The sequence below is a fragment of the Dendrobates tinctorius genome, unplaced genomic scaffold (assembly GCF_039654945.1).
Source record: "Dendrobates tinctorius isolate UK_male_01 unplaced genomic scaffold, ASM3965494v1 ptg000086l, whole genome shotgun sequence".
Taxonomy (NCBI): Eukaryota; Metazoa; Chordata; class Amphibia; order Anura; family Dendrobatidae; genus Dendrobates; species Dendrobates tinctorius.
Window position 1 is genome coordinate 48713341 of NW_027361754.1, and position 144179 is coordinate 48857519.

Sequence of the window (144179 nt, forward strand, 5' to 3'; positions counted from 1 at the left end):
GTAAAAGCTGTAGTAAGCTAGCTGTGCTGAAGACATCTGATAAGAACCAGTGCCAAAATAAAAGACCGAAAAAAGAAACTCACCAGTAATGTAAAGGGCAATAGACAAGACCCCAGGACCGGACCTGGATTATTCTGCTATGGTCTCACTATTTTTATATGTGTAATTATTGTAAGTCCTGATCATTTACCTAATAAAAATGGAATCTTTTTAGACTTTTTTGCCTACTAGCTCTTGTTTCTCCTTATACATATACTAGCGTGAAATACGCAGAATGCAGCAGCACGGATCACAATACAGCCTTGCACCCTGGATCACCTCCACGAGTGTTGTCACAAGCAGAGGAGCACGATGAGAAGCAGAAAGACAAAGACGAAGACACCCCTGAGGTCCGCTCTAAATGTATGGAGATCTGTAAGGGACTCACAGGGGGAAGGTCCTGTTCAAAAATCTGCCGTGTCCAAGTCTATCCTGCAGGCCACAAGGACAAAGCCCTCAAGATATACGCAATCCTGGATGACCAAAGTAACAGGTCCCTAGCCAGGTCCATCTTCTTTGACAACTTCAGCATTGTAGGCCCTGGTTCTTCCTACACCCTGAGGACGTGTTCAGGTACTGTTGAGACGGCGGGGAGAAAAACTACCGGATACAAGGTGGAGTCCATAGATGGCCAAACCTGTCTATCATTACCGATCATCCTGGAGTGCAACCAGATTTCTGACAACAGGTCAGAAATACCTTCACGGGAGGTGGCGACACATCACCCCCATCTAAAGCATATAGCCCACCTGATACCTATGATGGATCCAGGAACACCAATAGCTCTACTTCCGGGAAGAGATATACTACAAGTCCACAAGGCTAGAGAATGTATAAAAGGCTCCAGGAACGCTCCGTACGCACAGAGACACGACCTTGGATGGGTCATCATAGGAGACGTCTGCCTAGGAGGAGTACACAAGCCGGCCTTAGTCGACAGCATGCTTACCAATACTCTTGAAAATGGATGTCCATATCTCTTCCAGCCATGTAAGAGTAGCTCCCTGGTAAAAGAGTTGCCTCACAATGCTCCTCTACCTTGTCTGTTAGCTGATCCTTCCTGTGAAGACCACACTTGTGATGGTGACCAAGATCACATAGGGTGCACAGTTTTCCACAGAACAAGAGAAGACAACAAGGTAGCAATGTCCATAGAAGACAGACTGTTTTTGGACATCATGGATCGAGAGATGGTAAGAGATGAGTCAAAGAGTTGGATGGCCCCTCTACCATTTTAACCCCAGAGGCAAAGCTTACCCAACAACAGAGAACATGTGTACGGTCGATTTGTCTCCTTCAAACGCAAGTTTCAGAAGGCACCTGAAATGAGAGAGCACTTGTTTGCCTTCATGGAGAAAATACTTCAGAATGGCCATGCAGAAAATGCACCTGCACTCCAAGATTCCTAGGAATGTTGGTACCTACCCATTTTTGGCGTGTATCATCCTAAGAAACCTGGTCAGATAAGAGTCGCATTTGACTCAAGCGCCAGATATGAAGGTGGCTCACCAAACGATTTCTTTTTGTCCTGTCCAGACCTCAATAACAGACTTCTAGGAGTACTTCTTCGCTTCCGCAAAGATGCAGTGGCATTCATGGCTGATATGCAACAGATGTTTCATTGCTTCCTTGTCAAAAAAGAACATAGAGACTATTTGAGGTTTTTATGGTACCGCGATAATGACCCCGACAAAGACATCGTGGAGTATCAGATGAAAGTAAGCATCTTCGGGAACGGCCCTTCCCCTGCTATCGCCATCTATGGTCTTAGACATTCAGCCAGAGAGGGCGAAGCAAAGTACGGGTCAGATGTTAGATCGTTTGTGGAGAAGGATTTCTACGTGGATGACTGTTTGAAATCCACACCCACAGATGAGTCGGCAGTCAGTCTCCTAAAGAGGACACGAGAAATGCTTGCTTTGTCCAATTTGAGGTTGCACAAAATTGCTTCCAATAGCCAAAAAATGATGGCAGCTTTTCCCTCTCAAGATTACTCAACTGAACTAAAAGTCTTTGATTTAGACACTGACTCCCTTCCCATGCAACGGAACCTTGGTTTGCTCTGGGATATGAAGAGAGATGCATTTACCTTTCGGATCAATGAAGAAGAAAAACCTTTCACACGTAGAGGCATCCTGTCCATGATAAACAGCCTGTACGATCCTCTAGGATTTGTAACTCCTGTAACTATCCAAGGTAAAATGATGTTGAGAGACTTCACCCAAGAGATGTCTGAATGGGATGATCCGCTTCCCATGGAAAAGAGAGATTTGTGGGTAAGATGGAAGAAATCTTTAGAAGTCTTGTCAGATCTTTACGTGGCATGACCATACGCTTCCGTGCCATCAATAGAAGTCAAGATGCAAAGGCTCTGTATCTTCTGCGATGCCTCAACCAAAGCGATTGCAGCAGTAGCGTATCTGAAAACTACTGACATCAAGGAACAATGCCATGTAAGACTTGTTATGAGCCGGGCAAAACTAGCGCCAGTCCAGGAGCTCACAATACCCAGCCTGGAACTCTGTGCGGCTGTGCTAGCAGGAGAGTTAGCTGAAGTTATCTCTACAGAAATTGACCTGGAAATCAAGGACATTGAGTTCTACTCAGACAGCAAGGTAGTGCTTGGGTACATTTGCAACGAAACTCGATGCTTTTATGATTACGTCAGCAATCGGGTGCTAAGGATCAGGAGATCCAGTTGCCCTAAACAGTGGCACTATGTGTCCACACACCACAATCCTGCGGACCCCGCAACGTGATCTACTGAATCTGGACACCTTAAGGACACAACCTGGTTTACGGGCCCTGCATTCTTATACCTTTCTATGCCTTACAGTGATGAATCAGACACCTTTGAACTGGTAGATCCAGATGCAGATGAAGAAATCCTCCCTCAGGTATCCACTCTAAGTACGGTGACTTCAGACAATCACCTGAAATCCCACCATTTCAGCAGGTTTTCAACTTGGAACTCGCTTGTTCGTGCTATTGCTTGTTTAATTTATGAGGCTCAGTCTTACTAGTCAACATCACCAACCAGTCAGAAGTCTTGTAAAGGTTGGCACCACTGCAAGCACACTTTTACCGCTACAAACCTGTAAAAAGAAATAGCATTAGTTAATGCCAAGCAGGGAGTGTTCTGCCATCTGAACATAGGGCAAATTATGTTTGTATTATGATCTGGTTTAGTTATAGTACAATATAGTGGTGGCTGAATTTATAGCTGTGTCTGAAAAAGCATTTATAGCCTGTGTCTTTGACAGAAGTGTTGCACTTGGGATTGAAGCAATGCATTGTGGGAATGAAGCAATGTATTCTGGGATGAAGAAGATTCCATTTTATTCTGTGTTTTTCATAAGGGCACACATGTTTATCTGTCCTCCTGTAACTCCCTACTTGAGTTCGTTATCCGAGAAAAGCATAACTGGTAAGATTAACATCTTTTCTTGCAATGCAGTGTTGTTCAGAGAGGTTATTGACTGTATGGCAGCCAGAGCTCAGTAGATGTAATTAGACACCTGTGTGTTGCTATGTAAAGTTTGCATCACACTGTTATACTTCCTGTAATTGTGTTAGCTGTGTGATCATGTGCCCAATACTTACCCATGTCATTTGTATTCTTTATAGTTTTACCGTATGTTCTATACTCTTCACCAATAAACAAATTAGACTACAGAAAACAGTCTGCTTATTTTGGAAGATAGAAAGTGGTTTATGCTGCATGCTGGATTGCACACCGTGTATGAAGGCAGAACACCGCTAGTGTACTGCTGCAGTGACTCTCCTTGCACAGACCCTCCTTGTTTGTTTTCTCTATATATGGCCTGGTGTTCAGAGCAAAGCATTTCATTCTGCTCCTCAATAGAAGTGAATAGGTTGACTCTTGGGCATGTTTGTAACTTGGGATGCTCTTTTTTTTGCCCTTTAAATTAAGTGATGCAGACCACCTACCAAACCATCACCCAATCCACCCTGGTTCCCTCCAAAGCTGCCCTGTCCCACAGACCCATCAGTAGTCATAGGCCAACAACAGATCAACTTGTTGCAGACTGTCCACCCTATGTTCCTTAGTAAAAAAAAATGGAGCAAGTCCTCTCATTAGCATTGTGCATGGTGTATTATGGCGACACAATGTCTATGCCCAGCCCTAGCTTCAGGATTTTTTTGAGACAACATTGACACCATCTTGTCCTTCTCTATCTGGAAGCCAAAAATTTAACAATTCTTTCTACAATTCAGCCATGAGGAGGGCATGATGGTGCTGCAGAATACTTACACTCACCAACCGGATGTACACATGTCAAGATTATAAATGTGGAACACATACATGGTATTATCATAACATATCATAGGTAATAGCAATTACGTTTTTTTCTTGGCGGTCACATAACCGAAACGAGCAGTGATACAGACAGATGTAAAAATGGAGAAATGTGGATAAGAAAATTCGAAGGTTGAATGGAATATATTTATTTTTTTTGCTAAAAAGTAAAAGTTTGTCACAATGATAGTTGTGCTACCTTTTATTTAAGCTAGCCAATAAAAGAATTTTATTTCTGGTGAGGTGGATCCTTGAAGCCCTTGTCTGGATGAGCAGTTGTTATGCAGAGCGGACTGATGGCGTTGGTGCAGCACGGAGATCTAGGTCAAACATTAAAAGCTGTTGTGTCTAAAAGAGCAACAGAAGGAGCAAACGGAGACCATGGCATCTGATGACGCAAAGTTGAGATTACAGTCACAAGCATAAGGCTAGTTTCACACTAGCGAATGGAGGAGCTGCGGAGGGATGTGGACTTCTTCCATGAAGCTCCACCCACAGCCGCACCTCCTCCGGTCAGCTCCACCTCCGTTGGTATGCGGCCTGCGGACCCTATCTTTAGCATTAGTTACACAGGCCTTGCCTATGTATGCGGATGCCTCCGCTTGCGTCGTTTTGACGGTGCGGCGAGCGCACCAAAATGCAACACGTTGCGTTCGGCGCAGGTCGCCGCACCGTCAAAACGACGGATGCGGAGGCATCCGCATACATTTGCACAACCTGCGTTCCTAATGCTAAAGATAGGGTACGCAGGCCGCATTCCGACAGAGGCGGAGATGACCGGAGGTCGTGCAGCCATGGGCGGAGCTTCACAGAGGAAGTCCACATCCCTCCGCAGCTCCTCCATACGCTAGAGTGAAACTAGCCTAACAGAGGGAGTAGAAGAGACTCAATGATGAGGAACTGTTGTACAGGAGGTTTAAAGCCACAACTAACTGGACTACATACTAGGATTAATTCAGCGTTGAAGAACTATTAAGGCAATGCTAAGAGTGTGAGATCTAGGGTTAGAAAATCACTACGTATTGTGAATCACAGATCTTCCATTTAGCCTGTTTGTTTGTGTCTCACATTAAATGGATTTGGTTTCCTTTGGTGATGAAGGATAGCGACTATTTCGGTGGTGGTCAGAAACTTCTGATCTGGTCATTACATCTCCCTATCAAAACCTGGCCAGACGTTCTCTTCCTTGCCAGTGAAAGCTTTGCTTCCTAACTCTGTGGAGACGCTGTGGTGAATTGGAGATCGTTGTTGCTTATTAATAATAATAATAGAATCATAGAATCATAGAATCGTAGATTTGGAAGGGACCTCCTGGGCCATCTGGTCCAACCCCCTGCTCAAAGCAGGATTCGCTAAATCATCCCAGTCAGATGTCTGTCCAGCCTCTGTTTGAAGACTTGTATTGAAGGAGAACTCACCACCTCTCGTGGCAGCCTGTTCCACTCACTGATCACCCTAACTGTCAAAAAGTTTTTTCTAATATTTAATCTGTGTCTCCTCCCATTCAGTTTCATCCCATTGCTTCTAGTTTTTCCTTGTGCAAGTGAGAATAAAGATGATCCTTCTACAATGTGACAGCCCTTGAGATATTTGTAGACAGCTATTAAGTCTCCTCTCAGTCTTCTCTTTTGCAAACTAAACATTCCCAAATCCTGCAACCTTTCCTCATAAGACAGGGTTTGCAGACCGGTCACCATTCTAGTCGCTCTTTTCTGAACTTGCTCCAGTTTGTTGATGTCTTTTTTAAAATGTGGTGCCCAAAACTGGACACAATATTCCAGATGAGGTCTGACCAAAGAGGAGTAGAGGGAAATAATGACTTCACGTGATCTAGACTGTATGCTTCTGTTAATACATCCTAGAATTGCATTTGCCTTTTTTGCTGCTGCATCACACTGTTGACTCATATTCAGTCTGTGATCTATTAGTATACCTAAGTCTTTTTCACATGTGCTGTCACTTTGCCCTATTCCTCCCATTCTGTATATGCTTTTTTCATTTTTATTGCCCAGATGTAGTACTTTGCATTTCTCCCTGTTAAAAACCATTTTGTTAGTTGCTGCCCACTTCTCCAGTTTATTTATATCTTTTTGAATCCTCTCTCTTCTCTAGTATTAGCTATCCCTCCTAGCTTTCCTTCATCTAAATCGTTGATAAAGATGTTGAACAATACAGGGCCCAGGACAGAGCCCTGTGGTACCCCACTTGAGACATTCTTCCAACTGGATGTGCAGCCATTTACGACCACTCTTTGGGTCCGATCACTAAGCCAGTTATGAATCCACCTAACAGTTGCCTTGTCCATTCCATATTTAGTCATTTTTTCAATAAGGATTGTATGAGAGACTTTGTCAAATGCTTTGCTGAAGTCAAGATATACTATATCTACAGCATGCATTTCCTTGATCCACCCAATCAGTGATTCCGTCATAGAAGGAAATTAAGTTAGTCTGACATGACTTATTAGTTACAAACCCATGCTGACTCTGTTTAATCACTTCATTCTTATCCAGGTACTGACATACATGTTGTTTAATAATTTGTTCAAAGATCTTTCCTGGTATAGAAGTCAGACTCACCGGCCTATAGTTGCCTGGGTCCACCTTCTTCCCCTTTTTGAAGATAGGAACAACATTTGCTCTTCTCCAGTCTTCTGGCACTTCTCCTGTTCTCCAAGAATTTTCAAAGATTATGGAGAGGGGTTCAAAAATTTCTTGTGCTATCTCCTTCAGTACTCTGGGGTGTAATTCATCTGGACCTGGAGACTTGAATTCATTTAGGTTAGCTAAGTGTTTCCTCACTATCTTTCTGTTTATAGATATCCTGGATTCTTCTATTCCCTTAATAGGACAGTGAAGGACAGTTGATGTTACATTACCTTTCTGAGAGAAAACGGATGCAAAATAGGAATTTAAAAGTTCGGCCTTTATTCTTTATTCATATAGTGCCAACATATTCCGTAGCGCTTTACAGTTTAACAGTTTCAAAACACAAGTTATAAGTAACAATGTTAACAATACAATAATTAAAGTAAAATAAGAACGACCCTGCTCATGAGAGCTTATAATCTACAATGAGGTGGGGGAGATACAAAGTACAGGTATGTATTTACAATGCTGTATTTACAATGATGGTCCAGCCATCTTGAAGGAGTGAGGGATAGATGGAGATAGTGAATGGACTACACACGCACACTTACCCATAAAATTACTTTGATTAGTGAACGTGATAGGCCGATCTGAACAAATGCATTTTGAGTGAGCGCCTAAAACTGTGCAATTTGTGGATAGTCCTAATTTCTTGGGGTAGAGCATTCCAGAGGATTGGTGCTGCATGGGAGAAGTCTTGGAGTTCGGAGTGGAAGGTGCGGATTAGTGCAGAGGTTAGTCGAAACTCGTTTGTAGAGCGCAGCGGTCGGTTAGGCTGATAGACAGAAATGAGGGAGGAGATGTAGGGGGGTGCTGCACTGTGGAGAACTTTGTGGGTGAGAACAAGTACTTTGAATTGGATCCTATAATGAATGGGCAGCCAACGTAAGGACTGGCGAAGAGTGTCCGCGTCCGAGGACCTGAAAGGAGAAGACCCGGACCAGGCCTACCTACTCCGTGACGGATCCGGAACTGTCGAGGCTGTCATCAAGGTTTCACGGGGGAAAGCTTAAAGCCCTGAACCGACCTCTGCACCTAGGAGTAGGGGGCGTGGCTAAGGTAAAAGGGCCACAGCGTGCGGCAAATCAGATAGTTGCCGTGGGAATGTGCATTGCGCGGGAGGGCAGTGTCAGGGCTTCTGTGGGGGGGGCAACTGCCAAAGCAGGTAAAAACCAGCAGAGGCTAAAAGCTGTTATCAGAGACTGCCGACAACGACGTAGTGGGTCCCCATTGACATCGCTGACCGTGAGTGACAGGACGCCCTTTCAGGACATAAGCCTGTGCAGGCACCGACGGGAGAATTGGGACAGCCACTGTGAGGAGTTTCCCTCTGTACCTGAATCAAATTGCTTGTCCCTGTACACTGACAGGGAGAAAGACTGTGCTCTGTCCGGCTCATCGTTTCCTGACACACCGATCACCGAGCGGACCACAAGGAATCACTGTTGCCGCCAGGAGCCAAGACGTCGTCTTTTCCAGGCCTACACTGAACCACGAGGAATCACTGCCGCCACCACAATCCAGGACACCATCTTTTCCAGGACCATACGGGACCCCTTATGCGCCACTGCTTTGGCGCCAAAGTCCACATCCGCATTTTGAAGTCGTCAGACTGATAAGTTTACTATCCTTGAACTTCCTATCCTATGTTTCACACCTGCTTCCCCTGAGTTACGTCCCGTGTGTTCCTTTATACTGTTTTATCTGTTTTCTCCCTGCGAGGAGTATACCTGTTAAATTAAACCCCATGTTAACGCTTGCTCTGCCTCCGACCCATTACTGGATCTTCCTACCTGCTCACATACTGATTAGCCAGATGGATAACCCTGGCTTCTGCATTACGTATGGTATGGAGAGGGGAAAGTCGAGTAACGGGGAAGCCAATTAATAGAGCATTGCAGTAGTCCAGGCTGGAGTGGATCAATGCGACAGTGAGGGTTTTTGTTGTTTCCATGGTGAGAAAAGTGCGGATTCTAGAGATGTTCTTTAGGTGTAATCGGCAAGTGTGGGCAAGAGATTGTATATGGGAGGTGAAGGAGAGATTGGTGTCAAACATAACACCCAGACAGCGCGCCTGCTGCCGGGGTGTTATTATAGTGCCACCCACGGAGAGGGAAAGGTCAGATTTAGGGAGGTTAGTAAACGGCGGGAGCAGAAGAAGTTCAGTTTTTGAGATGTTAAGTTTCAGAGAGAGAGCGGACATAATGTTGGAAACTGCAGACAGACAGTCACTAGCGTTCTGTAGTATCACGGGAGTAAGGTCGGGGGATGACGTGTATAGTTGTGTGTGTCATCAGCATAAAGATGGTACTGAAGGCCAAATCTGCTGATGGTCTGTCCAAGTGGGGCTGTGTAGAGAGAGAAGAGAAGGAGGCCAAGGACTGAGCCCTGAGGTACCCCGACAGCGAGAGGAAGAGGAGATGACGTGGAGCCAGGGAACAAAACACAGAAAGAGCTGTCAGAAAGATAGGAAGAGAACCAGGAGAGAGCAGTGTCCTCAAAGCCTAGTGACTGGAGCCTAGAGAGTAGGAGATGGTGGTTAACAGTGTCGAAAGCTGCAGAAAGGTCGAGAAGAATGAGCAGAGAGTGGTCACCATTACATTTTGCTGTCAGAAGGTCATTGGTAACTTTGATGAGTGCAGTTTCAGTCAAATGTAGGGGGGCGGAAGCCGTACTGTGAAGGGTCTAGGAGGGAGTGAGTGGAGAGGTAACGAGTAAGGCGGGAGTAGACTAGGCACTCCAAAAGTTTAGAGATGAAGGGGAGATTGGAGACTGATCTGTAGTTTGTGCAGGATGGGTCGACAGCGGGTTTCTTTAGTAATGGAGTAACAATAGAGTGTTTGAAGGAGGTTGGGAAAATGCCCGAGGAGAGGGAGAGATTAAAGATTGTAGTTAGGTGAGTTGTGACGACTGGAAAGACACTGGAGGAGATGTGAGGGAATGGGGTCTGTAGTGCATGTAGTCGGATGAGAAGAAGAGAAGAGTCTGGAGACTTCTTCTTGTGTGATGGGATCAAATGTGGAAAGTGAGCCAGGGGAAATGCAGGGAGGGATGGGAATTACAGCACTTGGTGGTTGGGAGCAGATTTCCTGAAAGATATTATCTACACTGCTCAAAAAAATAAAGGGAACACTTAAACAACAGAATATAACTCCAAGTAAATCAAACTTCTGTGAAATCGGGGGCCGTAGGAGGGCAACAACCCAGCAGCAGGACCGCTACCTCCACCTTTGTGGAAGGAGAGACAGGAGGAGCACTGCCAGAGCCCTGCAAAATGACCTCCAGCAGGCCACTAATGTGCATGTGTCTGCACAAACGGTTAGAAACCGACTTCATGAGGATGGTCTGAGTGTTCGACGTCCACAGATGGGGGTTGTGCTCACAGCCCAACACCGTGCGGCCCTCCAAAGAAATGCCACCCCACACCATTACTGACCCACTGCCAAACCGGTCATGCTGTAGGATGTTGTAGGCAGCAGATCGCTCTCCACGGCATCTCCAAACTCTGTCACGTCTGTCACATGTGCTCAGTGGGAACCTGCTTTCATCTGTTAAGAGCACAGGGCGCCAGTGGCGAATTTGCCAATCCTGGTGTTCTGTGGCAAATGCCAAGCGTCTATGAGTAAGTCTATGCCGAAACGTGAAGGATCATCTATGCTACATGCGGCTAACTAATGTTAGCTCTGGCCGTCTGCACACTTGAATTTTTTAAAATGTGTTCAAAATAAAAAAAAATTCTGAAATTTTAAAATAAAGAAACACTTGCTTTTTCGAGCGCTGGATCCACCATTTTTCATTCTACTTAATGTGCTTCTGATTAGGTGATCACCTAAACCAAATCTTATTTAATGAAGGAAAGTATAAAAAACCCTGCTGTGGTGTTCACAATCCTCTTGGAATAGGACAAGCTGGATGGCAAAACAAGTGCTAGTAATATCCCAAAAGTAATAGGAATGAAAAAATAACTTTTAACCATGCCAAAGGAGTTGAAAAGAAAAGTCTTGAGTGAGGAAAAGAAGGGCTCAATTCTGACTTTACTAGCAGAGGGATACAGTGAGCGTCATGTTGCCTCCATCCTTAAAATTTCTAAGACGGAAGTCCATTGCAACAAGGTCAAGCAGCAGACATTGGGGACAACAAAGCTACAGACTGGCAGAGGGCAAAAACAACTCTCCACTGTGGGATGACCGTCATCTTATTCGAATGTCACTCAGAAACCGCAGGATGACATCAAGTGACCTACAAAAGGAATAGCAAATGGCAGCTGGGGTGAAGTGCATGGCAAGAACAGTTCGTAACAGGCTCCTAGAGGCAGGGCTCAAGTCATGTAAAGCTAGAAAAAAGCCTTTCATCAATTAGAAGCAAAGGAGAGCCAGGCTGAAGTTTGCCAAAGACCATAAGGATTGGACCATAGAGGACTGGAGTAAGGTAATCTTCTCTGAGGAGTCTAATTTTCAGCTTTGCCCAACACCTGATCATCTAATGGTTAGACAGAGATTTGGAAAGGCTTACAAACCACAGTGTCTTGCACCCACTGTGAAATTTGGTGGAGGATCGGTGATGATCTGGGGATGCTTCAGCAAGGCTGGAATTGGGCAGGTTAATCTTTGCGAAGGACTTATAAATCAAGCCGCATACAAGGTTATCCTGGAAAAACAGTTGATTCCTTCTGCTCAGGCAATGTTCCCCAACTCTGAGGACTGTTTTTTCCAGCAGGACCATGCGCCATGCCACACAGCTAGGTCAATCAATGTGTCGATGATGGACCACCACATCAAATCCCTCTCATGGGCAGCCCAATCTCCAGACCTGAACCCCATTGAAAACCTCTGGAATGTAATCAAGAGGAAGATGGATAGTCACAAGCCAAGAAGAACTGCTTAAATTTTTGTACCAGGAGTACATAAGGAGGCATAAGGTCACCCAAAAGCAATGTGAAAGACTGGTGTAAAGCATACCAAGATGTATGAAAGCTGTGATTTAAAATCATGGTCATTCCACAAAATATTGATTTCTGAACTCTTCCTGAGTTAAAACATTAGTATTGTTGTTTCTAAATGATTATAAACTTGTTTTCTTAGCATTATTTGAGTTCTGCAAGCACTGCATTTTTTGTTATTTTGACCATTTGTCATTTTCTGAAAATAAGTACAAAATTTAGTGCTTGGAAATTTGAAGACATGTTGTCAGTCGTTTATAGAATAAACTAGATGTGTGCCCGATGCTACCGCATTGGGAGGGCAGTAACATTATGATGGTGGCAGCTTTGTGGCGTTGGGGGTGGAGGTCCACCCACTTCCGTGCAGTCACAACCGGCAGGAAAGACGGTGTTTTGTGGCCTGTGCTGGAGATGGTGTACGGCGCCACCAGAGGGTGGCTGCACCCAATCTCCAGCACAGGCCTCAAGCCGTGGTCTTTCCTGCCGGCTGTGACTGCACGGAGGTGGGAGGGCAGGCAGCGGCTGGATCCGGCATGTGTAGTCAGGCGGTGGGTCCTGGTGGCGGTCCGGCGGCGGCATCCCTCTCATTACTCCCCTCTCATTAGATACACCCCTCTCACAGCGGGCAGGAAAGACGGTGTTTTGCGGCATGTGCTGGAGATGGTCTGCGACGCCATCAGAGGGTGGCCGCACCCAATCTCTAGCATAGGCCTCAAGCCGCGGTCTTTCCTGCCGGCTGTGACTGCACGGAGGTGAGTGGGCAGGCGGTGGCAGGATCCGGCGCGTGTAGTCAGGTGTTGGGGCCTGGCAGGGGTCTGGCGACGGCATCCCCCCCCTCATTACACCCCCTCATTACACCCTCTCATTATACCCCCTTCATTACACCCCTCTCGTTATATCCCCTCGTTACACCCCTTTCACAGCCTCGTGATCGCAGCAGCTGCCTGATCCGAGCGGCAGCTGGGATCCCAGCGGCGGTTGTGATCGCAGCGGTGGCCTAGATCCGAGTGGCAGCTTGGATCCAGGATCGCAGCGGCGTTTGGGATCGCGGCGGCGTGGATCCGAGCGGCGGTGGGGATCGCAGCGGCGGTGGGGATCGCAGCAGCGGTCGGGATCCCAGCGGCGGCCTGGATCCGAGCGGCAAACTGAAAATTTTGCAATGGTCTCTTAATTTTTGCCAGAGCTGTATATATTAAAAAGCATGTATTTCTTGTGATATGCAAATTGCCTCTTCAGAGTGAAAGAGGACTTGAACTCTATAGTGCCACCTGTTGGAAGTAGGAAATATTTCTTAGGAATAATACATCGGATTGCAGATATCAAGGCATCATTTTCAACTTTCTTAATCTGCATGTCCATATAGCCGGCTTAGGAGGGTACATCGTACTGACAAATGCCTGAGAGAGTACATCTCTATATATAAAAGTGAATGCATGTATGTATGTGTGTGTATATCACCAACCAATCACGAAGCATCTTTCATTTTACCAGAGCTGTTCAAAAGAAGCTGAGCTGTGATTGGTTGCTATGAGCAACAGTTTTCCTTGCAACCAATCACTAAGCATCTCTCATTTCACCAAAGCTGGTTAAAAGTAGATGAGCTGTGATTGGTTGCTATGAGCAAGTTTTCCCACTTGACAACACCTCAGCAGACACTGACATGGTGGGAGAAATCTAACATCTTTGGAAACATAAGCTTCCAGCCATTGTCTGCCCCCCTGAAAGGAGCAGAGAGCACATGACAGAAATGAATCACCCCCTCCCATGCCCATATCCCCATCACACATCCTCCATCCCGTAGGCACATCTTCCCTCTTAAAGGGGTCATTGGTGTGGAAGTCAGAGCAAATCCATCCAGGGCTTTGGTTTTGACCCCAGGCCTCTCTTAAAGGGATCCCTGGTATGGAAGTTAGGACAGTTCCACTCAGCTCTGTGGTTCTGACCCCAGGGTCTCTTAAAGGAATCATTGGTATGGAAGTTAGGGCAAATCCACTCTGTGCTTTGGTACTGACCCCAGGCCTTTCTTAAAGGGATCCCCAGTATGGAAGTGAGGGCACATCCACTCTGCACTTTGGTACTGACCCCAGGTCTCTCTTAAAGGGATCTCCGGTATGGAAGCTAGGGTAAATCCCCCAGCACTCTGATTCTCACCCCAGGGTTCTATTAAAGGGATCATTGATATGCAAGTCACGGCAAATCCACTCAGCTCTCTGGTTCTGATCCCAGTCTCTCTTAAAGGGATCCCCAGTGTGGAAGTGAGGGCAAATCCACTCTGCACTTTGGTACTGACCCCAGGCCTCTCTTAAAGGGATCTCCTGTATGGAAGTTGGGGTAAATCCCTCAGCACTCTGATTCTCACCCCAGGCTTCTATAAAAGGGATAAATGGTATGGAAGTCAGGACAAATCCACACAGTGCTCTGGTTCTGACCTCAGGCCTCTCTTAAAGGGATCCCCGGTATGGAAGTTAGGACCGTTCCACTCAGCGCTCTGGTTCTGAACCCAGGCTGAAGGGATGATGTGGGATATTAGGGGTAGTAGTCCAGTGGCTCTGGATGACGGAATGATGTGGGATATTAGTGGTAGTAGTCCGGTAGCTTTGGCTGATGGGATGATGTCTCCTACTGTCTCCTTCCCCACCATCCTGTAGCATGTAAGCCTGAAAGGGCAGGGTCCTCTCTCCCCTCTGTATCAGTCTGTCATTGTAAGTTTGTTTACTGTAAGTGATATCTGTAATTTGTATGTAACCCCTTCTCATATACAGCACCATGAAATCAATGGTGCTATATAAATAAATAATAATACTAATATTTTTAGGGGGAGTAATCTGGTGGCTCTGGCTGACGTGGGATATTAGTGGTAGTAGTCCGGTTGCTCTGGCTGACGGGATGATGTGGGATATTAGGGGTAGTAGTCCGGTGGCTCTGGCTGACGGGATGATGTGGGATATTAGGAGGAGTAGTCCGGTGGCTCTGGCTGACGGGATGATGTGGGATATTAGTGGTAGTAGTCCGGTTGCTCTGGCTGACGGGATGATGTGGGATATTAGGGGTAGTAGTCCGGTGGCTCTGGCTGACGGGATGATGTGGGATATTAGTGGTAGCAGTCCGGTGGCTCTGGCTGACGAGATGATGTGGGATATTAGTGGTAGTAGTCCGGTGGCTCTGGCTGACGGGATGATGTGGGATATTAGGGGTAGCAGTCCAGTGGCTTTGGCTGACGAGATGATGTGGGATATTAGTGGTAGCAGTCCGGTGGCTCTGACGGGATGATGTGGGATATTAGTGGTAGCAGTCCGGTGGCTCTGACGGGATGATGTGGGATATTAGTGGTAGCAGTCCGGTGGCTCTGACGGGATGATGTGGGATATTAGTGGTAGCAGTCCGGTGGCTCTGACGGGATGATGTGGGATATTAGTGGTAGCAGTCCGGTGGCTCTGACGGGATGATGTGGGATATTAGTGGTAGTAGTTCAGTGGCTCTGGCTGATGGGATGATGTGGGATATTAGGGGGAGTAGTCCGGCGTCTGTGACGGGATGATGTGGTATAGTAGTGGTAGTTGTCTGGTGGCCCTGGCTGACGGGATGATGTGGGATATTAGGGGTAATAGTCCAGTGGCTCTGACGGGATGATGTGGGATATTATAGTGAATGTGGCTATGCGGTGTGGGCGGGGCTCTACACTCAGCTTTATATATATAGATATAATCATTATAATTTGTTATAACTAACCGTAGTTAGTTACTATGCCTGGGCAGCGCCGAGCTCTTCAGCTAGTGTTTAATAAAGTTAGTTTTATTCACTGAATACGCTACAATAAGCTTGTTGTGCTCTTTTACAGCGTTTCTTCACTTTCTCATTGCTTTTTATGGGTGAAAAAATGCTGAAAGAAATTACATGCAAAAATATGTAAAAAAAAAAACAAAACAAAAAAAACCTGCCGCATGTGAACATAGACTAAATGTGATTTTGGGGGGAAAAAGTGGAGAGGAGAACACTGCTTCAAACTCTGTAGGCATGTGTGAACTTTGCAGTATCCAGGGCAGTGAAGTGTGCTCAGACCAGTATGTACTGGGTAGATTAACAACACAGACCAGGATGATGACACAGACCAAGCCGATAAAAGCCTGTGCTGTCTGCTGTCAATCAATACAAACCTCTTAGGGCAGCTGGTTTATTTGAACTCTGTTTCCTCTAAAGATAAAAGCCAAGTGGGTGGGGGACGACCATGTTTGCGGAGTGGGAGAGATGAACACATTTCATAGACTTTTTATTTAATTATTTACACCTACTGAGCTGAAGATTAAAAGGCAGACTGCAAATCCGATCAGTCACATACACTATCCACCAGCCATGGGGAAAACCGTGCACCTAAATCTGTGTGTGATACTGTCTGTGTGCTTCGTCATATGCCGTTCGCATGTGGTGGAGTGGACTTACCAAGGTAGGATAAGTATCAGATTAGCCTAGCAATTTTATGCTTATGATTATTATTATTTATTCTTTTATTTATTTTGTATTCATGTTTTACAACAAATAAGGCTGCATAAATCATTATGCACACAAGTTTGTCTATATAGTCTAACATAATGACGAGGGGATATGTGGACAATGTTTTCTGTATGAACTGAATATGTAGGGCACATTTATATGCCAAACATACCACTGTATGTTAAAGTTTGGGCACCCCTGGTCAAAATTACTGTTATTGTAAAAAGTTTAACAAGTTCAAGAGGAAATGATTTATAAAAGGACTAATGTGAAAAATGACGCGTTTTTACTTTGTATTATAGGCAAAAAATATTTATTTTCATCTTTTACATTTTAAAAATTACTAAAAGGAAAATAGGCCAACGCAAACGTGTGGACACCCTGCATGGTTAGTATCCAGCAGTGCCCCGCTTTGCGAGTATCACAGCTTGTAAACGCTTTTTGTAGCCGGACAAGAGTCTTTCAATTCTTCTTTAATCCCTTAACTCCCGGAGCATTTTTCGATTTTTCGTTTTTCGCTCCTCTTATTTCCAGAGCCATAACTTTTTTATTTTTCCTTCAATATGGCCATGTGAGGGCTTATTTTGTGCAGGACGAGTTGTACTTTTGAACCATGTCATTAGTTTTACCATGTAGTGTACTCGAAAATGGGGGAAAAAAAATTTCAAGTGCGGTGAAATTGCAAAAAAAAGTGCAATCTCACACTTGTTTTTTGTTTGGCTTTTTGCTAGATTCATTAAATGCTAAAAATGACCTGCCATTATGATACACCAGGTCATTACGAGTTCATAGACACCAAACATATCTAGGTTCTCTTATCTAAGTGGTGAAAAAAAAATTCCAAAGTTTGCTAAAAAAATTGCGGCATTTTCCGAGACCCTTAACATCTCCATTTTTCATGATCTCGGGTCGGGTGAGGGCTTATTTTTTGCGTGCCGAGCTGTTGTTTTTAATGATACCACTTTTGTGCAGATGCATTCTTTTGAACGGCCGTTATTGCATTTTAATGCAATGCCCCGGCGACCAAAAAAATGTAATTCTGGCATTTTGATTTCTTTCTCGCTACGCCATCTTGATCAGATTAAACCTTATTTTATTGATCGGGTGATTCTCAACGCGGAGATACTAAATGTATGTAGGTTTGATTTTTTTTTTTTTTTTTTATTATTTTATTTTGATTGGGGCAAAAGGGGGGTGAGTTAATCATTTTTGTTTTTTTTAACTTTTGGCATGCTTTAATAGCCTTCAAGGGAGGCCAGAAGCTTCCCATACTTGATCGGCCCGCTGTCAGCATTTGACAGCGGGATTTAACTAGTTAGTAGGCGTGGGCGGATCGCGATTCCGCTCTCGCCTATTGCGGGCACATGTCAGCTGTTTAAAACAGCTGACATGTTGCGGCTTTGATGTGGGCTCACCACCGGAGCCCACCTCAAAGCATGGGATACTGACCGCTGACGTACTACTGCATCAGCGGTCAGTAAGGGGTTAAAGGATTTTCATCCATTCTTCCTTGAAAAATTCTTCCAGTTCTGTGAGATTCCTGGGTCATTTTGCATCCTCTGCTATATTGAGGTCTAAGTACAGATTTTCAATGATGTTCAGATCAGGGGACTGTGAACGCCCTAGTAGAACCTTCAGCTTGTACCAGGCAACACCCTGAAACCCAGTGTCTGAAAACTAAGATTCTAATTTTGCTTTTAGTCTGTCATATTGCAAGACTCGTTAAAGGGTCGATAGTAACTTGTAGGATTGCTGCTTCCAAAAGGTGGTGCAATAGAGTTCTAGTCCGCTTCCTCTCTGAAGAGGCAATTTGCGCGATTAAATTGCTTTGAATCCTTTCTTTCCTCTGCCCGTGAAAAATTCCTTCCCCGTGCCATTGGCTGCTACACAACCCCAAAGCATGATTGATCCATCCCCATGCTTACTGGTTGGAGAGATGTTCTCTTCCTGAAATTCTGTTCTTTTTCTTCACACATACCTTTTGATCATTGAGGCCAAAGAGTTAAATTTTAATCTCATTGGTCCACAGGGCTTGTTTCCAGACTGCATCAGGCTTGTTTAGATGTTCTTTTGCATACTTCTGATGCTGAATTTTATGAGAGGATGCAGAAAAGGTTTTTTCCTGATGATTCTTAAATGAAGGCCCTAATTGTGCAGATGTCTATGAATAATACGTAGAACAGCGTACCACAACTCCACAGCCTGTTAAATTTTTCTGAAGGTCTTTTGCAGTCAAGCAAGGGGTTCTGATTTGCCTCTTTAGTAATTCTACGAGCAGCTCTCACTGAAATTTTGCTTGGTTTTCCAGACTGTATCTTGACCTCCACTGTTCCTGGTAACTGCTATTTCTAAATTACATTTTCAACTGAGGAAAGTGCAACTTGAAAACACTTTGCTATCTTCTTATAGCCTTCTCATGTTTTGTGGGCTTCCAACATTTTCATTTTCAGAGTGCTGGGCAGCTGCTTAGAAGAACTCATGGCTGCTGTTTTTTGGCCAAGGTTAGAGGAGGCTGAGTTTTTATAATGCTGGGAAATTTGCATCACCTGGCCATTCCTAATTATGAAAGTGAACAAGCCATAACCCTAACAGACTAATTAGGGGCCCATTTTACTTTTGTAATTTTTAAAATGTAAAAAATGATTGTATATTTATATTTTTTTGCCTACAATACAAAGGAAATGTCATCTTTAGCTTTAACCCTTTTAGAGATCATTTCATCTTCAACTTGCGAAACTGTTCACAATAACAGCAATTTTGACAAGCGGTGCCCAAACTTTTACAAGCCACTGTATGCTCCAGATATGTTCAGCAGTAATTCTGTATTGTTGCATGTGCCTCACATTGTGAAAGTACATATACTGAATTCTAAAAGATGGGGGTGCGTTATACTGTATGGAAGACTATGGGTAGTGCGTTACACCATATGGAGAATTATGAGGTGCACTATGCTATATGGACACGAACGGAGAGTGCATTATACTATATGGAGGACTATGGGGAGTGTATTATACTATGGGGAGTTCATTATACTGTATGGAGGACTATGGGGTGCAGTTTACTATTTGGAGGATTATGGGGCCCATTATACTATATGGATGGCTAGGTTGGGGCTATTATAATATTTGGAGGGCTATGTGGGAGCCTTTATACTTTATGGAAGGCTATGTGCGGGGCATTATACAGTGCTGTATGCAATAAATTATACAGTGTGAAGTTGTGTGGGGTCCTCCATGCTGCCAAGGCGCCATTATACTGTTTGGAGGACTAGTGGGGGGCATTATACAGTGGTGAAGTGTGCGACTGCATTGAGGGCTGTGTGGTGGGTCAGAGTTGGGGGATCATACTGTGTTGGGATCACCATAGATTACCAGGGGTAGTTGAGGTGGGGTACGGTAGGGTTATCATACTGAGCATGTGGAGGAATTCACTGTAGGGTATCATACTGTGTTTTGGGGGCACTTTTGTTGGCATTAGATCTTATGGGTGCAATGAAAGGGGAATCTAGGGCTTCCGTAGTAGGAAAATTACTTTGTAAGGACTGTAAAGTTGTGAGATATGCTCTTCTGTGAATATGATTCAATGCATGGATCAAAAATGTCTCCTATTTTTCAGTGAATACTCAGTTAGCAAAAAACACTGATATGTGAACATGTCCATAGTTTATAATGGGTGTATTTTCTTTCTGCATCTGTATAAAGTCTAATCCACTAGTACATAAAAAGGTGTATGTATATACCTCTCAATTTAGAATATACAGTACATAATTACTGATGCAGATATGTTTTTGCTAATAAGAGATTTTGTTGACTTAATGCATTATTCATTGTTTGCAGAGGGAGATGTAGATGAAGCAAACTGGGGTAAAAAATACCCCTTATGTGCCGCAACCCATCAGTCCCCCGTTGACATTCAAAGAAAGAAAGTCGTCCATAACCCTGAACTTGGACCGCTGGATTTATCCGGTTATGAAGGACCATTGCACGGACAATTCCGGATTTCTAACAATGGACATTCAGGTAAACGGATTACATTTGGGTTTTTTTTGTTTTTTTTTTTTTTAGTTTTTCACATGTGTTTGACCATAAGTTCTAACTGGTGGGGTCTCCACAAATAAAAGAAAAAAATAAGTCCAGGACACTTAATCCTGGTTAAAGAAGTGTCAAGTCTTCAACAATTCATTATACGTGTTTGTTGATGTCACTTTTTACTAATCCTTAGGGTTGTCCGGGCATAGAATATTCAAGACTTTGCTATAGGATAGGATCATTATCAGATCGTTGGGGGGGGGGTCTCACAACTGGTACCCCCACAAAGAGCGAAAGAGCAATGACTGCTGCAGAGAAATCCTAATTGGGAGGACTTCTGTAGGTTTGTTGACCTTGTTTACCCCTGTTCAATGGAGGAGTGTAAACTTATTATGAGCCCATGTTTTGGAGCAGAGTATGACCTCTTAACCATCGATCAATGTTCAGAGTAAATTTAGAAGTATTCATTCTGTTGTACTTTGTGTGCAAATGTTAGTTCAGGAAAAAGTAAACACATTACCCAAGAGACGAGTATTGGGATTCTGACCATCAATGCAGAAATCAATGGCCACAGAGTGCATAAATTCTTCTGTACTAATATTGTTTTTCTTTTATTCCCTTAGATATTATGTTTTTACTTTTCTTATTTTATTTTTATGGGCTATAAGGATGTATGGCTGATATGTAAAGTTCCTAAAAGTCCATATGGGCTCCGTGTGCCACCATATTGTGCGCCGCACCATTCTGTAGGGTGAGAATTCTTATAGTATGGCATCTGATGGAGCATGTCACAATTTCTAATGATCAGTCAGGGGAAAAAAGGATACAGCACACTGAGGTACAGAAGGGTCCTATAATAGTCTCCAGGTGCTCCTTTCTGGCTCTGTACAACTTGGAGGTTATGTCAGGTCATCATATAACCATGTACATGAGCACCATCGTTTATTGCTTTGCAGAAGGAGATCAATTAATTAAAGAAGTTGTCTCATCATAAACAGGTGAAATGGCAAAGTGCGTGTAAAAGCAAGCAACTTTGCAAAATAATTCTTATTAAAAAATCCTCTCCAATCTCAAGACCAGCGGGATTTTTCATTTTATAGTTCACTGTTCATTGCCTAGGTTACCGGACACCACTGCAGTTTATCAGAGGTGGTCGGTTTCCAAGACAAAGAGGGCAGTACTTGACACGTTTTTTGCTATATAGCTTGCAAGGTCTGCTCTGAAGCTGATCCTTCATCTCGCTACATTCAGTGCACCTGCGACCTTCCGATACTGCAGAGGCAAAGCTACCTCTGCTCGCAGAGCGGTAATGCCGCTGGTCTGAATTGTCAATCATCAGGAGAGCACTGCAGCAAAAAAGGAAGGCAGGGGAGCAGTGCGCTGCTGAAGATTGAGCAGGAGAATAACCTTTTAAGTACAACCATATAAAGGTCTTTGTCCTGTAATTATATAAAAGGACGTATCCAGACATTAAGAGGAGAGGTCCATGACAATGAAACACAAAGTGCAGCGAAATTTGTTGGTGCTATAGAAATAAAATTATTATTATAATCAGGGTTTGTATATAATGGATCCTGTGAATGCTTGGTTATAAGGTAAAATATGTGTGTGGAGAATATATATTCTATATTAGACTGGTGTTAAATTTGCCATCCAATACACCGTAGCATGGTGTAGAGCAGATTGACTTATGGTTTTTTGTATAAAGATTCTGTATGACTCATTCTGGGCTTAGGAGTCCAGTGGGCGGTCATACTCCAGATCCCCTCCCAAAAATGAGAACATAATAGAGGCACCGACTAAAGTTTTATTGCATGTAGATAAAGAATAAAAAACAAGTAATAAAAAAAAACAAAAAAAAAACTAAAAATCAGAAACCAGTGTCACCTAGAGGAATTTCACATCCCCCACCCTGACCACCAAGTCTAGCATTTAGAAAAAAAAAAAATAAGAAAACAATTAGTGGGACCAAAGCAATCATAAGTGATATAATGTTCATTGCGTGCCAGCTATGAATAAACAAGATGATACTTTATGAACAGTCATATAAACTGGATATCTAATAACACAGCATCAAAAAAGTCCCCAAAATGGGTAAAATTACAGACATTGCTCTAAAATATAAAATATCACCTAAAACAAAGGCGGTAAATATCTCCTGGACTGTAGAGGTGGCATGACAATCACATACGTATCATTTCTACAGTTGGAAGCTTCCTCAGGGGCTTCAGAGCTTGTATTTCAATAGTATCCAAACATATAAAAACAAATGAAAGCAATTTACTTAAAAGGGGTACTTCCATCTCCAAGATCCTATGTCAATGTGTAATAATAATATTTGCAAATACTTCCAATTAGAAATGTAATATAGTTCTTCTGATTCGCTATGTCACTTACCCCATGTGCAGGGCATTCTAGTAGCTTAGGTATCCATGGAGACGACCACTCAGTGACAGTTGGTTAGTTGTTTGCGGTCGTAACCATGGATATCTAAGCCATGGTAAAGCCCTGCACATGGGGTAAGCGACATAGCGAATCTGAAGAACTATACTACATTTCCTAGTGGAGGTATTTGCAAATATTATTATTGCACCTACTATGTATTGGGATAGGATCTTGGAGATGTGGAACATTATCATTAAAGTATTCCCATGACGATGTTCTGTCAAGAGCAGTGTTCTTTTGTGCTGCACAAAATATAATTTCACTTAACAAATTTAGAGTTTTGCTTGTTCATCAGGTGTTTGGCGTCCTGTTCAGACTGAAACATTAGCGTGAAACAAAAGTTCCCAGGAATGTCACAATCTTGTAGAGTAAGTGCTGCCTTAGATTTGGTTTAGGTCTACACTGATGCAGAAAAAGCCTCTTTAGGGAGTAGGATTTTGCACAGGGAATTCCTAAGTCATGTCCTCGGAATATGGCTGATAATCTGCAGATAATATATCCAAATTGAGGTGCCAAAATAAATAAGCAGAAGGCTGGTGGTACAAAGAAAAGGTCAGGAGTTGGAGAGTTTTTCAAATATGAGAACTAGGGATGAGTGAACGTGCTGGGATCAGGTGTTATCTGAGCATGCTCGGGTGCTAACTGAGTACAGCATTCTTGAAAAATATGTTTGAGTCCCCGCGGCTGCATGTCTCGTGACTTTTCTACAGCTGTAACACATGCAGTAACAACAAATTGTAAAAGTTTTTTTTTTGTGCTGTGACCACTTTCTTCTCAGGTTCATACATTGGGTTCCAAAATAGAAAAATTTATGGAAATGTGCAGCTTTATTATTAAGGTGAAAATTATCTGTAAAGCTATTTTTCCACCCTTGTATTTTTGAACCACACAGTGCAAATTGAGCTTCCACCTACAATGAAAATTTTAAAAGGACTTCCGCACGTCTACACTGCCGTACAGATGCACCTGCACTGGGGAGGGCTGGATCTGGAGACGAGCGGCTCGGAGCACACTGTCGATGGCATGAGATACATGGCAGAGGTGTGGGTCTTCATGTACGGTGCATATCTAAGGAAAATGGGTTACTTGTTGTTGAAGCTGATATCTCATTACTTGTCTCCACAGCTGCATATTGTGCACTACAACTCCGAATTATACAAGACCTTTGATGAGGCCAAAGACAAACCCAAAGGCCTCGCCGTACTTGCTTTCCTGTATGCGGTAGGTAATGGTTTAGAGTGAAACACTCGGTTGTTGAAATTGCAAGAAACCTAAATTATTTTTTTTTTTTTTTTTTTTTTTTTTATTATTATTATTTTCCTTTAAAAGGATTTGTTGACTTTAAAAATAAGTAAGGTTGGTTAAAAAATAATAAAATCTATGCCACTATGGTTTTAGCATAGGCTGCTCCCATGAGACTGGAAGTGATGACGCCCAATTCTTCAGCTGAGATGCGTGACCGGATAGGTGATAACTTATAGATTGTTCATAGAGAATGGCTGAGGCAGCGGTCGGGCATCCACCTTGCCGCTCAATTTTGTAATGGGAAAATTACCCATTTTGCCAATCGCTGTGGGACAACCACCAAACAGCAAGTTGCCACCTAGTTTGCATATAGGTGATGGCTTATTTTCACCGGACAACCTCTTTAACACTGATCACCATTTTTAATCCAGACACCACGTCATCAGGGACTGTGGCATGTATGGCTGAGCCTACCTGTCTGCCACTACAAAGAGACCTATTTGTTCTGTAGTTTGTTAGGAACCTGGAGGTCAGGCCCCACTAATCTAACATAACGGCAGGCCATCAATCTATACCATCAAAACCTATTTTAACCAACGTATTCCATAAGTAAACTGAACAATTTATGACCATATTAGTCTGACTTGATGGTAAAAGTTAGGGCTATTTTTCCATCAAAAGAATGGATCACAAAATATCCCATTGTAATATGGGCTCCGTCATGTGCTGGTGGTATCTGACACTTTCTATGGATTCGGCGCTATATCTAAGCTGAAACCATGGTGCAAGTATGAGTAATGCCTTCAATAATATATATATATATTTTTTCATTATTTTCAGGATGGCCATTTTGAAAACACTTATTACAGTGAAGTAATTTCCAAGCTGGCCAAGATCCGTTATGCAGGTACTGAACAATCAGAGGAAAAGTATAATAGAAACACGTCACCACTTCTGTTATCACCCACTCCTGGTTTTGGCTTACAAATACTGATGGAAAATACTGACCAAATACTGAACGTGTGAACGTCACCAAGAAGAAAGGCTATGTCAGCCAACTTTTTTCATAAGATATACATTATTTGTAACTTCATACCATTTGAAAATTTACATGCTACTCTCCAAAGTTTGGACTGGGTGCACATGTTGTAGCCGCATTTTCGGTTTTGTTCTTTTGTCCAATTTTCATCTGTTGGTGTTAGATAAAGTATATATAAAAAAAAATAAGGAAATGTACAAAAATGGATGTAAAACATAAATCACAGTTGGTGGTTGTAAAGTGAATACACTAATGGATTGTTTTAAAAATGGAAATTTTTATTTTTCAGTTTAGAATCAATATATGTTTTTTTATTTAACTGATATAATTTTGCTCTAGTTTTCTGGGCATGTACAGCGCAAAAAACAGGATGACCTAATGTATGACTATAGACTTTATTAATTAACAATAAATATTCTTTAAAAAAAAAAAAAAAAAAAAAAGGAACTGCCCCATCCATTTTCTTTTTGTTTTTTGACCGAATAAAAAAAGTTATGCATACTGCATTTTTTTCCATCGGCAAAAAAAGTGGATAGCAAATGGAACGGATGCAAACGGAGGGCATGTTAGAAACTTCAGGTCCTGTAAATAAATGTTTTATGCTCCACAAACTAATCTAACAATGAAAATGAAGACTGGACATGTGAACTGACTCATTAAATCAGAATATGCATCAGCCTGAAGCGTCAGCTGTTCATACACACACACTACCAAACTTCTTTTGCATACTTCCATCTGGCTTTTCTCTCTTTAGGGCAAGAAACTGAAATAAAGACCATTAACCCCTTGGCGATGTTGCCTGAAGACCTGGACAATTATTTCCGCTATCAGGGCTCCCTTACCACTCCGCCCTGTACAGAGAATGTGCTGTGGACTGTATTTGACTCTCATATCATCCTCTCTCAAAATCAGGTAAAACCTCTTACCAGCCACAGACTGATTAAGTATTGACTCCTGAGTTCCTTGTGAATTTTAATAGCGATTATATCAGTACTGATCATTCACTCTCAAATACTGCTCAAATCTGTCTACAGATCTGCCTTCAGTGAGGGTTCTAAAAGCAAGGATGGGGCAGAAAGGGAGAAAGAGCCGGAGGACACACGGGGAAACAGCTGCAGCTTCTAGTGACTACAGCATTTGAAGGAAAAACTGCTAAAAAAATTTAGTATGTGGGAATAACACAACAGTGTATCCTAAAACATTACTTGAAACTATAGTTAGACTTTAATAATAAAGTCCTAGAAAACACCTTAAAACTTTAGTCTCAACATCATTCACTTTCCTTTCTCCTTGGGCTACTTTCACACATCAGTTTTTTGCCGTCAGGCAGGATCCGGCTATTTTTAGAAAAAACGGATCCGGCATAAATTTTGGAGAACTGTAGAAACGGATCCGTTTTTTTGCTGGATCCGTCTAGCAGGTTATATCTGTTCCTGGGGGCTGGCCAATTGGATCTGAGCATGCGCAGACTTAAAAAAACCGGATGCGGTGGCTGGATCCGTCTTTTTCTGGATCCGGCGCATTCCGGCGCCCATAGACTTTCATTGTAGCAAAAACTTTTTCGCCGGAGACAACAAACGTTACAGTAGCCGTTTTTTCCAGACGCCGGAATGAGACAAGTTGCCGTAACCGGCAAAAAAACGGATGAAACGCAATGCCATCCGGCGCTAATGCAAGTCAATGGGGAAAAACTGGATCTGGCATTGCATTTTGCCGGATCCGGTTTTACAAAAAAAAGCCGGATCGCGCCTGAAGGCAAAAAACTGATGTGTGAAAGAGGCCTTACTCGTGGCTTTGGTCTTGTAGTCAGTGAAGCAGGATAGCTATAAGTTGTGTTATGGAGGCCATTGTTACTTACTGTACTTTATGTGATCAACTTGACTGTTGTCATATTTGTTCCCATTCAATCCTTTATAACCTCTGCAGATCAAACTGTTGGAGGGGACATTGCTGGATTGGCATAATAATACTTTACGTAATGATTACCGCCATACACAGCCGCTGAATGATCGTGTGGTGCATTCTTCCTTCCGAGTAAAATTGTCAAAAGGTAAGTGAACTTCGTAGCTCATGGGGTCAGTGGGGTTATTTATTTCTTCCTTGGTGAACTTGGGCAATGAAAGAGTTAATATAACTACCCTGTCTCCCATACTTCGTGCTCAGCTTCTTTAGGCTCCAGAGTTGTGACTGTTACAGGAGTTGCAAAAAATATATATTTTTTTTCCTATGTGAGTAGTTACTTTGAATTAAAAAGTTGCCCTTGGTTTCATACTGTAATTTCCATTGTTTAACCCCTTTATAGGCTCTCTACTATGCAGTTTGCAGCGTACTCCTAGGTTCTTATTTTTCTCATGTGGACGTGTTCCCTTCAGTAATACTTGCTATGTGCTGCAGTCTTCACTAGCTCTCTTGTATCAGTCCAGCTTCATTCCTGGTGACATTTCTCCATCTTTTTTTATTCCCGTATGCTGACAGAAGTGTTATTTTCCCCCTCCATTTCTCTGCAGTCTATCATGGATGTTCTCCAACTATCTGTACCCTAAGGCCTGTTTCACACTACAGTTTTTTTTACGTCAGTTGAAATCCGCCAAGGAGTAAAAAACACTGATCCGCTTCCGTGTGACAACAAACGGATGCACCGGATTCGATCCGTTTCAGCCACCAATGACTGAAATTTAAAGCAATAGGACTCTGGAAAAGGAAAGAGAGGGAGAGATCGGTATTAGAGTTGAGCGAAACGGGTCGGTCAAATTCATAAGTCGCCGACTTTAGCAAAAGTCGGGTTTCATGAAACGAAACCCGACCATAGCATGAGGTCGGCCATGAGGTCGGCGACCAGAGCGCCAAAGTTGCGTTTCAAATGATGCTTCCAGCGCCCTTTTTCAGCCAATGATGGAGGACGCACACTGTGGGCAACGTGATGACATGGGCAGCGGTCACCACCATCTTTGAGAAGGGCATGCAAGTGATTGGCTGGCTTTGTGTGGCATCACAGGGGCTATAAAAGGGCGTGCACGCCGACCGCCATCTTACTTCTGCCGATCTTAGCATAGGGAGAGGTTGCTGCTGCTGATTCTGTAGGGAGAGCGTTAGGCAGGGAAGAAGAAAAAAAAAAAAAAACTGCTTCTGTTAGCGATTTTCACTGTACAACACAACAGTTTGTGTGCATTGACAGGGGAGGCTATATTTTTGTGCATCAGCTCTGTTGGTTATTAGACTGCCTTATAAGCCTCCCTGATAGCTGCATTGCTGTTTGCACACTGCTGTGCAAACTGCTTTTTTAAAAGCAAAAATACTTTTCTTCCTCTTTTCTACCAAGTGGTCATTTTTCCACACTTTTGTGTGCAGCAGTCCTACTTATTAGGCTGCCTGCTGCCATACTTGGACAGAGAGCATCATTGTCAGCCTCCTAAAATCTCTAAGGAGATTCAAATTCTCCCCAATACTATATACACCTTGTACCTTGTCATACACCTGCCTATTTCAGCCTGTTAAATTGAGGTGTAATCTATAGTGGGCCTGAGATAATAGTTCAGCCTCCTAAAATCTCTAGGGAGCTTCCAATTCTCCCCAATACTATATATACACCTTGTACCTGGTCATACACCTGCCTATTTCAGCCTGTTAAATTGAGGTGTAATCTATAGTGGGCCTGAGTGAGATAATAGTTCTGCCTCCTAAAATCTCTAGGGAGATTCAAATTCTCCCCAATACTATATACACCTTGCCAAAATATCTCCAACCAGGAATTAATCCGCACAGCAAGAAAATGCATTCATTGTGCACATGCCTGTGTGAACTGCCACCTAAGAGTGCGTGCAGTATAAGAAGTTCTCCATAGACCGGGGTGCCACTCCAAAGCACTAGGCACAACAACTTCACCAAAAAACAAATACAGCTGGCACTCACCGGTTAAAATCTTCTTTATTCTATTTCTTTAAAACATCGGCATAGGGAAGATGGGAGCAGGAGTGGATATGACGACAGCTGTTTTGCGCTGCAGTGGCGCTTCTACTCGTCTCAGAGGGGAGTGAGCCCAGTCTCACCTCTTAACAGAGGGAGACAATCAAACCCCACCCCCACTGCTTCAACACACATGCAGCAATTGCCAGAGGCATTGTATGGCAAACAGGCTTCTCTTTGGTGTCGATTGATGTGGAAAGCCTATACACGAGGATCCCCCAGGATCTGGGTATTGTAGTTTTGAGGAGGATTTTGGGGTCTTTAAAGAGAAGCGACAGGTTTGTCAATTTTGTATGCGAAGGGGTTGATTTTGTTTTAAAACACAATGCGTTTAAGTTTGAAGACGCATGGATTTTACAATGCACTGGGACCGCGATGGGAACTCTAGTTGCTTGTACTTCCACGAACCTCTTTCTAGCTCTGTTGGAGGAGGACTATGTGTACAATGTGGGGAACAATTTTCTGAGACATATCAGACTTTTTGTGCGCTATGTGGACGATATAGTCATGATATGGGACAGACCCCATCAATCATTTGATGAATTTGTCCAGTACCTAAATAAGTCCAATGGCATGAATGTCGTTCACGTCTAGATATGGAGGCCTTAACCTCTATAATTTTTTTTTCTTTTTTTTTTGATGTACAGATCAGTGTTGTAGATGGTGAGTTGCAGACCAAGGTATTTTGTAAACCGTCCGCCACAAATGCCGTTCTTCGGTTTGATAGCTTCCATCCAAATCATGTAAAACGGTCTCTCCCTTATAGCCAATTATTGAGATTGAAGAGGATTAATAATACCCAGGAAGGTTATAATCAGCAAGCTGAGGAATTATGTGATAGGTTCCGTTGTAGGGGCTATCCTAATGGTCTTCTTAATGAGGCTAGGGCTGATCAGGCAGGAGGTCGCAATCGTATTCCTGCCCGTGGATCTGAAGAGATTTGTTTTTTTTGTTTGTGGCCCTATGGATGGGGTTATACGATCTGCCATTCGCAGGAACTGGCATATTTTTGGAGCGTGATAAGGATATCATAGAGGTGGCAGCAGGGGGTCCCATTATTTCCAATAGACTGGGTACTACCTTGGGTGACATAGTAGTAAAAAAACGGATGGTGAAGAAACAAAGTAATTGGTTAAGCAAGAGTGTCCCACATGGTAATTTTAAGTGTGGACATTGTCCATTCTGTAGTTACCATATTGTAGATAGAACACTGTGCATCGGGGGAGTGTCTCATGATGTTAAGGATTTTATCACCTGTAAAACAACTCACGCGGTTTGTTTTATGTTGTTGTAAAGCTTTTTACATCGGTAAGACCATTCGCCCCCTATATGTGAGATTTAGGGAGCATTATAATTCGGTTGGATCAGGTAAAGGTGTCCCATGCCTAACTAAGCATGTCAGGGAATCTCATGGAGGAAATCCAGAGGTACTCTCTTTTGCTGGCTTGGAAAGGGTGTCTCTTCCAGTGCAAGGGGGAGATTTACATAAACTTCTATTGAAAAGAGAGGCTATATGGATCATGCGCACTCGGGCACAAGAATCTGCTGGTCTAAATGAGAGATTGGATATGTCTGTTTTCCTATAATAAGCTTTCATGATTGTATGTTTTTTTTTGTTTTTTTTCTAAAATATTTTAACTGTCATTGATAATTGCTTCATATGTGTTGAAGCAGTGGGGGTGGGGTTTGATTGTCTCCCTCTGTTAAGAGGTGAGACTGGGCTCACTCCCCTCTGAGACCAGTAGAAGCGCCACTGCAGCGCAAAACAGCTGTTGTAATCTCCACTCCTGCTTCCATCCTCCCTATGCCGATGCTTTAAAGAAATAGAATAAAGAAGATTTTAACCGGTGAGTGCCATCTGTATTTCTTTTTTGGTGAAGACTATACACACCTTGTACCTTGTCATAAACCAGCCAATTTCAGCCTGTTAAATTGAGGTGTAATAGTGGGCCTGAGATAATAGTTCAGCCTCCTAAAATCTCTAGGGAGATTCAAATTCTCCCCAATACTATATACACCTTGTACCTTGTTTTAAAGTACCATATAGCTGGTGGTATTTTGGGTACATTTTCCCAAAAATGAGGAAGTATGGTGGAAGTGGGCGAGGGTTGCCAGCTGGTACTGATGGTGGTGGTGGTGCATCTTCTGGTAGTGGCAAAAGCACAATAGCAGCTAAGGCAGGAGGTGTTGAGCCTGCGTCATGGTCTGGCTCCGGAAGGCCTGGAAGGCTACCTTTTCTGGGAGTAGGTTAACGGCTTTTAAATCCGGAGCATCAGGAACTGGTTTTGGCTTACATTGCCGAAACAGACTCCAGCTAATATGCCCTCCTCTTCTGAAGTTTCAAAAAATGCAAGCACTGAGTCGTCAAGTGCTGGCTCCTGGTCAGGAAGAACCCCTTTTGCTTGTGTCCTTCACCCCCACCAAAAGTGAATGATGCAGTAGGCTACACTTCACATTAGTCCATGTAGCTCTTTCTCACATACCATGCCTGGGTTATCAAGTCAAATCGTGAATTCCCCAGTCCAAGGTGAATCTGACATGGGGTGTGAGTGGCCAGCCAGGGCAGTGGGGTTAATCGGTACCGGGCCGGTGTCTCAGAGGGATGTTTCACGGTGGTGGTGACCCGGTCCATGGCCCTGGGCGTCCATGCAAAGGGGTGAATAACGTTTATAGCTGAATGATACGTGACGCCACCTGTGGTTTCTGATCAGATTGACCAGCGCTGCAGTGTCGCTTCTCTGGGACAGATGTTGTGGTGCAGCTAAGATGTAGAAGCCCTGCACAGGTAGGGCCGTAGTCGCAGGGCAGATGAAGGAGTTGGTAGATCATAGATGGTGTGCGCCAGGCGCAGGAGAAAGATGACAGTCGTGCAGTTCCTTTACCTGTACTTGGTAAGTGCCGTCCAGGACCCAGAGTACAGATGGAGAAGGAGTTGGTCAGCCTGGAAACAAATTAGGAATTTTCTCTCTGCAGATAGGTAGTGTGGCCTCCGTTCTAGCGCTTATCTAAGGTATTCGCAGTACTGAGTTCACTGAAGTTTCCCCTGTTGACTCTCTTTTGGAACTTTCTCGTATGGCAGGCAGCCGTAGCCTTTTCCTTCTGGCTCACACACTGCTGGGGCCTCCGAGCCTTAGTTGGGAACAGAGCATTTACAGCTGCTACTTCCTCCATTTTCTGCTGCTAGACCGTCAGTGTCCCTACAAACTCGGAGACCGGAATCCGGACCATGCGCTCCAGCTAGGAGTGAGCCTTAACTCTGCTCATCCTCCAGCTCTCCTTCTCACGTCCACACACTTCCCCTTCCCTTCACAGACTGCCCTAACTTCCCTCCTCCTGACCACAGAGAGCAGCTCCTCAGCAGTCAGGTTCAGAGCTCTTCCTGCTGGCCTGGAGTAGGAACTGTGTTGTGTGTTGGTTTAACTGTTAGAGAGATCCTTTGTTGCTCCCAAGCATGATATCACACTCCCTAGGAGGAAGGTAATGCCACTGTGGCGACCGTACTCCTGGGGGCGCCACAAGTGCACTGATGCCCAGCCACTGCTAGATGATTCTGCTGGTACATTGACCCAGACCACTACATTCTCCTCGCACTCTACACAGCCAGAATCTGACCCTGATGAAACTCCGGTTCCCCTTCCCACATACTATACCACCTTACACGGTGACAAAGAGGAAGGTGCAGATGAAAGTGCAGGTTCCTTGAGCAGGTGGGGGGGCATACTTGTGGGTGATGGCTCTGGCACAGGGCCCCTCATAGTATGCAAAAGTGTCTCTGCCGCCGTCAGACACACCGCCGTACTATGAGGGGCCCTGTGCCAGTGCCGTCGCCAACGAGTGGGCCCTCCCTGCTTGCTCAGGATCACAGCACTTGCAAAGTTGAAATACTTACCTCTCCCCGCTCCACCGCCGTGACATCTTCCGCATTTCCTGACAATGACATTCTAGTCACAGAGTGCGATGACATCACATCTGTACGCCCTCTGCCTAAACAGTCCAAGTGCAGTGAGATGGAAGATGGGGACGACGAGGAGTCCAGACTAGTACAGGGATTCCCTAGCGAGGGGGCTTATTTAATTGTTTTAAAGGTTGGGAGCAATTTTTGGGCAGCACTATACTCTGGAGAATGATATACGGGGCCCACCATACACTGGAGCATTCTAAAGATGGACATCAGACACTGGAGCAGCATTTACAGGGCCCATTATACACTGGAACATTAGAAATGGGGCCCAATATATATGGAGCATTATTTGGGCCCATAAGACAGTGGAGCTTCATCCATGGGGACTAACATATACTGTAGCATTATGTGGAGCTCATCATATACTGTATCGAACATTATATGGGACCAATGATTCTGTATGGAGAAATATATGGGCCTCATTACTCTGTATGGTGCACTATGCAGGGGCCATAATACTGTATGGAGTAATATACTGTCCGTTTTTGGAGCTATTGGAGAATTTAAAATGGATATCAGTCATGTGATGTAAGAAGTGAAGTATTTTTCATTGTACTATGCTGCTATTTCTGTGCCGTTTCAGAGTATCATGAATGGTGGCATGTGTTAAAGGAGCCCAGTGACACTCTCTGGCCCTGGGCCCCCAAAAATCTGGAGCCAGCCCTACCCCCCCCCCACAACTTTAGCCAAATAACCCCCAGTTTTCAATGCCTAACTATTATAAAGTAAATTAAGGTTAACAAGCTTAAGTAATGAGAATTGATGTTTTTGGCATTAAAATGGGCACTGTAGGTGTGTTTCCTGTCCTCCACTCACTGCCGACTTTTCTTCCCCATTGACTTGCATTGGGTTTCGTGTTTCAGTCGGCCTTCGACTTTTCACGATAATCGGCCGATTGCGTTCGACCCGACTTTTGCGAAAGTCGGGTTTCATGAAACCCGACTTGACCCGAAAAAAGGCAAAGTCGCTCATCTCTAATCGGTATAAAAAGGCGGATCCGTTGGAAACGAAAAAAACGGATCCGCCAAAAAAAAATGGCGGATCTGTTTTTTTTGCAAAACGGCGGATTTTGACTGTCAAACAACTGAAGTGTGAAACAGGCCTAATACACATCCATCCTATCTATATAAATGACACCCTCTCTTCCTCGTGTCTTTCCTCCCTGTTTGAACTAAGATATAGTACAGTCTGTGATGTGCCCTTAACTCGGTAATCTGCAGGGCACATTTCCTTCTCTACTCTGATAACAATGAGAAAAGAGATTTGAGCACAGACCAGAGCAGTGTTCTGTCAGCATCTACGTCAGAAGCAGCAATATAGCCAGCTACGTGAAGGAGTTACACGTAGTACAGTCTGTGTGATCTGCCCTCTGTAAAAATCTGAATGCTTTCTACCCTTCTCTCGGTAATCTACAGAGCAAATTTTCCACTCTACTCAGAACTGATCTTGGCTTTGTTCAAATCTCTTTTCTCATTGTTATATCAGCATCAACAGCAGTACAGCCAGCTACGTGAAGGAGTTACACAAACTGTCCTGCAGTCAAATGATAGAATCCTAGTAATAAAAACTGCTTAAAATGTGATTTCATTTGCATTAAGGAAGCAAACAATAAAAATTTAGTGTGATCATGTTTATAACCTCCTTAGTGTTTTATACCTCCAGGGTACTAACTTTTTAATTACCTTAGAATAGGAGGTTGTATTATAGAAAACTCTTTTAAAGTGCGCTATTAGTGTGGAGTGTCTCAATCACTGGCAAGTGTGTAACTGTTCACTTCCCATACCATAGTTCTGCAGATGGGATTAAAACTAAGCACAAAATTCCTGATCACTGGGAGTGAAAACCTTGTAAGGCTATGTGCACACGCTGCGGTTCTGCTGCGGTTTTGGCTGCAGCAGTTCTGCAGACAGTGTACAGTAGCATGTTATCCTATGGGATTTACAATTTTCTGTGCACATGCTGCGGATTTTTAACTGCGGAAAAGCTGCAGTTTTGAATCCGCAGAAAGAAATGACATGTCAATTCTTTTCTGCGGATTCTGCTGCGGTTTACCATCTCCTCCATTGTAGAGGTGATAAACCGCAGGGGAAAACTGCAGGCCAATCCGCAGGTAAAACCGCAGGTCGTTTTACCTGCGGTTCCGCAGATAACAAATCCGCAGCGTGTGCACATAGCCTAATGAGTTTATCTATGGGGGACCCTATTAACAAACAGGAATTGCAAATAGACTACAGCCCCCGTAAAGTTAATTGAGTGCTATTGTACTTTCACCATATGCAAACAGGAACCTTAGTTATCTGCACACTAATATCTATAAATTCTAATTACGATGTTACTCTTTAAACTGTGTAATATTTTGTATGTATGGCAAAGGTGTGTTATCGGTCATTGTAGGAAGATGTTTGATTGTATTTCCTCTCAGAAATGTGCCAGCAAGAGATCACCACTAAACTGACCCAAATTGAGTCTGAAATTTTAGATGTGAAAAAGAAGGTGGGGAATGACCTGCCAAAAGGTCGTGTAGGTGAGAAATACTCCAATGCATTTACAATGTGACTGTGATCTGTTGCACATTCATATATACCGTATTTAAATTTATAATTTTGTATTTGGGCAGCACACACCTTGTCGGACTAGGGTGGAACAGGCCCACCATTAATATTGCCTCTGGGTCCCAATATTTGACTTCACAAAATTATATTACCCCATTCACAAATTTGGCTATGCTTCTACTGTATATAATAAGGTAGTTTAATGAATGAGATGTTGCCTTTGTCTGTACATAGAGAATCAAGTGTATTGTGGCAATCACTGCTCAAATAGAGGGGTGTGGAGCCCACTCCTGTACATATGGGGGCCCACCAGGGAATTCACCTATTCCACAGAGGGCCAGTCCGATCTTGAGCATGGATGGCATCTGTGTGCTGTACTTTCACATTACAGAATCTTTGTTTGAAATAGATGCGTTTGGTCTGTGAATCCAACCAAATCCAGACACTCTTTTTGGCTACTTCTTGCAGTCTTTTTTTTTTTTTTTTTTTTTTTTTCTGTAAAAACAACATCAGGCTGTTATATGTAAAAATAAAAACTGGACTAATAAGTACAAAAAGTTGGGAAAACAGTACTTCAAATATTGCTCTTTGCAGACGCTTCGATATAAAAAGATGGGGTTGGGGTCTGTACATGTATTGTTTCCTAAAACAGGAAGTTAGTCTGTGTGAAGCCTCTGTGGCCAGTGTGCAAATTGGGTGATTTCTTTTTTTAAATCTTTAATACAGAATGTGAGATATTGAACAAAAAATAATTACCAACATTTTTCCTTTTCTTATAGAGCTATTTTTTTGGTGATTTAGCAACGTTGTTTTTTCAATTTTGCTTGAAAATATAAAATTAATATGATTCAGATCTTCAAAAAAATACCCAACATGGAACCATACGTCCACACTCTTTTGACTCTTGTGCCTTCTTGTACAGAGAGTAGTCTATAAACAAATTCCCCATGAATTCACTTGGCTTTGTTGATTTGGAGACCAATACAAAAATCACTGAAGATTCTTGGCGTTTGTGACGCATTATCTCAGATTTAGAAAAAAAAATGGCTTCAAAGCTAGGATAATTTGGATAACATGCAGTTTCATACTTGCTTAACCTGGGGTGTCAACTCTTTAGCACTTGTCATAGGGTCTTTTAGCAGCTGTTGCCATAGATCTTTTCCCAGTGCTTTAGTCTTAAAGCTCCAGTCATGGTGATAAGAGTAAAATTGAATCTTCTCTGTGACTGTTCCAAGGATTCTCTGAGATTACTTCTATGTTAATAAAAAATATCTTGTGCATACTTTTCATAAACCATGCGTTCGGACTAGAACTGGGTCCCACAATCTGCAAAAGAATTTGGTTCAAGTCCAAAATATGTTGTGCCTAACTTGCCATATGTATCACAGTTGAATGCCCTAAAAAGTTGGGCAACAAGATCCCAAAAAACGATCTACATCCCACTCCTGCAGCCCTTCTTATTTTAAATGTACTTATATGTCACACCGCCATCTTAGTTTTGCCACCCCAGGCACTTGCCTTCAGGTTCCGACTAACTGAAAGCAAAACTGGAACGACACACATAATTTAAAGCTTAGCCAGCTTAAAATAGGTTTACTTGAAATATTTTTTCTACCATAATGTTAGTTATTATTTATGGCTTCTGCTCCTCATACTTACCAGCTGGTTTCTTCATTTTTGCATTTTATGTCAAGGAACCTGTTATAATTCTAAAGACTGACTACATCTCAATGTGTTTTTTCTCACATAGGTTTTCCTGCAGTTCCACAATATCCTTCTTTCTATTTTTCCAGTAATCACCCAGCTGCCCATGTGGAGGTTCAGCTTCTTAGACCCTTAAAGTTGACTGAATTTACCCTGTGTATGTGGGTGAGAACCAGGCAGGAACGCATTCAGAAAGTGTTTTCTTATGCCACTACGAATAGTGACAATGAACTGGTCTTGAGCGTGGGGTCTGGAATACATCTATGGATCGGGGGGGAATCTGTTGATTTTAATATACATCACACGTCCGAAGATTGGGTTCATTACTGTGTACAATGGGAATCTTCTTCTGGGAAGAGTGATCTCTGGGTGAGTGGGCTTCAAGGAAAAGAAAAACATCTCCAGAAAGGATATGACATTAAACCTGGAGGTCTAGTTCTTCTTGCAAAAGACAGATTTGATCTCTTGGGACTTTTTAATTACAGCTTTATTGGAAGGTTAAGTCAACTTCACCTCTGGAGTCGCCATCTAAGTGCTGAAGAGATTGCTGCGCTAAGTAAATGTCAAACGTCAGGACCAAGGGGAGACGTAATATCCTGGGGAGAGACCTCCATGATTGCATCTGGCGGGGTCATCCTTGAGGCAGATAATAGCTGTTAAATCCTTTTATAATACTATATGCTATTAGTTCCGATCTCTGCAGAAGATTGTGACTTAAACAAGACCTGTCACTTGCGATAAATATGTAAATTCTTTTTTACCTGGAATAAATCCCTCCGTTCTCCTGAATCTGGTGCTTTTTTGTCTTGTTCCTGTGCCTCTCTATTCCTAAGATATGGCCCATTTTCCCTGTATATAAATCTAGACTTCTTAGCTAACTGGGCGTATTCCTCAAGAAGATGGATACCTACAGAGGAATAGAGAACCACGCCCACTTGCCTAAAAAGAGTTAGATTTATATACCAGAATTACGGGGCCATAGCGCAGGAACAAAAGAAAAAATGCCAGATTCAGGAGAACAGCAGCATTTACAGCGGGTAAAAAAAAAAAATTATAAAAAAAAAATCCCTTTTTTTGGCACGTTACAGGTAACCTGTCTCATTTGAACTAGGTGTCAAATCTGCGAGCTGGAGACTGTTGACCTGAAGGAGCAGAGCATGTTGATAAATAATTTTGAAAATATATTCAAAAATACATAATTTATGTATTCAAATCTGATTGTTTTCGGGTTAGGAGTCCAGTGGGCGGTCCTTATCAGTGATTGAAAGGGAAAAAATGCAGCTTATTCTGATAATCAATACAATATTCTTAGAAATAATCAATTTTCTCTTTAACTTGGTACCCAGACAACAATCTCAAGCTGACACGTTCCCTTTAATTCCACTTTAATAGGGGTACCTTATTTATCTCTCATCCAGTGCAATATGTGCTTCCATTTTTTTCATCAAACTATTAAAAGATCATATCTTCCCTTATAAAATGTATTATCCAAATTATTAATATCACATGGACTAGCGATGATTTACCGTACTTTTTACTCTACTAATTCTAAGGTCATTTAAGATTTCATTTTAAGAAGTTAATTTATTATAATATAGTGATTGTTGAAAAACAGAAAGTGAAGCTCAAATAGCTGCAATGAGGATGACTAACTATCCTTTTGGGGTACAGAATCAGGATATGACCACAATCTTTGCACCTGTTACAATTATGCCATTGTTTAAACAATAAAAAAAATTTTCTAAAAGTTTCCATCTTGTGTTTTTTTTTTTTTTTTTTTTTTTTTTTACGGATCACATCAAAATAAAGCAAATGAAGTGTTATCATGTTTAAAAACACTTTATAAAAAGTTTCATATGAATGTTTTACACTATGGGGTACAGATGATCAGAGAGGGGTGTTGAAGGCAATATCTGATTTCTCCAGTGTGGTGTCCTTTATCGCTGGGTTCAGATCCTGGATTTCTTTGCTGTCCGTTTTTTCGTCAAGTCCATTTTTCTTTGCCATAAGTTGACTGATTTCCAAAAATGTTTTACCCTTCGTTTCGGGAACCACAAAAAATATGAAGAGGAAAGTCGCTAAACAGATTGCAGCAAAAAGGATGAAACAGTAGGAACCTAATCCTTTCTGCAACAAAATAAAATCAAGTGATCAATTAAGAAAACATTGAAGACTTTTTAATACATTTTTTTAGTAAATATTGCAAAACAGAACTCACCCTCAGGAACTCAAAAATGAGTCCAACTGTGAAATTGGATAGCCAGTGTACACTGCCAGCCACCATAAAGGCTGCAGGGCGGGAGGCCTGACGAAACATCTCAGTGGTGACAACATAGGGGATGGGACCTGGAACCAGACAATAGATGTCATAACTATCTAGGACATTATGCCACCCTTAAAGTGATTGTCTACCTTTTGTAGACCATGGTTTTTTTTTTTTTTTTTTTTTTTTTTTTTTTCTTATCTGCATGTATTTGGGGCTAAAAATCAGTTTTGCAATTGGGTTTAATTAAAAATATTGAACCATATGCTGGTTATAGCCTCAGCATTGCACAGTCTATTATTGGCTGCAGAAGGAGTTAACTGAGAATCCATCAGTGAGCTCATTCTAAACATCTGTCAGGATAGTTTGCTAATCTTTTGTCTTTTTATGCTCTTCTGTACTGATTTATGACCATAGACCACTTCAAAATTGAATGCAGGAAAGTAAAATCTGTAAAAGCCAAACTGTGCAACATTTGTAAAGAAACCTAAGGGTGTGTGCAGACGCTGCGGAATCCGCTGTGGATTAATCCGCACGGATTTTGCAAAAACCGCAGTTAAACCGCAGGTCAAAAGACCTGTGGATTATCTGCGGTTTTGACTGCGGTTTGGTCCTGCGGATTCACCATCTCCACAATGGTGGAGATAGGAACCCGCTGCGGATTCCGCAGAAAGAATTGACATGTCAATTATTTCTGCGGTTTCAAAACCGCAGCAAATCCGCGCGGATTTTTCCGCAACGTCTACACAGCGTGTTTTTTTTTTTTTTTTTTTTTTACCATTCACTTGAATGGTACTGTACACCGCAGCTAAAACTGCTGCGGGTCCGCAGCGGCCAAAAACGCTGCGGAAACGCAGCAGAATCTGCAGCGTGTGCACATACCCTAATTGCAAAAAATATTTTTATCTTCAAATAAATGCACTTAAGAAACAAAAATTGTCCTTAGGCTAGTTTCAGACTAACGTTTTTGCTCGCAGCGCATGGCCGCTGCTAAGTCCCGCCCCTGTTGCGCCCCCTCCGGTCATTTCCTCCTAGTGTCGCACATCGCTGCATGCAATCTGCACACCCTATCTTTAGCATAGGGTGCGCAGACCGTGCGCTAGTAGGATTTTGCGTGTGCTGCGCCCTTTTGACGGTGCTCCAAGCGGACCAAAATGCAACATGGTGCGTTCGGCACACCGTCAAAAGGGTGCAGCGCATGCAAAATCCTACTAGCGCACGGCCAGAACGCGGTCTGCGCACCCTATGCTAAAAATAGGGTGTGCAGATTGCATGCAGCAATGTGCGCCACTAGGAGGAGATGACCAGAGGGGGCAGGGCTTAGCGGTGGCCGTGCGCTGCGGGCAAAAACGCTAGTCTGAAACTAGCCTTAATAAGAGAAACTAGTACAAGGAAAAAGGGAGAAATGTCTATACGGTAGCATCCAATCTGGTTCTACCTCCATGTTTCTCCTCGGAAAAATAGCGGCAAATATTAAGGTTTTTAACCAAGATTTTGGGTCTTTTCTAGAAACACTGAGTCTCCTTTTATTGTAGATTTAGGCTCCAATTCTCATGTGGCTCTCTGGGTACTGCAACTTGTCTTATTCTTTTGGTTTTTAAATTCACAAACCCCAATTAATATTGTACTATCTTACTATTGAACCTAAAGACCTGAAATATCTTCTAATCCACATAGTTATTACTAAAGCCAGTTGAAGAATATGAACATATGCTAGGGATATATACTTTTCCATTTAAGTAATTTTTTTTTTTTCCTCTTCGCCACGACAGCACCCACTGAGAGAGGGGATCCGCCCCAGGAACAGGAAACCTACAGAGAGATAAATGGGGCGGTCCCCCTCGCTCCCTCAGTTTGGTTTCCTGTTCCTAGGAAGGAACCCGCAGGAGAGGATACCTGGTCTGGTAGCCGCCTGCGTGCATAATATGAGCAGCAGGGGCCCCAGGACTGGAGGCAGCGTCGGGCGGAGAGGTGATGTTCCTCCCCCCCCCCCCCCCCCCCAGAGCTGGTAATGCGGGTGAGGCCGGAGGTAAGAAGGTGCCAAGGCTCACTGAGGGGACAGGGGCGTATACCCCCCCCAGGAAGGGGACGAACGCATTACACAATGCCATTAGGCATATCAGGGACCCCCTCCCCCCGAGGGAAGCAGAAGAGCCTGAGCGTTTGTGCCAGGCAGCGCTACCGGAGGTCATACCTGGAGGGGTTAACGTGTGGGCCCGTGGTGTCACTGTCGGGGCCGCTGCATCAGCGCTTCCAGCGGCGCTCCCAGGCAGGCAACCCGGAAGTAAGGGTATGGAGGCCTTCCGGGATCAATGCAGGAGGCGGCGCTCACGGGAGAACGCCCGCGCATGCGCAGAAGGGGCTAAAAAAAAAATAAAAAAAAAATGGAGGATTAAAAAAAAAAAAAAAAAAAAAGTGGAAAGGCTATAAAAAGAAGCCACGGAGGCAGCGCCAGTGCGCAGTCATTTCATCCATAGATGACCCAGCTTCGCTCCCGCTAAGTCAGCCAGTGGAATCCCCACATGGCAGCAGACAAAGCGGTGCTACAAGGAGAAGCAGCAGCACCAGAACAAGTGGCAGCTCCAGGAAGGAATCTAGCGGACCTTCCAGGCAAGTTGAGCCCCTGGAGAAAAAACGGAAGGAGAAGAAATCATCCCACGCCTCGCCTCAGCCTGAGGCGCGGACCCCGCAGCCGGTAGTTTGCTGACGAGACTCACGGGTGAGTGTTTTTAGTCAGAATAAATAGCTGATGGCCTTCTTTTTTCTGGTCCATACCCCCCTTTTTTAGGCCAAAAGAACAGAGAAGGCGAAAAATAGAGAGTGTGCCTTATGTTCTCAGCCCCTCCCAGACGGCCACCCTAAAAGATTATGCCAAGCGTGTATTGAGGAGGCCTTACAGGAGGAATCCTCACGGGAGAAAGAGGATATCCGAGCGATAATTAGGGAAGAGCTACGGGCCTTGGGCAGCTCCAGTAGTCTGGGGGGTCACTCCTCCGTGAGACAGATAAGTTCACCGAGAGGAGGAGCTTCGCCGGCGTCAAAGTCGCCGTCAGAATCCGGGGAACTAGACTCTGATAGATCCCAGGAATACCCTTCCTCAGAGGACGAGGAGCCGGTGTGTTTCCCTACGGACAGCGTCAGTAACTTAGTTAAGTCTGTCCGAAATACCATGGGGCTACCAGAGAGTAAGGACCCCAAGACTCCACAAGACATAATGTTTGCAGGCATTTCCCGTAGAAAGGTCCGAGCATTCCCAGTGGTCCCAGCTATAAAAGAGCTGGTGAAAAGGGAGTGGGAAAAACAGGGGCAGAGAACCTTCCTCCCCTTAACGTCAAAGCGTAAATATCCGTTTGACGATGAGGAATTGACAGCTTGGTTGAGAGCCCCCAAAGTGGATGCGGCGGTGGCCTCTACCTCTCGTAGATCCTCCCTGCCGGTAGAGGATTCAGGAACTTTGGCTGACTCATTAGATCGTAAGACCGATACACTCCTTTTAACGATCCTGGGAAGCATGTACGGCAGCTTTTAAGCCCGCAATAGCAGCCACGTGCACAGCAAGATCAATGTTGGTATGGCTGAATGACCTAGAGGACAATATTAAAAACGGAGTGGCCAGGAATAAACTCCTGTCCTCTATGCCCCTCATTAAAGGAGCAGCGGCCTTCCTCTCCGATTCCTCAGCGGACTCTCTCCGTTTATCGGCTAGAGCAGCAGGGCTAACCAATGCGGGCCGGCGGGCCTTATGATTGAAGGGGTGGAAAGGGGACACGCAGACAAAAACTAAACTGTGTGCTATACCCTGCCAGGGTAAGTACCTATTTGGCACGGAACTGGACGAGATTTTAACAAAAGCGGGAGAGAAAAAAAGGTTTTCCTAACCCGTATATTCCCTTTAATAGGAGGTCCTACAGAAAGCCGCAGTTTGGCAAAAAGAAAGACTTTAAAACCCAGGATTGCTGGGGAAATAAGGACCCCAAACAGAGGGGCAATCTATTTGGGAAGCGTCCCTTCAGAGGAGACAGGTTCCGCTAATACCAGTACACCGGTAGGTGGCAGACTACTGGAATTCAGCCACCAATGGGGGAAGGTAACATCAAACCCATGGGCCATTGATATCGTCTCATCGGGCCTAAAACTAGAATTTGTTCGGCATCCACCGAACTTCTTCCTATTGACTTCCATGAAGTCCCAGATACAGCAGGAAGCACTGGAGATGGAGATTGCAGTATTACTAACTAAACAGGTCCTGATAGAGGTCCCAGAGGACGAAGAAGGAATGGGCTTTTATTCTCCTCTATTTTTAGTCCCAAAACCAGATGGCTCTTTTAGGACCATAATAAATTTAAAGAAGCTTAATACCTTCTTAAGGCTGAGGCCATTTAAGATGGAGTCAATAAATTCTGCAATAAAACTTTTGTTTCCCAGGTGTTACATGGCAGTCTTGGACCTAAAGGATGCCTATTACCATCTACCCATATACCGAGAGCACCAGAAGTTCCTGCGGGTAGCGGTTTGGTTCAAGGGTCGGATTCAGCATTTCCAGTTTGTGGCAATGCCATTCGGGCTATCCATGGCTCCTCGGGTATTTACCAAATTGATGCTGGAAGTGATGTCGTATGTAAGGCTGAATGACACACTAGTGGTCCCTTACTTGGACGACCTGCTCGTAGTAGGGAATTCTGTTTCTCAGTGCAAAACAAGAATGGCTAAGATTATCTCATCCCTACAAACGCTAGGGTGGCTAATCAACTGGGAGAAGTCCAGACTAGAACCAGTTACCTGTCAGAGGTTCCTAGGCCTGCAAGTAGATTCTGTAAGTCAGAAGTGCTTTCTACCAGACGCTAAAGCAGTGGCCATAATCAATAAGATACAGAATACTACAGGAAGACCCGTAATATCATTGAGACAGGGTATGTCCTTGCTGGGGTCCCTGATATCGTGCATCCCAGTGGTGCAATGGGCCCAGTTCCACTCTAGAACACTACAGTGGGCTATTCTGCAGGAAACAGAGAGACTGCAGGGGCGGTTGGAAGGGAGGATGTCCCTATCGCCAGAAGTTGTTAAATCCCTAAAGTGGTGGTTAAATCCTACCAATTTGTCTAAGGGAGTGCAATGGTGGGTAACTCCCTCCAAGGTGCTCACCACGGATGCTAGCCCCTTAGGTTGGGGGGCCCACCTGGAGGAGCACATGATACAAGGCCGGTGGCGTAAACATGAGATAGAAACCTCCTCTAATGTAAAGGAGCTAAAAGCAATTTACTATGCGATATCTCAATTTCTCCCGCAGTTAAGAAGAACCCACGTGAGAATCCAGACAGACAATACCACCGCAGTGGCCTATATAAACCGACAGGGAGGTACGCGGTCGGGACCGTTGATGTCTATCGCGGAAGAGATCCTAGAGATAGCCGAGGTACATCTTCACTCCTTGTCGGCACTCCACATAAGAGGAGTAGACAACTCTCAAGCAGACTATCTCAGTCGCCAGGTCCTATATCAGGGCGAGTGGGTCCTCAGCAGGCACGTCTTCGAGACAATAGCGACAGAATGGGGCAGACCAGAGATAGACCTGTTTGCCACCAGAGCCAACAGACGAGTAAAGAAGTTCGCTTCGCTCTACAGGTCAGACAACCCAGACATTCTAGATGCCCTCCAAGCACCCTGGGCATTCCGGCTAGCCTATGCCTTCCCTCCAATGGTTCTACTTCCAACAGTAGTCAGGAAAATAAGACAAGAGAGGGCGAGGGTCATCTTGATAGCCCCGTTTTGGCCCAAAAGGCCGTGGTTTTCATGGCTGAGAGCCATGTCAATAACCGACCCGTGGATCCTGCCGCTGCACCAGGATCTTCTCTCGCAGGGACCCTGCTACCATCCACAGGCCAAATCCCTACACCTAGCGGCCTGGAATTTGAAAGGGAACTATTGAAGCAGAAGGGCTTTTCGGAAAACCTGATTAATACCCTGCTACAAAGTAGAAAAGAGTCTACTACAAGAATATACGCTAAGGTGTGGAGAAAATTCCTGGCCTTTCACCCAGCAGAGCTAGCCGGTGAAGTACCCATTACGCCCATCTTAGAGTTTCTTCAAAGAGGCCGAGAATTGGGCCTTTCAGTTAATACTCTAAAGGTCCATATATCGGCCCTAGGAGCCCTATTTAACTATAACGTGGCAGCAAATAGATGGGTAAACCGTTTTGCTTCAGCTTGTCAACGATCAGAACCGGTGCATATTCCTCGGCTTCCGGCATGGAACCTTACTCTGGTTTTGGATGCCTTTACTCAGGCCCCGTTTGAGCCCATAAAGTCGGCATCAGTGAAGTGCCTCTCATTGAAAACTGCTACACTAGTAGCTTTAGTATCAGCTAGAAGAGTAAGTGATCTTCATGCTCTATCAGTAGACCCTCCGTTCCTGTCAATAACACGAGACAGACTGATTTTGAAGACAGACCCGTCCTACCTTCCCAAACGGGCAACTAAATTTCATAGGTCTCAGGAGATATGCCTACCTTCCTTCTATGAGAACCCGTCAAACCAGGATGAGGTGAAATATCACACCTTAGATGTGAGGAGAGCTGTACTAGCCTACCTTGATAGGACCAGTCCCTGGAGGCAGAGTAGGTCTCTTTTTGTCTCCTTCCAGGGCAACAGAAAGGGGTCTGGAGTTACAACAGGCACATAAGGTGGATTAGAGATGCGATCACAATGGCATATTTGGCAAAAGGAGAAGACCCTCCGCTGGGGATTAAGGCACACTCTACTAGAGCCATATCATCCTCCTGGGCCGAGAGAGCAAACGTCCCAATTGAACAAATATGTAAGGCTGCAACCTGGTCTTCTCCATCTACCTTCTATAGTCACTATAGACTAGATTTGTCCTCTACAGAGGATTTGACCTTTGGTAGATCGGTCCTTAACACGGTGTGCCCTCCCAAGTGATTATCTCTGGATATCTCTCAGTGGGTGCTGTCGTGGCGAAGAGGAAAAACCGGATTACTTACCGGTAATACTCTTTTGTAGAGTCCACGACAGCACCCGCTCACTTCCCTCCCGTAAAAAATGTTTTCACACATGGGTCTCCTTTGGTGGTGGAGATTGTAATTAGAATTTAATATATGATTAAACTTAGCGAATGTAAAGGCTAGATATATGAATCGCCCAAACAAAATGACTAAAACATGTATGGCGGTTCCTCCGTTGTTCTCGGTAATACAAACTGAGGGAGCGAGGGGGACCGCCCCATTTATCTCTCTGTAGGTTTGCTGTTCCTGTGGCGGATCCCCTCTCTCAGTGGGTGCTGTCGTGGACTCTACAAAAGAGTATTACCGGTAAGTAATCCGGTTATTTTTGGCAAAAAAAACAAACACTTTTTCCCATTAGGGTTTCATTACAAATGTTGAACTTTTGGGCTTCCACAGCCTCTATGTATCACTGTACACAGAAAAATTGTGAAATGAGGTTACTTTGAATATATCAGTGAGCTGATGGCTGGATCTTTTTTTTTTTTTTTTTTTTTAAATGATCTTTTATTTATGATCAAAACTGTCGTACCCCTAAACTTAGCTATTTTATGATTGCAACAAAGTTTTGGTCACATATTAGCTTAGAGGAGTTTAGGGGAGAATAAATAAAAGGGTACAGACTGTTCTGTCAGCTGAGCTCACTATAGGATCCACCGTTACCTCACTCTGTAGTTTGTATGTATAGTGATAAACAGGGGCTGTAGAAAACTAATATTTGAAAAATTTTAAGCAAACCCTATTGACCAAGTGACTCCACTTTGGAAAGTAGATCCCTTAAAGAATGTATCTGGATGTGTATTGCGCACCTTGATCCCCAGGTGGTTCACAGACGTCTATAACGCAGAGCCGTGAAAATAAAAAGTCACGTTTCCCAGAAAAATGTTCTATTAGCCCCAAATTTTGAACTTTCACAAGGGTAACAGGAGAAAATTTACTGTAAAATTTATTGTGCGGTTTCTCCTGAGTACACCGATACCCAATATGTGGAGGAAAATGACTGTGTGTGCACGGCAGGGCTCGAAAGGGAAGGAGCGCCATTTGACTTTTTCAAATAAATATTTGCTGGAATAATTAGCAGACGCCATGTCGCGGTTGGAGAGCCCATGATGAGCCTAAACAGTGAAAAAAAAACCACAATTGACCCCATTTTGAAAACTAGACCCCCCTCAAGGAATGAATCTAAATGTGTTGAGCACCTTGAACCCACAGGTGCGTCACAGGAGTTTATCATGTAGAGCCATGGAAAATCACAATTTTCCCACAAAAATGTTCTTTTAGCCACAATTTTTTTTATTTTCCCAAGAGTATCAGGAACAATTGCACCATACAATTTGTTATGCAATTTCTCCGGAGTACGCCAATACCCTACTTGTAATCAGGAACTACTTTTGAGGCACAGTGAATAACTAAGAAGGTAAGGAGTGCCATAATTTAGGTCAAATTTTACTGTTTACGAGTGCCATGACCCACTGGGAGAACCCTGAAGTGCCAGAACAACAGACCCCCCCCCCCATAAGTGACCCCATTTTACAAACTACACCTCTCAATGAATTCAACTAGGGGTGCAGTGATCATAATGACACCACATGTGTCACAGAATTTTATACCATTGGGCAGTGAAGAAAAATAATTACATTTTCACCACAAAAATTATTTTGTTTTAGCATCCTTGGGTATTTCCACCATTTCTGCTGAATGTGGAAGTACCCCATATGTGTGCAGAACTGCTTACTGACACGGCGAGATTCGGGAGGAATGGAGTGCTGTTTGCCTGCTGGAGAGCAGATATTCCTAGAATAGTTTGCAGACTCCATATACAGAGCCCCTAAATGCTCGAAGTGCAGAATCTCCCTTAAGTGAACCCATTTTTAAAATTATACTCCTTTAGGAATTTATCTACAGGTGTAGTGACGATTTGACTTCATGGGTGTTTTCCAGAAATAAGCAGCAGCAAATGATGTGACATGAAAATTGCAAATCTGCTATTATAGTGTCCTGTACATCATGCCCAGCTCATGCTTCAGGAGACATGCAGGTGTAAATTAGACGGGCTCTCATTGCTACAGAAATGCCAAATATGTGGATGCTTTATGTAGCTTAGGCACACTGTGGGGCTCAGGAGGGAGGGGGGCATTTGGTTTTATATTAGGAATGCAGAATTCACTGGATTTCTTTTGGGGGGGTGAGGAGTCATTTTGCTTTTTCAGAGCCTTTGTACTACCAGTAACGTGGAAGCTCCCTTTATTTCCGTTAACAGATGACAGACATGATTGAGGCCTTGCTTTTTTGTGGATTGAGTTGAAGCTTTTATTGGGAACATTTTTACATAATGTATTGGATCACATTTATCCTGTGCGCTACATTACATCGGGGGTTTCCATCTAAATCTCCGAATGACGTAATGCAGATGAAACCCCCTAGGGATCCATTAACTATAATGAGGCAGCAGAGTAAAGCCCCCATTACACATAGCAATATCGCCAGCAATATCGTTGTAACGTCACCGATTTTGTGACGTTATAGTCTGATACTTACGTCTGACCGCTCCCACGCTGGTCGTGTGAGAACGTCCTGGACCATTTCTCGTCGTCAGCTTCCTGCTGGGCTTCCTGTGGCGCCGACGAGCGGCGTGTGGACGCGGGCGGGAGAACGTCAGGATCGCCGCGTCTGACAGGTAAGTAGCGACCCCCGACCCCTGCTATGTCGCTTGTGAGATCTGCCTGTGTGGCAGCTCACTAGCGACCACTTAGCGATGCACCAGCGATCCATATAGTTGTCGGGATCGCTGGTACATAACATCGCTAAGTGTAACAGTACCCTAACTGTGGACTCTGAACTCTGTTCAGCAATGTCCTTATTTTCTGAGGTGCACAAACAAAGTGGCCGATGGCACTTTTATGCAATCCTAAAAAAGACCCACACCACCGGATCATAGGTCAGACGGCGTCCACAGTGTCTCCATCTGCCTCATTATAGGGAATCTTCTGCCAGAGGTTCTGTCTGAATCGCGTATTTCAGAGATTTACACAGATACCCTGGTGCAAGCACTCAGCACAGAGCGCAGGATAAATGTGAGCCAAGCCTTACTGCGATTTTTGGGAAGCAGAATGAAAAAAATCAAAAGCATGTGAATTTTTTTTTTTTTTATAAGTGATTAGACGACTTCACTCTTCGGGTTGATGCGACTACAGTGACACCAGATTTATATCGGTTTTTAGGTCTGATTGCTGTCACACTAAAAAACGCTTTTTTTTTTTTTCCAAAAACAAGATTTTGCATCACCATATTTGAGAGCTATAATGTTTCAATATTTTTGCTGACAGAGTTATGTGAGGGTTTGATTTTTGGGGCTTAAGTTAGTGTTTTTATTGGTACCATTTTTGGCCACATGACACTTTTTGATCGCTTTCTATTCCGATTTTTAGGAGGCAGAATAAACAAACATCAGCAACTCAGGAGTTTTTTTTTTTTTATGCTGTTCCGCTTGTCATAAAATTGATAAGAAGGCTTTATTCTTCGAGACAGTACCATTGCAGCGATACCACATTTATAGCATTTTTTATGTTTTATAGAAAAAATAATTATTATTTTTGCATAGCTTTATTCTGAGAGCTAAAACTATTATTTTTGTGCAGATGGAGTTGCATGGTGGCTTTTTTTTTTTTTTTTTTGCGGGACAAGATTACCGTATGTTTTCACTGGTACCATTTTTATTTAAATTCCTCTTTTTGATTGTGTTTTTTTTCCATTTTTTGTTCGATTGATGAAAGAATTTTTTTTTGCCTTTTTTTTCCTTATTTTTTATGGTGTTCACTGAACAGGTTAACTAATGGGAAAGATTTATATGTCGGGGGTTGTTCCAGACATAATACCAAATGTGTACTTTTTTTATTTTTTACATAAAAATACGGTACTTATTTATGGGTACAAAATATATATATTTTGTCTTTTTTTTTTTTTTTGCTGTATTTTTACAATTTGTTTGCTTACTTTTTTTTACTTAGCCCCTCTATGGGATTTTGACTTTCAGCAGTCTGATCGCTGGTATAAAGCACTGTGATGTCAGTTCTGACTGACACAAGGTCCTTAGGCCATTCTCTCAGCATCGTCTGAGGGGCTTGCTGTAGATTTGTGAACCGGATGTCGTCATGTCGATGTCAGGTCACCATTGCAATGATCAGACCCTCGTGATGACATCACAAGGGTGCTGAACAGAGGGGGCTCCCTCTCTCTCCCTGCCTTCTAAATGCAGTGATTGATATCTATCGATCTATCTAAGCTACTAACACTGACCTACAAAGCCATCCACAACCTTTCTCCTCCCTATATCTCTAAACTAATCTCCCAATATCTTCCCTCACGTAATCTTCGATCCTCCCAAGATCTCATACTCTCCTCCACACTTATTTCCTCTCACAACCGCCTCCAAGATTTCTCCCGAATATCCCCTATCCTCTGGAATTCCACGCCTCGACATGTCCGATTATCCACCACCCTCAGATCCTTCAAACGGAACCTGAAAACCCATCTTTTCAGGAAAGCTTAAAGCCTGCTATGACCATTCTGCCGCCTCACCACCGCCTGAGCTGCCGCCTCATCACCACCCGAGCTGCTGCATCCCCGACCTTCTTTCTCTTCCCCACTATCCCGTAGAATGTAAGTCCGCAAGGACAGGGTCCTCTCCCCTCTGTACCACCAGTCTGTCATTGTAAATTTGTTTACTGTTAACGATATCTATAACTTTGTATGTAACCCCCCCTTCTCATGTACAGCACCATGGAATTAATGGTGCTATATAAATAGGGTGTTAAACTGCCAAGTGTCAGCTGTCATATCGGCTGAACACCTGTCGGCAATCGCCCTCGTACAGGAGCTCCCGCGGACGCCATGGCATATATATACCTCATCGGTCGGGAAATCCTTCAAAACCATGACATATATATACTTTGAATGTGGGGAAGGGGTTAAGCATGACAATGCGACTTCAACCTGTGCTTGGTTTGAACAGTCATTCTGGGCTGACACTGACACAGATTAGAATAACATCACTCACTTGGTCCAATGGCATGACCTATAACATAGATGATGACACAGGCAATGCTAAGGTACGGCATCCAGTGTACGGTTGTCTGACAAAAAAAAGGATTTGGGATTAGGCCCAACAGAATATTCAATAATTAATTCTATATAACATCCAAAGTTGTTAATTTTATAAAAAATTATAAACTGATTATGAAAAGATCGTACAGTGGTATAAAAAAGCGTTTGACCCCTTCTGATTTCCTATACTTTTGGATGTTTGTGCACCAATGTAAATATTAGACAAAGATAACACAAGTAAATACAAAAGTTTCTAAAGGTATTTATTACTATTATTGGAAAGCGAAATACAAACATATGTCTCATTACATCTGGCTTAGAACTAACACACCATTTCTGAAAAAGGCACATAGAATCATAGAATCATAGAGTTGGAAGGGACCTCCTGGGCCATCTGGTCCAACCCCCTGCTCAAAGCAGGATTCGCTAAATCATCCCAGTCAGATGTCTGTCCAGCCTCTGTTTGAAGACTTCCATTGAAGGAGAACTCACCACTTCTCGTGGCAGCCTGTTCCACTCATTGATCACTCTAACTGTCAAAAAGTTTTTTCTAATATCTAATCTGTGTCTCCTCCCATTCAGTTTCATCCCATTGCTTCTAGTCTTTCCTTGTGCAAATGAGAATAAAGTTGATCCTTCTACAATGTGACAGCCCTTTAGATATTTGTAGACAGCAATTAAGTCTCCTCTCAGTCTTCTCTTTTGCAAACTAAACATTCCCAAATGTTATACCAACAGTAAAATATGATGGTGGTAGCGTGATAGTCTGGGGCAGTTTTCATGCTTTAGGACCTGGAAGACTTGCTGTGGTAAATGAAACCATGAATTCTGCTGTCTACCAAAAAATCCTGAAGGAGAATGTCCAGCCATCTGTTCATGACCTCAAGCTGAAGCGCACATGAGTTATGCAGCAGGACAATGATCCAAAACACACCAGCAAGTCCACCTCTGAATGGCTTAAGACAAGCAAAAATTAAGACTTTGGCGTGACCTAGTCAAATTCCTGACCTTAATCCGAATGAGATGTTGTGGCATGTCCCTAAAAAGGCGGTTCATGCTCGGAAACCCTCCAGTGTGGCTGAATTACAAGAATTCTGCAGAGATGAGTGGGCCAAAATGTTTCCAGAGTGTTGCAGAAGACTCTTTGCCAGTTATTGCAAAAGCTTGATTACAGTTGTTGCTGCTAAGGTTGGCCCAACCAGTTAGTAGGTTTAGGGGGAATCAATTTCTCACACAGGGCCACTGTAGGTTTGAATTTCTTTTTCCCTTAATAATAAAGACCTTCATTTAAAAACTGCATTTTATGATTACTTGTGTTAGCTTTGTCTAATATTTACATTTGTTTGGTGATCAGAAACATTTAAGTGTGACAAACATGAAAGAATAGGAAATCAAGAAGGGGGCAAACCCTTTTTTATAGCATTGTATATTGCCCTAAAGAATGCAAATGACAAATATGACAAAATGATGGAAAATATGTTATCAGAAAATGTCACAGCTCACCTTCTTCCCCTGTATGCACAATGACCTTTGCCTAGTTCAAAGCATGAGCAGTAAATACTTTTGTACAATTAAATAAGGTCAGATAGTATATTATTGCTTATGAAATTATTTCTAATGTTTTAATAAAGAAATTGATACGAAAAATTGAACAAAAATTAAAAAAACTATTTAAAAAAATGCACTGCATTTAACAGGTTTAAACAAATGATAATTTTCTGATGACACATATAGGCTGAGTTTGTATGTATGTCCCATAAGGCTGATTTCACAAGTTCCAACTGTGTGGCCGTATTGTCCCATGTGAAACGGGATGGGAATTATCACACTTTGGCAGCGAATGCAGGTGAACCACAGTTTGGGAGACCCCAGTTTTTGGCCTAATAATTCTACTACCCCTTTATCAGGGCCGGAAACAAGCCCTAGACTATAAAGTCATCAAAGCAGGAAGTCTCCTACTCAGCATGTACTCCACTTTGGTGGAGCCAGCACTTCCATACATTACATGGACCAGGCAATTTTGATGATGTCAGCAAAGCACTCATTCCAATTACCATCACAAATTTGTTACCTACAGACCCCACTAAAGAAAAAAATACATATCAGATTTCTCAAGTATCACTGCATTCTCTTCTAAAGACTCAACTCTCCCACCTGATAGACAAGTGCAATAGTCAACACCACACACGCGGTGCAGCAAATCCCAAAGCCAAGGAGCAGGAGTAATCTTCTCCCCCACGAGTCCACAATGAAGATCTAGAGAAAGAAGGGAAACATGATACATATGGAATATCAGGCTATATACAAACATTAATATCTAATAATAGTAGAAGAAAGTGGCTTCTACTATGACTGGGGTACTAAATGTGCCAGGTGCCATGCCTGTATGGTCTCACCTCCTCCATGCTCCTGCATTGTTCTTTATGGAACTTATCTATAGATCTGGAAAATGGAGAAGTGTATTGGGCACAAGTGGTCCATGATTGATGCCTTTTATCAAGGCAGATGTATGGCCTTCCAGGACAGCGCCAGTAGAGTTGGTAAGTCAGGATGCGCAGTAAAAAGGGGGAACTGAGTCACACGGAGATCGCCCCTTTTATTTAGATATTAAAGCAGCAGGGACTCTTGCTGTTAGCCTGTTCTGCTGATTAGCCAACATGCAGTTTATTTTAAATACTAAGTGCGCCCACTCTTAAGGGTCTGACTCTTTGTTGATTGCCCCAAATCCTTTTCCAAACACTCTTGGAAAATAGTTGATTTGGTCAGGGAAACCAGTGTTTCCACTGCAGGGGGCATGAACCTGGTGGACATTCATCTGATCATGTAATGCAAAAGTGGACCAAGTCAGTCGGACCAAGAACCACTCTTAGGGTATGTGCAATCGGCGTCTTTAAAACATTGGTGTAACGTTTGTTTGTTTTTTACGTCCTTTTTTTTTTATTCCATATACAGCACAGTGGCGGTTTTCCAAGTGAAAGCATCCAGAAGAATGGACTGGTCACTTCTTTTAGCTGCTTCCTGGCTTTCAAAGTTTGAAGAGGATAAAACAAATTACAAAAGACGGAGCATGTGTACAATTCGTTCTAACGTTGCTGTGCATATATTCATTCTCTTTGGCTCTTTCTCAGGCGGGTTCTAGGTGGAATCCTCATAAAAATTGTGATATGTACATAATATTAGAGAGCGGCTCTTCACTCAGCCTAATAAGGGAGTTCCAATATAACGTCCTTATGCCCTAATCAATGCCTTCAAAATGTGGTGCTGGAGAAGGATGTGATCAATACCATGGGTGACAAGAAGAACAAATGAATCAATTTTGGAACAAATCAAGCCAGACATGTCACTGGAAGTGTAAGCAGGTGCTGAGATGCAGTAAGCAGGGATTGCAGAGTAGTATGGTATAACGTTATTATTTAGTTTAACAGTAATGATGGAGTAATCTCCTTGCAGGGAGATAATAAAACAGTGAACAAGAGTTAAAGAAATAGTAAGAACTAATGCGACAGTCTAAAGTTCAAACAACACATCGTGGCTCTTGTTGGTACTCCTTAGTACACAGTTCGATGAGGGTTGTAGTTCCGGCAACGGCTGGTGTAGAGTCCTCCAGTGTGGTCCGATATTAGTGATCCGTCTTCTGGCGGTAGCGGGCGGTCTCCGTTTTTACGCCCTGAGCCACCAGTCCATAAGCCTGCACAGCCGAAGTCAAAGAAGCTGCAGGAGTCCCTGGAACACACATGTGCTGATGCGCGCTGGTCAGCGAGGGAAATGCGCCCCAGAGTCCTGTATGTGGCTCAGACTTGTCTGTACAAGCACTGCCCGTCGCTTATCTGGGTGCACGGCGCTCGTCTCAGTCCCAGTCCCACTGGTGCGTGCAGATAAATGTGGACGTTGACCGTCTCGGCTCGACGGAGCTGGATGCGGAGTGCGCTGCTCACCCTGAAGCACTCTCCCTGACGGCGGGAAACCATCTCCTGCTTCGCGCGCTTTTGGCTCTCTGTTCCCCTTAAACACACCCCTCTTCCCGGGTCATGGGGTCTGTCCGGTCCCCTATTCCTTCCCGCTCGACAACATGGGACGCAACCTCGACAGTTCCAGACTCGGCTCAATGCAGGTACCCGCAGCCCAGTCTTCCTCCTTACAGAAGTAAGGATCACCAAGCTACGAGTTGCCTACTTTGGACGCATCATACAAAGAGAGCAATCACTGGAGAAGGACATCAGAAGACAAGAAGAAACAAGGCGAAGAGGAAGACCTGCAACCGATGGCTTGATACTATCAAGATAACTGTCGAAAAGATCCTTGTGGACCTATCTAGGCTTACACAACATCCATCTTCCTACAAAGACTTCATCCATCAAGTCACAATGGCTTGAGATTGAGCTGAAGACCAATAATATTATTAATAATAATAATAATAATAATAATAATAAAATGCCCTAATCGGGTAAATGGACAAGTTCTGTCTTCATGAGACAACAATATTAGCACAGAATCAAAGTAGATGAAAGTGAAGTAAAGATGTCTTTTCCCAACAATTTTGTCCGGAAACCCACGACCTTGTCTTGTGCTCACTGCTGACAAGTAATTCACAAAACACTGGACTCACCGCAGCCAAAGTCATGAGAACGTTGACCGATCCTGTGGCCACCGTTACATACTGAACGGTCTCATCCGGCACTCCGGCTTGTGCGTATATTGTATCTGCGTAGTAATAAACCTGTACAACATGAAGACAGAATACTTTACAATAAAGACATATCAATAAATGTAACAATATACACTAAGTAGAGTTGAGTGACTTTTGTTTTTTTAGGGTCGAGTTTCGTTTCGTGAAACCCGACTTTTCCAAAAGTCGGGTCGAGCAAGATCGGCCAATTATAGGGAAAAGTCGGGGTCGTCCCGAAACACGAAACCCAATGTAAGTCAATGGGGAATAAAAGTCGGCAGTGAGAGGAGGACAGGAAACACACCTACAGTGCCCATTTGAATGCCAAAAGCATCAATTCTTCTTGCTTGTCAACCTTAATTAACTTCATAATACAAGTTACGCACTGAAAAATGGGGGTTATTTGGCTAAAGTTGTGGGGGGTAGGGCTGGCTCCAGGTTTTCATGTGCCCTGGGCGAAAGAGCGCCCCTTTAACACATACCACAACTCATCATGCTCCGATACGGCAGAGAAATAGCGGTATAGTACAATGAAAAATACTTCACTTTTTACATCTCATGACGAGGCCCATCTATTTCTCCATACAGAATCATTGGTCCCATATAATGTTTGAAACAGTATATGATGAGCTCCACATAATGCTACAGTATATGTTGGTCCCCATGGATGAAGCTCCACTGTCTTATGGGCCCGAATAATGCTCCAAACATAATGGGCCCCATTTCTAATGCTCTAGTGTATAATGGGCCCTGTAAATTCTGCTCCAGTGTCTGATGTCCACCTTTGGAATGTTCCAGTGTATGGTGGGCCCCATCTATCATTCTCCAGAGTATAGTGCTCCCCAAAAATTGCTGTCCCAACATTGAAAACAATCAAATAAGTCTCCTCGCTAGGGAATCCCTGTACTAGTCTGGACTCCTCGTCGTCCCCATCTTCCATCTCACTGCACAGTATTTCAACCTTGCAAGTGCTGTGATCCTGAGCAAGCAGGGGGGGCCCACTCGTTGGCGACGACACTAGCACAGGGCCCCTGATAGTACGGTGGTGTGTCTGATGGCGGGTGGGCCGAACCTGCACTTTCAGCTGCAGCTTCCTCTTTGTCACCGTGTAAGATGGAACTGTATATGGGAAGGGTAACCTGAGTTTCATCAGGGTCAGATTCAGGCCGTGTAGCGTGCGAGGGGAATGTAGTGGTCTGGGTCAATGTACCAGCAGATTCATCGAGCAGTGGCTGGGCATCAGTGCACTTGTGTCGCCCCCAGGAGTACGGTCACCACAGTGGCATTACCTTCCTCCTAGGGAGTGTGATGTCATGCTTGGGAGCAACGAAGGATCTCTCTAGCAGGTTAACTGATTGGGCGGCGTTATTCCCACGAGTCATGACCCTCCAAACAGCGTTCATGAAGGCAAAGTGTTTGTTTTATGTGGGCAGTATGGTTGCAAAGCTAAACCTTAAAGGAATGTCCAGAAGGGCACCACCAGGAGTGGAGCCTACGGTTAAATTCGACTCCACCTGGGAAACCTCAACCATGCCAGCTACAGAAAAGATGCACACATTGCAAGCTTAATTCCATTAACGAACGAGACTCCGTCATGCCCCGCGGTCCGAGTCCGGCTTACTAGAGGGACACGTGAGGCTCTGTCACATGAGATTGGCCAATAACTGGTGTGTCATGCCCTTACATGTCCGTGGCTGCATGTGCGCTACACTGAAAAGGCCAGCATTTGTCGCTTACAGGTGCAGATAACCCGCTGAACAACGTTAGTGATGGGGATCACTGATTACAATTATTACCCGCGAACGATGATTTCCCAGTAAGTGCAGGTCAACCGCAGTTCCGGAATTAGGCCTAACCGTCATTCCTGAAAAAATGAAAAACTTACGTGTGCAAACCACAGGTGCTGTAGCTTGCTTAACAGCTCGCCAGCCGTTCTCACGCCCAGTATGGATTACACGTGATTGCACAAAGGTGAGAAAGGGTACCGTATCCCCGGATAACATGTATGGATAGCGTACACATTCAAAATATATGTCTGTACATCAGGAGGCAGGCTCAGACGGTGTTAGGCCCAGTATGGATTGCACGTGATTGCACAAAGGTGAGAAAGGGTACCGTATCCCCGGATAACATGTATGGATAGCGTACACATTCAAAATATATGTCTATACATCAGGAGGCAGGCTCAGACGGTGTCAGGCACAGTATGGATTTGACGGCCCAGACTACACAGCGGAGGAGCAGGGAGAGGTAAAGATTGCAAATGCTGGGGCCCTGCCCAAGCGAGGGGGGCCCACTCGTGGGCGTCGGTACTGGCACTGGGCCCCTCATAGTACGGCGGTGTGTCTGACGGCGGGTGTGCACCACCACCGTCAGAGACACTTGATTGCACTATGAGGGACCCTGTGCCAGTGCCCGCGCCCAAGAGTTGGCCTACCCACCTGTCCAGGGCAACGGCACTCGCACGGTGTCGTGCGCTAGGTGGTGACCCCGGCCATGGGGGGGGGGAGGCAGCACAGTTAGGGAGTTTTAGAAAGTGGCATATGTTGATGTTGGACATTCAGCTGATGCAAAAGGCGAAATAGGTCAAGTCCCAGGAAGAGGTGGACCAAAGCAAGCCATTTTTCTGTCACCCTATGTGTCATCAGGGGAAGGTGGGACAAAATCCTTGGAAACCCATGCATGGTTCATTTTAATGAAGGTTAGATCATCCACATTTTGGGTTGACAGACGGGTCCTTTTTTCTGTCAGGATTGATCCAGCTGCACTGAAGACTCTTTCCGATAGCACACTTGCAGCTGGGCAAGCGAGCTCCTGTAAGGCATATTGTGCCAATTCAGGCCAGGTGTCCAGTTTAGCGGCCCAATAGTCAAAGGGGAATGACCTGTGTGGGAGAACATCGATATGGGAGGAAAAGTTGTTTGTAACCATAGTTGACAACTGCTGTCTCCTGTCACTTTCCATCGATGCAGTATTACCAGTTGTGTGAGCGGTACTTGAAAAATCAGTCCACAAGATTGTCATGAAACCCCTGTCTCCAACGCCACTTCTGCTGTGTGCACCATGAACACCTCTGCCAAGCTGCCCCTGGCCCGTACGGCTCGTGTGAGAACCATCACCGCTGCTGTGTGCTGGGAATGCCTCAACCAACCGGTTAACCAGAGTTGCTTGTTTAGTAGCCAATATTAGGTCAAGGTTCTCCTGTGGCATGATGTTTTGTAATTTGCCTTTATAGCGTGGATCCAGGATGCTGGCCAACCAGTAGTCTTCATCGTTCATCATTTTGGCAATGCGGGGGTCCCTTTTTAGGATCTGCAAGGCATAATCTGACATGTGGGCCAATGTTCCCAGTGTCAATGATGCACTGCGAGTGCTGGTTGGAGGAGCACTTTCTGGCAAATCCACATCCCTCCAGTCACGCACAAACACTGTACCAGACCTTGCCACGCCAACATTTTCACTTGCCCCACGAGATGCATCCTCCTCCCCTAAGTAATCATCCCCATCATCATCCTCCTCTTCTTCCTCCACCTCGTCCAGGAGAGGTCCCTGAGCAGACAATGGCTGAATGTCATCAAGGATTCCCTCCTCGTCAACATTGGCTGCAGACGCCTGCTCCTTAAGGTGCGTCAAAGTTTGCATGAGCAGACGCATAAGTGGGATGCTCATGCTTAGGATGGCGTCGTCTGCGCTTACCAGCCGTGTGCATTCCTCAAAACACTGAAGGACTTTACAGAGGTCTTTCAGCTTCGACCACTGCACACCTGTCAACTCCATGTCTGCTCTCAAAGTGCCTGGCCGTGTATCCTCCCACAAATGCATTATGGCCTGCCTCTGCTCGCACAGCTGCTCCACCATGTGCAGGGTGGAGTTCCACCTTGTTGCAATGTCGATAATGAGGCGGTGGTTGGGAAGGTGGAGCAATCGCTGCAGCTTCTGCATACGAACGGAGTGTACAGGCGACCAGCGGATGTGCGCGCACAGTCTTCGCACCTTCTGGAGCAGGGCTGTTAACTCCGGATAATTTTTGAGGAAGCACTGCACCACTAAGTTCAAGGTGTGAGCCAAGCAAGGTATGTGGCTGAGTTTTGAAAGGGCTATGGCTGCCACAAAATTACGGCCGTTATCACTAACTACCTTGCCTGCCTCAAGATGTACACTGCCCAGCCATGACTCAGTTTGTCACTTCAAGTACTCGGCCAGCACCTCGGCGGTGTGTCTGTCGACCAAACACATCATCTGCAACACAGCCTGCTGACGCTTTCCACTAGCTGCTCGATAGGGGGACACCTCGTGTGCAACAGTGGCAGCTGCAGATGGAGTGCTCGTACGACTGCGCTCTGTGGACGAGCTTTCGCTTCTGGAGGAGGAGGAGGGTCGAACGCCTACAGCCAACTGTTTCCTATACCGTGGGCTAGGCAGCACTGTCCCACCACCACTGTCCCCTGTGGACCCTGCATCCACCACATTAACCCAGTGCGCAGTGATGGACACGTAACGGCCCTGGCCATGCCGACTGGACCATGCATCAGTTGTGAGGTGCACCTTTCCACTCACTGACTGCTTGAGTGCATGGACAATGCGGTCTTTTACATGATGGTGGAGGGCTGGGATGGCTTTGCGAGAGAAGAAGTGGCGACTGGGCAGGTCATAGCGTGGTACTGCATAGGCCATGAGTTCGCGGAAAGCTGCGCTTTCCACCAACCGATAAGGCATCATCTCAAACGAGATTAGTTTGGCAATGTGGACGTTCAAACCCAGTGTACGCGGATGAGAGACTGAGTACTTTCTTGACCTACTCATAGTGTCTGGGAGGGTGAGCTGGACTTGAGAGCTGCATATGGTGGAAGTAGCGGTGGACAGGGCGGACTGAGAGAGGGTTGATGATGGTGATGGAGTTGGTGTTCTTTCTGATGGCCTAGATTCAGTATTTCGTTGATATAACAGTGTGATTCCCTGACTGCTGTAGCCTTGCAACGACACCTCAACATTTGCTGCTGTGCTAACCGGTGGGCTTACAGTGGGGGAAACAATGTAGCGTTGCTGACTACCTTCTTTGTGATCAGTTGCACATGTGGCACTTGAGGTTTGGTGTTGTGTCCACGCTTGCAAGTGCATGGTGGTTAAATGTCTAAGCATGCAACTGGTATTCAAATTTTTCAGATTTTTCCCTCGGCTAAAGGTCTTTGCGCACTTCTTACAGATAACCTTGGCCTGATCATGAGGATTTTGTTCAAAAAAGTGCCACACTGCACTCTTCCTACTTTGGCAGACATTTTGCGGCCTAGCACGCTGTGATCTTTTGACCCTCTGGACAAGCTGTCCAGCAACTCTTTTGATTTTTGGAACCTGTCTTTGGAGTGCTCCGGGCCTGCCAGATAACAGCTGTTGCGATGTCGATGTCTGCTGTGGATGCTCCTCATCTGAGCTATTGGAAGCAGCACCCTCTTCCTCAATGGATGCCAATCTGGGTCAACAACTGGGTCATCCATCACCTCCTCTTCAATGTCATGTGCACCTTCCTCTGTGTCACCGTGTATGGTGGTATAGTGTGCGGGAAGGGGCACCTGAGTCTCATCAGGGGCAGAATCTGGCTCTGTACACTGCGAGGACAATGTAGTGCTCTGAGTGAATGTACCAGCAGAATCATCTATCAGCAGCTGTGCATCAGTGCACTCCATGTCAGATTCATCTTGGCCTGGGTAATTCACCATTTCACTTGATAATCCAGGCATGGTATGTGAAAACAGCTCCATGGAGTAATCAGTAGTATGGCCTGTGTCATCCTTCAATCTTGGTTGGGGTGAAGGACACAAGGAAAGGTGTGGTTCATGAACATGAGCCTCTAATGACGACTCAGTGCTTTTACTTTTTACATCTTCAGAAGAGGAGGCGATAGAGCTGGAGGCTGAGTCAGCAATGTAAGACAAAACTTTTTCCTGATGCTCTGGCTTTAAAAGCGGTTTGCCAACTCCTAGAAAACAAGCCTTCGAAGCCTTATGGAGCCAGACGATGACGCAGGCTCAACACCTCTTGCATTCGGTCCTATTTTGCTCTTGCCACTACCATCAGATCCACCACCAACACCATCATTACCAGCTGCCAACCCCCGCCCAATTCCACGGCCTCTTCCACCAGCCTTCCTCATTTTTTGTAGAAATGTAGACAAAATCCAACAAACTATATAGTAATGTAAAACAAGGTACAAGGTGTCTATAGGACAGGGGAGATTTTGAATTTCTGCACACACTTGTGGACACTGGACACTTATGGATTGTTTGAGGCCCACTGAATATCAGAGCGCTATGTCACAGGCTCGATGGCACAGGTGTGAAAAAAGTGACTACAGGATAAGGGAGATTTTGAATTTCTGCACACACTAGTGGACACTGGACACTTTTGGATTGTGTGAGGCCCACTGAATATCAGAGCGCTATGTCACAGGCTCGATGGCACAGGTGTGAAAAAAGTGACTACAGGATCACAGAGATTTTGAATTTCTGCACACACTTGTGGACACTGGACACTTATGGATTGTGTGAGGCCCACTGAATATCACAGCGCTATGTCACAGGCTGGATGGCACAGGTGTGAAAAAAGTGACTACAGGATAAGGGAGATTTTGAATTTCTGCACACACTAGTGGACACTGGACACTTTTGGATTGTGTGAGGCCCACTGAATATCAGAGCGCTATGTCACAGGCAGAAATTGGCTAGTGTATCACAAACTACAAGGTGTATGTAGAATTGGGCAGAATAGGAATCTCCCTAGAGTGTAGGTCTGTAAGAACGGAACAAGTCCTCCACTTATCCTTCCACAGTGACACACAGATAGCTTCACTGTGGCCGTGATAACAGCCGTTACACGGTACTGAGAGGAGCGTGCACGTACACGGCTGTCCGGTGTACGTAAAATTGTCAAGCTCCGTGTTTTTTAAGTATACGGACTGACACACGCTGTCTCTCTATAGTTTTGAATGTGATCAAACAGCAAATATATTTAACTGTTTGAAAGCTAGACAAAACTAGTAGGTGCAGGTCTGTAAGAACGGAACATGTCCTCGACTTATTCTCACAGAGTGACACACAGATAGCTTCACTGTGGCTGTGATAACAGCCGTTACACGGTACTGTGTGAGGAGCGTACACCGCTGTATGGTGTGAAAAAATGCACGCTCAGTACCTCAGCAGGACAAAAAAAAAATTGGGATTGCTTTTAAAAAAGCAGTTTGCAGAGCAGTGGGTAAACAGCAATGCAGCTGTCAGGAAGCCTTAGAAGGCAGCCTAACAACCAGCACCGCTGATCCACCACAATATAGCCTCCCCTTGCACTGCACACACAGTGACTGGTGTGTTGTACAGGCAAAATCGCTAGCAGCAGAAGCAGTTTTTTTTTCTTCTTCCCTGCCTAACGCTCTCCCTACAGAATCAGCAGCAGCAACCTCTCCCTATGCTAAGATCGGCAGAAGTAAGATGGCGGTCGGCGTGCACGCCCTTTTATACGCCCTGTGACGCCCACCAAAGCAAGCCAATCACTTGCATGCCCTTCTGAAAGATGGTGGTGACCCCTGCCTATGTCATCACGTTGCCCACAGTGTCCGTGGATCCTGATTGGCTGAAAAAGAGCGCAAAACAAACTTTTGAAACGCAACTTTGGCGTGTAAGTCGCCGACCTCGTGGCCGACCTCATCCTAGGGTCGGGTTTCGTTTCATGAAACCCGACTTTGCCAAAAGTCGGCGACTTTTGAAATTTTTTGACCCGTTTCGCTCAACTCTAACACTAAGGCAATTGGACCCTGGGCAAAGAAGGACTCCAAGTGCCATGGAGCCCAGAATTTGTTTCGGTTCACTGTGCACTGGCACCCAAGACATTTTAGCACCATCAGTTGCATAGGAATTTGTTCAGACATGGTACTCCAGTATAATAAGATGACTGCTGGAGATGCTGTTTGGTCACTGCTTTTTGGCGTTATATAAGCACTGTCTGGCGTATTTCCTTTGGTGCCATACTGTATATTATGGTTGATTGCACACTGTACTGTATAATGCCAAAAGACTGTACAACATTGGGAGGATCAAACTGGCCTCATTAGACAATCATCTAGTTTTTTTACCGTTGGTAGCAAGTCCCTGACCCAAGGTGGGAAGTATGTTGGTGCCGACCAGTACCTGGAAGGGCTTTCTTTATTTTTGCAGATGGTTGGGGGCAGCACAAAATACCACCACAGGCTGCATATTGCTCCTGGGACGCAGGCCGTGCACCCCTGACGTACAGGGTTAAGCCTTTCTATGCTGAATGCTGAAGCCTATAATTGTATGTTTGCAGTAATTCTGTAGGTGTCCTTTTTAATTCAATCCATAGGTGAACACTTTACTTTTCACAATGATAATGCAGTTCCTCCAATACACATATGATAGGAAAACAAATTACTGTACAATCCACTTACACTGTTGAGAATTCTGCCTATCCCAAATATCTGCATTTCAACAGCAGTCCTTCTATCATTTGTCTAATGCCACGTTTACACGTTCAGTATTTTACCTCAGTATTTATAAGCCAAAACCAGGGGTGGGTGAAAAATACAGAAGGGGTGACGTGTTTCTGTTATACTTTTCCTCTGATTGTTCCACTCCTGGCTTACAGAAACTGGTGTGAAATACTGACCACAAACTGAATGTGTGAACAAGGCCTAAGGGGGGACATTTCTCCTTGTGGAGGGTGTAAGGTGACTTAAAGGCCATACAGTGCTCCTCCGGTAAATTAAATATCCTCTTCAAAGAGGAAGAGAACTTGAACTGTAGTGCCACTTAACGGAAGTAGCAATCCTAAAAGTCAATATTGACCCGTTAACGAGTTTTGGTGCATGTTTTAGGATAAGAAGTAGCGAAGGGCGGACCGGTGGAAGTTTGGGTTCTGGTACCTGACCTGTACTTTTTAGAAACAGCACCCGAACACCATTGAAAATAATGGTTTCCTGCTAAGAAAAGAAAAAAAAAATGTCTCTCAAGTTTCTCCTTGTGGACAGAGCCGAGCTGGTGCAGGGAGACTTATAGGCCATGCAATGCCCTCCTGGGAATTTAGATATGCAAGTGGCAAAGCTCTTTAAAGAGTGAATATTGACTGTTACGATTACTACTGTCCTCATCTTCTCTGAATAGGATACTTGCATACTCTATCATCTGTGTTATTATAAATTGGCAATTTCTTTAGCTCTCCCTGTGGTCTATGTGTGAACTGCATGTCAGTGTGATTTCACGTTAATATAATGTCTAGCATTTATTACATCTAATATATAAAGCTCAAGTGTGTGTACCCCTGCAATTCTGTCAGATAATACTCAGTTTCTTCCTGAAAATGATTGCAAACACAAATTCTTTGGTATTATTATCTTCATTTAATTTGTCTTAAATGAAAGAACACAAAAGAGAATGAAGCAAAAAGCAAAACATTGATCATTTCACACAAAACTCCAAAAATGGGCCAGACAAAAGTATTGGCACCCTCAGCCTAATACTTGGTTGCACAACCTTTAGCCAAAATAACTGCGACCAACTGCTTCCGGTAACCATCAATGAGTTTTTTACAATGCTCTCGTGGAATTTTAGACCATTCTTCTTTGGCAAACTGCTCCAGGTCCCTGATATTAGAAGGGTGCCTTCTCCAAACTGCCATTTTTAGATCTCTCCACAGGTGTTCTATGGGATTCAGGTCTGGACTCATTGCTGGCCAACTTAGAAGTCTCCAGTGTTTTCTCTCAAACCATTTTCTAGTGCTTTTTGAAGCATGTTTTGGGTCATTGTCCTGCTGGAAGACCCATGACCTCTGAGGGAGACCCAGCTTTCTCACACTGGGCCCTACATTATGCTGCAAAATTTGTTGGTAGTCTTCAGACTTCATAATGCCATGCACACGGTCAAGCTGTCCAGTGCCAGAGGCAGCAAAGCAACCCCAAAACATCAGGGAACCTCCGCCATGTTTGACTGTAGGGACCGTGCTTTTTTCTTTGAATGCCTCTTTTTTTCTCCCGTAAACTCTATGTTGATGCCTTTGCCCAAAAAGCTCTACTTTTGTCTCATCTGACCAGAGAACATTCTTCCAAAACGTTTTAGGCTTTTTCAGGTAAGTTTTGGCAAACTCCAGCCTCGCTTTTTATGTCTCGGGATAAGAAGTGGGGTCTTCTTGGGTCTCCTACCATACAGTCCCTTTTCATTCAGACGCCGACGGATAGTACGGGTTGACACTGTTGTACCCTCGGACTGCAGGGCAGCTTGAACTTGTTTGGCTGTTAGTCGAGGTTCTTTATCCAACATCCGCACAATCTTGCGTTGAAATCTCTTGTCAATTTTTCTTTTCCGTCCACATCTAGGGAGGTTAGCCACAGTGCCATGGGCTTTAAACTTCTTGATGACACTGCGCACGGTAGAAACAGGAACATTCTGGTCTTTGGAGATGGACTTGTAGCCTTCAGATTGCTCATGCTTCCTCACAATTTGGTTTCTTAAGTCCTCAGACAGTTCTTTGGTCTTCTTTCTTTTCTCCATGCTCAATGTGGTACACACAAGGACACAGGACAGAGGTTGAGTCAACTTTAATCCATGTCAACTGGCTGCAAGTGTGATTTAGTTATTGCCAACACTTGTTAGGTGCCACAGGTAAGTTACTGGTGCTGTTAATTGCACAAATTAGAGAAGCATCACATGATTTTTCGAACAGTGTCAATACTTTTGTCCACCCTCTTTTTATATTTGGTGTGGAATTATTTCCAATTTGGCTTTAGGACAATTCTTTTTGTGTTTTTTCATTTAAGGCAAATGAAATGAAGATAATAATACCAAAGAATTTGTGTTTGCAATCAATTTCAGGAAGAAACTGAGTATTATCTGACAGAATGGCAGGGGTGTCAATACTTTTGGCCACAACTGTATGTGTGTATGTCCGGGATTGGCATCCGCACCGTCGCAGCTACAGCCACAAAATTTGGCACAGTCAGACGTCTGCACCCCGAGAGCATCCTAGGCTATGTTGTGAGGCGAAATTTTAACCCCGCGCATTCCAATTCACCAAACAATTTTGCCCCTATCTACATAATGGGGAAAAAGTGTGTTTGTATCAAGCCGCGCCCCACATTATGATGTCATAATGGTTGCTATGGTGACGCTGATGTCATCATAGGTTGCAAGCCCCGCCGCTCATTATGATGTCATAATGGTTGACTATGGCATAGAGGATGTGTGATGGGTATATGGGCACTGGACTATGGGGTGGAGGATATGTATGACAGGTATATGGGCATGGGACTATGGGATGGAGGATGTGTGATGGTCATATGGGCACTGGACTATGGGATGGAGGATATGTATGACGGGTGTATGGGCACGGGACTATGGGATGGCGGATATGTATGATGGGTATATGGGCATGGGACTATGAGATGAAGGATGTGTGATGGGTTTATGGGCACTCGACTATGGGATGGCGAATATGTATGATGGGTATATGGGCATGGGACTATGGGATGGAGGATGTGTGATGGGTATATGGGCATGGGACTATGGGATGGAGGATGTGTGATGGGTATATGGGCACTCGACTATGGGATGGAGGATATGTATGATGGGCATATGGTCATGGGCCTATGGGATAGTGGATATGTATGATGGGTATATGGGCATGGGACTATGGGATGGAGGATAATTATAATTTGCTATAGCTAACCACAGTTAGTTACTATGCCCGGGCAGTGCCGGGCTCTTCAGGTAGTATTAGATAATAAACCTCTTATAAGTCATGGAACTCCAAGATGACTTCTAACGTTCTCTTATAATTCTCTACCGCTATCATTTATTAATTTACAATATGGAGTACGCTATACTTGTTAATGTGTTTTCAATAAATATAGGTTTAAAAAGGAAGAAAAAGGAAAAAAAAGGTGGAAGAGGGGCAGCATGCTGTGATGAATGATTAATTACATGGGAACATGTCCTGCATATTGAGGATATCTGCACAGAAGTAGGAAAAAGGCAGGCAAAGGTTTCTTAAACAGATCTGTCACCATATTTCACTATATAAATTGCATACATTATTAAATCAATATCGTAGACCTGAGGGGGCTGATGTGCTTGTTTTCAAATTCTATATTAAAATGTTTGTATAATTCTTAGTCAAAGTTTTTCTGCCGGATATTAAAACATGGATTTTTGTGATAAACTCGCCGTAAAATCCTTTTCTCCGAGACGGTCATTGTGGGACACAGGTACTGTGGGTGTATGCTACTGCCACTTGGAGACTGACACTAAGTGAAAAAAAGAGGTTAGCTCCTCCTCTGCCGTATACACCCTCGCCCCGATTGAGGTCGGATATCAATTTAGTGCAAAAGCAGTAGGAGAACAACAAAATCAGCCTTAATACAGGTAACCACATTTCCAGAAAAAAACACCCTAATATCAAACGAAAATGCATATTAATTAAACAAACAAGAGCCAACTTGGCTAATAGGGTGGGTGCTGTGTTCCCCAATGAGCATCTCGGAGAAAAGGATTTTACGGTGAGTTTATCACAAAAATCCATGTTTCTCCTTCGCCTCATTGGGGGACACAGGTACTGTGGAACGTCCTAAAGCAATCCCTGGGTGGAAGTTGACTCACTGAGCCAAGCTACATGCACCTCTTGTCTAAAGGTGCATCACCGCTGCTTGGAGAATCCTTCTTCCCAGGCTCGCATCCGCTGAGGCCTGAGTATGGATATTATGTTTGGCAAATGTGTGCAGGCTGGACCAGGTCGCTGCCTTGCAAACCTGTTCCATCGAAGCCTGGTGCCGAAGTGCTCAAGAGGCGCCCACTGCCCGAGTAGAGTGTGCTCTGATCCCTGCTGGAATTGGCGTGCCTCTGATGCGGTAGGACTCCTGAATAGTCAAACGAATCCACATGGCTATGGCCGATTTTGAGTCAGCAAGTCCCTTCCTGCACCCTTCGGGGAGCACGAACAGCGTGTCTGTCTGATGAAAGGGTGCCGTCCATGACACGTACCTCCGGAGGGCTCTTACCAGGTCTAACGTGTGAAGAACCTTTTCCACATGGTGCACCGGTGCTGGACAAAAAGAGGGCAAGACAATATCCTGATTAATGTGAAATGAGGAAACGACCTTCGGCAGAAAGAGAGGGGCTGGTCTGAGCACCACCTTATCCTTATGGAAAGTGAGAAACGGTGCTCGGCAGGATAGGGTCGCCTGCTCTGAGACCCGCCTGATAGAAGTTATGGCCACCAGGAACACCACTTTCCAGGAAAGGTACAATGAGACATGTTGTAGCACTTCGAATGGAGCTTCCTGCAAGACGCTTAGGACCAGATTAAGGCCCCAGGCGTCCAGGGGCGCCCAATAGGGAGGTACCAAATGGGAGACTCCATGGATGAAAGTCTTCACCTGCAAATTGGTAGCAATTCTGCACTGGAACAGGATGGATAAAGCTGATATTTGTCTCCTGAGGGAGCTTGGGGCTAACCCTGAGTCTAGGCCAGACTGGAGAAAGGCCAAGATGTTGGGGATAGAGAATCTCAGTGGAGAACAACCGCGGCATCGACACCAAGAAAAGAAAACCTTCCAGGTATGATGGTAAATACATGCTGAGGCAGGCTTCCGGGCGCTAACCATTGTAGCTACCACCTCGCGCCCAAACCCCGCCTGGGTTAGAGTCCAAGATTCAACGGCCATGCCGTCAAACACAGGGCCCCTGAGCTCGGGTGGAAGATCAGGCCCTGGGACAGTAGATCCGGGCGCTCTGGCAGTCGCCAAGGAACGTCGGAGAGCAGCTGCACTAGATCTGCGCACCACGCTCAACGGGGCAGTCTGGGGCTAGCAGAATCGCCGGAATCCCTTCTGTTTTGACCTTTTTGATGACTCTCGGAAATAGTGGTAGCGGGCGAACTAGATATGGGAGGCGAAACTGGTTCCATGGCAGAACCAGCGCATCCACAGCGACTGCCTGCGGGTCCCTGGACCGAGCGACATACGTGGGCACCTTGGCGTTCACCCTGGAAGCCATCAGGTCCACATCCGGTGTCCCCCACCATTGGCAAATCTGCTGGAAGACCTCGGGGTGTAGTGACCACTCCCCGGACGTAAGACCCTGCCGGCTGAGGAAGTCTGCCGCCCAGTTCTCCACGCCCGGGATGTGGACTGCCTATATCACCAAGTGGTTCCTCTCGGCCCAATGAAGAACATGCCCTATCTCGTGCATGGTTGCTCTGCTGTGGGTGCCCCCTTGATGATTTATGTAAGCCACCGCCGTGGCATTGTCCGATTGAATCCAGACGGGGCGGCCTGCTAGAAGGTGATGAAACTGTTGCAGAGCCAGCCGGATTGCTCGTATTTCCAACAAGTTGATCGGGAGGCATGTCTCCTGCGGGGACCACCGTCCTTGGGTCGTGTGGTGGCGAAAAACCGCTCCCCAGCCGAGGAGGCTGGCGTCGGTTGTCACCACCAACCAATTGTCTGGGGGGAAGGGTTTCCCCTGAAGCAGAGAGGAACTGGTTATCCACCACCCGAGCGACTGCCTGACTTGAGAGGACAACCGGCACCGGCGATTGAGCGTGAAAGGGTTCTTGTCCCAGGCTGACAAGAGGGCGTGCTGCAGGGGGCGAAGATGGAACTGGGCGAACGGTATCGCTTCCATTGCTGCCACCATTTTTCCTAGAATCCTCATCCCGAACCGGATGGTATGAGGGACTGGTTGGCAAAGTGTCCGGACTCCCTGCCGGAGAGCTAGAGCCTTGTCTCGAGGGAGAATTACCAACCCTCGGCAAGTGTCGAAGATCATCCCTAAAAAGGAAATTCTCTGCGCTGGCACAAGGGATGACTTCTTTGCATTGACCAACCACCCTAAGGGGGCAAGAGTATCTAGCGTAATGCTGACATTTTCCTTGCATGCCCGCATTGAAGGGCCCTTGACTAAGAGGTCGTTCAAGTAAGGCAAGATGACTAAGCCCCGAGAGTGCAGGAAGGCCATGACGACTGCCATGACCTTTGTGAACACTCTGGGGGCCGTGGCTAGCCCAAAGGGTAGCGCTGCGAACTGAAAATGTAGACCGTTGATGGTGAAGCGTAGAAACTTTGATGTGGAGGGAAAATGGGAAAATGTAGATAGGCATCCTGGATATCGATAGAGGCCAAGTATTCTCTCTGTCCCATGGTCGATCTGACTGAACGGAGAGACTCCATCCGGAAATGTCTGACCCTGATGAATTTGTTCAGGAGCTTCAGTTCCAAAACATTGTCTGACAGTCCCGTCCTTTTTGGGAACCGCGAATAGGTTGGAATAGAAGCCATGAGCTCTCTCGTGCTCCGGCACGGTGATAATGACTCCATTGCGCTGGAGCGATTCGATGGCTCCTAGCAAAGCCCTTGCCCGGGTATCCACCCTGGGAAGACGGGAAAGAAAAAACCGTCTTGGGGAGTATCTGACAAATTCTATCTTGTAACCTGAGGACACCAACTCTTTTACCCATGTGTGCGACGTTGAGCCAGACGTGGCAAAACCAGAGTAGCCTACCTTGCTGGTGTCACCTGGTAAATGCCTCGAGTCATTTGGCTGACGATCTTTGGGACCTGGATCCCCTCGACCTGGGCTGGTGAGTATGCATTCTCCCCAACGGGTTGGCTCTATATGAGACCTGCCGCTCTCTATCCTGGTTGGGGCGACCTGAAGCGGCGGAATTGGCCGCTGTGGTCCACCCGGGGTTGCGAAAGGCCTGAAAGCGTGCCTGAAACTGGTGGTGAAAAGGCGGTTTGATCTTTTGTTGAGGGAGAAAACCGCTCTTCCCTCCGGTGGAGTCAGAGATGAGCTGATCTAACTTCTCTCCGAATAGGTGGCCACACTGATAAGGTAGAGACGTCAAGGACTTCTTGGAGGTGAAATCGGCCCGCCGTGTCCTTAACCATAGAGCTCTCCTAATGGAAATTGCGTTAGCGGCAGCAGGTGACGCGCAATTGGCCGCATCCAAAGATGCATTGATTAAGTAGGCCCCAGCCATAGTGATCTGACTCGCGATCTCTGATACCTCTGCAGGTAGGTCCCTATCCTACAAGGCTTTGTTTAATGATTCTGACCAAGAGAGTGCTGACCCTGATGCCTCAAATACTGAGCGAGCCAAGCTCTCTATGAGACGATCCGTGGGATCCTTAATAGAAGAACCACTAGGTATGGATAACAGGGCTTTAGAGGCTAAGCGTGACACAGGTGCATCCACCATTGGGGATTCCGTCCATTTTTTACGGAGGTCCGGAGCAAATGGATACCTCGCTTCAAGCGCCTTCTGACCCGAGAAGCGTCTGTCCGGCTGTTCCCTGTGTCGCTGCACTATGTCCTCAAACTCTGGGTGAGTGCAAAATACTCTATGCGGCCGCTTAACCCACTTAAATGCCACCTTATGGCCTGAAGCCGAGGTGGAATCATCCTCAATCCCCAATGTTGACGGCTTCGATGAGGCTGTTCACTGTTTCACGAGACCCCGGAGTATCCAGGTCAAGGGGTTCGTCTGAGTCGAAATCTGAGGTCTGCTCGCTATTGACCACTGGTGATGGGGAGCGAGAAGCGGAACTCATGGATGCCAAGGCACCGGATGGACTGAGCGACACAGTGTGGGTTCGTTTCCCCAGGTCTTCCTGGAGTAAGAGCGGCCCCTGCAGGCCGGAGGCTCTTGTGAGGTGGAGGACCCCTCTAAGACAGGTGAGCCACTGTCCCTGCTCCTATCTGGGGCACGAAGGGACTCGATTGTCCTCGTAAGCGACGCCATGGACTGACAGTGATAGGGCCCACTCCGGGGGACTTGGTACACTGGTCCCGGTCGCAGGGGAGGCTCCTGGGTGCGTTCGGAATCGCAGGCTTTACATAATCGCTTGCTCTGCGCCCGTGGAAAAGCGGCCCGACAAGAGATGGATGCAGCGTATAGAAACGTGTGCGTCTTTGCTTTTCCGGACATGCTGAATCTGTCAGGCATCCGCACTGCAGACCGCTGGGGAGGGGGGGGGAGAAAGGAGCACCTCGTTTTTCCCATAGCGTGGCCTCTCGGGCAGCACTTACCCCATTCCTGTGCCCCCACATGTCCTGGACGTGCCGGGCGTTGCTCCAGCTTCAAGGAAGCGCACGCCACAGCTGCGGGGCGGGCCGTCGGCAGAAGAATAGCTCCAGGGGAGGTACTTCCGGCTTGCAGCCTAGCGCTGGTCCGAAGCCGGGGGCCCAATTTCTTCACCGCCCGCCCAGGCACGAGGGGCGGGCCGCCGGAAATGACGAGCGGCAAGGAGGCGGGACTTCCGCCCACGGCCTAGCTTTGGCCGAAGCCACGTGCTCGATTTATTGCATGCCCGCGACGGGGGTGAGGTGGACCCACCTCACACGGTGTCCCAGGCCGAGGCTGGACTTGCGGACCCGCCGCCGTGAGGAGAATAGGGACAGGGAGGAATTAATTAAATGGGAATAGGGACCAGGAGATAAACAAACATGTACTACAGCAAACAAAAGATCACTACTACAAGAATTCCCACTCCAACTAATCAGCTTTAGCACTCAGCACAGGAAGACGAATCTTTCACCGGCAGAGACTAAACGCCCAGAGCCACTATATATAGAAGGAGTAAATGATAAGCAGTTGCGGCTGAGAACAACCAGGTTGTATTGTCTCAGCCAGCATGGAAAGAGTCCTTAATAGTGATGAGCGAGTATGCTCGTTGTTCGGGTTTTCCCGAGCATGCTCGGGTGTTCTCCAAGTATTTGGGCGTGCTCGGAGATTTAGTTTGCATCGCCGCAGCTGCATGATTTCTGGCTGCTAGACAACCTGAATACATGTGGGTATTGCCTGTTAGTTAGGAAATCCCCACATGTATTCAGGCAGTCTAGCAGCGCAAATCATGCAGCTGTGGTGACGCAAACTAAATCTCCGAGCATGCCCAAATACTCGGAGAACACCCGAGCAAGAGCATACTCACTCACCACTAGTCCTTAACCCTCTCAGCACCAAAGTAAAGGCAACCTGTTTAAAATAGGACATGAATCACACAATCTCTAAAGACCTGTGATTACCCGATGTGACAGTCTAACTCCAGGTCTTCCAGGGGGACGTGACACCTTCGTGACAGTACATCAATCTCATCAGGTTTAAGATCTCGATTTATTACCGCATGCAGTTCATATTGTAAATACCACTGACAGATCAGCTTTATCAGCATATTAGTAGAATAAAAGGACAAATGTATTAGATCCCACCAAGGAAAAGCCTTACAAGGAGTTTGCATGTTCTCCCCAGTTTCCTCCAGGTTCCCTGGTTTCCTCCCACATTTCAAAGACATACTGATAGGGAATGTAGATTGTGAGCCCCAATGGGGACAGTGATGATGTATGTTAATTGCTGTGGAATACGATGGTGCTGTTTAAATGAGTAAAATAAATAAAATAAATCTAATTTATATAAAAGTTTTTTCTCCAGTAGGCAATGGGCTGTAAGACCAAATAAAAGACAATAAAAGCTAAAAACCACTGTAGACCCAGCTCACCGCATTAATCCCTGACAGCTGCTGTCCCATGTTCATGACGATGATAGAGATAAGTTGCCAGCGAAGCGGCCGAAAAGTGCACAGGTTCCTGACTGACAGACGTCCCTCTGCCTTCTCCGATTGGTCTTCTTGATACATTTCCTTTATTTCGTTATCTACGTCATCGCAGCCCCTCAATCGTTGAAGATCTTGGAGGAGGAAAACACCAGTCATCTTCAAGGATCCATGATATGTGCATGTCGCACGCCTCATCTATCGACAGCCCTGCGTATATGGTAGCGGAACTCAAGGACGCGGCATGATGGAGAAGCGATAGAAGATGGCTGTCTCATTAGACATGCTTAATTACGCTTCTATAACTTAAAGGGGCTTTAAACCCTTGTCTCTAGTATAAAAACAGAACAAACTGAGCTTTATTCCAGGTCTAGCATGGAGTCTCTGCCGCTACTCCCAGTGTCTGTCTTTTTGGACTCTAATTGAATTGGAAAGAATAGGCTTCATGCCACACAAAGCGATCATTTTCGGCAATTGCACGCATCATATAACACTCACCCTTCTTGGCTTCATCTTCTTTGCCTTTTTGCAGCAATGTGTATCTTGGACTTTCAGGGAAGAAGGGCAGGAGCATCAGCTGCATCGCAGCAGGGATTCCCGTCAGTGCAAGCAGTATGGGCCAACCTGCCGCAGAATCGCAGAGGATTATTGGAGAAACCAACCTATGCACAAGAGCAGATCTGCTCCTATAGCACTAATAAGCAGATAATGTAATTATCACGTGTTACAATTAGGAAACACGGCAGTAGATGTTTCCCAATTTTGGTATTTCTTACCATCTGAATTTCCAAGAATTACGCGAATTCCAAATATCTGTGCCATAAGGATACCGATAGTGATCAATAGCTGGGGCATCACACCGATAGCTCCGCGGAGATTTTTAGGGGACATCTCACCGAGGTACATTGGGACAACATTGGAGGAAAGACCTGTGACATAAGAAGCTCATCAGATATGGCAGCGATGGAAAAGACCACCCTCTATCACCCCTCTTATCTGGCGGATTCACCATTTATATGAGCGGTAGCCATAAATACTATAGCTTCCCTAGGGCAGCAATAATGTAACACTGACCAGAGCTTCCCCTGGGGATAACAGATGATATCGGAGTTGGCAAGGCATTATCATGACATACTCTGGAAAATGGATCTGCAAACAGATTACACAATACAAACTGCATACATTATTAACCCCTTAGTGACGGGGCTAATTTTTTAAATTCTGACCATTGTCAGTTTATATGGTGATAACTCTGGAACACTTCAACAAATCCCATTGATTTTGAGAATGTTTTTTCATGGCACATTATAATTTATGATAATAGTAAATTTAGGTTGATATGTTTTGTGTTTATTTATAAAAAATATCAGAAATTTGACAAAAATGTAACAAAAATAGCAATTTTCAAACTTTGAATGATTATCCCTTTAATCCAGATAGTCATTCCACACAAAACCATTAATAAATAACATTTCCCACATGTCGGCTTTACATCAACACCATTTTTAAAACGCTAATTTATTTTGCTAGCCTTTTAGGAGGTTTAAAATGTAGCAGTAATTTTTCATTTTTTCAAGGAAATTTACAAAATGTATTTTATTGAGAGACCTATCCAGGTTTGAAGTGACTTTTGTGGTGCTATATATTGGGAAACCCCCAAACATGATACCATTTTAAAAATGGCACCCCCTGACACATTGAAAACTGCTGTCAGATAGTTTATTAACCCTTGAGGTGATTTTCAGGAATTAATGCAAAGTGATATAGCCGGAATGAAAAAGTGTTTGTTTACCACCTAAATGTCGGTAACTTCTGAACTGACTGCTAGAGCCTGGAAACTCTAAAGCCCCCTTTACATTTAGCGATGCACCAGCGATCCCGACCACGATACGACCCGGTCAGGATCGCTGGTGCATCACTAAATGGTCGCTAGTGAGCTGCCATACAGGCAGATCTCACAGCGATGCAGTGACGCAGCAGCGGTCCTTACTTACCTTTCAGACTCGGCGATGATGACGTCCCCAATCTCGCGCGATCAGCGACAGACAGCAGGGGAGCCGGTCGGAGGTAAGTATCACACATAGCGATATCGCTAGCAATATCGCTGCTGCGTCACAAAATCGGTGACGCTTTAGCGATATTGCTAGCGATATCGCTATGTGTAAAGCCCCCTTTAGGCCGCTATTTGGCTATGAAATGCTATGGCAAACATCAGGACCACACAATCATGATCTCTGTGTGTCAATTAGATTAAAGCGGAAGCCCCCACAATCTATTAACCATTTATTTGATGTAGTCACTTTTGAATTATATCCAATTTGGCTTTAGGACAATTCTTTTCGTGTTTTTTCATTTAAGACAAATTAAATGAAGATAATAATACCAAAGAATTTGTGTTTGCAATCATTTTCAGGAAGAAACTGAGTATTATCTGACAGAATTGCAGGGGTGTCAATACTTTTGGCCACAACTGTATGGACGATGCCAACACTGATCGCTTGTGATACAGCAAGTTGTCAGCTATAGTGTACAGCCAACAGCTGCTGGATTGTCACCTGTATGGGGATGATATTCTCTTATATCTGAGGTCAGTTAAAAGATGTATTGGCTGTCATTAAGGGGTTAATTAGATCTCTTAGACCTGATGAGGCTGGTGTACTTACTGTACAATCCACATCTTAATCGCTGTATAATCCTTTTTGAAAGTTTTATCTTATGATATTCAAACTTCCATCATCTCGAGCTGGACTCATAAAATGCCCACCTTAAAGGGATTTGCCTCAACTTCCTAAAAGAGTAAAATTGCAAAGTGCTTGTAAAAACAAGAAACGTCGCAAATTACTTTCTCAAGAACGGAGGAATTTTAATTTGTTTTAGCTTACTGCTCATTACCTAGGTTACCAACCATCTCTGCAGACTGGCAGATGTGGACAATTTTCTAGGCAATGAGCTCGCTTACCAGCTGTTTAATATAGAGCTTGCAAACGCTGCTCTGAAATTGCTCAGACCGCTGAATCCGGCCAGAATCAGTGTCCCTGCATTACTCTGATGCTGTATGGACAGAGCTACCTCTGCTAGCAGCACCCAAGAGAGCACAGTTCAGACCAGCGGTGCAAATATTTTGATGGTCTTATCTGTCAGTCATCAGGGGCGCACCACCCAACTGCAAGCAAGAAGCCGAGAGACAGATTAGCGGTGTTCCTGAAGAAAAAGGTTAGAATAGCGCAATATTATCAGAATGATACAGACATGGAATTTCAGAGTAAATACATCAGCCTTATTGGGTACAAGAGATGTGTTTAATAATGCAGGAAAATTCAGGCTTATATCTTTATAGGTCAGCAATGTCTTACCAGCACAGATGCCGATTACTAAGCGGCTGGCAATGATGACTTCAAAAGACTTGGACAGAACACTGGTTCCCATTAGTATAGCCGGGACAATGGAAAAGATGTTGTTCACAAGCAAAGTGCCTTTTCTGAAGAAGATGGAAGAAAGGTTCATATACATTGAACAGACTGACTTACATAGCAGGTCCTGCTAATACATATTACGATAGAGCTTATTAGAGCATGTATTATTACCTGGAGCAGATAATCAAAACCGTATAATTTATAGCTTTTTATAAAGTTTATTTACCTTATGCACCTGTTATTCAGCCATCGTACCTTAATCAACAGTTCCCTACACAGTTTGACAGACCCACTCAGTATGATTGCCCCCATTGTCCCTCACACACAATATGATGGTCCCCACAGCCCCCCACACAGTATGATGGCCCCCTCAGTGTATGATGGCTTGCACAGCCCCATGCACAGTGTAATGTTCCCACAATCCCTACACAGTATGGTGACACTAACAGTACCCCACATACAGAACGATGGCCCTCCTAACCCCCCACACACAGATTGATGCCTCCACAGTCCCCTCTCACACTTTATAACATTCCCGCAGTCCACCTACACAGTATGATGCCCCCACAATCTGCACACACAGTATGATGACTCTACAGCTGCCTACACACAATATGAGGCCCTCACAGTCCACCCCGCACATAATAATGCCGCCATAACCAGCAACATAGTATGATTCCCCCATATACAGGATGATGCCTCTACAACTACCTACACACAGTATGAGGCCATCAGTCCACCGCATAAATAATAATGTCACCATAACCCGCAACATAGTAAGATTTCCCCACACACGGTACAATGCCTCCACAGCAGCCCATACACAGTATGAGGCACGATCTAGTGAGGTCATTGCACATCCTGCCCCAAATGTCAGACACACAAGCTGAATGGTGGAGCAGGGAGTCGACGGCTACCATTACATTCACAGTTATCAGCATCCTGCCGATGTGAATAATTCCAGGCAGAAAATCCATGACACTCACCGCAATGCAAAGGAAAGTGATTTATTCCATATGTGGTACAGGAATGTGGTCCAACAGTCTGTGGCCGTTTCACGAAGCCCCTACAAGGCGTTCTAGTATGCCATGAGTGCCATGGATTTTCTTACTGGAATTATTTAATATGTGGACTGTATCTTTTACCACATGAGCATCATCTAATGACGGCGCAACCGATCCAGGTGCACGTGAGTGACGAAGAATAACGTTGCGACAGTATGCTGCAGTGCCGGCCTAGTTCCTCTAGTCTGCATAGTGCGAATGCAGATATTGGTGAATTCATGATGTCTGGCAAGGGGTGAGGACAACGGTGTGGTGCGACCCTCGGGCCAATGTCCCCAGCACTTTGCCTAATTCTGTATTATGGGATCTGAACTCAAGGCATCAGCTGCATGCTATTTACCCATGTATGTGCAGCAAGTCTTACAATATATACCTGCTCCTCTTCGATCTCTAATACTTGGATGAACCAACAATGGCATCAAGAAATAATTAAAAATTCTCTGAATAAATTCTATATCATCCATAAATGTCTTCCGCAGTATTTACACGCTCACCTGCCGATTTTGTTGACCATAGGACCCACCAACAACGAACCGAAGAATCCGCCCAGTGGATATAAAGAGACTGTGAGAGACCACAGTATAGTCTCTAGATCTTTATTCAGCCGGGAGCCATAACGGTCAAGATAAGTTTCATTATAAAAGTTTTGCATAAACTGAAAAAAAAAAAAGGAAAAAATATAAAGAAGTCTGTAAACATATAAAAAAGATCATACTCTACAGTATCCACTAGAGGGTACTAGTGCTCTGGTTATATGTAATCAGGGACCGGAGACAGGGGGTCATCTTACTGTATAGGAAACTGACCGCACAAGATAACCTCGGCGTGTTACTATGAAGATCTGGCTGATAATCACCTAATCCGCTTGACGATCAAAAATTTTCCAATATTTTCAACTTTTGATCGTGAGAACTTTTGCTTGTTTTATAGAAAAAAATAATTTTTAGAAAATAAAAGACAGCCCATCAGGATTTTAGGAAACTAGGGCGCGTATGCACAAATGTTACTCCTCTTGTAACTAGAATGCATGTTAAAATGTATCTCAATACTTGTAGGTTGTCCAGTTACCTTTTATTTTAACATAGACAGAAGTGGTGCTGTTTCTGCAAAATCAATTTTTTTCATTGGGGCTTTATAACTTTTTGGAATGAGAATAACTGCTCCTCTGTATGAATCTTTTACGTAGATATCTTGGTCCTATGGGATTTTGGAATCCAGTACAATACGTACGTATACCTACTTCATATTTAGAATATAAACTTTATTGACAAAAGTATTGTGACACGCGTCTTAATCATTTAATTCATTTTTTCATTAATTCCCATTACCCCCAGTGTATAACATCCAGCCCCTCGACATCCCTCCTAAATATTCCCATTTCAACTGTGAGTGATATATTATTGAGAAGTGGAAGGAAACTCAGCCACAAAGTGAGGGCCCTGTAATGTTACAGAGTAGGGGGCCGGGTGGTAAGGGCAGAAAAGTCGCCACCGCTTTTGCTGACTCCATAACTGCAGAGTCCCAGACCTCCTCTGTTACTAACATCAGCACAAACACTGCGCCCCTGCCGGGAACTTCATGGCAAAGCAGCTGCATGCAGCCTTACATTACCAGCACAATGCCGAGCGTCGGATGGAGTGGTGTAAAGCCGCCACCACTGGACTCAGGAGAAGACATTTTCTGTGCAGTGATGATCACATTTCTCTATCCGGCATCTGACAGAGGAATCTGTGTTTGGTAAATGCCAGGAGAACGTTAACTCCCTGACTGCATTGTGCCAGCTGTACATTTTGGAGGGGTTTGTTTTTCATGGCTCGGCCTTGGCCCCTTAGTTTCAGTGAAGGGAAATCCTATTTCTTCAGCACAAGACATTGAGGACAATTGTAACTTCCAACTTTGAAGGAACAGTTTGGGGAATACCCTTTTCTGTACCTCATGACTGTGCCCAGTGCACAAGATCCATACAAACATGGTTGGCGGAGTTTTTTGCAAAAGAACATGACCGACCACATAGAGCCCGGACCTCAACCCCATCCAACACCTTTGTGATGAAATAGAATGGAGATTGTGACCCCGGCGCTTTCTCCTCGATCAGTGTCTGACCTCACAAATCTGGATGAAGCGGCAAAAATCTTGTAGAAAACCTTACCAGCAGACTGAGTGCTGTCATGGGATGTCCAGGGGTATAATTATAGAGGGTGAAAGGGGCACAACTCCATCCAGGCCCTGGAGCTTAGAAAGCTCCAAAAGGTCTATTTGACCCATATAAGAAGATCAATACTATAAAAGAGGCGTGATACAGTATTTTGGGGCTCTGCTAGTGGCCATTTACTGAGGCCTAGGAGCGTAATCTTGCACTACTGAGGGTGTCCTAATACCATTGTCCGTGTAGTGTAATAACGATATACCCTAATGCTCATTAGTGAGTTCTATACATAGTGATTAAATCAACTTATAATTAGCTTGATTGTATAATTGTGCCCATACCTGACCCACATGCACATATACAGGGTGGGCCATCTATATGGATACACCTAAATATAATGTGAATGGTTGGTGATATCAACTTCCTGTTTGTGGCACATTAGTATATGGGAGGGGGGAAACTTTTCAAGATGAGTGGTGACCATGGTGGCCATTTTGAAGTCGGCCATTTTGGATCCAACTTTATTTTTTTCCAATGGGAAGAGGGTCATGTGATACATCAAACTTATTGAAAATTTCACAAGAAAAACAATGGCGTTCTTGGTTTTAATGTAACTTTATTCTTTCATGAGTTATTTACAAGTTTATGACTACTTATAAAATGTGTTCAAAGTGCTGCCCATTGTGTTGGATTGTCAGTGCAACCCTCTTCTCCCACTCTTGACACACAGATCGCAACACTGCAGGAGAAATGCAAGCCTAAGGGGGTCAGAGTCCTTGTAGGAATGCTTGGACCTGACACCCATAATGTGGTGGTGCACCATCTTGCTGGAAAAACTCAGGGAACGTGCCATCTTCAGTGCATAAAGAGGGCAACACATCATCATGTAGCAATTTCAGATATCCAGTGGCATTGAGATTTCCATTGATGAAGAACGGCCCCACTATCTTTGTACCCTATATACTACACCATACCATCAATTATGGGTGTCAGGTCCGAGCATTCCTACATGAACAGTTTCCTGGAAAGTGGATTGGTGCTAGCATTTCTTCTGCGGTGTCGCTATCAGTGTGTCAAGAGTGGGATAAGAGGGTTGCATTGACAATCCAACACTATGGGCAGCACTTTGAACACAATCTAAATTTGGGGCTCACAATCTAAATTCCCTATCAGTATGTTTTTGGAATGTGGAAGGAAACCCACGCAAAAACGGGGAGAACATACAAACTCCTTGCAGATGTTGATTTGAACCCAGGACCCCAGCGCACCAAGGCTGCAGTGCTAACCACTGAGCCTATAAAAAAATAAATAAATATAAATATATATATATATCTACTAGCTGAAGAGCCTGGCGCTGCCCGGGCATAGTAACTAACTGGTTAGTTATAGCAAATTATAATTATCCTCCATCCCATAGTCCCGTGCCCATATACCCATCACACATCCACGATCCCATTGTCCCGTGCCCATATACCCATCATACATATCCACGATCCCATAGGCCCGTGCCCATATACCCATCATACATATCCTCCATCCCATATTGCCATGCCCATATACCCATCATACATATCCTCCATTCCATAGTCCCATGCCCATATACCCATCATACACATCCTCCATCCCATATTCCCATGCCCATATACCCATCATACATATCCGCCATCCCATAGTCGAGTGCCCATATACCCATCACACATCCTTCATCTCATAGTCCCATGCCCATATACCCATCATACATATCCTCCATCCCATAGTCCCGTGCCCATATACCCGTCATACATATCCTCCATCGAATAGTCCAGTGCCCATATACCCATCACACATCCTCCATCCCATAGTCCCGTGCCCATATACCCGTCATACATATCCTCCATCCCATAGTCCAGTGCCCATATACCCATCACACATGCTCCATCCCATAGTCAACCATTATGACATCATAATGAGCGGTGGGGCTTGCAACCTATGATGACATCAGCGTCACCATGGCAACCATTATGACATCATAATGAGGGGCAGGGCTTGATACACACACACTTTTTCCCCATTATGTAGATAGGGGCAAAATTGTTTGGTGAATTGGAACGCTCGGGGTTAAAATTTCGCCTCACAACATAGCCTAGAACGCTGTCGGGTTCCAGACGTGTGACTGTGCCAAATTTTGCCGCTGTAGCTGCGACGGTGCGGATGCCAATCCCGGACATACACACACATACATACACACACTTGAGCTTTATATATTAGATAATATATATTTTCTCATTAATGTACACTCTGCACCCCATCATGACAGAAATAAAACAGAAATTTTTGCAAATTTATTAAAAAAGAAAAACTGAAATATCACATGGTCATAAGTATTCAGACCCTTTGCTCAGTATTGAGTAGAAGCACCCTTTTTAGCTAGTACAGCCAAGAGTCTTCTTGGGAATGATGCAACAAGTTTTTCACACCTGGATTTGGGGATCCTCTGCCATTCTTCCTTGCAGATCCTCTCCAGTTCCTTCAGATTGGATGGTGAACGTTGGTGGACAGCCATTTTCAGGTCTCTCCAGATATGCTCAATTGGGTTTAGGTCAGGGCTCTGGCTGGGCCAGTCAAGACACAGAGTTGTTCTGAAGCCACTCCTTTGTTATTTTAGGTGTGTGCTTAGGGTCATTGTCTTGTTGGAAGGTGAACCTTCAGCCAAGTCTGAGGTCCAGAGCACTCTGGAAGAGGTTTTCATACAGGATATCTCTGTACTTGGCCGCATTCATGTTTCCTTCAATTGCAACCAGTCGTCCTGTCCCTGCAGCTGAAAAATACGCCCATAGCATGATGCTGCCACCACCATGTTTCACTGTTGGGATTATATTGTGCAGGTGATGAGCATTGCCTGGTTTTCTCCACACATTCCGCTGAGAATTATCACCAAAAAGTTCTATCTTTGTCTCATCAGACCAAAGAATCTTATTTCTCATAGTCTGGGAGTCCTTTTAGCAAACTCTATGTGGGCTTTCATATGTCTTGCACTGAGGAGAGGCTTCCGTTGGGCCACTCTGCCATAAAGGCCCGACTGGTGGAGGGCTGCAGTGATAGTTGACTTTGTGGAACTTTCTCCTATCTCCTTACTGCATCTGTGGAGCTCAGCCACAGTTATCTTGGGGTTCTTCTTTACCTCTCTCACCAAGGCTCTTCTCACATGATTGCTCAGCTTGGCTGAACAGCCAGGTCTAGTAAGACTTCTGGTGGTCCCAAACTTCTTCCCTTTAAGGATTATGGAGGCCACTGTGCTCTTAGGAACCTTGAGTACTTCAGAAATTCTTTTGTAACCTTGGCCAGATGTGTGCCTTGCCACAATTCTGTCTCTGAGCTCCTTGGCCAGTTCCTTTGACCTCATGATTCTCATTTGGTCTAACATACACTGTGAGCTGTGAGGTCTTAAGCTGGAGTCACACATAGCGACTTACCAGCGATCCCGACAACGATATCAACGTGTCAGGATCGCTGGTAAGTCGCTATGTGATCGCTGGTGAGCTGTCAAACAGACAGATTCACCAGCGATCCAGTCCCAGTAATCCTTTGCGAGAATTACCGCGATGACGTCCGTTCTCGCGGGATCGCGAAGTCTCGCAGTCATTCTTGCAAAGGATTACTGGGATCGGGAGCGTGGAGAGAGGCGGGAAGACTGCGCGGGACGCCGGAAGGTGAGAATAACAATATTTTTAATTTTTTATTATTTTACAGCTGATCGCTGGTCTCCCGCCTGTCACACGCATCGATGCGTGCTGGCCAGCGGGAGATCAGCGACAAAAAAAATGTCCAGAGGCTTCTTGCAGTGATCAGCGATACCGGCAGGGGGCCGGTCGCTGATCGCTGTCACACACAGCGATCTCGCTGGTGAGATCGCTGTTGTGTCACAAAAGTTGTGACTCAGCAGCGATCTCGCTAGCGAGATTGCTATGTGTGACGGGGCCTTTATATAGACAGGTGTGTGCCTTTACAAATCAAATCCTATCAGTTTAATTAAACACAGCTGGACTCCAATGAAGGAGTAGAACTATCTCAAGGAGGATCACAAAGACATGGACAACATGTGACTTAAATATGAGTGTCTGAGCAAAGGGTCTGAATAGTTATGACCATGTGATATTTAGTTTTTTCTTTTTTAATAAATTTGCAAAAATTTCTACATTTCTGTTTTTTTTCAGTAAAGATGGGGTGCAGAGTGTACATTAATGAGAAAAAAAAATTAACTTTTTTGAATTTACCAAATGGCTGCAATGAAACAAAGAGTGAAAAAATGAAAGGGGTCTGAATACTTTCCGTACCCACTGTATTTTTGTACACACAGGCTCGGACTGGGCCACAGGGTAACAGGGAAATCTTCCTGTGGGCCCCTGTGCAGATCTGGCCCCCAACCCCACTGTATGAGAAGTACTTGGCATAATTCAATTGATTCTGTATTGAAAAAGGCAACATCTCATCATTCATTAATCAAACTACCCAGTTTATTATTATATAGAGATATAGGTAAATTTGTGAATGAGGGTAGTGTAATATTTGTATGCAGGTGAAAAGTGGGCCCACAAAGTCAGTGTTACTGGTGGGCCCTTGGCACCCCAGTCCAACACTGCATACACACACTCTGAGGTCAACAAGAAAGTCTGCTATTAGTGCTTATGTACCATCTATAGGAGTGCTCCTACATTTAAGGGAGAGTCCATCATGGATTTCCCTGCAAAACCCATTAAGTATGGGGACTCACAGGAGCCGGAGAATTTACTGAAGCAACATTATATCCATATTGGAAAGACGATCCAAAGGTGGACACCAGGGTGACAAGAAGGAGGACTGATGTCAGCTTCTGTGAACCAAATAGAAATCAAAATATTAGAATAATGCAGAGTCGCCACCAATTAAATATCAGGTCAAAATAAAAAAACATGCAAAGATTAAATGACAGATATCTATTTCTAATATCTAAGAACCCTAGATATATCCTGTTGGATTCAGTCCTGCCAACTGTCAATGATGTAATTATGGTTTGTACTTTGAGTTTTAAGGTTTTTTTCTCTTCTTTTTGTTGAAGTCAGACAAAGAAGTAGATTAAGGGTTTACGTCACTTTGAAAATGTTGGGATTTTTGGCATTTTTATGCTAGTCCTGGCAAGATCCGCTAAAGTGGGTGAAGGAAGGGTGGGATGGGTCCAAATTCATCATGAGTTGCACCATTTTAGAGGTGTAATTTACTCCAAAAATGGCACTACAGTCCCTGACGGAAGTAGCATATCTAGTGAGGCTTATGTAATGAATTTGGAACATCTTACCCCACCATGCCCATTCATTAAGACTGGCATGTACAGTCTTAATGAGTCAACACAATAGTTTTAAAAATAATGTTATAAGTCATATTTGTATTTTTATTTTTTATTACATTTTTTAAATGTAACACTTTTATTACCCTAACCTTATCCCTAGCCACGACCCTAAGACTAAACCATTCCTTAACCCTAGCACTTAGCGTAGCCTTAGCCAAAACCCTTACTAGGGTTAGAAGATGTGTAATAACTAGAGTTGAGCGAAACGGGTCGAAAAAATTCAAAAGTCGCCGACTTTTGGCAAAGTCGGGTTTCATGAAACGAAACCCGACCCTAGGATGAGGTCGGCCACGAGGTCGGCGACTTACGCGCCAAAGTCGCGTTTCAAAAGTTTGTTTTGCGCTCTTTTTCAGCCAATCAGGATCCACGGACACTGTGGGCAACGTGATGACCTAGGCACGGGTCACCACCATCTTTCAGAAGGGCATGCAAGTGATTGGCTTGCTTTGGTGGGCGTCACAGGGGGTATAAAAGGGCGTGCACGCCGACCGCCATCTTACTTCTGCCGATCTTAGTATAGGGAGAGGTTGCTGCTGATTCTGTAGGGAGAGCGTTAGGCAGGGAAGAAGACAAAAAAACTGCTTCTGCTGCTAGCGATTTGGCCTGCACAACACACCAGTCACTGTGTGTGCAGTGCAAGGGGAGGCTATATTGTGGTGTATCAGTGGTGTTGGTTGTTGGGCTGCCTTTTAAGGCTTCCTGACACGCTGGCATTGCTGTTTACCCACTGCTCCGCAAACTGCTTTTTTAAAAGCAATCCAATCTCCCTTATCCTCTAGTCACTTTTGTCACAGCTGTGCCATCGAGCCTGTCACATAGCGCTCAGATATCAGTGGGCCTCACACAATCCACAAGTGTCCAGTGTCCAAAAGTGTGCGCAGAGATTCAAAATCTCCATTATCCTCTCGTCACTTTGGTCACAGGCAGCTGTGCCATCGAGCGTGTCACATAGCGCTCAGATATCAGTGGGCCTCACACAATCCACAAGTGTCCAGTGTCCAAAAGTGTGCGCAGAGATTCAAAATCTCCATTATCCTCTCGTCACTTTGGTCACAGGCAGCTGTGCCATCGAGCGTGTCACATAGCGCTCAGATATCAGTGGGCCTCACACAATCCACAAGTGTCCAGTGTCCAAAAGTGTGCGCAGAGATTCAAAATCTCCATTATCCTCTCGTCACTTTGGTCACAGGCAGCTGTGCCATCGAGCGTGTCACATAGCGCTCAGATATCAGTGGGCCTCACACAATCCACAAGTGTCCAGTGTCCAAAAGTGTGCGCAGAGATTCAAAATCTCCATTATCCTCTCGTCACTTTGGTCACAGGCAGCTGTGCCATCGAGCCTGTCACATAGCGCTCAGATATCAGTGGGCCTCACACAATCCACAAGTGTCCAGTGTCCAAAAGTGTGCGCAGAGATTCAAAATCTCCATTATCCTCTCGTCACTTTGGTCACAGGCAGCTGTGCCATCGAGCGTGTCACATAGCGCTCAGATATCAGTGGGCCTCACACAATCCACAAGTGTCCAGTGTCCAAAAGTGTGCGCAGAGATTCAAAATCTCCATTATCCTCTCGTCACTTTGGTCACAGCTGTGCCATCGAGCGTGTCACATAGCGCTCAGATATCAGTGGGCCTCACACAATCCACAAGTGTCCAGTGTCCAAAAGTGTGCGCAGAGATTCAAAATCTCCATTATCCTCTCGTCACTTTGGTCACAGGCAGCTGTGCCATCGAGCGTGTCACATAGCGCTCAGATATCAGTGGGCCTCACACAATCCACAAGTGTCCAGTGTCCAAAAGTGTGCGCAGAGATTCAAAATCTCCATTATCCTCTCGTCACTTTGGTCACAGGCAGCTGTGCCATCGAGCGTGTCACATAGCGCTCAGATATCAGTGGGCCTCACACAATCCACAAGTGTCCAGTGTCCAAAAGTGTGCGCAGAGATTCAAAATCTCCATTATCCTCTCGTCACTTTGGTCACAGGCAGCTGTGCCATCGAGCGTGTCACATAGCGCTCAGATATCAGTGGGCCTCACACAATCCACACGTGTCCAGTGTCCAAAAGTGTGCGCAGAGATTCAAAATCTCCATTATCCTCTCGTCACTTTGGTCACGGGCAGCTGTGCCATCGAGCCTGTCACATAGCGCTCAGATATCAGTGGGCCTCACACAATCCACAAGTGTCCAGTGTCCAAAAGTGTGCGCAGAGATTCAAAATCTCCATTATCCTCTCGTCACTTTGGTCACAGGCAGCTGTGCCATCGAGCCTGTCACATAGCGCTCAGATATCAGTGGGCCTCACACAATCCACAAGTGTCCAGTGTCCAAAAGTGTGCGCAGAGATTCAAAATCTCCATTATCCTCTCGTCACTTTGGTCACAGCTGTGCCATCGAGCCTGTCACATAGCGCTCAGATATCAGTGGGCCTCACACAATCCACAAGTGTCCAGTGTCCAAAAGTGTGCGCAGAGATTCAAAATCTCCATTATCCTCTCGTCACTTTGGTCACAGCTGTGCCATCGAGCCTGTCACATAGCGCTCAGATATCAGTGGGCATCACACAATCCACAAGTGTCCAGTGTCCAAAAGTGTGCGCAGAGATTCAAAATCTCCATTATCCTCTCGTCACTTTTGTCACAGGCAGCTGTGCCATCGAGCCTGTCACATAGCGCTCAGATATCAGTGGGCCTCACACAATCCACAAGTGTCCAGTGTCCAAAAGTGTGCGCAGAGATTCAAAATCTCCATTATCCTCTCGTCACTTTGGTCACAGCTGTGCCATCGAGCCTGTCACATAGCGCTCAGATATCAGTGGGCCTCACACAATCCACAAGTGTCCAGTGTCCAAAAGTGTGCGCAGAGATTCAAAATCTCCATTATCCTCTCGTCACTTTGGTCACAGGCAGCTGTGCCATCGAGCGTGTCACATAGCGCTCAGATATCAGTGGGCCTCACACAATCCACACGTGTCCAGTGTCCAAAAGTGTGCGCAGAGATTCAAAATCTCCATTATCCTCTCGTCACTTTGGTCACAATCAGCTGTGCCATCGAGCGTGTCACATAGCGCTCAGATATCAGTGGGCCTCACACAATCCACAAGTGTCCAGTGTCCAAAAGTGTGCGCAGAGATTCAAAATCTCCATTATCCTCTCGTCACTTTGGTCACAGGCAGCTGTGCCATCGAGCGTGTCACATAGCGCTCAGATATCAGTGGGCCTCACACAATCCACAAGTGTCCAGTGTCCAAAAGTGTGCGCAGAGATTCAAAATCTCCATTATCCTCTCGTCACTTTGGTCACAGGCAGCTGTGCCATCGAGCGTGTCACATAGCGCTCAGATATCAGTGGGCCTCACACAATCCACAAGTGTCCAGTGACCAAAAGTGTGCGCAGAGATTCAAAATCTCCATTATCCTCTCGTCACTTTGGTCACAGGCAGCTGTGCCATCGAGCGTGTCACATAGCGCTCAGATATCAGTGGGCCTCACACAATCCACACGTGTCCAGTGTCCAAAAGTGTGCGCAGAGATTCAAAATCTCCATTATCCTCTCGTCACTTTGGTCACAGGCAGCTGTGCCATCGAGCGTGTCACATAGCGCTCAGATATCAGTGGGCCTCACACAATCCACAAGTGTCCAGTGTCCAAAAGTGTGTGCAGAGATTCAAAATCTCCATTATCCTCTCGTCACTTTGGTCACAGGCAGCTGTGCCATCGAGCGTGTCACATAGCGCTCAGATATCAGTGGGCCTCACACAATCCACAAGTGTCCAGTGTCCAAAACTGTGCGCAGAGATTCAAAATCTCCATTATCCTCTCGTCACTTTGGTCACAGGCAGCTGTGCCATCGAGCCTGTTACATAGCGCTCAGATATCAGTGGGCCTCACACAATCCACAAGTGTCCAGTGTCCAAAAGTGTGCGCAGAGATTCAAAATCTCCATTATCCTCTCGTCACTTTGGTCACAGCTGTGCCATCGAGCCTGTCACATAGCGCTCAGATATCAGTGGGCCTCACACAATCCACAAGTGTCCAGTGTCCAAAAGTGTGCGCAGAGATTCAAAATCTCCATTATCCTCTCGTCACTTTGGTCACAGGCAGCTGTGCCATCGAGCGTGTCACATAGCGCTCAGATATCAGTGGCCTCACACAATCCACAAGTGTCCAGTGTCCAAAAGTGTGCGCAGAGATTCAAAATCTCCATTATCCTCTCGTCACTTTGGTCACAGGCAGCTGTGCCATCGAGCGTGTCACATAGCGCTCAGATATCAGTGGGCCTCACACAATCCACAAGTGTCCAGTGTCCAAAAGTGTGCGCAGAGATTCAAAATCTCCATTATCCTCTCGTCACTTTTGTCACAGGCAGCTGTGCCATCAAGCCTGTCACATAGCGCTCAGATATCAGTGGGCCTCACACAATCCACAAGTGTCCAGTGTCCAAAAGTGTGCGCAGAGATTCAAAATCTCCATTATCCTATCGTCACTTTGGTCACAGGCAGCTGTGCCATCGAGCGTGTCACATAGCGCTCAGATATCAGTGGGCCTCACACAATCCACAAGTGTCCAGTGTCCAAAAGTGTGCGCAGAGATTCAAAATCTCCATTATCCTCTCGTCACTTTGGTCACAGGCAGCTGTGCCATCGAGCGTGTCACATAGCGCTCAGATATCAGTGGGCCTCACACAATCCACACGTGTCCAGTGTCCAAAAGTGTGCGCAGAGATTCAAAATCTCCATTATCCTCTCGTCACTTTGGTCACAGGCAGCTGTGCCATCGAGCGTGTCACATAACGCTCAGATATCAGTGGGCCTCACACAATCCACAAGTGTCCAGTGTCCAAAAGTGTGTGCAGAGATTCAAAATCTCCATTATCCTCTCGTCACTTTGGTCACAGGCAGCTGTGCCATCGAGCGTGTCACATAGCGCTCAGATATCAGTGGGCCTCACACAATCCACAAGTGTCCAGTGTCCAAAACTGTGCGCAGAGATTCAAAATCTCCATTATCCTCTCGTCACTTTGGTCACAGGCAGCTGTGCCATCGAGCCTGTCACATAGCGCTCAGATATCAGTGGGCCTCACACAATCCACAAGTGTCCAGTGTCCAAAAGTGTGCGCAGAGATTCAAAATCTCCATTATCCTCTCGTCACTTTGGTCACAGCTGTGCCATCGAGCCTGTCACATAGCGCTCAGATATCAGTGGGCCTCACACAATCCACAAGTGTCCAGTGTCCAAAAGTGTGCGCAGAGATTCAAAATCTCCATTATCCTCTCGTCACTTTGGTCACAGGCAGCTGTGCCATCGAGCGTGTCACATAGCGCTCAGATATCAGTGGGCCTCACACAATCCACAAGTGTCCAGTGTCCAAAAGTGTGCGCAGAGATTCAAAATCTCCATTATCCTCTCGTCACTTTGGTCACAGGCAGCTGTGCCATCGAGCGTGTCACATAGCGCTCAGATATCAGTGGGCCTCACACAATCCACAAGTGTCCAGTGTCCAAAAGTGTGCGCAGAGATTCAAAATCTCCATTATCCTCTCGTCACTTTGGTCACAGCTGTGCCATCGAGCCTGTCACATAGCGCTCAGATATCAGTGGGCCTCACACAATCCACAAGTGTCCAGTGTCCAAAAGTGTGCGCAGAGATTCAAAATCTCCATTATCCTCTCGTCACTTTTGTCACAGGCAGCTGTGCCATCGAGCGTGTCACATAGCGCTCAGATATCAGTGGGCCTCACACAATCCACAAGTGTCCAGTGTCCAAAAGTGTGCGCAGAGATTCAAAATCTCCATTATCCTCTCGTCACTTTGGTCACAGCTGTGCCATCGAGCCTGTCACATAGCGCTCAGATATCAGTGGGCCTCACACAATCCACAAGTGTCCAGTGTCCAAAAGTGTGCGCAGAGATTCAAAATCTCCATTATCCTCTCGTCACTTTGGTCACAGGCAGCTGTGCCATCGAGCGTGTCACATAGCGCTCAGATATCAGTGGGCCTCACACAATCCACAAGTGTCCAGTGTCCAAAAGTGTGCGCAGAGATTCAAAATCTCCATTATCCTCTCGTCACTTTGGTCACAGGCAGCTGTGCCATCGAGCGTGTCACATAGCGCTCAGATATCAGTGGGCCTCACACAATCCACAAGTGTCCAGTGTCCAAAAGTGTGCGCAGAGATTCAAAATCTCCATTATCCTCTCGTCACTTTGGTCACAGCTGTGCCATCGAGCCTGTCACATAGCGCTCAGATATCAGTGGGCCTCACAAAATCCACAAGTGTCCAGTGTCCAAAAGTGTGCGCAGAGATTCAAAATCTCCATTATCCTCTCGTCACTTTTGTCACAGGCAGCTGTGCCATCGAGCCTGTCACATAGCGCTCAGATATCAGTGGGCCTCACACAATCCACAAGTGTCCAGTGTCCAAAAGTGTGCGCAGAGATTCAAAATCTCCATTATCCTCTCGTCACTTTGGTCACAGCTGTGCCATCGAGCCTGTCACATAGCGCTCAGATATCAGTGGGCCTCACACAATCCACAAGTGTCCAGTGTCCAAAAGTGTGCGCAGAGATTCAAAATCTCCATTATCCTCTCGTCACTTTGGTCACAGGCAGCTGTGCCATCGAGCGTGTCACATAGCGCTCAGATATCAGTGGGCCTCACACAATCCACACGTGTCCAGTGTCCAAAAGTGTGCGCAGAGATTCAAAATCTCCATTATCCTCTCGTCACTTTGGTCACAGGCAGCTGTGCCATCGAGCGTGTCACATAGCGCTCAGATATCAGTGGGCCTCACACAATCCACAAGTGTCCAGTGTCCAAAAGTGTGCACAGAGATTCAAAATCTCCATTATCCTCTCGTCACTTTGGTCACAGGCAGCTGTGCCATCGAGCGTGTCACATAGCGCTCAGATATCAGTGGGCCTCACACAATCCACAAGTGTCCAGTGTCCAAAACTGTGCGCAGAGATTCAAAATCTCCATTATCCTCTCGTCACTTTGGTCACAGGCAGCTGTGCCATCGAGCCTGTCACATAGCGCTCAGATATCAGTGGGCCTCACACAATCCACAAGTGTCCAGTGTCCAAAAGTGTGCGCAGAGATTCAAAATCTCCATTATCCTCTCGTCACTTTGATCACAGCTGTGCCATCGAGCCTGTCACATAGCGCTCAGATATCAGTGGGCCTCACACAATCCACAAGTGTCCAGTGTCCAAAAGTGTGCGCAGAGATTCAAAATCTCCATTATCCTCTCGTCACTTTGATCACAGCTGTGCCATCGAGCCTGTCACATAGCGCTCAGATATCAGTGGGCCTTACACAATCCACAAGTGTCCAGTGTCCAAAAGTGTGCGCAGAGATTCAAAATCTCCATTATCCTCTCGTCACTTTGGTCACAGGCAGCTGTGCCATCGAGCGTGTCACATAGCGCTCAGATATCAGTGGGCCTCACACAATCCACAAGTGTCCAGTGTCCAAAAGTGTGCGCAGAGATTCAAAATCTCCATTATCCTCTCGTCACTTTGGTCACAGGCAGCTGTGCCATCGAGCGTGTCACATAGCGCTCAGATATCAGTGGGCCTCACACAATCCACAAGTGTCCAGTGTCCAAAAGTGTGCGCAGAGATTCAAAATCTCCATTATCCTCTCGTCACTTTGGTCACAGCTGTGCCATCGAGCCTGTCACATAGCGCTCAGATATCAGTGGGCCTCACACAATCCACAAGTGTCCAGTGTCCAAAAGTGTGCGCAGAGATTCAAAATCTCCATTATCCTCTCGTCACTTTTGTCACAGGCAGCTGTGCCATCGAGCCTGTCACATAGCGCTCAGATATCAGTGGGCCTCACACAATCCACAAGTGTCCAGTGTCCAAAAGTGTGCGCAGAGATTCAAAATCTCCATTATCCTCTCGTCACTTTGGTCACAGCTGTGCCATCGAGCCTGTCACATAGCGCTCAGATATCAGTGGGCCTCACACAATCCACAAGTGTCCAGTGTCCAAAAGTGTGCGCAGAGATTCAAAATCTCCATTATCCTCTCGTCACTTTGGTCACAGGCAGCTGTGCCATCGAGCGTGTCACATAGCGCTCAGATATCAGTGGGCCTCACACAATCCACACGTGTCCAGTGTCCAAAAGTGTGCGCAGAGATTCAAAATCTCCATTATCCTCTCGTCACTTTGGTCACAGGCAGCTGTGCCATCGAGCGTGTCACATAGCGCTCAGATATCAGTGGGCCTCACACAATCCACAAGTGTCCAGTGTCCAAAAGTGTGCACAGAGATTCAAAATCTCCATTATCCTCTCGTCACTTTGGTCACAGGCAGCTGTGCCATCGAGCGTGTCACATAGCGCTCAGATATCAGTGGGCCTCACACAATCCACAAGTGTCCAGTGTCCAAAACTGTGCGCAGAGATTCAAAATCTCCATTATCCTCTCGTCACTTTGGTCACAGGCAGCTGTGCCATCGAGCCTGTCACATAGCGCTCAGATATCAGTGGGCCTCACACAATCCACAAGTGTCCAGTGTCCAAAAGTGTGCGCAGAGATTCAAAATCTCCATTATCCTCTCGTCACTTTGATCACAGCTGTGCCATCGAGCCTGTCACATAGCGCTCAGATATCAGTGGGCCTCACACAATCCACAAGTGTCCAGTGTCCAAAAGTGTGCGCAGAGATTCAAAATCTCCATTATCCTCTCGTCACTTTGGTCACAGGCAGCTGTGCCATCGAGCGTGTCACATAGCGCTCAGATATCAGTGGGCCTCACACAATCCACAAGTGTCCAGTGTCCAAAAGTGTGCGCAGAGATTCAAAATCTCCATTATCCTCTCGTCACTTTGGTCACAGGCAGCTGTGCCATCGAGCGTGTCACATAGCGCTCAGATATCAGTGGGCCTCACACAATCCACAAGTGTCCAGTGTCCAAAAGTGTGCGCAGAGATTCAAAATCTCCATTATCCTCTCGTCACTTTGGTCACAGCTGTGCCATCGAGCCTGTCACATAGCGCTCAGATATCAGTGGGCCTCACACAATCCACAAGTGTCCAGTGTCCAAAAGTGTGCGCAGAGATTCAAAATCTCCATTATCCTCTCGTCACTTTGGTCACAGCTGTGCCATCGAGCGTGTCACATAGTGCTCAGATATCAGTGGGCCTCACACAATCCACAAGTGTCCAGTGTCCAAAAGTGTGCGCAGAGATTCAAAATCTCCATTATCCTCTCGTCACTTTTAGTCACAGGCAGCTGTGCCATCGAGCGTGTCACATAGCGCTCAGATATCAGTGGGCCTCACACAATCCACAAGTGTCCAGTGTCCAAAAGTGTGCGCAGAGATTCAAAATCTCCATTATCCTCTCGTCACTTTGGTCACAGGCAGCTGTGCCATCGAGCGTGTCACATAGCGCTCAGATATCAGTGGGCCTCACACAATCCACAAGTGTCCAGTGTCCAAAAGTGTGCGCAGAGATTCAAAATCTCCATTATCCTCTCGTCACTTTGGTCACAGGTAGCTGTGCCATCGAGCGTGTCATGTAGCGCTCAGATATCAGTGGACCTCACACAATCCACAAGTGTCCAGTGTCCAAAAGTGTGCGCAGAGATTCAAAATCTCCATTATCCTCTCGTCACTTTGGTCACAGGCAGCTGTGCCATCGAGCGTGTCACATAGCGCTCAGATATCAGTGGGCCTCACACAATCCACAAGTGTCCAGTGTCCAAAAGTGTGCGCAGAGATTCAAAATCTCCATTATCCTCTCATCACTTTGGTCACAGGCAGCTGTGCCATCGAGCGTGTCACATAGCGCTCAGATATCAGTGGGCCTCACACAATCCACACGTGTCCAGTGTCCAAAAGTGTGCGCAGAGATTCAAAATCTCCATTATCCTCTCGTCACTTTGGTCACAGGCAGCTGTGCCATCGAGCGTGTCACATAGCGCTCAGATATCAGTGGGCCTCACACAATCCACAAGTGTCCAGTGTCCAAAAGTGTGCGCAGAGATTCAAAATCTCCATTATCCTCTCATCACTTTGGTCACAGGCAGCTGTGCCATCGAGCGTGTCACATAGCGCTCAGATATCAGTGGGCCTCACACAATCCACACGTGTCCAGTGTCCAAAAGTGTGCGCAGAGATTCAAAATCTCCATTATCCTCTCGTCACTTTGGTCACAGGCAGCTGTGCCATCGAGCGTGTCACATAGCGCTCAGATATCAGTGGGCCTCACACAATCCGCAAGTGTCCAGTGTCCAAAAGTGTGCGCAGAGATTCAAAATCTCCATTATCCTCTCGTCACTTTGGTCACAGGCAGCTGTGCCATCGAGCGTGTCACATAGCGCTCAGATATCAGTGGGCCTCACACAATCCACAAGTGTCCAGTGTCCAAAACTGTGCGCAGAGATTCAAAATCTCCATTATCCTCTCGTCACTTTGGTCACAGGCAGCTGTGCCATCGAGCCTGTCACATAGCGCTCAGATATCAGTGGGCCTCACACAATCCACAAGTGTCCAGTGTCCAAAAGTGTGCGCAGAGATTCAAAATCTCCATTATCCTCTCGTCACTTTGGTCACAGGCAGCTGTGCCATCGAGCCTGTCACATAGCGCTCAGATATCAGTGGGCCTCACACAATCCAAAAGTGTCCACTGTCCACAAGTGTGTGCAGAAATTCTAAATCTCCCCTGTCCTATAGACACCTTGTACCTTGTTTTACATTACTATATAGTTTGTTGGATTTTGTCTACATTTCTACCAAAAATGAGGAAGGCTGGTGGAAGAGGCCGTGGAATTGGGCGGGGGTTGGCAGCTGGTAATGATGGTGTTGGTGGTGGATCTGATGGTAGTGGCAAGAGCAAAATAGGACCGAATGCAGGAGGTGCTGACCCTGCGTCATCGTCTGGCTACATAAGGCCTCGAACGCTTAGTTTTCTAGGAGTTGGCAAACCGCTTTTAAAGGCAGAGCATCAGGAAATAGTTTTGTCTTACATTGCTGACTCAGCCTCCAGCTCTATCGCCTCCTCTTCTTCAGTTGTAAAAAGTAAAAGCACTGAGTCGTCATTAGAGGCTCATGTTCATGAACCACACCTTTCCTTGTGTCCTTCACCCCAACCAAGATTGAAGGATGACGCAGGCCATACTACTGATTACTCCATGGAGCTGTTTTCACATACCATGCCTGGATTATCAAGTCAAATGGTGAATTACCCAGGCCAAGATGAATCTGACATGGAGTGCACTGATGCACAGCCGCTGATGGATGATTCTGCTGGTACATTCACTCAGAGCACTACATTGTCCTCGCAGTGTACAGAGCCAGATTTTGACCCTGATGAGACTCAGGTGCCCCTTCCCGCACACTATACCACCATACACGGTGACACAGAGAAAGGTGCACATGACATAGAAGAGGAGGTGATGGATGACCCAGTTGTTGACCCAGATTGGCATCCATTGGGGGAAGAGGGTGCTGCTTCCAATAGCTCAGATGAGGAGCATCCACAGCAGACATCGACATCGCAACAGCTGTTATCTGGCCGGCCCGGAGCACTCCAAAGACAGGTTCCAAACATCAAAAGAGTTGCTGGACAGCTTGTCCAGAGGGTCAAAAGATCACAGCGTGCTAGGCCGCAAAATGTCTGCCAAAGTAGGAAGAGTGCAGTGTGGCACTTTTTTGAACAAAATCCTCATGATCAGGCCAAGGTTATCTGTAAGAAGTGCGCAAAGACCTTTAGCCGAGGGAAAAATCTGAAAAATTTGAATACCAGTTGCATGCTTAGACATTTAACCAGCATGCACTTGCAAGCGTGGACACAACACCAAACCTCAAGTGCCACATGTGCAACTGATCACAACGAAGGTAGTCAGCAACGCTACATTGTTTCCCCCACTGTAAGCCCACCGGTTAGCACAGCAGCAAATGTTGAGGTGTCGTTGCAAGACCACAGCAGTCAGGGAATCCCACTGTTATATCAACGAAAGACTGATTCTAGGCCATCAGAAAGAACACCAACTCCATCACCATCATCAACCCTCTCTCAGTCCGCCCTGTCCACCGCTACTTCCACTATATGCAGCTCTCAAGTCCAGCTCACCCTCCCAGACACTATGAGTAGGTCAAGAAAGTACTCAGTCTCTCATCCGCGTACACTGGGTTTGAACGCCCACATTGCCAAACTAATCTCGTTTGAGATGATGCCCTTTCGGTTGGTGGAAAGCACAGCTTTCCGCGAACTCATGGCCTATGCAGTACCACGCTATGACCTACCCAGTCGCCACTTCTTCTCTCGCAAAGCCATCCCAGCCCTCCACCATCATGTGAAAGACTGCATTGTCCATGCACTCAAGCAGTCAGTGAGCGGAAAGGTGCACCTCACAACTGATGCATGGTCCAGTCGGCATGGCCAGGGCCGTTACGTGTCCATCACTGCGCACTGGGTTAATGTGGTGGATGCAGGGTCCACAGGGGACAGCGGTGGTGGGACAGTGCTGCCTAGCCCACGGTATAGGAAACAGTTGGCTGTAGGCGTTCGACCCTCCTCCTCCTCCTCCTCCTCCAGAAGCGAAAGCTCGTCCACAGAGCGCAGTCGTACGAGCACTCCATCTGCAGCTGCCACTGTTGCACACGATGTGTCCCCCTATCGAGCAGCTAGTGGAAAGCGTCAGCAGGCTGTGTTGCAGATGATGTGTTTGGGCGACAGACACACCACCGAGGTGCTGGCCGAGTACTTGAAGCGACAAACTGAGTCATGGCTGGGCAGTGTACATCTTGAGGCAGGCAAGGTAGTTAGTGATAACGGCCGTAATTTTGTGGCAGCCATAGCCCTTTCAAAACTCAGCCACAGACCTTGCTTGGCTCACACCTTGAACCTGGTGGTGCAGTGCTTCCTCAAAAATTATCCGGAGTTAACAGCCCTGCTCCAGAAGGTGCGAAGACTGTGCGCGCAATTCCGCCGGTCGCCTGTACACTCCGTTCGTATGCAGAAGCTGCAGCGATTGCTCCACCTTCCCAACCACCGCCTCATTATCGACATTGCAACAAGGTGGAACTCCACCCTGCACATGGTGGAGCGGCTGTGCGAGCAGAGGCAGGCCATAATGCATTTGTGGGAGGATACACGGCCAGGCGCTTTGAGAGCAGACATGGAGTTGACAGGCGTGCAGTGGTCGAAGCTGAAAGACCTTTGTAAAGTCCTTCAGTGTTTTGAGGAATGCACACGGCTGGTAAGCGCAGACGACGCCATCCTAAGCATGAGCATCCCACTTATGCGTCTGCTCATGCAAACTTTGACGCACCTTAAGGAGCAGGCGTCTGCAGCCAATGTTGATGAGGAGGAAGAGGAGGAGGGAATCCTTGATGACATTCAGCCATTGTCTGCTCAGGGACCTCTCCTGGACGATGTGGAGGAAGAAGAAGAGGAGGAGGAGGATGATGGGGATGATTACTTAGGGGAGGAGGATGCATCTCGTGGGGCAAGTGAAAATGTTGGCGTGGCAAGGTCTGGTACAGGGTTTGTGCGTGACTGGAGGGATGTGGATTTGCCAGAAAGTGCTCATCCACCCAGCACTCGCAGTGCATCATTGACACCGGGAACATTGGCCCACATGTCAGATTATGCCTTGCGGATCCTAAAAAGGGACCCCCGCATTGCCAAAATGATGAACGATGACGACTACTGGTTGGCCAGCATCCTGGATCCACGCTATAAAGGCAAATTACAAAACATCATGCCACAGGAGAACCTTGACATAATATTGGCTAATAAACAAGCAACTCTGGTAAATCGGTTGCTTGAGGCATTCCCAGCACACAGCAGCGGTGATGGTTCTCACACGAGCCGTACGGGCCGGGGGCAGCTTGGCAGAGGTGTTCGTGGTGCACACAGCAGAAGTGGCGTTGGAGACAGGGGTTTCATGACAATGTTGTGGACTGATTTTTCAAATACCGCTCACACAACTGGTAATACTGCATCGATGGAAAGTGACAGGAGACAGCAGTTGTCAACTATGGTTACAAACTACTTTTCCTCCCATATCGATGTTCTCCCACACAGGTCATTCCCCTTTCACTATTGGGCCGCTAAACTGGACACCTGGCCTGAATTGGCCCAATATGCCTTACAGGAGCTCGCTTGCCCAGCTGCAAGTGTGCTATCGGAAAGAGTCTTCAGTGCAGCTGGATCAATCCTGACAGAAAAAAGGACCCGTCTGTCAACCCAAAATGTGGATGATCTAACCTTCATTAAAATGAACCACGCATGGGTTTCCAAGGATTTTGTCCCACCTTCCCCTGATGACACATAGGGTGACAGAAAAATGGCTTGCTTTGGTCCACCTCTTCCTGGTACTTCACCTATTTCGCCTTTTGCATCAGCTGAATGTCCAACATCAACATATGCCACTTTCTAAAACTCCCTAACTGTGCTGCCTCCCCCCCCATGGCCGGGGTCACCACCTACCGCACGACACCGTGCGAGTGCCGTTGCCCTGGACAGGTGGGTAGGCCGACTCTTGGGCGCGGGCACTGGCACAGGGTCCCTCATAGTGCAATCAAGTGTCTCTGACGGTGGTGGTGCACACCCGCCGTCAGACACACCGCTGTACTATGAGGGGCCCAGTGCCAGTACCGACGCCCACGAGGGGGCCCCCCTTGCTTGGGCAGGGCCCCAGCATTTGCAATCTTTACCTCTCCCTGCTCCTCCGCTGTGTAATCTGGGCCGTCAAATCCATACTGTGCCTGACACCGTCTGAGCCTGCCTCCTGAGACATATATTTTGAATGTGTACGCTATCCATACATGTTATCCGGGGATACGGTACCCTTTCTAACCTTTGTGCAATCACGTGCAATCCATACTGGGCCTGACACCGTCTGAGCCTGCCTCCTGAGACATATATTTTGAATGTGTACGCTATCCATACATGTTATCCAGGGATACGGTACCCTTTCTAACCTTTGTGCAATCACGTGCAATCCATACTGGGCCTAACACCGTCTGAGCCTGCCTCCTGAGACATATATTTTGAATGTGTACGCTATCCATACATGTTATCCGGGGATATGGTACCCTTTCTAACCTTTGTGCAATCACGTGCAATCCATACTGGGCCTAACACCGTCTGAGCCTGCCTCCTGAGACATATATTTTGAATGTGTACGCTATCCATACATGTTATCCGGGGATACGGTACCCTTTCTAACCTTTGTGCAATCACGTGCAATCCATACTGTGCCTGACACCGTCTGAGCCTGCCTCCTGAGACATATATTTTGAATGTGTACGCTATCCATACATGTTATCCAGGGATACGGTACCCTTTCTAACCTTTGTGCAATCACGTGCAATCCATACTGGGCCTGACACCGTCTGAGCCTGCCTCCTGATACATATATTTTGAATGTGTACGCTATCCATACATGTTATCCGGGGATACGGTACCCTTTCTAACCTTTGTGCAATCACGTGCAATCCATACTGGGCCTAACACCGTCTGAGCCTGCCTCCTGAGACATATATTTTGAATGTGTACGCTATCCATACATGTTATCCGGGGATACGGTACCCTTTCTAACCTTTGTGCAATCACGTGCAATCACGTGCAATCCATACTGTGCCTGACACCGTCTGAGCCTGCCTCCTGAGACATATATTTTGAATGTGTACGCTATCCATACATGTTATCCAGGGATACGGTACCCTTTCTAACCTTTGTGCAATCACGTGCAATCCATACTGGGCGTGAGAACGGCTGGCGAGCTGTTAAGCAAGCTACAGCACCTGTCCAGACAAGTACAGGGATTCCCTAGCGAGGAGACTTATTTGATTGTTTTCAATGTTGGGACAGCAATTTTTGGGGAGCACTATATTCTGGAGAATGATAGATGGGGCCCACCATACACTGGAACATTCCAAAGGTGGACATCAGACACTGGAGCAGCATTTACAGGGCCCATTATACACTAGAGCATTAGAAATGGGGCCCATTACGTTTGGAGCATTATTTGGGCCCATAAGACAGTGGAGCTTCATCCATGGGGACCAACATATACTGTAGCATTATGTGGAGCTCATCATATACTGTTTCAAACATTATATGGGACCAATGATTCTGTATGGAGAAATAGATGGGCCTCGTCATGAGATGTAAAAAGTGAGGTATTTTTCATTGTACTATTTATCTGCCGTATCGGAGCATGATGAGTTGTGGTATGTGTTAAAGGGGTGCTCTTTCGCCCAGGGCACATGAAAACCTGCAGCCAGCCCTCCCCCCCCCACAACTTTAGCCAAATAACCCCCATTTTTCAGTGCGTAACTTGTATTATGAAGTTAATTAAGGTTGACAAGCTTAAGTAAGAAGAATTGATGCTTTTGGCATTCAAATGGGCACTGTAGGTGTGTTTCCTGTCCTCCTCTCACTGCCGACTTTTATTCCCCATTGACTTACATTGGGTTTCGTGTTTCGGGACGACCCCGACTTTTCCCTATAATCGGACGATCTTGCTCGACCCGACTTTTGGAAAAGTCGGGTTTCACGAAACGAAACGCGACCCTAAAAAAACAAAAGTTGCTCAACTCTAGTAATAACAGAATAGAAGCTATTAATAATGAAGACAGTATTAAGTGCACACCAGTCAATAGCAGACACAAGTGTGATTATATCTCACAACTGAAAAACCTGTTCTAAGTTATGGTGAGGACATGTTCTATTTCTCCTGTGTTGATGCCTGGTTATGATTGGTTAATATCATACAGGGAGAAAAAGTACATGCCCCCCAGTAAAAACTATCCGATAACACCCATTTGAACTTTAAAGTTAACTCATTAGGTGCCAAATGCATTGATTGCTCATATCTCCTTTTTATTCCCTCTGCAGCCATATTTACATCATGTGTCCAGTTCAATGTGGAAAATTTGATGAAAGGTCCTCTTTAATAATCTTCTGACAATAGCCTTGGGAGGATATATGAGGCATAAAATGAACAGTCAGTTCTTGATATTGATATGTTAAACACAGGAAAAATGGGCAAGTGTAAGGTTTTGAGCAACTATGACAAGGACCAAATTCTGATGGCTAAGCAACAGGGTCAGAGCATCTCCAAAATGGTTGGAGGAACGCGACATATTCAGGATAATGAATTGACCTCTAAAGTGTAATATATCAATGCAATTGAGCATCACACAAGTCCAATTCTAGGAGGCCATATGTCAGGATTTAATGGATCTGCTTTTATAAGGGCTTTACATTTTTTGTGGCATAGTCGTCCTGTAAGAAAGTCAGAAAATTAGCACTACTTACCCCATTGCCTCTCCACTGCTGTACCCTGTCATAAGGGTTCAGCAGTCATGCTGATGTAGATGGCCCAAGACCGCTGAGCCCAGTGATTGACAGCAGCGGCATCATGCTGTAGTCGTAACATGACTTCTCCAGCAATGTCAATAAAGTCAGCGGCAGAGAGGCAGGGCGTAATAACACCAATTTTCTTATTTTTAAACACGAATGCCCATGCTATATAAAAAGTAGACCTGGAAAACCCCTTTAATGTTGTTGTGCCAGATACAACGGGACCCCTTCAGAGGACTTGTGGAGTCCATGTCTCAGTGGGTCATTGCTGTTTCATTGGAAAACGTAGCAAATATAAGGTAGGTAATTTTAATTCTATCTATCCTTGCTGTTGCTATATTACCAGTTAAACACATTTTTGGATAAGGCTGGAGTTCTTTAAACTTCATTAGTAAAGACAAATAATCATAGTAATCATAGAACAAATAATGATAGTAAGAAAACTTGGTAAAAGAGAATAATCACGAGTAAATACATAGAATGGGTCATGGGTAGTGGGGTACACATGCCCCGGGTCATCACTCACCTCTTTCTTCTCTACGGGTACCACAGAATCCTCATTTGCTGTCTCCAGCGCCATCAGTGCTGTACCCCTGTGAACACACGCTTTGCACTCCTCAGTCCAACATTGTAAAAATAGAGAAAGTGAAAAGAGACTTTGTTCTGAACCTTTGGCCATGTTATCAAATCAGGCAACATTAACTGTTTTGTTTAGTAGGCTTTTTTTTTCTACTGGGGTCATTGCCAAAATTTGCTATAGTAAATAGTAACAGCTAGAATATAAATTAATGATAAAAAGTGCAGCTATTGGGCTTCTGGAGTGTAATGATGGGTTTATCATTATATTTAGGTAATTTGTCCCTTTTAAACAGATTAAAGTGTAACTTCGGGTTGAAGATACAATTTCATACTGCTTAATTAGTGGAAGTTCTCCAGATGCAGGAGCAATATTGGTGACGGTGACTCTTGGCATGTAAAGCTCCCCGTGTCCCTTTTTTAAGATCAGTAGGGGTCCCAGCTCTATCCTCAGGATAGGTAATAACTTGCTGGCGGAGGTCCCAACCAGTCCCAAGAATGGTACCTTAAAATACTGTGCATGTACACCTTTGCGAAATTCATTTTTCCCACTGGGAATTTCAGAATCTCATTTTCAAGATCAGTGGTGGTCTCACAAGTCGGACCACTATCGATCAGCAAGTTATCACTCTAGGCGATTGCTAGAGATGAGCGGATCAATTTGTGGTCCAGCAACTAGGTCTGTCGTGAGTTCATTTTCCCCTCCACCACTGAGGCCCGATGAACTCCCTCTTCTGGTAAAGAAAGGTAGTGAGCCTGATTATCAAGCACCTGAGACTAATGATGATGACTGGCTGAGTGGAGTTACTGACTGGATATAAGGCCGCCGACGCCCTTCTGCCCTGTGGGTGATTTCTCTGAGGGATCCTTGGAGACCAGTCTGAATTCCTGCTCTTCTAAAGCTAAGTTTTCTGCTCAGCTTTTTGCATTAGTGCTTTGGCTTTGTTTTTGCTTTGTTTTTCTGGATTTCTGCCATTCCCTGCTGGGGTGAGCTGAATTCCTTTAGCTCTGTCTTCAGAAAATACCTGAGTGCTGATATAGTTTTTTAAGCCTAGCTGCTTCAGGGTCTTTTTCCATATCAGCCTGTTGGCTTATGTCTTTGTTAGGGTTTTGGCAGATTGCAGACAGCAACCTTCCTTTCCTGTCCTGTTTAGTTAGCTTGGGCCCCATCGTTTGCTCAGCCTATCTTTCTATCTTTGTGTTTTTTCATCTTGCTTCACCGTCATTATATATTGGGGGCTGCCTTTGCTTTGGGGTCTGCTCTGGGGCAGTTTAGATTTCCTTTTCTGTCTTTAGGCTATTTATCTCTCCGGCTGTGATCGAGGGGTCTAGGGCTCCGTAGGAACCCCCCACGGCTACTGCTAGTTGTGTTGATAGGTTCAGGGGTCTGCAATCTGATAGTTGCCAACTTCTCTGGTTTTCTGGACGTAGCTTCTATTTTTGTGTCTGCCTCCTACGGTGACTCTATCATAACATAGGTCAGTGCTACCGGGCGGTCAGCTGGTAGTCCCGTGAATCTCTTACCTTCCGGCATCCACGTGGTGGAATTTGCTTTATCAGGGCTGGTGCAAAGTCATCTGGGCAACGTGACGCTTTGATGACGTTGCGCCATCAAAAACACCGTAGAGGACACTGGAAGGTAAGAGATTCGTGGGACTACTATGTAGCCACAAAGTACCAATGACCTGGACGCTGAACCGGATAATCGATCCGCTCATCTCTAGTGATAGCTTAAAATGTTGACACAAACCCTTTAATGCATGAGGAACAGCTACAAAAAAGTCTAACTGGATGGTGTAAACTGAAAACATTTATGCTTGGGAGTAGATGAAATTCAGAAAGTCTCTGTTTAGTTCTTTCTTGATTCAAAAGCATTTTACAGAATCTCATTTTTAGGCAGTAAGTATACGGCTGCACACCACTGGGCACCATTGTATTTACCGTGGAGAAGGTTTCACAAGTAAGTCAACGTTTGCTCGGATTTATAGAACATAGTCCATGTGAGACTATGCAGTTGGTTAATTACACATTGTGGGATGGTCACATTTATCTTATATGATATAGGTAGTTTTTTCTAAGTTAGGCAGTTCTGATCCATATACATGGGTTGTGTATGTGAACAACTGGTGTCTAAAAATACATCAGTCATTAAATGTAATATTAGCAGCAAGTGAAACCGGACATTAATTAATAAATTATAGGTTATACAATTTTAATTAACCTGTTCACCAAAAATAACGTAGCAGCAGTATTATTGCAGATGCTATCATTTGGTAATCACAGACTGCATAATCAGGTCATCTAGAGGAACTTAAAGTGTGAAAACAAAGTCAATACAATATCTATAATAATAAATGCCCTAACCAGCTTCCGGTTGTAACAACTTCCGTCCAGTTGTAACCGGTGACGTCACCACACACACACGCACATGTTAACCCTCAACACACCACACCGCCTCAACACACACTCCTCTCACCTTTCACCTCCACTCATGTCCACTCACTCTTTCACTCCACATACGTTCCTTTCTCTCACTCCGTTTCTCATACTCACACCGTCATCGTCGCTGCCCCGACATCTTCCTCCGCCGCCGCGATCCAGGATCCAGACGTTCTCCAGGCCGCCGACATGTTCTTGCGGGACGCCATCTTGGATGTCGTGAAGTCCCGCGAGATTCAAGATGGCGTCGCCGCAACAATATGTCGCTGGCGTGGACTACATCGGGATCCAAAAAGATGGCGTCGGCGAAATCTCGCGAGATTACGCCGACGCCATTTTGGATCCCGATGTCGCCCATGCCAGCGACATGTTGTTGCGGCGACGCCATCTTGAATATCGCGGGACTTCACGACATCCAAGATGGCGTCCCGCAAGAATATGTCGCTGGCGTGGGCGACATCGGGATCCAAAATGGCGTCGGCGTAATCTCGCGAGATTTCGCCGACGCCATCTTTTTGGATCCCGATGTCGTCCACACCAGCAACATGTTGTTGCGGCGACGCTATCTTGAATATCGCGGGATTTCACGAAATCCAAGATGGCGTCCCGCAAGAACATGTCGGTGGCCTGGAGAACGTCTGGATCCTGGATCGCGGCGGCGGAGGAAGATGTCAGGGCAGCGACGATGACGGTGTGAGTATGAGAAACGGAGTGAGAGAAAGGAACGTATGTGGAGTGAAAGAGTGAGTGGACATGAGTGGAGGTGAAAGGTGAGAGGAGTGTGTGTTGAGGCGGTGTGGTGTGTTGAGGGTTAACATGGCAAGAGGTGTTAACGACGTCGGCGAAATCTCGCGAGATTTCGCCGACGCCATCTTGCATTCGTGAAATTGCGTCATTTACCTCACGCCGACTTGCTGTGCGGACGCTTGGCATTGCCTGTACCACCATAACTACTGCTGCCTTGGTCCTATGCCTGTTTACTGCCGGTGTCTAATTACTGGACCAATTTGCCTGTACCGCCATAACTACTGCTGCCTTGCTCCTCTGCCGGTGTCTAATTACAGGACCAATTTGCCTATACCGCCATAACTACTGCCTTTGTCCTCTGCCGGTGTCTAATTACAGGGCCAATTTGCCTCTATCGCCATAACTACTGCTGCTTTGGTCATCTGCCTGTTTACTGCCGGTGTCTAATTACAAGGCCAATTTGCCTCTACCGCCATAACTACTGCTGCCTTGCTCCTCTGCCGGTGTCTAATTACAGGGCTAATTTGCCTCTACCGCCATAACTACTGCTGCCTTGCTCCTCTGCCGGTGTCTAATTACAAGGCTAATTTGCCTCTACCGCCATAACTACTGCTGCCTTGCTCCTCTGCCGGTGTCTAATTACAGGGCTAATTTGCCTCTACCGCCATAACTACTGCTGCCTTGCTCCTCTGCCGGTGTCTAATTACAGGGCCAATTTGCCTCTACCGCCATAACTACTGCTGCCTTGCTCCTCTGCCGGTGTCTAATTACAGGGCCAATTTGCCTCTACCGCCATAACTACTGCTGCATTGCTCCTCTGCTGGTGTCTAATTACAGGGCCAATTTGCCAATACCGCCATAACTACTGCTGCCTTGCTCCTCTGCCGGTGTCTAATTACAGGGCCAATTTGCCTCTACCGCCATAAGTACTGCTGCCTTGCTCCTCTGACTGTTCACTGCCTGTGTCTAATTACAGGGCCAATTTGCCTCTACCGCCATAACTACTGCTGCCTTGCTCCTCTGCCGGTGTCTAATTACAGGGCCAATTTGCCTCTACCGCCATAACTACTGCTGCCTTGCTCCTCTGCCGGTGTCTAATTACAGGGCCAATTTGCCTCTACCGCCATAACTACTGCTGCCTTGCTCCTCTGCCGGTGTCTAATTACAGGGCCAATTTGCTTCTACCGCCATAACTACTGCTGCCTTGCTCCTCTGCCGGTGTCTAACTACAGGGCCAATTTGCCACTACCACTTCATAACTACTGCTGGGCAATTACAGGGTCAATTAGTATCTGTTTACTCTACAATACTCCAGACGCCTTCTTCACTGCCAGATAACTGCCAAATAGACTCCTTTACCTGTGCCAACATGAGTCATAACAAAAAGTATGCCAATGCCAGTGAAAGGAAAGCAGCTTTAGCACTACAACAAAAACAACGCCGTGCTAATGAGACTCCTGAGGAAAAACACCATCGCCTTGAGAAGATTAAGGCTTATAAACGCCGTCGCCTCACACACGAATCCCCTAACTCTAAATCCATAAGATTGGCTGAAGAAGCCTCTGCACGCCGTCACCGCCGACAACAGACGGCCTCTTCCTCATCATTATTATTAGACTCACAACAGGATGCTTCCACATCAGCATGTGGAACAATTTACTGCTACACTTCATCCCATATGCCGTTCACTGACATAACTAATCAGCAATCTGTTTCTGCCCTATCAATACCACCATTCAATACCGATGCACAGTATGCCAATGCCAGTGAAAGGAAAGCAGCTTTAGCACTACGACAAAAACAACGCCGTGCTAATGAGACTCCTGAGGAAAAACAGCATCGACTTGACAAGATTAAGGCTTATAAACGCTGTCGTCTCACACACGAATCCCCTAACTCTAAATCTATTACATTGGCTGAAGAAGCCACTACACGCCATCACCGCCAACAACAGACGGCTTCTTCCTCATCATTATTAGTAGACTCACAACAGGATGCTTCCACATCAGCATGTGGAACAAGTTACTACCACACTTCATCCTATATGCCGTTCACTGACATAACTAATCAGCAATCTGTTTCTGCCCTATCAATACCACCATTCAATACCAATGCACAGTTTCTTCACATACAAGCTGCAGTTAGCCCGCAGAAAGTGCAACCAAAACAAATATACGTTGGTCTCAAAACTAGGCGCACCCCATCGGTTGGATATGCACTTCTACTACAACCTCACATTTTCACTAATGATGAAAATAGTATTACCGAACACAGCTGTGGTGACATGACCCATGTATGTGAGCATTGCGAAGCTTTGCATTTTGTAGCAGAGATACCTTCTGATAACAACTTTACGCTCTGCTGTCAGAAGGGTAAAGTCCATGTACTCATACTACAATATCCTGATGTCTTTTCACGTTTGCTGAAAGGGCAAAGTGAATTTAGCAAAAATTTCATGGATAATATTCGAAGTATTAACAGTTCCTTTGCTTTTGCCTCCATGGGTGCAAATATTTCACCACCTCCTGGATATGGCCCATACTGTTTCCGCATACATGGCCAGATCTCTCATAGAACTGGAACACTACATCCCTCAGATGACCAGCAACGCGCATTTGCCCAACTTTACATTCTCGATACCACTACCGCAAACGAACAACGCTTACGATGTAAAGAAAATCAAAAATGTCATCCTACATTGATGAACATTATTGCCCTTCAAATCCAAACTATTAATCCTTTTGTGGAAGCTTATCAAATGTTACGTGATGTGGAAGAACAAGAAAAAATTACATCTCTACAAAACGGAACTGTCATGCCAAACATCACTATGGCTATTAAACAAGATCGTACTCAAGACCCTCGACGCTACAATAATCCCACTGTCAGTGAAGTAGCAGTCGTGTTTCAAAATGACAATGGTGAGCCACCTTTCAATAGAGACATATTAATTCATTTAAAACCTGATCCCCATAACCCTTTAGCTCCAAAAACACAACAAATTAGTATTCTCCATAGCAATTTGGATGCCCTCCTCTATCCAATATTTTTCCCTTATGGAGACCAAGGATGGCATGATGGACTCAAACAACAAGGCAAAAGTTCGAGGAGGATCACTCAACTCCAATACTATTGCTATATGTTATCTGTCAGAAATTACTTTAATCCACTCCTCAATGGTGGTAAGCTAACACAGCAATATTTAGTAGATGCTTATGTCAAAATCGAAGCTAATCGCCTACATTACATCCGCAAACACCAAAAAGATTTAAAAGTGGAGGATTACTGCCTCCTTCAAGAACATCTACTCAAAAAATCGGTTCAAAAGGGCATCCCTATTGGGAAAACCGTCATTTTACCATCTTCTTTTGAAGGCAGTCCAAGAAACATGCAGCAGCGCTACCAGGATGCTATGGCTATTGTTACAAAGTATGGTCGACCAGATCTATTTATCACCATGACATGTAATCCTAAGTGGAATGAGATTACTACACATTTAGAACCGTGGCAGCGTGTTGAACACAGACCAGACTTGGTTGCACGTGTCTTTAAAATTAAACTGGAATCCCTCTTAAAAGACATTAGCAGTGGATTATTTGGAAACGTCACTGCAATGGTCCATGTCATTGAATTTCAGAAGCGTGGTCTCCCACACGCTCATATTTTAATTATTCTTGACAGCCTGTCTAAATTACGGACTGAGGCGGACATAGACAATATAGTCTGGGCTGAAATACCTGATGAAACAATCTACCCTCAGCTCCATAACGTTGTTCTTCAACACATGATTCATGGTCCCTGTGGAGAACACAATCCTAATTCTCCCTGTATGGATCTTGGAAAGTGTAGCAAAGGTTTCCCAAAACAAAACCAACCATATACCATCAAAGAAAAGGATGGCTATCCCACTTACCGCAGACCCATTGGCAAAACATATGAACACCATTCTAAGACGATTGACAATTCATGGGTAGTTCCATATAACCCATTTTTACTCACCAAATACAAGTGCCATATTAATGTAGAAATATGTGCTTCCATTCAAAGTGTAAAATATTTATTTAAATACGTTTACAAAGGACATGACAAAGCCAACCTTGAAATTTCCCAAAATAACATCCAACATGATGAAACACACCAATTTACGGATACCAGATATGTTAGTGCACCTGAGGCTGCATGGCGGATATTTGCTTTTCCTATGCATAAACAATCTCATGCCATCATTCGCCTAGCCGTACATCTGCCTAATTCTCAACCACTCTATTTTCATGAGAATGACTCTGCAGACAACATCCATCAAAAGCTCAATTCCAATTCTACACTTATGGCGTATTTCAACCTTAATAAGATCGACCACAATGCACATAACTATTTCTACCGCGAAATTCCAGAACACTACGTTTGGAAACAAGGCACATGGGAACAAAGAAAACGAGGGGGTCTCACAGTTATTGGAAGAATGTATACTGTTAGTGTGAAAGACCAAGAACGCTATTATTTACGTTTGTTGTTACTGCATGTAAAAGCTGCTACCAGTTTTGACAGCTTTAAAACCGTCAATGGAGTTATGCATGAAACTTTTAAGGATGCTGCGTTAGCACTTGGATTATTATTCGATGATAGCATCTGGAGACATACTTTAACAGATGCTTGCATTCTTAACATGCCTTCCCAACTTAGAGACATGTTTGCTTATATCTGTATTTTTGGCCCCCCCAGTAATCCACTTGAATTGTGGAATGAATTTAAGGACCATTTTTTACAAGACTATTGTCATACATACCACAGCAACACTGAAGAGTGTATCGATTGTGAAGGATATGCTATGAAAGATGTCCAAGATGTCCTCATAGTCCATGGAAAAATTTTTGCTGATTAAAATTTACCACGCCCAGCAAAAAATATTAAACAACTCCTTAAACAATATGATAAGGATTATGAGTTAAAAAAAGCTGCAGAGATGAAAGAAACTCTTAATCAGGAGCAACTTTTTGCCTATGATGTCATTACTGAAGCTTTACAAAATAGCAGTTTAATACCAAAGTGCTTTTTTCTCGATGGACCTGGTGGCAGTGGAAAGACCTACCTATACCATCTACTTACACATCATTTAAGAGGACAAGGAGAAATTGTGTCACCTGCAGCAACTACAGGAATAGCATCTAACTTGATACAAGGAGGCCGAACAATCCACTCTCTATATGGCATACCTATTCCGATCAACGAAACATCTGTTTCCAGGATTAAAAACGATACAAATGCAGGAAAACATTTACAGAGTACAAAACTTTTTATTATTGATGAGTGCACTATGGTCCAAAAACATGCATTGAATGTGATAGATAGACTTCTACGTGACATCATGACAACAAATGTTGCTGAAAAAAATAAAACACCATTTGGAGGTAAAGTTATTGTTCTTGGAGGAGACTTCAGACAATGTCTTCCCGTCATCGCTCATGGAACAAGAATAGACATTGTAGATTCCTGCATTAAATATTCAGAACATTGGCAACATTTTACCAGACTACCGCTAATTAACAACATGCGCTCCACTGATCCTGAATACAGCACTTGGTTGCTTAAACTTGGAAATGGTGAGCTGTCTAATGAACATAACCTTGGAGAGGATGTCATTGAAATTCCTCCAGACATGCTTTGCACTGGCTCTATAGTAACCGAGATCTTTGGAGACCATATTTGCATTGATGTTAATGACCAACAAAGCCTCGACACTGCTGCATCACATGCTATACTATGTCCGAAAAATGATGACGTCGATTTTCTGAACTGTAAAGTAATGGATCGCATTAGTGGTGATTATACTGTATATACAAGTGATGATTCTGTCGATGCTGATGAGGCAGAGGAATGTGAAAACTACCCAGTTGAATTTTTAAACTCTCTGACACCATCAGGAATGCCATCACATCTCTTAAAACTTAAAATTGGCACCATTGTGATGCTATTAAGAAACCTAAACACCAAGAAAGGTCTCTGCAATGGCACTCGCCTCATTGTCATTGCCTTACTCCGCAACATCATACAGGCTAAAGTGATTACTGGCTCAGCTGAAGGAGACATTGTGTTTATTCCACGCATCGATTTGTGTCCTTCAGAAACTGGGTTACCTTTTAAATTAAAACGTCGACAGTTTCCTCTAAAACCTGCTTTTGCTATGACCATTAACAAATCCCAAGGACAGACCCTCAATCGAGTTGGAATTTTTTTTGCCCGAACCTGTATTTGCCCATGGACAATTGTATGTTGCATTCTCCCGAGTAAAGCAACGCAGCAACGTTAGGGTCAAAGTGGTGGATGCACCACTTCAAGGACAATTGCTACCTAATAGCCCAAAAATCTTCACTAGAAATGTCGTTTACAAAAATGTCTTACTTTAAACTATTTAAGTTGGTCCTGGAATTGATAGATATATAGATATATAAATAATAGTTACATTCTAAATAGATATAGATAATAGACTTCTAAGACTTCTATACATAGCTTGATATATGTTATATATATAAATATTTTAAGCAGATAGATATATCTTACACTAATTATCTCTTTCACATATATGTCATAGACATATTTAAATCCATAAAAATATACATAGGTATAGGTATATATAGATTAAAAAAAAAAGGCAAAAACAAAAAAAATTTAGGCAAACATACGTAGATTTCAACTACATAGCTAACACATACCTACATAACTTAGGTAATAATAATTAATTTTTTATTTATTAATAGAGTACTATTATTTCAATAGCACTTTACATACATCAGTAATACTGTCCTTCTTGAGGCTCACTATGTAAATATCTTATCCACATAAAAACATAGGTGTGATACATCTATCTACTATAATAAATGCGCTAAGCAGCTTCCGGGTTGTAACAACTTCCGTCCAGTTGTAACTGGTGATGTCACAGCACACCTCTTGCCGTGTTAACCCTCAACACACCACTCCTCCTCAACACACACTCCTGTCACCTTTCACTATCTCCACTAACGTCCAGTCGCAGGATTTTAGAATACTCAAGATGGCGTGGCCGCAAGAACATGTCGCCGGCGTGGACAACGTCGGGATTTAGGATGGCGCCGGCGGAAGAAGATGTCAGGGATCGTGGAGCAGCGATGATGACGGTGTGAGTATGAGAGACGGAGTGAGAGAAAGGGTCGTATGTGGAGTGAAAGAGTGAGTGGAGATGGTGAAAGGTGAGAGGAGTGTGTGTTGAGGCGGTGTGGTGTGTTCAGGAGGAGTGTGTGTTGAGGGTTCACATGGCAAGAGATGTGTCACTATCCTCCCGATGCGATAGCATCGGGCCTTAATCTACTATAATAAATGCGCTAAGCAGCTTCCAGGTTGTAACAACTTCCGTCCAGTTGTAACTGGTGACATCACAGCACACCTCTTGCCATGTTAACCCTCAACACACACTCCTCTCACCTTTCACTATCTCCACTAATGTCCACTCGCAGGATTTGAGAATACTCAAGATGGCGTGGCCGCAAGAACATGTCGCCGGCGTGGACAACGTCGGGATCAAGGATGGCGCCGGTGGAAGAAGATGTCAGGGAACGTGGAGCAGCGATGATGACGGTGTGAGTATGAGAGACGGAGTGAGAGAAAGGGTCGTATGTGGAGTGAAAGAGTGAGTGGACGTGAGTGGAGATGGTGAAAGGTGAGAGGAGTGTGTGTTGAGGAGGTGTGGTGTGTTCAGGAGGAGTGTGTGTTGAGGGTTCACATGGCAAGAGGTGTGTCACTATCCTCCCGATGCGATAGCATCGGGCCTTAATCTACTATAATAAATGCGCTAATCAGCTTCCAGGTTGTAACAACTTCCGTCCAGTTGTAACTGGTGACGTCACAGCACACCTCTTGCCATGTTAACCCTCAACACACCACTCCTCAACACACACTCCTCTCACCTTTCACTATCTCCACTAATGTCCACTCGCAGGATTTCAGAATACTCAAGATGGCATGGCTGCAAGAACATGTCGCCGGCGTGGACAATGTCGGGATCCAGGATGGCGCCGGCGGAAGAAGATGTTGGGGATCGTGGAGCAGCGACGATGACGGTGTGAGTATGAGAGACGGAGTGAGAGAAAGGGTCGTATGTGGAGTGAAAGAGTGAGTGGACGTGAGTGGAGATGGTGAAAGGTTAGAGGAGTGTGTGTTGAGGCGGTGTGGAGTGTTGAGGAGGACTGTGTGTTGAGGGTTCACATGGCAAGAGGTGTGTCACTATCCTCCTGATGCGATAGCATCGGGCCTTAATCTACTATAATAAATGCGCTAAGCAGCTTCCGGGTTGTAACAACTTCCGTCCAGTTGTAACCGGTGACGTCACAGCACACCTCTTGCCATGTTAACCCTCAACACACCACTCCTCAACACACACTCCTCTCACCTTTCACTATCTCCACTAATGTCCACTCGCAGGATTTCAGAATACTCAAGATGGCATGGCCGCAAGAACATGTCGCCGGCGTGGACAATGTCGGGATCCAGGATGGCGCCGGCGGAAGAAGATGTCGGGGATCGTGGAGCAGCGACGATGACAGTGTGAGTATGAGAGACGGAGTGAGAGAAAGGGTCGTATGTGGAGTGAAAGAGTGAGTGGACGTGAGTGGAGATGGTGAAAGGTGAGAGGAGTGTGTGTTGAGGCGGTGTGGTGTGTTGAGGAGGTGTGTGTGTATTGAGGGTTAACATGGCAAGAGGTGTGTCACTATCCTCTCGATGCGATAGCATCGGGCCTTAATCTACTATAATAAATGCGCTAAGCAACTTCCGGGTTGTAACAACTTCCGTCCAGTTGTAACTGGTGACGTCACAGCACACCTCTTGCCATGTTAACCCTCAACACACCACTCCTCAACACACACTCCTCTCACCTTTCACTATCTCCACTAATGTCCACTCGCAGGATTTCAGAATACTCAAGATGGCATGGCCGCAAGAACATGTCGCCGGCGTGGACAACGTCGGGATCCAGGATGGCGCCGGCGGAAGAAGATGTCGGGGATCATGGAGCAGCGACGATGACAGTGTGAGTATGAGAGACGGAGTGAGAGAAAGGGTCGTATGTGGAGTGAAAGAGTGAGTGGATGTGAGTGGAGATGGTGAAAGGTGAGAGGAGTGTATGTTGAGGAGGTGTGTGTGTATTGAGGGTTATCATGGCAAGAGGTGTGTCACTATCCTCTCAATGCGATAGCATCAGGCCTTAATCTAGTTTAAAAATATACAAAAAAAAATAAAAGGTGTGAACCAGTTCATAGGATCTAGTCCAGTGGTCATCCTTAACTATCTGTGGTCTCTGGCTAGGAGTCCTGAGAATTGCCTATTTGAGCAACGTTACGTGTGCTTCATGCAGCACTTCACAAAGTTTCAATTTCAATCAACAATTTTATATTCATTTTCAGGCTTCCTGATATGCAGTTTGCAGCCTGATCTAAGTTTCAGATTTTTCTCTTTTGGACGGTCTCTCTCTGTAATACAGGCTAGATGACGGATTTACAAGCACTGTGCAGCAGGAAAGTAATTGAAACTTTTTAATGAAGACTATTTAGAAATGTTCTAAACTTTGAAATTTACGAAGCAAATAACCAATACAAAAAAAAAAAGTAATATGAGAAGGTATACATAGCCTTTAACATTGATTCTTGTCACACTAAACAGATTTAACGCCAACATGCCCTATAACATGTACTTCTACATGGCGAAGTACATATATGGTGGTGCCGAGGACGCATATCGAACATTGGCTTACATCTCATGCGCCTGTGCAGGTGTTCAACTACTGCTTGATATCACTAGCAATGATTGATAAGCGATGGAGAATAAAGAAATCAAAGATTTGCATAAAGCTGGATTTACATACAAAAAAGGACATTAAATGAGGCGGAGATGCAATGTCAGACAGCACATGGATCAGAGTTGGTGGGATCTTTTTTAGATCTCTTCCACTAGAGTTCAGGGGATCACTGGTTAATAGCTATCTTGATGGGATTCATTGGGTCCATCTGCTTTCTGACCTAAATATGATTGTGCCGTTCCATGATTTTGGAGGATCATCGCCTGCAGAAGATGCTATGAAGATTATTCTAACTATATCGCCCCCATATATCTATGTGCACTCACCTACTACTCTTCTCCTGAGCCACGTTCTCACTTCTGTTTACATAACTTGGTAAATAAAGTAAATGTATCCTCCTCATTATGCCGGAATATGAACACTCCTCTTTGGCTCTGATAATGGGTTACATGCCAACTTCACCTGACTTGGCTTTTTTCCAGATGCCTCTATGATAGTGATTTGCATAATGATAATGATAACTTGCAATTAAACATAATTTCCATATATATCATGCCCATTCATGTATACATTTTTGTCACCCCTAACAGGACTAATAACATCAGAAGGGCAAAATAGGCTCTAGAATCTTACTGTAAGGTTTTCTAAAGGTGTCACATACGGGTTGTCCAAAACTATTTTTCCTTTACTGCGGGTATTCATTTTAAGAGGTCCTTGGTTTTACATCACCAAGTTATGTAAAATGTAAGATACAAAAAGAGAAATGAGAAAGTATGTTAGAAAATCAGTTTTGGAATGAATCATTTTTTTCCTACCTGTGGGCTATTTAGTTAGGGGTTCTCGCCGCATGCTTTTTCACATATTCCTCGTAGCCTGATGAAAGTCTTCATCTCCTTTTACTCTGGAAACCGGCTCAGCCCATTCATGGCATCCTTCCGCTATCACTTTACCATTTTCCTTTCTTCTTGCCAGTTTTGGGTCCTAGAAGGCTTAACATAACAGCTGCAATGCATGATCCCTTACATTAGTCAGGGTCTTCTCGGAAATGTGATGACCCCTGAACCCACGCAGGATCTACAGGACTACAGATTGTAAAAGTACCCAAACTACAGATACTTTTCTATTACTCTTCTCATTCGGTTCCAGTCTTCTCACTCAAAACAGCCAGAAAAGCATGGTCTTGTCACTCTCAACAAGTTCTAGATGTTTTTGGCGCACATACCAGTCTTATAGATCCAGGAACAGTGGCAAATTCCAGAGCTTAAGAATTTGCACAAACTCTTTTTCTGTGGGCTGTTCTTCTTCATCAATATTCTGCCAGCACTATGGATGCTGGAGCTTCCTTTCCTCAGTTCCCAGCATGCAATGCTCCTACTATTGTAAAGTGGCTTCTCTGCCCTGAACTAAAAGTCCTTGTGGTTATGGCCATGCAACGAGCTTCATAATGGGGAATTTGTGTCCTCCGTTCTCCCCGCACCACAGCACTATTGCCAGTAGGAGTAGAATGGTGGGGATATTTGCAAGAAAAAAGACAAGCAGTGGTTCTTTCACTAGCGTCTGCTACCCTCAGATAGGTTTGATACACTGTAGTGTTCACCAGCGCTTCTTTTATATTGGTAGCATTAAAGGGGTTGTCCACTTAAAAGAAAAAATGTAAAGTTATCTGTAGACATGTTTTGATTATAAATACATACAACTTACTAACATACTCGAATTAAGAAAGATACTTGAGTCCTTGCAATTACATTTATCTCAGGGTCCTTTCTATGCCAGCATCGCATCAGTGCTGTGTGAAGGGGATGGCTGACTGGCTCATCTTAAAAGAAAAGCCACAAAGAAGGACAGCCAGTTATTCAGTCCCCATCATACACAGCACTGGTCACGTGGACACAGGAATCTGCCTTTAACTCAAGTTGGAAATTAAACTTTGCACCTTTGTTAATGCAAGTGGACAACCCCTTTAACACAGTTGGACTAACCCACCGGAGAGCTGGGGAATACTCCGGAGGGCCCTGGCTTCTCCTTCAGGGGACTCTATAGTGCAGATGATATGGGGCTCTTGATTGTGTGAGAACCTGGCGCTACTGTCTGGATTTCTACGGTATCTGAGCAATCACATGATAACCAATCGAATCAGCAGTGATTTAAAAATAAAAATTCAATTATAATGCATTAGCTTATATAGATGGAAGGTGGGCCCTCCGAATCAAGTCCTCTGGTGGCCCAATGTTCCTCAGTCTGACACTACCCTTTAACCATGCATTTGTCAGCTATGCAGAACACACATCTCAATACCTGGTTTCTGTCCTCTAACTTGCCTTGTACTTTCGCTCTTTTCCACCTTTATTCTTCGACATTATTATTGGGTTTTGTTTTCTTGCATTATTGTAGTGCAGGGGTTCACAAGTCCTGTCCTCAGGGACCACCACCAGTGCATGTTTTAGGACTTTCTTACTATTGCACACGTGATAATTTAATCACCTGCACAGGTGATGATTCCAGCACCTTGTGCAATGCTAAGGAAATCCTGAAAACATGCACTGGTGGTGGTCCTTGAGGACTGGAGTTGTGCACCCCTGCTGTAGTGACTTTACAGAATTCTCTTTTTTTTGCATTGGTTGTTAAATATCTTGTGAAGCTTAACGATGTTATCAAATTTCAGACCTGTTACAACAATAAAAATATAGGATTACTTGAAAGATAACCATGCTCCTGTGCGACTTATGTGGATGCAAGAAAGTTTACCTAATGCTGCAAAGTGCAAGGCAGAGCACACCGGAGTACACAAAGCCTCTACAAGTTCTGGAATTTGTGACACCGAATGTCTTTTGGATCCTTCCTTGGATGCAGATTCTTTGATTCCAACTCTTCTAAATACTGTATGTAGCAATTGAGAAATACTATGTTACAGAAGTTATCATTATACAGTAACCATCAATAGTGATGAGACAACATAGAGGACTGACGCGCCCCAGGGACCGTGGGTTACTCGGTACTGGGCCGGTCGTCTTAAAGGGATGTGTCACAGTGCAGTGACCCGGTCCGTGGCCCCAGACGGTCATATAAAAGTAGGGAATGGAATAGGGAATAAAGTTTATGTATAAATTTGTGACGCCACCTGTGGTATTCTGGTCAATGGTGACCAGCGCTGCAGTGTTGCTTCTCTGGGACAGATGTTATGATGCAGCAGAGTTGGTGAAGCTCTCCACAGGCAAAACTGTAGTCCCAGGGCAGTTGAGATGAGTCTGTAGTTGGTGAGGTAGTGTAGAGTGGAGGATGTAGCAGTGCTGAGTGAGATGCGCAGAAACAAGGTAGATGACACAAATGCATGTAGTTCCAAGGGCTTTACTTACCATTATGGTGCGCACAGATGCCCGCTTCGGTGCTGCGTTCTCCAGGTGAGGGGTTCTGACAGCTTCCAGATAAGATGAAGTACACCCTTCCAGCACTCCCTGTCAGTATGTACCTTTCCTGGCCGTCTCTACACAATATGCTGCTTTCCACTTTCCTTCCTTTCCAGCACTTCACAATTATTGTTCAGGCCAGCGGCTGCCTTCCCATTCGGAATAACTGTGGTAGGGGCTATGGTCCATAAAGTAACCAAAGCTATCGGCTTGCTAGTAGCGCCCAGAGGTACGCTAACTAGGCTCGGGGCTGTGACCCTTTGCAACCAGTTTCTCCCTCCACCTGACCTGTAGTCAGCGTGGATAAGGAACCCACGGGGAGTATGCTCCACCCGTTTCCCAGAAGAACCTTCTTTCCTCTTAAGGAGCTTTCTATATAATCCAATCCGTCCAGCAGCCTCTAGTCACAAGAGCTGCTCCAGACATGTCCCTTCTCCTTCCCTCCCTCTGAGGGAACTCTCTCTAACTCTCTAACTTCCTTGTAACTCTCCAGCTCTCAAACTACGCTCCGCCCACCTCCTAGCACTCTTCATGTTCCAAGCAGGGGCCATAAAGGGTGCTCTGCTACACTACTTGTGTGTGTGGGATGGAATGTGGTCGAGTGTCTCCACCTTACCTGGTCATGGTGTGGTACTAGCAGGTACGCAGGACGCAGTGACGAGGCGCAAGACGGTTTAGTACTTTTAGTAATAACGTTTATAGGCCTAGAGGTAACTGTCCTCAGTCGTAGCCTGACCAACCAAAGGGGTAACAAGAGTTGCCCTCGCAGGGGCTCAATACAAGCAAACACGAACAGAGTGGAACATGACTACGTCCAGCGAAAGCCGGTCACTATAGGGCCGCGGTATGGCCGACTACAGGTCCTTAACTATATAATCAACTTAGCCGTCCTGACGTCCCTCAGCGTTCTGGACGGTGGTTCTTCGGCGTAGCAGCCACTGGGCCCAGCTGCTGAAGAGTTGACGTAGTCTTCGAGCGTTCTGACACTCCGGAAAAAAACGGGGTACCACAGGCCCCGGAGGAGTCCTTGGACGGATGGGCCCCCAGACTGGGGCAAGAGGCAGCGATGCGGGGTGATGATTGGCAGGCCACCTGTGCAGCTAACAGCTGCGACGGGGAATCCGTGGTGAGCAACGGCCCAGCCCTTGCCGCGGACCGGAGCGGGACAGTGGTGGCTGCTGACGGCACTGGACTTGCCACGGCCACGGGTGAGAGCAGGGTGGCTGCGGGTGGCGGGAGACAGGCCGCAGCTGCGGGCTGGAGCAAGGCGGCAACGGCCGCGAGCAACCACGGGTAGGCCGCAGCCGCGGGCTGGGACGAGGCAGCAACGGCCAAGAGCGACCGCGGGCAGGCCGCAGCCGCGGGCTGGGGTGAGGCGGCAGCAGCTGTGGGTTGAAGCGGGCAGCAGCTCTCGGACGGTCGTCTGGGTGCTGTCCCTCTAATGTCCTAGGTGAACGTCTCTCCTGGCTCTGGTAAGTCGCATTGGCTCTCAGTCGCTCCCACGGTCTCCTGCTGCTTCTGTCCCGGTCTGCTGACTGACCGTGACTAACGTTCCCCGCCCCTTTTATACTAGCTCCTCCCCCAGCCCATCTGTCCATCTCAACGGTCCGTCCCTGAACTCTGTCCCTCGGCAACAGTTTCCCCCGGAACATAGGTGACGGTCCCCTTGGTTCCGGCCCGGACACTCGGCGAGGGCCCTTCTTCCCACACTCCCCATCCTGTATGCTCGCCAGTCCTCCGGCGAGGGTTTTGGTAGACTCGGGTTAGTCTTTCGAGACGGCAGTCCTTGTCGCCATACTAAATGGTACTGTTCGTAATGTTCAGGGGGTTTGCCAGCTGTTGATCACCCGGAGCATCGAAGTTCGGGTATGGTGGAGTCTTTTGGGGTGGTGGATGGTGGTAGGATAGTCGATTTTGGTGGGATGCCCGGGTCCACTATAGTGTCACTACTTGGGTGACCTGCGGATGCGGTTGGGGAGTCGTCTTCATTGTCCAGGTCCCAGACCGTGGGCAGGGGGGTCGGGGACCTGAGGGATCGATTCGGGTCGCATGGGATCAGTGGACGCACAAGGCCATAACATGTTACGGTGCACAACACGAGTGAGAGGTGCGTCGTTTCCTTCGGATTGTATTTCATACACAGGCCCGTCGGAGCTTATCCGGTGCAACACTCGGTACGGGTTCTCCTCCCACCGTGGTTCTAACTTGTTTTATGGGCGTTGATCTAGTACGAGTACCCGATCCCCAGTCTGGAAGTCAATTGGTGGGGGCAGTGCTCCCCCCGGATGTTCTAGATCCTGGAGCTGTGTATGGACGATTCGGTGGAGGGTCTGCAGCCGGTGTCGGTGGTTTGGGACCCACGAGGATACTCCGGTCAAGGGTTGGGGCTCCTTCGGGTTTAACTCCACTTCCGTGATTCCTTTCCCTTCCCATCCAAACAGCAATGAGTAGGGGGTGTAACCATTCACCCGGTGCACCCAGTTATTATATACCCACGCCAGCTCAGGGACGCATTCAGGCCAGCAGGCCTTTCGGTCGCTCTCCAGGGTACGCAGCATTTGGATTAGTGTCCGATTGAATCGTTCGCAGGCTCTGTTTCCCTGCGAGTGGTATGGTGTAGTCAGAGACTTATCGATACCGTAGAGATGATGTAGTTCTTCCATGACTTTTCCTAGGAAGCACGCTCCTTGGTCCGAATGTATTCATTGCGGGCAGCCGTACACTTGGATAAAGTTTTTACAAATCGCATAGGCGGCCGACTCCGCTGTCTGGTCTCGGGTGGGGTTGACCACGGCGAACTTGTTGAAATGATCCACCATAACGGGACAATGTTCATACCCCTGGTAGGCAGGACCTATGGTCAGATAGTCCACCGTGAGGAGCTCGAGGGGAGCTGATGTTACAATTGTCTGCACCGGGACTCGTTGCGCGGGAGGTTTAGCGAGCCCGCTTGGGCGGCAGGATTGACAAACTTCTTCCACAGCAGCGTGCAAGCATAGATGGTACACTATCTGCTGCAACCATTGCAAAGTCTTTTGAGCACCAAAGTGAGCCTCCTTTTCGTGGGCTTTCCGAGCCAGTTGGCTGAGATGGGTTCCGGGCATGATCACCTGCCATATTGTAGCAGATATTGTTCGTGACACGGTTTTCCGATATAAAAGTCCCTTTTTGATGACTAGTTTCTCCCACTGGCGCAACATCAGCAACATATCCTGGGTCAAAGTCTGTCTCTGTGAGCCAGTGGGCAATTTGCCGGTGGCCACCCATTGGCGCAGGAGTCCAATTTCTCCATCCTTCTATTGCTGCTGGATCCACTTGTGGCGTGGCTTTTCCAGCATTCTGAGGCGCTTCTTGCGCGTTGGCTGTAAGCACGGCGGTGGTGAGGGCGAAAGGCATCTCTTCTCCTTCTAATTCGTCGTATCGATTCCTCCCTGGGGTGGTGTGTCGGATTCTGGAGAGTGCGTCAGCGTGCACGTTTTCAGCCCCTCTTTTGTAGATGATTTTGTAGTTGAACTTGGCCATCCGAGCCACCCACCGCTGCTCCAGGGCCCCCAGTTTGGCATTCTCCAAATGGGCTAGTGGGTTGTTGTCAGTCCGCACCACCACCTCGGAGCCCGCCAGGTACTCTGCGAACTGCTCCATCATTGCCCACACTACCGCGAGGAGCTCGAGCTTAAAGGAGCTGTATTTGTCCGGGTTGCGTTCGGAGTCATGCAGCGACCGGCTACCGATCACTTTCTCTCGGCCGTCCTGCACCTGTGACAACACAGCTCCTAGTCCCTGGAGGTATGCAGGATGAACGGTTGCGAGAAATCCGCATGCGCCAATACCGGGGCTTCCGAGAGTGCAGCTTTGAGATCTTGAAATGCATCCTCTTGCGGTTGCTGCCACTGGACCTTCCGTCCATTCACCCCAGCTGGAGACCCCTTCAGCAGGTTCTTGCAGGGTTCAGCGTGCAAAATTCTTCACGAACCGACGGTAGTAGCCGGCTAACCCCAGGAAGGCCTGCACGTCTTTCACCGTCTCGGGGGTAGGCCACCCCTGAATGGCAGCAACCTTTTCCAGGGATGGTCTGACACCCTCCGCCGAGACGGTATGCCCCAGATATTCAATCTGGGTGCGGAACAGGTGGCATTTCTGGGGCTTTATCTTCAACCCGTACTTCTGCAGCCGGTCGAGCACCTGCTCCATCCGCCGCAGGTGGTCCTCGAACGTGGCGGAATAGATGATGATATTGTCCAGGAATATCAACGTGGCTTCAAAGTTGAGGTCTCCCAGACACCTCTCCATCAACCGCTGGAAGGTTCCTGGGGCGTTGGCCAGCCCAAACGGTATCCGATTAAACTCGAACAGTCCCATTGGAAGGATAAATACCATCTTGGCTCTGTCTTCCTCCGACATCGGCACCTGCCAGTACCCACTGGCCAGGTCTAGAGTCGAGAAGTACGTTGCGTTCCCCAAGGTGGACAGACTCTTCTATGCGGGGCAGTGGATACGAGTGCTTGATGGTGCAGGCATTCAACTTTCGGTAATCCACACAAAAACGCAGAGTGCCATCTTTTTTGCGAACCAGTATAATGGGGGCCGCCCAGGGGCTCTGGCTTTCTCGTATGACCCCCTTCCGAAGCATTTGAGCTAATAGGGTTTTCACTTCCTGGTATAGCTGCGGTGGTTTTTGCCGATATCGCTCTCGGATGGGGGCCTGTTATGAATGAGTCACCGGAGGAGGAAAAAACAAAAATACAAGCTAAGTCCAGAAAACCGGAGAGCTTGGTAGCTAGCGGATTGCAGACCCCTAATCCTATTCACAACAACTAACAGTAGCCGTGGGGTGTTCCTACGGTGGTCCTAGACACCTCGTTCACAGCCGGAGAACTAAATAAACCTAAAGAAAGAAAGGGGAAATCTAAACTGCCCCAGAGCAGACCCCAAAGCGTCTAGCCAGACGAGAATCCAGTATCTTCTCAACCTCATATTCCACATTACCTTCAACCAATACAGGGTCAGGAGGTGCCACCACAGGAACTACTGGCTCAACAACCCTCTTTAACAGAGACTTATGAAACACGTTATGGATCTTGAATGTAACAGGAAGAGCCAATCGAAAAGAGACCGGATTAAGAATCTCCAAAATCTTGTAAGGTCCAATAAATCTAGGTTTAAACTTTGGAGAAGCCACCTTCATAAAGATATTCTTTGATGACAACCAAACCATATCACCCACCTTTAACCGGGGATGAATGGTCCTATGCCGGTTGGAAAAACGCTGGGCCTTTTCCTGGGAGAGAGACAACTTATCCACCACTTGGTCCCAGATCTGGTGCATTCTCTCCACCACGGTGTCAACACCTGGGCAGGCAGAAGACTCCACCTGCCCTGAAGAGAATCGAGGATGAAACCCAAAGTTACAAAAAAAAGGTGACATCAAAGTGGCAGAACTAGCTCTATTATTTAAAGCAAATTCGGCCAAGGGCAAAAATGAAACCAATCATCCTGATCAGCAGAAATAAAACATCTCAAATAAGACTTCAAAGTCTGGTTTGTTCTCTCCGTCTGCCCATTGGTCTGAGGGTGAAACGCAGAGGAGAAGGACAACTGAATTCACAGCTTGGAACAAAAAGTCCTCCAAAATCTAGAAACAAACTGAACTCCTCTGTCAGACACAATGTTCTCAGGAATCCCATGCAAGCGAACCACCTGTTGCAAAAACAAGGGCACCAACTCTGAGGAAGATGGCAACTTAGGGAGTGGTACAAGATGGACCATCTTAGAGAATCTATCACAAATCACCCAAATAACAGTCATTCTCTGAGAGACAGGCATATCAGAAACAAAATCCATTGAAATATGGGTCCATGGCCTCCTGGGCACCGGCAAAGGCATCAACAACCCACTAGAGCGAGAACAAGGTTTAGACCGGGAGCAAGTCCCACAGGACTGCACAAAATTCCTGACATCACGAGACAAGGCAGGCCACCAAAAAGACCGACTCACCAAATCTCTAGTACCAAAAATACCTGGATGACCAGCCAATGCGGAGCAATGAACTTCAGATATTACTCTCTTCCTCCACTGGTCAGGAACATACAATTTTCCAATGGGACAACGCTCAGGTTTGTCCTCCTGAAACTCTTCCAGAGCACGTCTCAAATCGGGTGAGATGGCAGAAAGAACTACCCCCTCACCTAAGATGGTAGCAGGCTTGGTCACAATAGGAGAATCAGCAAAGAAACTCCTAGAGAGGGCATCTGCCTTGACATTCTTAGTGCCCGGAAGAAAAGAGACCACAAAATCAAAACGTGTGAAAAACAAGGCCCACCTAGCCTGTCTAGGATTCAAGAGTTTGGCCGACTCAAGGTAAATCAAATTCTTGTGGTCAGTAAGGACCATGACTTGACGTTTAGCTCCCTCCAACCAATGTCTCCACTCCTCAAATGCCCATTTCATGGCTAACAGTTCCCGATTCCCCACATCATAGTTGCGTTCAGATGGGGAGAACTTTCGGGAAAAGAAAGCACAGGGATTCATTTTAGATGTTACCGGATCTTTTTGGGACAAAACAGCTCCTGCACCAATCTCAGAAGCGTCCACCTCTACCTGAAACGGGAGTGAGACATCAGGTTGCCGCAAAACCGGAGCAGAAGTGAACCTCCGCTTCAGCTCCTAAAAGAAACAGCCTCTGGAGACCAATTCAGCACATCAGCACCCTTCTTAGTCAAATCAGTCAATGGTTTGGCAATACCAGAAAAATTAGCTATAAATTTACGATAAAAATTAGCAAAGCCCAAAAACTTCTGGAGGGCCTTCAAAGAATTGGGCTGAACCCAATCATAAATGGCCTGTACCTTGGCCGGGTCCATTTCAATAGTTGACGGAGACAAAATAAATCCCAAAAATGAAATCCTCTGTACACCAAAAAGGCATTTCGATCCCTTAACATACAGGGAATTCTCCCTCAAAATCCGGAACACAGTCCGAACATGTTCCACATGAGAGTCCCAATCCCTGGAAAAGATCAAAATATCATCCAGATAGATGATCAAAAATGTATCCACAAAGTCCCGGAAAATATCATTCATGAAGCACTGGAAGACAGAAGGGGCATTAGTGAGCCCAAAAGGTATCACCAGGTACTCAAAATGTCCCTCCGGAGTATTAAACGCCATCTTCCATTCATCCCCATGCTTAATGCAAATAAGATTATACGCCCCCCTGAGGTCAAGCTTGGTAAACCAGCAAGCACCTTTAACTCTGGAGAATAGATCAGAAATCAGGGGTAACGGATACTGATATTTAACGGATACTGATATTTAACAGTAATTTTGTTGAGGGAACGATAGTCAATTCAAGGCCTTAATGAACCAGCTTTCTTGGCCACGAAAAAAAAACCCAGCACCCAAGGGTGAAGAGGATGGTCTAATATGACCCTTCTCCAATGACTCCTTAATATAAGATCGCATAGCCTCGTGCTCGGGTACAGATAAATTGAAAAGTCGACCCTTGGGAAATTTACACCCAGGGCTCAACTCAATTGCACAGTCATAACTCCTATGAGGAGGCAAAGACGCAGACTTATTCTCACTAAATACATCATAAAAATCAGCCAAATAGTCAGGAACATCATGCGACTGGGGAGAGGTGGAGAAAACAGGAGCGTCACCAAGAGCACACCGACAACCCCAACTCACCACAGACACAGATTTCCAATCCAAAACTGGATTATGGATTTGCAACCAGGGAAATCCCAGAACAATGGTATCATGCAAATTATGCAACACCAAAAATCTGCAATTTTCTTGATGGTCTGGGGCGACCCGCATTACCACCTGGGTCCAAAACTGAGGTTTATTCTTCGCCAAAGGAGTAGCATCAATACCCCTCAAAGGGATAGGCGTCCGCAGAGGTGTCATAGGAAACCCACAACGTTTAGCAAAATCCAAGTCCATCAGGTTCAGAGCTGCTCCTGAATCCACAAAAGCCTTAGCGGAAAATGTGGACAGGGAGCAGATCAGAGTAATTGCCAGAAGAAACTTAGGTTGAACACCACCCACAGCAAATGTGTGTGCAAAACGTTTCTCTCATTTAGGGCAGACAGAAATCATATGAGAGGCATCGCCACAGAAAAAACACAGCTTATTACGCCTTCTGAACTCCTAACGTTGCGCCCTAGACAAAACTCTATCACATTGCATAGGTTCAGACATTTGTTCAACAGGTGGCAACATTTCTCGTGTACTTTTACGTTCACGTAAACGCCGATCAACCTGAATGGCTAATGACATAGAATCGTCAAGACCAGAGGGAACAGGAAATCCCACCATAGTATCTTTTACGGTTTCTGACAAACCCTTCAAAAAGAGAGCTGCAAAGGCACAATCATTCCAGGTAGTAAGGACCGCCCACTTTCGGAATTTTTGACAGTATAACTCTGCAGAATCCTGACCCTGGCTCAATGCCAACAGGGCTTTCTCAGCTTGATCAATAGCATTAGGTTCATCCTACAACAACCCCAAGGCTTGAAAAACTGCGTCCACATTAGTTAGAATAGGATCATCAGGTGTCAAAGAAAACGCCCAATCCTGGGGATCGCCGCGCAGCAAAGAGGTGACAATTTTAACCTGCTGCGCAGAGCTCCCCGATGAGTTAGGCTTCAAGGCAAGAAATAATTTACAATTATTCTTAAAATTCAAAAATTTAGACCGATCCCCAAAAAACACATCAGGAATAGGAATCTTTGGTTCAGCAGCATGTGAATGAGCAAGATAGGCGGAAATTCCCCGCACTTCAGCAGCCAGCTGCTCCACATTATCAGACAATTGCTTAATCTCCATTAAGAAAGTTCCTCCATCGGCCCCAGAGAAAAAGAGGAAAAAATATACATAAAAAAAAATTAAAAAAATTCTGACACTTTTTTTTTTTTTTTTTACAATTCCTTCCTGCTATTGAGTACCCTAGAATCTGCGGTATGGCTGCTGATTCTGTTATGAATGAGTCACCGGTGGAGGAAAAAACAAAAATACAAGCTAAGTCCAGAAAACCGGAGAGGTTGGTAGCTAGCGGATTGCAGACCCCTAATCCTATTCACAACAAGTAACAGTAGCCGTGGGGTGTTCCTACGGTGGTCCTAGACACCTCGTTCACAGCCGGAGAACTAAATAAACCTAAAGAAAGAAAGGGGAAATCTAAACTGCCCCAGAGCAGACCCCAAAGTGATAGACAGCCCCCAACATGTATTGACGGTGAAAACAGATGAAAACACAAACGCAGACAGAAAGACAGGCTGAGCAAACGATGGGGCCCTCACTAACTAGATAGGACAGGAAAGAAAAGCAACTGTCTGCAATCGCGCAAAAACCCTGCCAAAAATAATGTCCAACATGTCTGATAGAAAAGGCCCTGAAGTCACTAGACTTCAAAATCACTATATCAGCACTCAGGTATATTCTGAAAACAGAGCAAAGAGATCAACTGATCAAAGACAAAAATGGAGTTCAGCCAGTCCCAACCAGGGCTGGCTGAACACAAACACTAAGTAAACAGACAAAATCTCATGGAACAATAGCAGAGCAAAAACTTATCTTTAGTAGACAGGACTAAACTGGAGGCCAGAGCTCAGAGCAGAGAGGATCACCAGCAACCCAGCAGGGCGTTGGCGGACTTTTATCCACTCAGAGATTCCGGATGTCCAATCACACTCCACCTGTTCAGATGACAGGTTTTTCCCATCCAAATCAATTTCACTACCTCCTTTCACCAGCAGAGGGAGTTCATCGCACATCAAAGGTGAAGGAGAAAATGAGCTCATAACAGGGGCCGCTCCTGCCGTGGGGATCCCATGCGTGATGGCCATGGTACATCCAAAGTCATCCTCATGACTGGCGAAGACACTGTAATATTGTCCGAGAAGTGTCTCTACCTTGAGGAGTTGGGCTGGAGCTAGGCCGGAAAGTTCAGCCCGCATTCTCTCCAGGATGGCTCGACCTTTCTCCTGGGTCGAGGATACGGCAGTCTGTATTGTTCGTACGGTTACTGCCCAAGGCTCTTCGGGCTGCACCTTCAACTGCGGGGTCCGGCAGCATCTCCTCCAAAGGCCTTACTAGTTTGGCCATTTCGGCCCGGGGCTTCAAGGCGATATCTTGGTCTTCCAGGTTGACACAACGCACCAGGACGGTCCCTTCCCGCACCGTGGCCAGGGAGCGGGCTACCAGTATGCTAGGGTGCAGGCGCTCTGAGTAGCATGGTTCCACCTGCACCTCCACGCCCTCCAGTGGCATCGGGGTGCGGATCGGCAGGGTCACCACCGTCTGCCCTGGAGGAAGCACGAGCGGGGGAGCCGCCGGCGCAATGACTTTTTCCAGCGCCTCATCCTCCTGGCACTCCTGGAGCACTCGCGCCTCCCGCACCAACCGCTGGAAGACCTGCCCTTGGGCCATGCGAGAACCCCACTGGCTCAGGGTCTCCTGCGTGAGATCGTTGAGGAGTAGATTGCCGAACTCCCGTAGTATGTTCATGCCCAAGATAACTGGATGATGGTCGCTAGTTTCTCCTTGGGTTAGGACCACTCCCTGGCGGCCGAGGGATCTACCACACAGCGTCATCTGGGGCCACACCACTCCGGCGGCAGGTACCGGCAGTTGGTTTGCGGCTACTAGTCGTATCATGGGCCCCCACTGGGGCCTTGCCGCTTCTGAGAAATGCTGCCGGAAGTAGGCACCGTACAGCACGACCCTCGACTTCGGCCCACACTATTGGGCACTTAGCGACCAGATCTTCGGGACTTCCACCACCCCTTGTTGTGGCTTCTGGCTCTGAGCGGCATCCCCTATGCCCGGAGCCCTCTAGTTTAATGTCCGCCGGGGTGGGTATCTCCCACCCTGCGGACACTCTCGTGCGAAGTGGCCCAGTTCTCCACACTCATAACACCGGGGCGGTGAGGCCCGGCCACCCGGGTATTGCGAGGCCCCTAGGGCCCGGGATTGTAGCCCAGCCGGCCGGGCGCGGGCTCCGTTCTCTTCTTCACTTCGGCCAGCTCGCCTCGGATACTCTTCAACTCTTGTCTCACTTCCTCAATCCACTGAGGCTCCCCGACAACGTTGACGGAAGCCTCCATGCTCCGGGCCTTCCCCACGGGAACCGTCATCCCCTGCTCCTGCTCTCGTACCCGGGCCTGACTCCACACCTCAGAGAAAACTATGCGTGGGTTCACTCGGATCTGCTCCCGCAATGCCTGCTTGATTAACGGGTCCCAGAGTCCAGTCACTAACAGGTCACGCAGGGTAATGTCGATGGGCCCTACCCCTACTCCATCCTTCTGCTCTATGGCTGTGTATAGCTCCTGGAGAGCGTTCATATACTGGGTGATGGTCTCTCCCTCCCCCTGCATCCAACTGAACAACCGGGTCCTCAACTCTCCCACGTTTGTTGGATCCCCGTGGGTTTCTTCCAGAATCTGCAAGGTGCAAAGGTGTTGCGGTGTCCCGGGGGTCTCAACATCACTGACTTCCGGGCTTCCCCATCTAGCGCCATGATGAGGGCCACCTCAGCCTCTAAATCGGGGGTCATCGGATGCATGCGGAAGAGGCCCCACATGCGCTCTGTCCAGCTCCATAGCAGTGTATTGGAGACAGAAAACCGGGACAAGTTACTTAGCATAGCCCCCAGAGAGATGCTGGAGCGGGGGCCCCCATTATCGGCAGCACCTGCAGCCCCACTCTGGTCAGGTGCACCGCCATCTGCGCTCGGAGACTGCATCCTGCCGACTACGCCAAATGTGGTACTAGCATGTACGCAGGACGCAGTGACGAGGCGCGAGACGGTTTACTGCTTTTAGTAATAGCGTTTATAGGCCTAGAGGTAACTGTCCTCAGTCGTAGCCTGACCAACCAAAGGGGTAACAAGATTTGCCCTCGCAGGGGCTCAATACAAGCAAACACGAACAGAGTAGAACACGACTACGTCCGGCGAAAGCCGGTCACTATAGGGCCGCGGTATAGCCGACTACGGGTCCTTAACTATATAATCAACTTAGCCGTCCTGCCGTCCCTCGGCGTTCTGGACAGTGGTTCTTCGGCGTAGCAGCCGCTGGGCCCAGCTGCTGAAGAGTTGGCGTTGTCTTTGAGCGTTCCGACGCTCCGGTGACACCGGGGCACCACAGGCCCCGGAGGAGTCCTTGGACGGATGGACTGCAGCCCCCAGACTGGGGCAAGCGGCAGCGATGCGGGGTGGCAACAGCTGCGACTGGGAATCTGCGGCGAGCAACGGCCCAGCCTTTGCCGCGGACCGGAGCGGGACAGTGGTGGCCGCCGACGGCACTGGACTTGCCACGGCCACGGGTGAGAGCAGGGCGGCTGCGGGTGGCGGGAGACAGGCCGCAGCCGTGGGCTGGAGCAAGGAGGCAACGGCTGCGAGCGACCGCGAGTAGGCCGCAGCCGCGGGCTGGGGTGAGGCGGCAGCAGCCGTGGGTTGAAGCGGGGCAGCGGCTCTCGGACGGTCGTCTGGGCGCCGTCCCTCTGATGTCCTAGGTGAACGTCTCTCCTGGCTCTGGTAAGTCGCTTTGGCTCTCAGTTACTCCCACGGTCTCCTGCTGCTTCTGTCCCAGTCTGCTGACTCACCGTGACTAGCATTCCCACCCCTTTTATACTGGCTTCTCCCTCAGCCCATCTGTCCATCTCAACGGTCCGTCCCTGAACTCTGTCCCCCGGGAACAGTTTCCCCCGGAACCTAAGTGACGGTCCCCTTGGTTCCGGCCCGGACACTCGGGGCCCTTCTTCCCACAATGGGATACCACACCTCTGGGTGAGGTGCAGCATCTCTGTGGCGACTGGACCCTCAGCGGCGCCACAGGATCATACTTTATACTTTTTGGATATTGGTGGCAGATCCTGAGGATACACACCGTTCTGCGGTAATGATGTTATTTTAAGTTTAGTGCAAAAAATAAGCTGTAAAGCAATTTATTAATCACAGCACTTCGATAGAACTCTGGAAGGGACCTAAAAAATTGTATTTATTCACCCAGAAATATCCACATGCAGCACGCAGCTTGTTAGGGCTCACATAACTTTATGAATGGTGGTGTTGATACTTAAAAATGACAGTTTTATTTCCTGTTCCTTTTTCTCATTGGCAAAAACAAGAGAACACTCAGAGCAGACCAGAAATTATATCACCAAGCACAAGCAGTCTAAATAGTACAAAACGAACTCCAAAAGGACCAAGACATACTGACTCAAATAGTTTAAAATGTAATCAAAAAGTTTGATATTCATGGAATTAATAATCTTCCAAGACATGAAGGAATGAGGATATTGAATTAGCCACCTCTACAAAAGTTGGTTTGAACTATGGCAAAGAAAGCGTGTAAAATGTCCACAGAACTTCTGGCTGAGCTGGAAACATTTGCAATAATTGTCATTTTTACACCAGCTCTGGCAATTTTAAGAAAAATGGGCATAGCGCGGATGGACTGGGAATAACTTAGCATGGCTTGACAGATTCACTTTAATTCATGCCACAAAATTGGCATAAATTACAGCAAAAATGTACTCCATTCTGAAAGATGTGCCAGTGAAAAAACTTCTTGCGGACTAGTACAAGAAACTCACAGTTGGCTGCATAAAACCTTTGGATGCAGTAAATCTTGGTGGCACACGGCAGTCCAAAAACGTGGCCCAAATTCATTCAAAGGCACACATCTGTTAATAAATTTGCAGAATCTTACGCAAGCTGACTTTGGATCGAGACTGGCGGACAAAATCCCAGTCTATTCATTTCTAATAATTTTGCCCTCTAATATAATATATATATTCCTATGGTGACTTGTATAATGTATGTACACATTATTATACAGGTATTACAGTATGTTACGGGCTCACCTGGAGAGGTGAATTTGCCAAGCTGCAAGTCAGGGTGAGCAGCACAGACCAGAGGCATTGATGCAGTGGAGTAGGACAACCAGACTGTAAACGGAATAGTGAAGTCCAATAGAACCACGGATGTAGGATGGCAAGGGGACCAAAGGAGCTGGAAGTACCTGAGGACCATACCATGATGCAAGAGTGTGGATAGCATACAGGAACAGCAGGGTTGAGGAGGCAATCAGGAACCTTGACACAGAAGTGCAGATATCACACTGCATACTCTGCTGTTCCGGTGTGATATCTGCACTCCTGTGTCAAGGTTCCTGATTGCCTACTCAACTCCTCTGCTCCAGTCAGGCACCTTGCACAGGATAGTTGACAATGTAGACAGCACCTTGTAATAGCAGAGATGAGCAGGTTGGCAGGTATCTTAATGCAACAGCACCTTGGAAAAAAAGAGACAAGTAGGTTAGCAGGTACCTTAAATGTAGCAGTTAAGGCTGTGGATAACACCTAGAAATAGCAGAAATGGATAAGGCCTCTTTCACACTTCCGTTTTTGACAATCAGTCAAGATCCGCCAATTTTGAAAAAAAACGGATCCGCCATTTTTTTTGCGGATCCGTTTTTTTCCCCATTGACTTTCATTATTGGTGGATCCTGACTGATTGCCGTCCGTTGCATCCGTTTTTTTGAGGATCCGACAGGATGTTAGTGTCCGTCAACATCCTCAAAGATTTCCAAACGGAGCTTGCAACGTTTTTTTCCGGCGGATCCTCCAGACACTGAATTAACCCCAAATTCTGTCTGGGTGCCTCTCTCTCTCTCTCTCTCTCTCCCCTTCCCGGCCAGCCATTCCTTTAATTTTCCTAATTTTCTCCCCTTCCCGGCCATCCGTTCACATCAGTTGAGAACGGATCCGCTTGTCTGCCTTTTTGGCGGATTGTAACTGATGCAAATAACTGAAGTGTGAAAGAGGCCTAAGCTGGCAGGTACATTGATGTAAAAAAGATGAGGGTGCGAACAGTACCTTGGAATAGCAGAGACAATTAGGCTGGCAGGTCACATGAAAAAGCAATGTTGAGGGTTCAGAATGCATTAGTAATAGAATAGGCGAGTTGGTAGCAGAAGCTGGATAGCACTCAGGAGCAGCGGCTGTAGCAGAGCCAAGCGGGAAATGTGACTTGACTTATGGAAGGCAGTGAATCCTCAAGCAGAGCGCAGTCACCTAAGCGGCCTCAAAATGACTTTGATGAAGACATCAGAGGTGAATGTGGGGTTTTCATAGTAAGCAAGCGCAGAATAGCACTGAGGAGGCCAGCTGAAGGGGAAGGAAGAAGCAGAGCCCATCGTTGGCACCATGAGTAACTGTTACGAGCTGGCGGAACGCACCAAATAATAAAGATGGAATAATATATGAGGTGCGTTTGCAGCCCGGGGCCCACCGTGCAGAGGTGACCAACTGCAGCTAAACAATGAGGAGAAGGCATGTAGGGGAAAGCCGGACACTGGTGGGTAACCACTAACCCGGTGCTAGCAGGAACGAACTCCATTACTTCACGTACAGTTGTGGCCAAAAGTATTAACACCCCTGCAATTTTGTCAGATAATACTCAGTTTCTTCCTGAAAATGATTGCAAACACAAATTGTTTGGTATTATTATCTTCATTTAATTTGTCTTAAATGAAAAAACACAAAAAGAATTGTCCTAAAGCCAAATTGGATATAATTCCACACCAAACATAAAAAAGAGGGTGGACAAAAGTATTGGCACTGTTCGAAAAATCATGTGATGCTTCTCTAATTTGTGTAATTAACAGCACCTGTAACTTACCTGTGGCCCCTAACAGGTGTTGGCAATAACTAAATCACACTTGCAGTCAGTTGACATGGATTAAAGTTGACTCAACCTCTGTCCTGTGTCCTTGTGTGTACCACATTGAGCATGGAGAAAAGAAAGAAGACCAAAGAACTGTCTGAGGACTTGAGAAACCAAATTGTGAGGAAGCATGAGCAATCTGAAGGCTACAAGTCCATCTCCAAAGACCTGAATGTTCCTGTGTCTACCGTGTGAAGTGTCATCAAGAAGTTTAAAGCCCATGGCACTGTGGCTAACCTCCCTGGATGTGGACGGAAAAGAAAAATTGACAAGAGATTTCAACGCAAGATTGTGCGGATGTTGGATAAAGAACCTCGACTAACATCCAAACAAGTTCAAGCTTCCCTGCAGTCCGAGGGTACAACAGTGTCAACCCGTACTATCCGTCGGCGTCTGAATGAAAAGGGACTGTATGGTAGGAGACCCAGGAAGACCCCACTTCTTGACCCGAGACATAAGAAAGCCAGGCTGCAGTTTGCCAAAACTTACCTGAAAAAGCCTAAAACGTTTTGGAAGAATGTTCTCTGGTCAGATGAGACAAAAGTAGCGCTTTTTGGGCAAAGGCATCAACATAGAGTTTACAGGAGAAAAAAAGAGGCATTCAAAGAAAAAAACACGGTCCCTACAGTCAAACATGGCGGAGGTTCCCTGATGTTTTGGGGTTGCTTTGCTGCCTCTGGCACTGGACTGCTTGACTGTGTGCATGGCATTATGAAGTCTGAAGACTACCAACAAATTTTGCAGCATAATGTAAGGCCCAGTGTGAGAAAGCTGGGTCTCCCTCAGAGGTCATGGGTCTTCCAGCAGGACAATGACCCAAAACACACTTCAAAAAGCACTAGAAAATGGTTTGAGAGAAAGCACTGGAGACTTCTAAGGTGGCCAGCAATGAGTCCAGACCTGACTCCCATAGAACACCTGTGGAGAGATCTAAAAATGGCAGTTTGGAGAAGGCACCCTTCTAATATCAGGGACCTGGAGCAGTTTGCCAAAGAAGAATGGTCTAAAATTCCAGCAGAGCATTGTAAGAAACTCATTGATGGTTACCGGAAGCGGTTGGTCGCAGTTATTTTGGCTAAAGGTTGTGCAACCAAGTATTAGGCTGAGGGTGCCAATACTTTTGTCTGACCCATTTTTGGAGTTTTGTGTGAAATGATCAATGTTTTGCTTTTTGCTTCATTCTCTTTTGTGTTTTTTTCATTTAAGACAAATTAAATGAAGATAATAATACTAAAGAATTTGTGTTTGCAATCATTTTCAGGAAGAAACTGAGTATTATCTGACAAAATTGCAGGGGTGTCAATACTTTTGGCCACAACTGTAGTTCGCGCCAGCTGGCGAGCAGCCGCAACCTGTTAACGACACAGGTCACGGTAATGTGAACCACCGCTTGGAGCGGATGCAATGTCCGCCCTGGTGGACGCCACTAACCAGCCTGTCAACGGTGCTGGAAAGTGCACATACGGCGCACGGCGCTGCTCTGGCGGACGCTGCGGTCGCAGTAGTCCAGAGGCCTGTACTCGCCAATGCCCAGGGCGCTAGTGGATGATGAAGAGACACACTGCGGCGCTAAGCAGTGTCAGAGCTGACTCTGATTCCTAACCCTAACTCATGCGTAATATCCAAGGAGGGGGGAATTATAATGCATCAGTCACCAGGCTCATTCATCCATCATCACACATACACTAAGCACTATAGCCTCAGAGTCTATCCTAGCGCATGGCGGGGCGGCCATGCGAACCTTTTATAGCCATGTCCTTCCGGAACCTTCCTGATCCCCCGATGGTTCAATCAGAACTGGAGAAGGACCTGAGCATGTGACTCCCGATCCCCAATGGGAGATCATCCCATGAGCATGCTCAGTGGAGCGACGAAAGGACAGACTCTGGGGTCTTTTGCTGCTGGCCAGGCTGCACTGTCATAACTGGACCAGAGGTGGCAGCAGCAACCAAACCCACACTGCTGGTGTGAGCAGAACGCCGGGATCGAGGAGTCGGCTGAGCAGGCTCCACTGTGGCTGAAGGAGAATGAGAGACTGTGGACGGCAAGGCTTGGGATTCCCGCTGTGCAGTGGCCGGAACCCGATGCCTAACAGTAACTAAACACAGGGTTCCCCTAGTGACTGTAGGATGTATCAGGGTCCCTAGGGACAGTCATTGTTGAGCAGAAAATCACAATGCTTCCCCCTAGGGTGCCAACCTCTGCGGTCAGGAAGGTGTGAGCCTAGAGGACATAGTAGGGACTTCTAGTAGATCCCAATTTTTTATCCAATTGGTATTTTTGGAACACTTTTTGGTTTTGTTTATGTGTAGTCACTTTGTTTTTAGTGTGAACCAATTGTTGGTTATTTTAACCCCTTAACGACCGCCGATACGCCTTTTAACGGCGGTAATTAAGGGTACTAAAACCACAGCGCCGTTAATTCACGGCGCTGTGATTTAAGTGAATAGCGCCCCCCAGTGTCGGATTTTCTCCGGGGTCTCGGCTGCCAGGGGTAGCCGAGACCCCAGAGAACATGAATCGGTCGGTTTTTACCGACCCCCGCTTTTGCGATCGCCGTTATTAACCCTATAACGGCAACCGCAAAAAAAAAAAAGCCGCGATTTTACATTTAATTTCTCTTTACTCTGATGTGATCGCACATCAGAGGAGAGAGAAATAGGGTCCCCGATCCCCCCGGTCCCCTCCCGGTACCTCTCCCTTGTCCTCCGTCCCCTCCCAGTGGTCCCGCGCCCGCCGGCGTCATCCGATGGGCGCCGCCATCTTGAAAATGGCGGGCGCATGCGCAGTGCGCCCGCCGGGAATCTGCTGGCTCCGGCTGGCAGATTCCATTCATTATTTTGATCACTATGATAAACGATCATAGTGATCAAAATAATAAAAATAGTACATAACCCCCCCGTTTATCACCCCCTTATATAGGCACACATAATGAAATTAAAAAAATATTTTTTTTTTCAGTTTTCCATAAGGGTTAGGGTTAGGCTAGGGTTAGGCTAGGGTTAGGGTTAGGGTTAGGCTAGGGTTAGGGTTAGGCTAGGGTTAGGGTTAGGGTTAGGCTAGGGTTAGGGTTGGGCTAGGGTTAAGGGTTAGGGTTGGGCTAGGGTTAAGGGTTGGGCTAGGGTTAAGGGTTAGGATTGGGCTAGGGTTAAGGGTTAGGGTTGGGCTAGGGTTAGGGCTAGGGTTGGGCTAGGGTTAGGGCGAACTAGGATTAGGGTTAGAATTAGGATTAGGGATTAGGGTTGGGATTAGGGTTAGGGGTGTGTTGGGGTTAGGGTTGGAGCAAGAATTGAGGGGTTTCCACTATTTACCAACTTTGGGGGTCTAAAAATTGGGGTCTAAAAAATCACTTTTGTGGAAATAAAAAAGACTTTTTATTTTCACGGCTCTGCGTTTATAAACTTCTGTGACGCGCTTGGGGGTTCAAAGTGCTCACCACACATCTAGATAAGTTCCTTAGGGGGTCTAATTTCCAAAATGGGGTCACTTGTGGGGGGTTTCCACTGTTTAGGCCCATCAGGGGCTCTGCAAACGCAACATGATGCCCGCAGACCATTCCATCAAAGTCTGCATTCCAAAATGGCACTCCTTCCCTTCCGAGCTCTCCCATGCGCCCAAACAGTGGTTCCCCCCCACATATGGGGTATCAGTGTACTCAGGACAAATCGCATAATAACTGTGGGGGTATGATTTCTCTTGTTACCCTTGTAAAAATAAAAATTTGGGGGCGAAAAGATCATTTTTGTGGAAAAAAAAATGGATTTCTTATTTTCACGGCTCTACGTTATAAACTTCTGTGAAGCACTTGAAGGTTCAAAGTGCTCACCACACATCTAGATAAGTTCCTTAGGGGGTCTAATTTCCAAAATGGGGTCACTTGTGGGGGTTTCCACTGTTTAGGCCCATCAGGGGCTCTGCAAACGCAACATGATGCCCGCAGACCATTCCATCAAAGTCTGCATTCCAAAATGGCACTCCTTCCCTTCCGAGCTCTCCCATGCGCCCAAACAGTGGTTCCCCCCCACATATGGGGTATCAGTGTACTCAGGACAAATCGCATAATAACTGTGGGGGTATGATTTCTCCTGTTACCCTTGTAAAAATAAAAATTTGGGCACGAAAAGATCATTTTTGTGGAAAAAAAATGGATTTCTTATTTTCACGGCTCTACGTTATAAACTTCTGTGAAGCACTTGAAGGTTCAAAGTGCTCACCACACATCTAGATAAGTTCCTTCATGGGTCTAGTTTCCAAAATGGAGTCACTTGTTGGGGGTTTCCACTGTTTAGGCCCATCAGGGGCTCTGCAAACGCAACATGATGCCCGCAGACCATTCCATCAAAGTCTGCATTCCAAAATGGCACTCCTTCCCTTCCGAGCTCTTCCATGCGCCCAAACAGTGGTTCCTCCCCACATATGGGGTATCAGCGTACTCAGGACAAATCGCATAATAACTGTGGGGGTATGATTTCTCCTGTTACCCTTGTAAAAATAAAAATTTGGAGGTGAAAAGATCATTTTTGTGGAAAAAAAATGGATTTCTTATTTTCACGGCTCTACGTTATAAACTTCTGTGAAGCACTTGAAGGTTCAAAGTGCTCACCACACATCTAGATAAGTTCCTTCATGGGTCTAGTTTCCAAAATGGAGTCACTTGTTGGGGGTTTCCACTGTTTAGGCCCATCAGGGGCTCTGCAAACGCAACATGATGCCCGCAGACCATTCCATCAAAGTCTGCATTCCAAAATGGCACTCCTTCCCTTCCAAGCTCTCCCATGCACCCAAACAGTGGTTCCTCCCCACATATGGGGTATCAGCGTACTCAGGACAAATCGCATAATAACTGTGGGGGTATGATTTCTCCTGTTACCCTTGTAAAAATAAAAATTTGGGGGCGAAAAGATCATTTTTGTGGAAAAAAAAATGGATTTCTTATTTTCACGGCTCTACGTTATAAACTTCTGTGAAGCACTTGAAGGTTCAAAGTGCTCACCACACATCTAGATAAGTTCCTTAATGGGTCTAGTTTCCAAAATGGGGTCACTTGTTGGAGTTTTCCACTGTTTAGGCACATTAAGGGCTCTCCGAACGCAACATGGCATCCGATCTTAATTCCAGCCAATTCTGCGTTGAAAAAGTCAAACGGTGCTCCATCCCTTGCGAGCTCTGCCGTGTGCTGAAAAAGTGGTTTACCCCCCACATATAGGGTATTGGCATATTCAGGAGAAATTGTACAACAAATTTTGTGGTTGATTTTCTCTTTTAACACTTGTGAAAATAAAAAAAATTGGTTCTGAAGTAATTTTTTTCCAAAAAAAAGTTAAATGTTAATTTTTTCCATCCACATTGCTTTCGTTCCTGTGAAGCACTTAAAGGGTTAATAAACTTCTTGAGTGTGGTTTTAAGCACCTTGAGGGGTCTAGTTTTTAGAATGGTGCCACTTTTGGGTATTTTCTGTCATGTACACCCCTCAAAATGACATTAAATATGATGTGGTCCCTAAAAAAAATGGCTTTGTAAATTTTGTTGTAAAAATGAGAAATCGCTGGTCAACTTTTAACCCTTATAACTTCCTAACAAAAAAAAATTTTGCTTCCAAAATTGTGCTGATGTAAAGTAGACATGTGGGAAATGTTATTTATTAAGAAATTTATGTGACACATCTCTCTGATTTAAGGGCATAAAAATTTAAAGTTTTAAAATTGCAAAATTTTAAAATTTTTTGCCATATTTCTGTTTTTTTCATAAATAAACACAAGACTTATCGAAGAAATTTTACCACTAACATGAAGTACAATATGTCACGAAAAAACAATCTCAGAATCAGCAGGATCCATTATAACCTCATAAAGGGACAGTGGTCAGAATTGTAAAAATTGGCCTGGTCATTAAGCTGCAAACTGGCTCTGTCGCTAAGGGGTTAAACTTTGTAAACAATAAAGTACATTTTAGTTTCAACAGTTTTATTAAAATGAAAGCATCATTTAACATGAGATACATTCATATTAAAGTACAAGGATCCCCTCGCAGGGGGAAATACATAGAAAAAAAGGCATTTAAGGTCATACGGTATCCTTGACTACAAAATCTTAGCTTAGAATATGTGTAGAAAAACAATTATATCACAACTAAGTTAGACTTAATGGGATGGGGAGGGAAAGTGGGGGGTTCAAAGTGAGTGTCGATAATGCAAGATACACAAACGTGGGGCACCAGTGTACCTGTTTCAGAGTCTCTAATTGTAAGGAGCTACTACCATGCCAATGTATTATATAAAGATATCATTTTGGAAAGATCACCATCTTTATGTGCCTGAATCCAAGGGTCCCAGATACCTCGAAAGTTATCGAAAGAATCAGATCTAATAGCTTCTATTTTCTCTCATAACATTATCAAATTGACCCTATTTTTCACCTGTGTTAAAGAGATTGCACTGGTTTTCCATCTGCTAGCTATGTGGTTTCTCGTCGCCATAGCTATAAAATCAACGAGATGGCAAGTTTTATTGTTGGCATTGGTTGGTCTGTCCTCCAACAGAAGAACTGATGGTGACAGAGGTAGTTTCCCACTCAAAATATTATCAATTAATTTTACTACATCTTTCCACAGTGACTTTACTATTGGACATGTCCACCAAATATGGAGAGTGTGTCCATCGTCAGTGCACCCTCTAAAACAATTGCCAGGGACTGAATGGTAAATATTGTGCAGGAAGCTAGGTACATAGTGTATTCTAAAGAATAATTTAAGAGATGTCTCAGTATGTGAAACTTGATTACTACCCCTCATTATATTTTGATAATACCTGAACCACCTTTGAGGTGAGGGAGATTCGTAGATCTGCCTCCCATTGTTCCATGGTCTTTAATTTCGAGCCATCCCTGGGTTTGTTAAATATAGAATAAAGATGAGATATGAGACCATTGCCCAATGGGTCATATAGACATTTTAATTCATACGTTGTAGGTTGTACGTTTGATGAACCAACCATTAGGCTTTGCAGAAAATGAAAAATTTGTTCAAGTCGGAATGTCTCAGACCTCGGGACTTGATATTTTGCAATGAACTCTTGTTTTGACATTAGCTTAAAATGGGTAGTCAGATTTTGTAGCCTAGTTAGCT

General features: G+C 45.6%; 2 protein-coding genes across 4 annotated transcripts; one reads left to right on the plus strand and one right to left on the minus strand.

Annotated features, from left to right (window-relative positions):
- The first annotated feature begins 16093 nt into the window (after nt 1-16093).
- On the plus strand, nt 16094-39122 carry CA6 (carbonic anhydrase 6). The gene is made up of 9 exons (XM_073585362.1): nt 16094-16388; nt 20272-20454; nt 23801-23949; nt 24034-24129; nt 24994-25060; nt 25947-26104; nt 27119-27242; nt 35539-35640; nt 37419-39122. The coding sequence occupies exons 1-9, from the start codon at nt 16298-16300 to the stop codon at nt 38030-38032; spliced, it is 1584 nt and encodes a 527-aa protein (XP_073441463.1). The 5' UTR covers nt 16094-16297; the 3' UTR covers nt 38033-39122.
- A 70-nt stretch (nt 39123-39192) lies between these two features.
- LOC141097871 (solute carrier family 2, facilitated glucose transporter member 5-like) lies at nt 39193-104946 on the minus strand. Of its 3 annotated transcripts, XM_073585363.1 has the most exons (12): nt 104857-104946; nt 86391-86489; nt 79989-80149; nt 78371-78495; nt 75794-75946; nt 75516-75641; nt 74964-75151; nt 56360-56470; nt 53908-54009; nt 51707-51782; nt 39591-39718; nt 39193-39499 (listed from the first exon to the last, which is right to left on the minus strand). In XM_073585363.1, the coding sequence occupies exons 1-12, from the start codon at nt 104908-104910 to the stop codon at nt 39260-39262; spliced, it is 1563 nt and encodes a 520-aa protein (XP_073441464.1). In that variant the 5' UTR covers nt 104911-104946; the 3' UTR covers nt 39193-39259. The 3 variants fall into 3 exon arrangements, with proteins under 3 accessions (XP_073441464.1, XP_073441465.1, XP_073441466.1); XM_073585364.1 differs by lacking the exon at nt 56360-56470; XM_073585365.1 differs by lacking the exon at nt 104857-104946 and having other exon boundaries at nt 86332-86454.
- Nucleotides 104947-144179: the final 39233 nt, after the last annotated feature.

Excerpts from the sequence above, each read along its gene's own strand:
- LOC141097871 (XM_073585363.1), bottom strand. The coding sequence starts at position 104,910 with ATGGCGCTGGAGACAGCAAATGAGGATTCTGTGGTACCCGTAGAGAAG. Across the intron at positions 78,496-79,988 it reads ATGGTCAACAAAATCGGCAG|AAAAGGCACTTTGCTTGTGA; the intron begins GTGAGCGTGTAA and ends CATCTTCTTCAG. Across the intron at positions 56,471-74,963 it reads AGCTGTCAGGGATTAATGCG|GTTTATTACTACGCAGATAC; the intron begins GTGAGCTGGGTC and ends CATGTTGTACAG.
- CA6 (XM_073585362.1), top strand. The coding sequence starts at position 16,298 with ATGGGGAAAACCGTGCACCTAAATCTGTGTGTGATACTGTCTGTGTGC. Across the intron at positions 16,389-20,271 it reads GGTGGAGTGGACTTACCAAG|AGGGAGATGTAGATGAAGCA; the intron begins GTAGGATAAGTA and ends CATTGTTTGCAG. Across the intron at positions 35,641-37,418 it reads CCTGCCAAAAGGTCGTGTAG|GTTTTCCTGCAGTTCCACAA; the intron begins GTGAGAAATACT and ends TTTCTCACATAG.